This window comes from Rhinolophus hipposideros (genome assembly GCF_964194185.1).
Source record: "Rhinolophus hipposideros genome assembly, chromosome: X".
NCBI classification, from domain to species: domain Eukaryota; kingdom Metazoa; phylum Chordata; class Mammalia; order Chiroptera; family Rhinolophidae; genus Rhinolophus; species Rhinolophus hipposideros.
The window spans coordinates 110,202,984-110,312,370 of record NC_138046.1 but is presented as its reverse complement, the minus strand read 5'-3'; the positions used below and the strand labels follow the sequence as shown (position 1 = coordinate 110,312,370).

The 109,387-nt window shown below is 38.0% G+C and overlaps 2 protein-coding genes across 13 annotated transcripts; both read left to right on the top strand.

The window, feature by feature from the left end:
* The first annotated feature begins 7,157 nt into the window (after nt 1–7,157).
* On the top strand, nt 7,158–50,975 carry EIF2S3 (eukaryotic translation initiation factor 2 subunit gamma). 8 transcript variants are annotated; one of them, XM_081043796.1, is made up of 14 exons: nt 7,437–7,534; nt 8,072–8,135; nt 9,292–9,419; nt 9,507–9,628; nt 11,297–11,391; nt 12,735–12,893; nt 13,905–14,039; nt 15,260–15,354; nt 16,333–16,477; nt 17,771–17,940; nt 18,312–18,484; nt 25,152–25,267; nt 35,823–35,922; nt 39,152–39,266. In XM_081043796.1, the coding sequence occupies exons 1-13, from the start codon at nt 7,466–7,468 to the stop codon at nt 35,906–35,908; spliced, it is 1,557 nt and encodes a 518-aa protein (XP_080899922.1). In that variant the 5' UTR covers nt 7,437–7,465; the 3' UTR covers nt 35,909–35,922; nt 39,152–39,266. The 8 variants fall into 8 exon arrangements, with proteins under 8 accessions (XP_080899924.1, XP_080899922.1, XP_080899921.1 ...); XM_081043795.1 differs by lacking the exons at nt 35,823–35,922; nt 39,152–39,266 and adding an exon at nt 50,708–50,975; XM_081043797.1 differs by lacking the exon at nt 25,152–25,267 and having other exon boundaries at nt 39,152–39,983.
* A 6,585-nt stretch (nt 50,976–57,560) lies between these two features.
* On the top strand, nt 57,561–101,984 carry ZFX (zinc finger protein X-linked). Of its 5 annotated transcripts, none has more exons than XM_081043804.1 (8): nt 57,572–57,663; nt 74,943–75,031; nt 77,968–78,531; nt 94,013–94,162; nt 94,364–94,507; nt 94,877–95,029; nt 95,566–95,706; nt 96,488–101,984. In XM_081043804.1, exons 2-8 carry the CDS (start codon nt 74,971–74,973, stop codon nt 97,669–97,671), a joined length of 2,397 nt encoding a protein of 798 aa, XP_080899930.1. In that variant the 5' UTR covers nt 57,572–57,663; nt 74,943–74,970; the 3' UTR covers nt 97,672–101,984. The 5 variants fall into 5 exon arrangements, with proteins under 5 accessions (XP_080899933.1, XP_080899930.1, XP_080899929.1 ...); XM_081043803.1 differs by lacking the exon at nt 57,572–57,663 and adding an exon at nt 57,692–58,182; XM_081043805.1 differs by lacking the exon at nt 57,572–57,663 and adding an exon at nt 58,418–58,554.
* Nucleotides 101,985–109,387: the final 7,403 nt, after the last annotated feature.

Sequence of the window (109,387 nt, the reverse complement as noted above, 5' to 3'; positions counted from 1 at the left end):
GTAGGGGGATCGGGGACGACAAGGAGGGAGCTTTGCTATATCTACCTGTGTTATAAAAGTGACTACATCTGCGCCAAATGACATCATTTTTGTCAGGCAACTTGCAGGGTATTATTGCGTCATAGTTCCACTTGGCTTATTGCACAACTATTACACGTTTCAGAAATACGTTTCCCAGAGCCGGGAAATTTCATAAAAAACGGCACGTATGCACTGCATATAGAAATGCCGGATCTAGAAATGCCGGATCTAAAAACGCCGTTCTGTTTCTATTTGCGTCCAAATAAGATGGCAAGAACTAACATTCAGAGGGCAGGGATTTTGGGGGTTTGTTCGCTTCTAACAAACCTGCTGCAGAATTCTAGCTAACGCTTTTTAAATACCTTCTTGATTTAGAACATAAACCTACATTATAGAACTGTTTTGTAAATTGATTGTGAAATCTCTTTGTGGGAAAAGTGTAGGTGACAGAAATACACAGTTGGAGACCAGTGGTTCTACAACTGACCTTAAATTGAGTCCATTGCCCATTTCTGATCCTAAATTGAGGAATTTCTCCTACCCACCCCTACCCCCACCCTCACCCCCGCCGCCATTTTCTTGCTAGACGTATATCCCGATGTATTTGCCGTGAGATGTGTGGCTAAAAGCGATCATTATCTCTTTCTAGCAAACTTGAACATGTCATGTTTCCCAAGAGGCCAAAACAGCACACGGTGTACTGTTTTGCTGAAGTAGACTGCTTCGTGGGAAAAACATAGAGAAACACCTTAATCTTCTGGAAATAGAAAAATAAGCGTCCCTTTTCCCATTTAAACTATAAAACAAGCTTTAAAAAAACTATTAGCCATAAAATAAACTTTAAAATGGCATGCATTCAACTTTGAATATTTGAGTTTTCATGCATTATCCCTGGACATCTAAAAGCGCTGATTTTATATTTTTGTACATTGGCTAACACGTACATTTTTAGCTATACATTTATTACATAGTGTGGAACTAACCTGTCTAGAGAGAGACGTCAAGTCAGTTCTTGATTCAGCAGGAACTGAAATGTCTGTTCTGTGTATCATAAATATATCTACAGTGATGTCGTGATCAGTACCCCCTGGTGACCTTACATAGTCAATTGTGACATTTCATTATCATCCAAAATACACTCTTTTTGCATACTTGACTGTTTCTGAAACTGGGCTGTGTCTTTCCACCACTCTATATATTTACTACTATGTAGAGCCTACACTTGGGGGAAAAAGTAATCTTTAATCAGTGATGCCTCTTTCACATAAAAAAAAAAGTGTTTTATAGAAGGGTCTGGTACAGTAAGAAACATTCAGCTTCCTCAAGACCAGGCAAAGTAAAACCACATCATTTAAATAAACGAACTCCTCCAGATAATTCCTGTCCTCAATTATTTTTCCCACCAATTACTGGAATAATGGGAGTTCCTAAATACCTTGAGGACATGCTTTCACACTGGTAGAGCCCCATGGGGCAGGTGGAAGCTGTCTTTTCTTAGCCCACTAGCTTAAGTGTTTCAGAATACAGTCCTCAAATCCGATATCTGGCAGTCCCAGATGTCTGGAGGCAGGCTAGAGGCTTGGGACTGGGAGTGGTAGTGGAGTTGGAAGGAAATTCCTATCCAGCAGTCTTATGATTTAGGATACTGTATACCCTCCCTCCTCTTTTGAAAAGAAGGCTTTTCAGAAATCCAGAGTCTGTGGTAATTATCTTGGGTAATCGCTTTTCATGTAATTAGCCCCCACCCCAGTCTCTGGAATTGAAGAGTTATATCTTCAGCAAACTCTAATAAAGCTGCCTATGCATTCTCTTTTCTTTTGAAAACTATTTTGCTAAATGCTCTATAGCTCATTAGGGTTTTTAAGGCATCTTATGGGGTCCAATCCATCTCAGCCCCTCAGGGTCCACTGGTATCCCCCAAATCAATACTAACTTCTGCAGATTCACACCAAGACCTGTACACTGACACATTCCAGTAGGACGGTGGCTGTTGTCCTAAGCATTATTTCCTGGCCCCTATCCCAGATGGCACCTTTAAAATATAGTCTGAGGGTCCCCCAATTTTCCAGGCTTCCAAGTTTGTTTTAACAGTCAAATAGAATAACTTGAGCCTTTACATTGCATGACTAATAGGAAATTGGTGTCTTCATGAATGTTGGCGGATTCCTGCCTAATGGTCACACATCTTGGGCATCGCTGGTCACCTGTCACTTGGAATGGCTCCTCTTAGCTTCTCTCCTATGACTGCTGGCCTTATGGTCTGTCACCCCCTCTCCACATTTTTCCAGCTCTTTCTCTCTACACTTCCAACTCACAAACTTGAGCCTCCCTCCTAGAAAAGCAAAAACTTAAAGTTATCACAAGGAAACTTCAGTCTCTTTGAACAGGTCATGGCTTCTAGTGATCCCAACATAGGGGTATCCTCTCTGATCATCTCTGAGTCAGATCTGTAGTCATTTGGTGGGAACCCTTTCCTGGGCATATCACTTGTTTCTCCCATCTCCTGTCTTCCCCAATCTCATGAACCCCCAAACTTATCCTTTGGGCTCAACTAGAATACCAAATCCCAAAACATCTGAAAGTGATGTGGATACAAAAACAAACAAAAACCCCTCAAAGGGTATCCCCCCTGTGACACAGAGTGTGTCTAATGAATGTATTCACATTTGTGTTATTTCATTAACATGGGGCGCTATCTCAAGGAAAATGAATTGGTAATGTAACATGGTCAGGAGGACTCAACAATGTGATTTTTCCTGGAACCAAATGCTTCTTCCTATTCCACTTCTATCCTTAAAGCCCTGCTGGCAGTTCTTAGAATAACTGCTTTCTGCCTGGGGCCAGACAACAAGGGTTCAGAAACATTCAGGTTTGGTCTGAGTCCCCAACACATTGTGACAGGTTTAGACAACATGGGGTGCTATGTGAGCTAGCACAAAGTGGGGGGTGTAATCTGGGCTTGGGAGGGTCAAGCATGGCTTCTCAGAGGCAGCGATCTCTAAGTTCCGTCCAAACGGAATAAGGAAAGGAAAAAGTAAGAGTAAAGGATACCCATAGGGCAGTGCGTTCCAGGCCTGGGAGTGGCAGCAAGGCATCATAATTTAGAGAACTGATAATTTAGGAGAGATACAGTGTAGGACACAAAAAGAGGAGAGGAAAAAGAAGCAAAAATCAGGAAGGCTGCCGAGTATAGCCCGTGGCAGTCAGGGCTTCTCCTGTGTTGCCTCTCACACCACTCTCTTTCCACTGTCAAACATTCACTATCAATCAAAGATGAAATTAATATCACCATTTCAATGAAACATATTTACTTTGAAACACAATGTAGACAATGCCCCCTTGTAATTAAAAATGTTAAAAAGAACAGATTCACCCCAAAGTTAATCATTTTTATGTTCTTTATGAACCAATGAAAAGCAACACTATACTTTAGAAGCCTGAAGATACAAGCCACACATTCATAAGTACTGCATTTCAGTAGATGTGCACGCAAACACACACATCCTAAGTGTGAGAGCCAGAGTTGAGGTGAGTGGGAGCAATGAAGAGCTACTATATGGTATTCGCATGATGAAGGAAGTGAAGAAAAAGCCTCCAGTAATTCCCACTGCCAGAAGCACAGCTTTAGGGTTTGGGGACTGTGGTTAAGGATAGAGACGGGATTGAATCTAGACTCTAAAGATATTTATTAGTTCTAAAACTAAGTTCTTAAAAAAACAGTGATCGCATCGCTCTCAGGACAAAATGTCTTTGTCCTGATACAGGGCAGAGAGGGACTTTAGGTAAGTCAGTTCTGGCCGCCTCAGCTTGGGGCTGAGTAGCTGAAATGGAAGCAGGGGAAGCACACGTGAACAGCAAGGGCCCAGGCCTGGCTGCAAGGACAGCTTAGCTTCACACTTTCCAGAGACCTGAGAGAAGAGCAGCACTGCCTAGGGGCGGGGCATTGGAATGCTAAGCACAGGTGAGGCAGAATGGCCCTCTGGGATTGGAAATCTCAATATTGTCAAGACGTGATTCTCCTCAAATTGATCTACAGATTCAAAACAACCCCTAGCAAAAACCAAGCAGGCTTTTATGCAGAAATTGACAAACTGATCCTAAAATTTATATGGAAATGCAAAGGCTCTAGAAGAGCCAAAATAATTTTGAAAAAGAATATAAAGAACTTAACTTTCCCATTTCAAAATGTACTATAAAACTACAGAAATCAAGATAGTATGGTACTGGCATAAAGATAGAGATATAGATCAATGGAACAGAGTCCAGAAATAAACCCTTTTATAGTCAATTTATTAGAAAGATGCCAAGACAATTCAATAGAATAAGGATTCTTCTCAACAAATAGTACTGGGACAATTGGATATGCACATGCAAAAAAGATGGAGTTAAACCCTTACCTCACACTATACACAAAAAATTAACTCAAAATAGATCATAGACCTAAATGTTAAGAGCTAAAATTATAAACCTTTAATAAGAAAACATAGGAGTAAATCTTTGTGACCTTGGGTTAGGCAAGTGTTCTTAAATATACCAAAAGTATTATTCGTAAAAGAAAGAAATTAGACTTCATCAAAGTTAGAAACTTTTGCTTTTCAAAGACACCATTAAGAAAATGAAAAGTCAAACTACAGACTGGGAGAAAACATTTGCAAATCATGTTTCTGATAAAGACTGTCCAAAATATTTAAAAACTCTTGCAACTCAATAAGATAAACAACCCTATTTAAAATGGGTTTGAATATTTTACCAAAGAAGAGGTATGAATGGCTAATAAGTACATGAAAAGCTGCTTAACATCATTAGTCATTAGAGAAATACAAATTAAAACCACATCTACTAGAATGTCTATAATAGAAGAGAATATCAAGCTGTGATATTGTGATAGTGTGATATCATTATCACTAGTGTGATAGTGTGATATCAAGTTGGTGAGGACGTGGAGAAACTGCAGCCTTCAGACATTGCTGGTGGTAATGTAAAATGGTACAGCCACTTTGGAAAAGTTTCGCTGTTCCTCAAAATATTAAACAGATTTACCACAGGACTCAGCAATTGAACAACTAGATATTTACCAAGAGAAATGAAAACATGTTTCCATAAAAACTTGTACACAAATATTCATAGCAGCATTATTTACAAATAATAAAACGTGTACATAGATGTTTATAACACTATTAATTCACAATAGCCAAAAAGTGGAAACAATCCAAATATCTATCAACTGGTGAATGAATCAACAAAATGTGGTGTCCATAAAATGGAATTATATTCAGCAATAAAAAAGGAATTAACTACTACTGATAAATACTACAAAATGGATGAACCTCAAAACCAAAACCATTATGCTAAGTGAGGGAAGCCAGAAGCCAGAAGACCACATATGTATGATCCCATTTATATAAAATATCCAGAAAAAGACAAATCTATAGACACAGAAAGACCATTTAATGGTTGCCTGAGGCCAGAGATAGAAATGGGGATTGACTGCAAATGGACATGCAGGATCTCTTTGGGGGTGATAGAAATGTTCAAAATCTGGATTGTTATGAAGGTTGCACAATTCTGTAAATTTACTAAAAATCATTTAATTGTATATTTAAAATGGGTGAATTTTATGGTATGCAATTTTACCTCAATAAAGCCATTTTTTAAAAAAGCATACTTGTAATTGCGTATGAATTCCAGCTGTACTAATCACTAGCTGTGGAATCATGGGCATGTTATCTAACCTTTTTAGGACTCAGTTTTCTCACCTGTAAAATGGTAATAGTATATACCTCATCAGATTGTTGTACGGATTAAATAAAGTTAATACTTAAGTCGGTGCCAATGTTTAACTATTATTCTTAGTTAATATTATTTCCTGTGACATTTCTACTTCCAAAAGTTTCTGACAGTGATGCATTATTACATTCTATTTATTATCAATGAATTTTATATTTTTGAGGTAATTCACATAACAGAAGATCCACCCTTTTAAATGTACAATTCACTGTTTTTTATTATAGTCACAAAGTTATGCAACCATCACCACCAATTCCACAACACTTTTATCACCTCAATGGGTATTCTGAATTGGCTGGTACGACTATTTACAATGTAAGATAAATTCTAAATTTATATCAACTTGTAAGTTCCTAAATTTAGAACTAAATGCTTCCACCCAAATACGATATATTGTACAGTTTCTACCATCACTGAACCCGTGAATGCATTTATCGAAACATCCTACTTTAGGTAAACTGTTGTACTTAAAACGTGATAGAAAACATTCATTTTAATCTTAATTATTCAATGAACACAGGTAACCTAAATCCTTACATTTTTTTCTGACTAGAAATGAATACCTATTCATTACAGAAAATTTGTAAAGCATAGAAATGCATGGGGAGAAACAAAACTTACTCCGAGTTCTTTTTAACACGCCATGAAAAAAGTTAAGTTTCAACACCTTTTAAGTTTTAAAATATCGATTTATTGGTAACCTTTCCATTAAAGAAGTGGGTTTTCTTGGATCAGCTTTTTAAAAAAAATACAACCTGTTTTTTTAATAACTTTTTTTATGCACAAAACAATGTAATAGTGCGATGTCAGAGGGACAGTGGATGGGGGAAGGGGAGTTGTCACTGTGTTAGGGATATAAATGATAAATGTCTAAAAAAACCTCTTTGGCCGTTCTTACCGACACCTAGCTTTAATTCTGTTAACTCCACCCTGAGTACAGTCTAGCGCTACCAAGGACCACCTCCCGGGCTTTAGAAACCTGTCCTCGCCCAGAACAAATTAGACTTCGCTTTTGCCACGCTTGGGCCGCCGAGCCTCCGCGCGAGGGCGCCCTCCCCGCCGTCCGCCGCCAGGTGACGCGGGGCGCCGAGAACGTGGCCAGCTCAGCGCATGGCCCCCTCCCGGCCACGAGCCCCGTCACAGGTGGGCCGGACCCCGAGCCAACTCGCCTTATTAAGTTAGGGAACTCAGTGAAAAAGGACATTCCCACTGTCTGTCCCTCACACCCTAGGTAAAATTCCCAGGTTCTGGGAAACCCTTCCGGCCATCACCGCGGGAACCGGAAATGACTTCTCCCGCGCCAGCGCGCGCGATGTTAGTTTCACGCGCCTAGAAAGCGGGTGGGAGGCGGGGGGGGGGGTCTTTTTCTGGGGCTGCCCTCAGCGTTGCCTGCACAAGTAACCAACAGGTCTGCGACAAATGTATCCCGAAACTTTGCCTCGTGTTTTCTAGTCAGCCTGCTAGCAGGTACTGTATAAACCCAAGCGGAAATAAATGCAAACAGTGAGGCCCTGCTGCACCGGTCATCCTTCTTTCCCAGGCCTGGGCTCCAGTCGGCCTTCCCGCCTTCGCCCCTCCCCCCACCCCCCTCCCCCGCACCGGGAGCCTGCGTACTGTCAGGCAGTCGCTGGGGCGTCTTCCTTCCTCTCCAAGCAAGATGGCGGGGGGTGAGGCTGGTGTGACTCTGGGACAACCGCATCTTTCTCGCCAGGATCTCGCCACCTTGGTAAGGTTTCGCTCTGAGAAGGTGCGGAGCGAGCTCAGGAGTGGGGATGACAGGGCCTCCCGAGAGGAGTTGAGACGAGGCAATGCTGAGTTGTTGAGAGCATGGTTAGCTCCGGAGCCGAGCGCCCTAAGCCGCGCCGCCGCCGCTGTCTGCACCTCGGCAACTCCACGAGCTGGGCAGAGGGGTGTGAGATCGTGGGACCTCGAAATAATGTTGAATGTCATTAAGATTTTCACTTTTGAAGATCTGGGAAGGGAGTGCCTACACTCTCCTCAGTGCTAATGCTGTCAAGGTTGGGTGGCCTCGGGCCTCCACGTCTCCCATAGAGATCGGAAGTGTGGTCTTGTGTAATGATGAAGGACTCTAGGGCTTCCCAGTCATTAAAGTACAAGATTGCTTATACAGGAAAAGCGCTTTAGAAGTAGGAGAGAGCTGTTCACATGGTGGCGAGCTGTAGGTCAAATGTAAAGTCAAAGAAAAGTTGTGATTTGCCTTATGTACAGCGATTTAAAATAAAAATACAATGTTTAATTGCAGGATGTTACCAAATTGACGCCACTTTCACACGAAGTTATCAGCAGACAAGCCACAATTAATATAGGTAAGATAAGAATAACTTCTTGGAGACCTGACTTCCTTGAGCTCTGGCAAGTAGTTTTAATCACCTTTGTGTGATTATCTGAATTATATGAGGTTGCAAATATTCAAGAAGTACACGTTGAGTGGGCGGCGGGTTAGCTCAGTTGGTTAGAGCTGGTGCTCTTAGCAAGGTTGCCAGTTCCCGGCTGAATCCCCACCTGGGCCACTGTGAGCTGCACCCTCCACAACTAGATTGAAACAACTACTTGACTTGGAGCTGATGGGTCCTGGAAAAATACATTTAAATAAATAAAGGTTAAAAAAAAAAGGAAATAGACGTTGAGCCCTTGTAAGCAAAGCACCTGTTAGATTTTTTTGGGGAAGGGCATGTTGCCCATGCCTGGCTTACAGAATAGGTGAGAAGAAGAGATACAGACATATGAGAAGTTTAATAGCATAAGGTGATATGTAGTCATGTAGCACTTTAAGGAAGAGGTAAAAATGCGGCTGTATTTGCCAAACAGGGTTATTGCAAGGGCAGACTTTTTGAAAGTTTTATTTGATATATAAGCTATTATTAAGTAGAGTATTTTGTTCTTAATTGACACCTAGAACTTGAGAGGAGAAGTTATGTTGACTGAGTGTAAATTTTCGGTATTTGAGAATCTGTATAAACAGCACAGTGAAACCTAGTTAAAAGTAAGGCCCTACCATCAGACCTATTAAAAAGTTATAAAATATGTTACTCTTCACAGCATTACTGTAATTAAACCTGGATTTTCTTATTTTCATGTATTCCTTTTGGTTGGGTCAGGGCTCATCATATCTTTTATGCTGGAAAATTTCTTAATATACAAGATATTATTTATTTTTTTATTAGTGTTTATTTTAAATAAAGGCAGTCTTTTCTGTGATGAAAACCATAGGATGAATAGCTTTTAGTATACTAAGTATGGTTTTTGAACAAGGTTGTCAGTTACATGGAAAGTACTCTTCGGTTCCCTATCAGAATAAGTTTTTGGTAGAAAAGAATAGGAGCAAAAATTGAAGTCACTGTTGGTTTTACGTTGATATTTATAGCGAGTTATGGCTTTGGGTTTTCTACTCTAACATTATTTGAAAAAATATTTGGTGTAATTGGAGTGCACGTGAATTCAATTTTTGTTCTTTGTCTGTAGGTACAATTGGTCATGTAGCTCATGGGAAATCCACAGTTGTAAAAGCTATTTCTGGAGTTCACACGGTCAGGTTCAAAAACGAACTAGAAAGAAATATTACAATCAAGCTTGGATATGCTAATGCTAAGGTGAGCTGTGTACTGTGGACCTAGAAACTAACTTTAATTGGAATATGCAGATAACAAATCCAAATCGTTTTTTTTTGAAACCTTTAGATTTATAAACTTGATGACCCAAGTTGTCCTCGGCCAGAATGTTACAGATCCTGTGGAAGTAGTACACCTGATGAGTTTCCTACAGACATTCCAGGGACCAAAGGAAACTTCAAATTAGTCAGGTGATCTCTTTTGTGCTAAAAAACACTTTAATACTTCATATTTATTGTGTTGTGATTGGTGCTTTTTGAAATGCTTAACTGAAATATTAAACAATGAGTCTAATTGCTGAATGGTTTTGTTGTTTTTCCATTATTTTGTATTTATTGTCAATAGTGACAGTAATTTGAAGAGTCTAGTATTTAAACCTAAGTTAGGATACTTACATGCAAGTTCTCCAAAGAAAAAGTATCACATAAGCATAATGGAATGGAGGGAAACACAGCTCATTGGGTTTAAAGGATTCTTTTTGGCAGGCTTCCTAATTGCTTTTGAACAGTATTTTTTCTGTTTCTTAGATAGGGGAGGAACAAAGCCATTCTTAATTACTTCTCTTAAGTAAATGGGCTTGTTATCCATCTATTTTCCAAATATAATTGCATATCTTGGTTCTTTATCAGAGAGAATTGATATCCACCTAGTGATGTGTATAGGGGTTGGGAATACTTCTAGAAATTTTAAATCAGGAGCAGGGCTAGGACTAGGGAGAGATGAATGAGCCCCCTGCCTTCGGCCCAAAATTTAAGGGGTTGGGGATGGATGCTAAAAAAACCCTCAGTAGTTAAGGTAAGTAGTATTTTAGGCAACATTTTTGGAAATTAAGGCAAAGAAATTGTAATAAACAGAATATCATTTTTTAAATAAAGAGAGGCTCGAAATTACTGGTTTTTTTTTTTTCCTTTTGCTTCAATATCACTTTTTTTTCTGGCTTGTTTTTGGCTCAGCATGACAATGTTACTGATCCTTGTTTCATTTAAAATGTTGATGTTTATCCTGGAAATTTTTTTTTGCATTAATTTTGGCTTTTTAAAATATTAAATCTAAATATTACTTATCTTTATTACTGAGTGTTTTGGTGCCTCACATTTTGTACCCAAAGCAAGTGCTTCACTTGCCTCACCTTAATTTTGGCCCTGATCAGAGATCAGCAAACTTTCTATAAAGGGCCAGATAGTAAATATTTTTCGCTTTGCAGGCCACGGATTCTCTCTTCTAGCTACTCTGCTCTTGTATGCTGAAAGCAGACATAGACAGTATGTGCATGAGTGGGTATGGCAGTGGACCACATTTGGCCTAAGGGTTATAGTTTGCTGACCCGTTGTAGATCATGACAGTGTGAGCATACTTTTAAACATAATGATTATCAATGAGTAGCATAGTTTTGTTAAAATAGTGCTGCCTTCTACATTTCAGATAGCCAATTCCAGCTTTTCAAGGTGCTAGAGAAATTTTTGGCAAGTTATTTTTTCAGATGGCATTGCCCATTTTGTCAACACTTTGAGCTCTCAAATCGATGATGTTCCCAATATACACTCTGTACCATATTCACTTTCATTGAATCTGGGAGTGTCTGGCTCTTCATTTATTTCTATGCAAAGCTAGTTTCATTTGCTGTATAATACTATGCAGTGTTTGGACTCTCAGCCAGTAGGAAATCTTATTTCCAAGGTCTAGAAACACCAACTCCTGTAACAACTTGATTTTACAGCAATAAGAATTATTTTCATATTTTTATTCCATATTCATGTAACATATCCCACATCTAAAGTGATTTAATTTTAGGAAATCTGTAAGTTGTATCTTAAAGTATTGATTGATCTTAGGACCGATTTTTATTTCTCCATTGTTAGACATGTTTCCTTTGTTGACTGTCCTGGCCACGATATTTTGATGGCTACTATGCTGAATGGTGCAGCAGTGATGGATGCAGCTCTTCTGTTGATAGGTAAATACATTAGAATTGGTTTGGACAAATCAGTGTGCAACAAATCCAAGATGGAATATTTAAAGGGGAACTAAGGCCTTTAAGGGCCATATCCATTACCTAAGGGTGACATGAATGGAAACTAACATGTCATCCAGGATGACATCCCTGCCTACCAGCTATCAGAAAATACTAAACAAGATAGACCTTGAAGAGATGTCTTGTGAGAATTCTTATTGTAGTATATATTTTACAAAGTAAATATAGCCTTTTTCCTGCTTAGATGACATGAAGTGATTTTATTTAATTTTAAATTTATTTGTAAAAATACGGGGTTTTTTTGTTGTTGTTTTTGGTCTCCGACCTGTCCACTGCAATACATATATTAAGTTGGTGCAAAAGTAATTGCGGTTTAAAAGGTTAAAAATTGCAAAAACTGCAATTTTTGCACCAACCTAATACAATGTTTTTATTTAGATGCAAATCTCATTCATAATCAGTGCTGAAATCTACACCTGAATTGGGGTTTTCAAAGCTAGCGTTGTGCTACTTTCCTTATGTGAGCTGTCAAGAGATCTCATTGCTATGGGATATAATTTTTTAAGTATGCCAAGTATAGGATACCTGAACATCACTGCTTGGGGAGTACCCGACAAAATGTTCCTATTTCTTTATAATACACTGTTGGTTATCTTCACGTTTAGTGTTCTTCCTTCCCTTTGTTAGGGAGTAGGCTCAGATAGTAGTTGAAATTCATAGACTGTATTAAGTGTCTTCCCCTCTTGCTGAGCTGCCTCTCAGGAGCTTGATGGCCTTGCACATCTCTAATACTGGATAGAGCCTTATGCCTGAGCAAAAGCTGAGGGCAGACCCCAAGATGCCACACTTGTTGATTCCAAGCTTCTTGCTTAGGATCCGCAATGGGAGCCAAATGGTCTGGAGGCCTCAGGGAATGCACACACAGAGGGAAAGCAGGGGCAAAAGGTGGACACTTGGCAGTGCTATCCAGGACTTTTGCCTTGAATAGGGCTAGGGCATTCAAACATTTCTTTTATTAATTGCCAGCTAATTTTTTTTGGTAGTAAAATACACATAACAAATTTTGCCACTTGACCCATTTAAAGTGTACCATTCCGTGACATTAAGTACATTGACAGTGTTGGACAAGCATCACCACTCTCTAGTTCCAGACCATCTTTATTACCCCAAAAGGAAATCCTGTCACTCTATTAAAACAGTCACTTTACTCCCCCTTTCCAAGCGCTTGGCAACCTTAATCTGCTTTCTGTCTATGACGGATTTGCCTCCTTTGGCAGATATTTCTAGCTAATTCTCATGCATGTTTTTCCATCTTCATCATCTAGCTGGTAATGAGTCTTGCCCTCAGCCTCAGACTTCTGAACACCTGGCTGCTATAGAAATCATGAAACTGAAGCATATTTTGATTCTACAAAATAAAATTGATTTGGTAAAAGAAAGCCAAGCTAAAGAACAGTATGAACAGATCCTTGCATTTGTACAAGGTAAGAAGCCATAATATCTAATACAGATATGAATCACTTTGAGAGGCATTTAATCCAGATACCAGATGTTAGAATAACTGTATAGATTAAAACAGAGTAAATGTACAGATCTTAGGCCTTATTTTTGTCTACCTACGTACCTCTTGTTAGCTACCTGATAGAACTAGTGAAATCTGTGTTTCTGAATTGTGTAGACTAAAGTATATTTTTTGCTGACTGAAAGAAATGAAGTTATATTCTGGAAACTCAGATTTAAAAAAAAACACACCTCAGTAATAGTAAAATGAGCAAAAGAATTTAAAAAACTTAAGTCTTATACTATTCTCACTGAGTAGCTACTTTGAGAATTGGAACTGACAATCATTTATTTAACTTTTATAGTCCTTTCCTCTAACAGCATAGTGTTTTTCCTTTCAGGGAAAATGTGATGCATCTTATTGTTGACATTTAATTCTCTCTCAGCCTTGTTTTTCTCGTTAGGCTGACTTCTCATGAACCCAATTCTATCATAACGAAAAAGAATAAGTTATATTGATTAAAATCTGATTATTTGTTTTACTTCTTTGACCAGTCTGTTTGACATGTAATTAATACGAAGCAAAAATAATATGCACAGCAGTCTTTGATTAGCAGAGTCTGTAATTTTATCTTGACATTTATTGGCAGGTTAATTACATGTTGTTAGAAATCTTTCAACTAGTAAAGTGCGCTTTCCCAGGAGTATTAGTGTTTTATTCCTTTAAACAGTTTCATCATTTTAGTGTATTAAATATATCTATTAACATATTTTAACATTTTTTCCTTAAAGGGAATAGTATTCGTTTTCAGGAGTAAAAGCAAACATAGAATACTGCCACCTTTCTAAACAAAATTATCACTTTCTACCTGTTGCTGACATTTGTGTGGGGATGTTTAGGCATCTGTTTCAGTAATCTTAACTATTTCATGTAATGTGTAGAGCAAGTTTTGTAAAACGGAAGAATTTTGATTTTTCTGAATTTTGTCGTATAGGTACAGTAGCAGAAGGAGCTCCTATTATTCCAATTTCTGCTCAGCTGAAATATAATATTGAGGTTGTCTGTGAGTACATAGTAAAGAAAATTCCAGTACCCCCAAGAGACTTTACTTCAGAACCCCGACTTATTGGTAAGTGATAGGATTTTTCTTGAAGTCTTAATTAGATCTTTTCCACGTTGGTGATTCCCCCTTAGAGGGGTTTATTACTATTTCCTATTTCTGCAGAGGTGTGAATAAATTATAAGCTCCATAAAAATTTTTTTGAAATCAATGAATTCTGAGATTGTATTGGCAATGCTAAATTGCATTACTTGATAAGGGACAGAGTCCTGAATACAGAAGGAACTTTTAACCTTTTTGTGCTTAGTATATGGTACGTTATGTGATCAAGATGGAGTTAATACAGTATTCTCTATGGAATGATAATGGTTTAGTCAGGAACAGGATATTAGAACTTCCATACCAATGATTTCCTTGTACCATTAATGATGATTTTCATATCCCTTTCTCTTTAAGTTCAGAGTACCAATATTGGTATAATTTGATCATCTGAGATTGTGGTTCCTACACAGAGATGTAGGCGCCTTTTCAGAACAGAAATGTGAGCCCCTCTGGGCCCTCACCCGGGGTCCCCCTGTGTGTTGTGGGAAGTGTTCTCTTGGGTGATTGTGATGGGTACCCCTTGTTAAGGGTCACTGCTCTCAGAACCTAAGTGCAGGTCATATAGTCCTAGAGTTGTCCTGTAGTTTTAAAACTAAATTTTTATTTCAGAAGTCACATAATACAGAGGTATATAAAGAGGTACCTCCCACATTTAGCCCCTTAGCCCTGAAGTACCCAAAGTTCGCAATTGTTATGTATTATCCCCATGCCTCTCTTTTTTCATATCATGTGTAAACATATACATGTTTTTTGTTTTAGTTTTTCTTGTGGAAGTGGGATCATACTATGCATGTTATTTTGGTAACATTTTTTTCCTTAACAGTATATGAGGGTTATCCTTCCAGATCATTACATATGGCTCTAACATTTCTTTTTTAGTAGCTGCATAGTACTCCGTAGTATTGATGTACCATAATATGCCTCCTATCAATGAAGTTTTAAGTTATTTCCACTTTTCTATCATAAGTAAATTAGATTTTTGTCACAAAGTCACCCGTGTGGTATAAATCTTGTATCTACTATTTCATTTCCACTTTTCTATCGTAAGTAATTTAGATTTTTGGCACAAAAATCACCCCTATGGTGTAAATCTTGTGTCTACTGTTTTAGGAAAGTTAACTTAGAAAATAACTCTTCAAAAGTAAAAGTGAACAGAATGGCCTTTAATTGGTTTTGCTTTCTTTTAGTTATTAGGTCCTTTGATGTCAACAAACCTGGCTGTGAAGTTGATGACCTTAAGGGGGGTGTAGCTGGTGGTAGTATTCTGAAAGGAGTGTTAAAGGTAAACTGGGTTTTGGTTGTTGTGGTTTTCTTGTTTTAATTGGGATTAGAGTTTCCAAGGGGAAATTCCCGCCTGTTCTCGTGAATTTTTATCTCTTTCCCATTCCTGAATCCCGAGAAAAGTTGGTCGGAAATCAGGAAAATCGGCTCCTTGAACCCAGTAATACCCACAATGGGAAATAAATGCACTACTCACAATGTATCTTTTAGACATTTTTCCTGTTTGTCGCTAGAGTTTCCGGGCGGGAATTCCCGCCAATTCTTGGGAATTTTTTTGCTTTTTCCATTCTCGAATCCTAAGAAAAGTTGGTCAGGAAATCGGGAAAATCGGCTCCTTGAACCCAGGTGGTTGGTAGTATCGGCTGTCGCTTTGTGGAAACGATTCATCATAGAGAACAGAAAACAGTTTATATCTCAGGATTCGGGAACAGGAAAACGAAAAAAATTCCTGAGAACAGGCGAGAATTCCCACCCGAAAACCCTAAATGGGGTTAGCATTGGTTAATAACATGTAAGTTTCAGATGTACAACTTTATAATGCAAAGTCTGTATTCTCATTGTGTGCACACCACCCAAAATCTAGTGGTGGTTGTGTTTTTGTTTTGTTTTTCCATTGTCTTAATAAGGAAAATAGTATGGATACTCCAAATTGAAAAATAAATTTGTTTTCATAGTGTCTGGTACTTGGTATGGATGTCTTTGTATACTTTTATGTGTCTGACCTGACTTTATAGACTCCTCATGAGTCTGGAGCACATTTTATTTGGGGATAGACTTGTATGGTAGGTGGTTAGAAACAGTTGCATGGTTCTGGTGTTGAAGCTTTCTTTCACATCTCTCTTTTTATTTAAATAGTGATCTTTGAGCTAGAGAAAGGATTGCCTTTTCAGTTTTGTGGTCTTCCTGTTAGTATTTGTTATATGTAAATGGAATCGTGTTGTGCCATAGTAATTCTAATTACTAATTTATATTTTAACAGGTGGGCCAGGAGATAGAAGTCAGACCTGGTATTGTTTCCAAAGATAGTGAAGGAAAACTCATGTGTAAACCAATCTTTTCCAAAATTGTATCACTGTTTGCTGAACATAATGATCTTCAGTATGCTGCTCCAGGAGGTCTTATTGGTAAGGATTTCCCTTTTATCCCTGTCTTTTCATTTGTGTATATTACAGTACTTTTCATGGGAAATGGATTACCCAAAAAGATAGAGATTTTTAATTGGATATTTTAATAATTGAATGGGGTAGGGCAATATACGTGTGGTTAAGCTGTTGATTTTTGGTCATAAGATGGTTTCATGTGTTTGTAAAAATTATTTTTAAACATAAAGAAAAATACGCTTTAGTATATAAAGTAGCTCCTTTTTAGCAATAACAAAAAAATTTTATGACCTAGTGTTTAAAATACTTTGCTATACTTTATGTTGTTCTACACAGATTTGAGGGGTAGAGAGTTGATTTTTATGCATGTTTTACAAATGGAAAGTTGCCCACAAATGTCAGTTGAATCATGTCAGATCATATTTACTGAGGTGGAAATAAAAAAAGGTAACTGTGTAGTAATTACTGAGATAATTTATGGATTTTCTGGTCCCTTACAATTTAGTGTATTACCAGATATCCATAAGAAGTCAAGATTTAGAATTAGAGGTGTTGTGTTTTGTATTAAAGAAGAAAATGTTTGGTGAAGGATTTTGTCTTTCCATTCTCTGGTGTTTGGCTATGTAGTTCATTTTTCTAATTTTTCCTATAATTAGGAATTTACTGTGTGTGATTTTTTTTATATATATAAACAAGTTTTTTACAATTTAGCCTATGGAATTTTTCACACGTAGAAGTAGAGAGAATGGTGTAATAACTCTTGTGTAGCCACCACCCAGCTTCAACAATTATCGATACTTTCCCAGTCTTCATCTTTATATCTTCTTCCCTGTCCTACTCAAAAGACACACTGCTAAAATATTTTGAAGTGGATCCCAGGAATCATATATGGAATCTTTAAGCTATCTTTTTGACCAGTCTTCCATGGGAGAAATGGCAGGCAAATATTCTGCAAACTACTCATGAATTTTGTATCTCTTCAACCTTCATTAAGGATATTCAGACTTATTTTTGAATTAAGATATTATCTCTGTTTGCCCTTTGTTTAGAATTTAAATCAAGAGAGTCTTTCTGTTCGCAAATGCCCAACTAACCCATGAGTTTACGGTTCTTTTTCTTCAGATAAAACAGGTATCTTGTCACACCAATGTAGCTGTTACATGACTCTGAAAATACAAGTATGTATTAAAATGTATAGGTAAAAAAAAGTATAGGTATATGCTATCCTTGTTTGACTAAATTTTGGGGTAAACAGCTTTATGGGGGGAAAAAGTTGGACTCTCTCTCTCTCTATGTGTATGTCTTATTTTACATTAGGAGTTGGAACAAAAATTGACCCCACTTTGTGCCGAGCTGACAGAATGGTGGGGCAGGTACTCGGTGCAGTTGGAGCTTTACCTGAGATCTTCACAGAATTGGAAATCTCCTATTTCCTGCTTAGACGGCTGCTAGGTGTACGCACTGAAGGAGACAAGAAAGCAGCAAAGGTAAGTGCTTTCTGTAACTCCGGTTTCAGAAACAGTGACAGTGATGTTAAGACTAATTTTGAGGTTCATTCTTTTATAGTGAGCATGGGATTAAGAAAAAAGAAAAGGTGAATACATTTGACTTTCTGAAAATTGAGAACTTCTATGTGGCAATCAGTTTAAAGTGAAACGAAACGGAAAAATATCACGTGACAATGACATGATATTCCTATTATTTATATGATTTTTTAAAAATGTCTCAGTAAGATCAGGTTGGCAGAGATGGAAAATTGCTGACATCTGCTGGCGAGGATGTAGGAAGATAAGCAGCCATTTTGTGGAAAGTATTTTCTTAATTTGGAGGTTTCTTTATCCCCAATTTATTTCCCTAGGTGCAAAAGTTGTCTAAGAATGAAGTGCTCATGGTGAACATAGGATCCCTGTCAACAGGAGGAAGAGTTAGTGCAGTCAAGGCCGATTTGGGCAAAATCGTTTTGACTAATCCTGTGTGCACAGAAGTAGGAGAAAAAATTGCCCTTAGCCGAAGAGTTGAAAAACACTGGCGGTAAGTTTATTAGCCTTTGTCACTGTCTGATAAAGAAGACACAGTCAGTTTCCTTAAGTTCTTGGTGGTGTACACACACACACACACACACTTTTCCTTGGATGACTTTGAAATCTGTTTCTAGCCCTGATTTGTGATAGACACACCTCTGCAAAAACCAATGAATTTGGTTCAGTATTTCCCTTATTTTTGGCTTTATTAAACTTTTTATTTGGAAATAATTTCAAACTTAACAGGAAAATTACAAGAATTACACACAGACCTCCTGTATTCCCTTTTCCCAGATACACCACACAATTTATTTGTGTGTGTATATATACTTTTTTATATGTAATAAACTTTTTTTGAACCGTTTGAAGTGTAGGTTATATATATCATGCCCCTTGATCTTTTAATACCTCAGTGTATATTTCCTTAAAACAAGGATGTTCTCTTACATAACCACTTAAAGAAGTTTAACATGGTTAAAAATACTGAAATCTACAGTCTGTAGTCTAGTTTTATCCCTCATCCCATAATGTCCTCTATATCCCTCCAGTCTAGGGTCATGTTTTGAATTTAGTTTTCATGTCTCTTTGATCTCTAATCTGGAACTTTCTCAGCCTTTCTTTGTCTTGAGATTGACAGCTTTGAAGAATATAAGCTAGTTTCTTTATAGATTGTTCCTCAATTTGGGTTTACCTAATGTTTCCCAAGATTAGATTCAGGTTTTGTATTCTTGGCTGGAATATTTACATAGGTGGGGATGTCTCCTCAGGGAATCACAGCCAGAGGCACATGATGCCTGACTGCTCCTCCTCCTTGAGGTTAATTTTGATCATGCATTCAAGGTGTTGTCCAGTTTCCCCACTCTATAGTTACTCCTTTTAACCTTTGCAACTAATAAGCATTCTGTGGGGAGACTCTGAGACAGTGCAGATAGCTTGCTCCTCAATAAATCCCACCCCGCTGAATTTAGCATCCGTGGATGATTCTAGTCTAAATTGAGCTTGACTCTAGTGATTGTAAAATGGTGATCACCCTGCCCCCGACTCCACCACTCCTTATTTATCAGTGGACATTCTTTCTTCCCCATTATTTACTTATCTAGTTATTATATGGACTCATGGAGTCATATTTTATTCAATAGGTTATGATTCTTTACTGTTTTTATTATTTTGATGCCCAAATTGTCCAGGATTTGTCCAGTAGACACCCTTCAAGCTGGCTCCTGTGTGTCCTTCTGACATATCCCCATCAGTTCTTTTGAAGAGTTCCTTACTTTCTGGCACAAGATGTTCCAGAGTCATCTTGTACGTCCCTTGCTCCAGTTTAGAATTGGCCATTTCTCCGAGGAACCCTGGTTCCTTTTAGTGGGAAATGTTATTTAGAAATGAAGATCTGGGTGCTAGGTGTGCTCATCATTTAAGGTGTTGTTACCTCTGGGCCCTTTTAGTGGCTAGAGCTAGGAAACGAACAGTCTTTGGCTCCTGACTCTTTGCTCTTTCCCTGGTTAGTTACTGAATTTACCCTTTTCTATTTGGTGTGATGACTTCATAGCCCGTACTACCATCACTTCACACTTAAAAGGTATTGCAGAAGGTTCCTAGTTTGCCTCTTTGATACTTAAGAGCTGAGTCAACCATTTTGATCATGCCCTGCTCAATAATTTCTAGTAGTTTCTGACTACTTTCTGATATTTAGGACCTTTCTGGAAGCCTGCTTCAATGCATTTTACGTTTCCTCTTGCTTTGTCTCACATAAACCCTCTAATGATTCCGTGTCCTGATTGTCCCTATAATTATTCAAATCGCCCTTGGCTCTTTGGTTTTTTTCACTACCTAACCTCCCTTATTAAAACTTCTCTGATACTCTGCCCCATGATGGTCTGTTATCACTTAAATTGTTCAGAAGATCTGAATTATTATTCTCTACTTTAGACAGAGTTAAATTTTTTGTTGTCTTTTAAGTAAGTAATCCTGCTTCATGGTGATTTATGTCCACTTGATTTTACTCTTTTGTATAATTATGCTATTTGCCATTTATAGACATACTGATTTGCAGTGTATTTTAAAATAGGCTTAAGTAATACACTTTCAAAAACTCAACATGGAATATATTATTCTCACTTAGTTAGCATGGTACATTTCCTAGATTAGAACAGATTTTAAAACAGGGTTTGTTTATTTTGTCTTTCCACTAATAAGAGAGGACTTTGCTTAAAAATTAGCAAGTATGTTAAAATTGTTAAAAGAAATGAGAGCATCTGAAAGATCCTTACATTCTTTACAATTGTGGTTTTAATCCATGTTTAGGTAGGTTTTGTTGTAGAAGCTACAGTTGGGATAGCATTCCAGCCTGGTGTTCACTGATTAGAGCAGACATTGGAAGTATGAGCCGAGGTGCCTCTGCTGTTGAGAGTAAACTGCCTGTAGACTACTCCTTTCGTACTTAGTTTCCTTTACCAGCTGAGGTCATACTAAAGCCATTGTGATGTGTTTAGGTGCTAGAAATGGTTTAAAAAGAAGCACTTTGTCAAGGAGAAAAGGATAGAGAATGAGATTTTTTAAACAAATCAGACTGAGGTGGTTTTGTATCGCATGGTTCCTTAGGTGGATAGGAAGGCTATTTGGCAGTTCTGAAGGGGTAGGTATATTTTAACAGAGTGAAGATGAGCATATTTATAGTAGCAACATTGTTTTGCTTTCCTGTCATTCACTTTGGCTGGAGCCCATCTCTCTGGGCCTGAGAATCTAAGAAGATAGTGTGAGCTTGCTTTATGCAGGAGCAGGTTTTGGAAACAAATTCAGATACAGCAGATAGGTAAGTAAAACCAGTTATGTCAAATGATTGTGTGATAATAAAATAGACATAAAATTCATAGTTTCTTTTGTTTTCATTTTGCAGTTTAATTGGTTGGGGTCAAATAAGAAGAGGCGTGACAATCAAGCCAACAGTAGATGATGACTGAAGAATTCCAGTTAAATAATGCATTTGGATAAAGTCAGATTTTTCTCTTAACCACCTAGGGGTGTATTTTCAAAGCAATACTGGAGAATGAATTTCACAGCTCATTACCTTAGTAGTAGCTGTTATTCTCATTTTTTGGTGATGAAAATTTAACCTCTGGTACTAAAATAGAGTCTACAATAAAATTAAAAATTGGCATAATGTTGGATGGAGTCTACATTTTACCAGAAGTTAACCATTCCCAAGTAATGTCTAATTTATATATCAATGTAGGTTTGAAATGAAACTCTTCGCTACAGCCAGCCTTTGCTATAGCACACATACTACCAAACCTATTTGAAATAAAGTTTTTCTTATTTTCATGCTTCATCTTTCAGTAGCTCTAGGCTTGAAAGGATTGTTATACCAGTAAAAACTTGAAAACAAATTCTTTTTTTAAAACATTTTTTATTAGTTTCAGGTGCACAAACAATGTAAGTTAGACATTTACCATTTATGTCCCTCACATAGTGACAACCCTCCTCCCCCATCCACTACCCCTCTGACATCACATACAACCATGACATTTCCACTATCTCTATTCCTTTTTTTTTTAAATTTTGCAGGGCAGAGTAGTGATTTATTTCCTAGTTTTCTTTTTTTTAATTTATTGGGGTGACATTTGTTAGTAAAATTACATAGATTTCAGGTGTACAATTCTGTATTACATCATCTATAAATCCCATTGTGTGTTCACCACCCAGAATCAGTTCTCCTTCCATTACCATATATTTGATCCCCCTTACCCTCATATTCCACCCCCCACCCTCCTTTTACCCTTTGGTAACCACTGAACTATTGTCTGTGTCTATGAGTTTTTGTTTCTTACTGGATTTTGAGAGTATAATGCTAAGTGAAATAAGACAGAAAAAAGCAGAGAACCATATGATTTCACTGATATGTGGTATATAAACCAAAAACAAAAGAACAACACTGTCTCTATTCCTAATGCTGTACTCCGCTTCTTGTAAATATATATAATTATAGATGACATTTATTATTGTTCAGCTTCAGGTGTGCAGTGCAGTGATCGGGCAGAAAACAAATACTTGAAGACCAGCTTCCTTTTGCCTATCTTATGTTGCTTTATCTTTGCAATTTTGAGTGAAAAGAAATGAATAGGTTCAAATAAAATTACCCTTTAGAGCAGGAGTGTCCAAACTGCGGCCCGTGGGCCAACTGCGGCCCGCAATCCATTTTTAATTGGCCAGCAGCAAATTCCAAAAATATATTTAGTTTAAATAAACCAGGTGAGGCAATACGTACTTCACCTCGAGTGAGTGGCCCTGCTGTTTGTGTATTTTACCGCATATGGCCCTTGGTAAAAAACATTGAAAAAAGTTTGGACACCCCTGTTTTAGAGCATGAGTGCTTGTTCCCATTAACATACCTTTTTCTGCCCCTCTTTTCCTGTTCTGGAACACGGGAAACTAGAGCCAGAAGTTCTCACCCTCTCCCTGTGATGCCCTGCAGTTGTTTCTGCGTTGGTTTACACATGAAATCCAACAGCTTTCCCCTGTTGGAAAATATTGTTACACCAGATGATCCTAGATAAGTAACAGACCTGTCCAGGCTTTATGGTTTTTTTTCCTAAACTGCTTAATTGACAAGGATATGTAGATTCTAATATTAGTAATCTTTGAACCTTTAAAAAGGTAAAAGATATTAGAATGAGCCCTTTGATATTTTACTTATTCTCCATGTTCCTGCACTTTTCCTATGCTTTTTTATTTTTACTTATTTCATAAGATTCTGTGGGAGCAGTAGTTTTCAACTCACTGACATTAGAATTGCTGGAGAAGCTTTAAAAAAAGATAGTAGATGCCCCACAGAGATTATGATTTAATTGGCTTGGGGTGGAGCCCAGCCCTTGATATTTTTAAAAACTCCCCAGGGTTGAGAAACAAGTTTAGAGTTGAAAAGTAGGTATATCAGATAACAGAATCTTACTGAGCTTTGGTAGTCAGCTAACACTCTCTAGTTTGCTTTTCTTAAATTTGCATTTAATGTGGAACTTGATGCCATAGTCATAATAGTGTGCTCTTTTGGGGATTAAAGCTGCTGCCTTGTAGAAATTTAGAAGCTGTAGCTATGAGTTGTAAGTAAGTTTGTGAATTTTGAGGAAACATTAATGTTACATACTTGATTGACTTTGAAAGGTTGTGTTACAGCATGCGGAACACATTTAAATAAAGCTAGGTTCTAATCCAGACATTTTATATTTAACATGTCCCCATGTGTTTTATAAGCACCTTCTAGCAGAAATTCTGGAATAACGTAAGACCCAGAGTTTTGTAATAGTTGATTAATTTATTGCAATTAATCTCATGTCAAAACTGAAACCACAAGTCTCTTGTCTACTTCAAACATCCACATGAATTTCAACAAATTTGCAGAGCATTGCTTAGTGTAAATGGGAATACACAAATAAAACAATGGGCCTTATTTTTATAGAATTTAAAGTCAGTGCAGTGATTGTCAGAGATGTATCTGGTTCAGAATCTGCCTAGAATGTGATGTTGCTGATGAAAGTACAGTGCATGTGTAAATCCTATTGGCTCTCCTGTCAAGATATTTTTAGAATCGGGCCTATTTTAGAATAGTCCTTACAACCTCCACTCCTACCATCCTAGTCAAAGCCACCAGTGGCAATAACCCTGTAACTCCCTGCTTCCATACTTGAACCACTGCAGTCTGTTGTCATCATAGCCAGAGTTATCCTTTTTGTAAGGCAATGCTGTGTACAACTCTATGATAGCAAATTAAGTTAGTCTCACAGAAATGGGGAACATAAAGACAGTTTAGCTGTGACATCATCCAAATGATATCCAGGCTGACCTAGAAAGTTCACTCTCTCACTATGTAAACTCCAAAGATGATTTGTGTGTTTGGTTTTTGCAGAGGAAAAAACTTTTCTAATAAGTGCAAATAGCTGTACTCATAAAACTTCTGAAATCCCATTTCCAGAAAAAAACAATATGGTGAAGCTTCTAGTGAAATGGATGCTTTTCTGGAAATATATTAAATTAAAATTACCAAAAACTAAGCAGATACCCTTAAAATACTGATAGTTAAAAACTGAGGTTAAAAAATTACTCTGTTTTCACAAACTCACAATACACATTCTTCTAAATTTCAAGAAATAGGTGATTCCGTTACCTAAATTGTTCCAGAAAATTAGGAAATGTAAAGGGATGGAAAAAGAGACATACTAATTGTTCAAAAGCATATATTGCCCAAACCTGGAGAGAAGACTACCAAAAACAAAACCCACTAGAGACAATTCTCACAGTTATAAAATCCATACTAAAAGTAAATTAAGTCCAGTAATACATTAAAGGAATAATACATTCTTGTGTACACATGGATGTTTTATAGATTGAGAGAAAAAAGCATACCTTGAAGATGTATTTGATGCAATTCAAAATTTTAAAAACAGGTCATGTAGAGAAGGAAACTATTAGTAGTGTACTTAGAAAACTATCAGAATCGTTTTTAATGAAACATCAGAGCACAGTAATGTCCACAATGCCATAGGTGGGGTAAAAAGTTTCAGTTGGATAAAATGGGTGGTTGTGAGGTTAATGAAATAAAAAGGATGAAATTCAGAGGGTGCGAAACAGTTATCAATTGCATTACACCAGAATTCATATTGTTTGGTTTCTGTATTCTCATTAAGGTCTGCAATGAGTCAAGAATGTCAGCTTCCACTTCACTTCTACAACGTGGTTGTCTGGGGCTTAGCACGTGAGAGAGAAATACAGGGAATGGAAGCAACAGAACATTATTTACAAGGTATAAGATTGTCTACTGAAAAATAACCCAGAAACTAGAAAACTTGAACTGCTAGGAGAGTTCAGTGAAGTGACAAGAGTTCAAGATAAACATGCAAAATTACTAGTTAACTGATTTACTAATCAGTTTACAACACAAATACACAAATCATAAAATGAAATGTGTGTAAAGTATCCAGGTATAAATTGAACAAGACTATGCAAGGTAGATATAAATAAAACTAACATTTGCTGAAAGAAAAAAGGTGAATAATGAGAAACTAAGCAATATTCTTGGAATACTCAATATTACACATGTGACTGCCATTTTTTTCTATAGTCAGTGCAGTCTGAATAAAAATTTCAATAAGACTTTAAAGAACTTGTCCAGTTGATATTAAAGATTTGGAAAAGAAAATTCACAAGAGTAAACTTTTAAAAAAGAATTATGATGGGAGAGTTGACATGCTACGTTTTAGAACATATAAAGCTGCAATATAAGAAGTATGGTATTAATGCAGAAATAGATCAATAATTGGAAGAAACTATAACCAGATATAAAATTTTAATAATACATACTATCTGTAGTATTTCACATCAGTGAAGAAAATGACTATTTTTAGTCCAAATGGCTAGCCATTTGGGGATAAAAGATCTCTTATTTAAAATCTTAAGATTTCATTTCATTGAGACAAAATTATGAGCTAAAAATATATAGGGGATTATTTTAATAATTCAGATGAGGAAGGCAAAACAAACCCAAAAGCCATGAAGGAAAAGTTGGCACATCTAACACATAAAAGTTCAACACATCCAAAGATATTACAGATTTAAAAGATGATAGATTGTGAAAAAAATACATAAAACTTGCGTGACATGAAAAATTAATATAATATTCCTAGTACAAATCAGTACGAGAAAAGAAATAGAAGTGGGACAAAGTATATATTGCGTCACTTTAGGTGGCTAAAGACTGGCAGGAAGAGCACACCAAATGCCAGTGATTTGATTTGGGCAAAGACAGAAGTTAGTGGCCGTGAAGTCCTACAGCCAGGAGCAGGTGCGGCAGGCATCTCATCCCCGTGGAGTTTTCTTTGTCTCAGACTCTACAATAGGTAGAGTCTTACTGGATCAAGGAAATTGGTTTTGTGCTGGGCCATTGTACTTTTATACTTGGATTATATCACCATTCAGGAAGAATTTACACAAATACTCCTCTTAATGATTGAACTTAAGGGAATGTTTACAAACATTTGACATCAGAGTAATCATTCTGTATTCTGGAGGATAAGACACCATTATTGAACAATGTCTGACTTCAGCTTCTGGGCAACAGGGAAAATCTGTCTCACAAGTGTATATAGTGTATTTGTAGAAGAAATACAAACACCCAATACACATTTGTAAAGTGCTCAGCCTATCTAGTAATAAGGAAAGTGAAAACTAACAATGTGATTCATTTTCACTCATTAAAATTGGCAAAAATTAAAATGATTTATAGCAGTCAGTGTTGGTGAGGATATATTGGTGAGAAGTATAAACTGGTACATTCTTTTTTTTTTATTTTTCATTACAGTTGACATTCAATATTATATTAGTTTCAGGTGTACAGCATATTGGTTAAACATTTATATCTTAAGAAGTGATCCCCCAATAAGTCTAGTACCCCCCCCCCGACACCATGCATAGTTATTATCTCCTGTGCTGTACACCCCCATGACTACTTTGTAACTACCAATTTGTACTTCTTAATCCCTTCACCTTACTCACCCATCCATCAACCACCCTCCCATCTGGCAACCATTAGTTTGTTCTCTGTATCTCTGAGTCTGTCTGTTTTGTTTGTTCATTTATTTTGTTTTTCAGATTCCACATATAAGTGAGATCATATGGTATTTGTCTTTATCAGACTTACTTCACTTAACAATACTCTCTAGATCCATCCATGTTATTGCAAATAGTTAAACTGGTCATTCTTTTTTTTAAAGATTTTTTTGGGGAGGAGGAACAGGACTTTATTGGGGAACAGTGTGTACTTCCAGGACTTTTTTTTCCAAGTCAAGTTGTTGTCCCTTCAATCTTAGTCGTGGAGGGTACCATTCAGTTTCAAGTTTTTGTCCTTTCAGTGTTAGTTGTGGAGGGCGCAGCTCAGCTCCAGGTCCAGTTGCCGTTGCTAGTTGCAGGGGGCGCAGCCCACCATCCCTTGCGGGACTCGAGGAATTGAACTGGCAACCTTGTGGTTGAGAGTCCACTGGCCCATGTGGGAATCAAACCAGCAGCCTTCGGAGTTAGGAGCATGGAGCTCTACCTGCCTGAGCCACCGGGCCGGCCCGGTCACTGTTTCTTTATTTCAGCCATTGTGATAGGGGTCTAGTGATATCTCATTGTAGTTTTAATTTGCATCTCTAATAGCTAATGATATTCATGGGCTTTTTGCCATCTGTATATCCTCTTTGGTGAAATGTCTGTTCATGTCTTTTCCTCAATTTGTCATTGGATTATTTGCTTTTCTAGTTAAGTTTTGAGATACTAATCCTTTGTCAGATACATGGTTTGCAAATATTTTCTCCCAGTCTGTAGCTTGACTTTCCATCCTCTAAATAAGGTCTTTCACAGAGCAAAATTTTACATTTTGATGAAGTTCAACTTATCCATTTTTCCTTTTATGGTGCTTTTGGTGCTAAGTCCAAGAACACTTTGCCTGGCCCTAGGTTTTTGAAGGTTTTCTTTCTAAAAGTTTTATAGCTTCATGTTTTACATTTAAGTTCGTGATCCATTTTGGGTTAATTTTTGTATAAGATGATGAGGTTTAGGTTGAGGTTCATTTTTTTTGCCTTATGGATGTTCAATTGATACAGCACCATTTGATGAAAAGGCTTTCCTTCCTCCATTGAATTACTTTTTGCACCTTTGTTAAAAATCAGTTGGGCATATTTGTGTGGGTCTGTTTCTGAATTCTCTCTCTATTCTGTTCCTTGATCTGTCTGTACCTCTGCGAATATCACACAATCTGGATTACTGTAGCTGTACAATAAATCATGAAATTAAGTAGACTGACTTCTTCCACTTTCCTCTTTTTTTCAAAATTGATTTAGCTATTCTAGTTCCTTTTTCTTTCTATGTAAATTTTAGGACAAGCTGATCTGTCTCTATAAAAATACTGCTGATAATTTGATAGAATTTGCATTAAGCCAGTATAGAAATTTGACATCTTTTTTATGTTGTCTTCCAATTCATGAACACAGTGTCTCTCCATTTGTTTAGATCTTCTTGTATTTCTTTCATCAGTGTTTTATAGTTTTCAGCATTCAAATCCTATATGTTTCTTTTTAGATTTGTCCCTAAATATTTTATTTTTGACCAATTTTAAATGGTATTATATTTAAAATTTTTGTGCCCGTGTGTTCATTGTTAATATATAGAAATACAGTTGATTTTCTGTTTATCTTGTATCCTGTGACCTTCCTGAACTTACTTATTAGTTCTAGTTCTTTCATAGATTTTTTTACATAGACATTCATGTCATCTGCAAATAGGAACAGTCATTTCTTTTTCAATCAAGATAACCTTTATTATTATTATTATTATTATTATTATTATTATTTAGTAGTAGTAGTAGTATTTGCCTTGTTGCACTGGCTAGGACTTCCAGTTGACGAATAAGGTGATGAGAGCAGATATCCTTGCCTTGTTCCAGTTCTCAGAGGGAAAGCAGTCAGTCTTTCACAAATTAAGTATAACTAATGTTAGCTGTAATTTTTTCATAAATTTTTTTATCAAGTTGAAGTTACCTTCTATCACTAGTTTTCTGAGAATTTTTATCAGGAATGAGTGTTGAATTTTGTCATATGCCTTTTCTGAATCAATTAATATGATTGTGTGATTTTTCTTCTTTAGCCTGTTGATGGGATTTTTGAATATTAAACTAGATTTGCATCCAGGGAATAAACCTCACTTGGTCGTGGTATATGATTCTTTAAAAAAATATATTTTATTGTGATAAAATACACATAACTTAATTTTACCATTTTCACCCTTTGAAAGATGTACAATTAATTGTCACTATGTACATTCATGGTGTTGTGCAACCATCACCACTATCTACTTCCAGAACATTTTCATCACCCTAAAAGGAAACCTCATACTCATTAAGCAATCACTCCTCATTCCCATTCCCCCAAGTCCCTGGCAACCACTAATCTGCTTTTTGTTTCTATGGATTTGCCAACTCTGCATATTTCATATAAATGGAATTACGCAGTGTGTGGCCTTTTGTGTCTGGCTTCTTTCACTTAGCGTGATGTTCTCAAGGTTCATCCATGTCATAGCATGTGTCAGTACTTCATTCCTTTTATGACTGAATAATATGCCATATTTTGTTTATCCATTCATCTGTTGATGAACATTTGGGTTGTTTCCATCTTTTGGCTGTTGTGAATAGTGGTGCTATAAACATTCATGTACAAGTTTTTGTTTGAACACCTGTTTTCAATTCTTTTGGGTATATTACTGGGTCATATGGTAATTCAATGTTTTAGCTTTTTGAGGAACAGCCAAACTCTTTTCCAAAGTGGCTACACTATTTTACATTCCCACCAGGAATGTATGAGGGTTCCATTTTCTTAACATCCTCATCAATACTTTTTATTTGTTTATTTGTTTTTAATTTAATTAATTTATTTATTTTAAAAAAACTTTTTTTTATTGGGGAACAGTGTTTTTCTCCCGGGGCCATCAGCTCCAAGTTGCCATCCTTCAATCTCGTTGCGGAGGGCGCAGCTCACTGACCCATGTGGGAATCGAACCGGCAACCCTGTCGTTCAGAGCTCATGCTCCAACCAACTGAGCTATCCGGCCGCCCCCAATACTTTTTATTTTATGTTTTGTTGTTGTTAGGGCCATCATGGTCGGTGTGAGGTCGTATCTCATTGTGGTTTTGATTTGCATTTCCCTAGTGATTAATGATGTTGGCCATCTTTTTGTGTGCTTGTTAGTCATGTGTATATCTTCTTTGGAGAAATATCTATTCAAGTCCTTTGCTCATTTTTAAAGTAGGTTGTTTGTCTTTTTGTTGTTGAGTTTTAATGTATTCTGGATACTAGAGCCCACATAATGATTTTTATATGTTTCTGAATTTTATTTGCCAAATATTGTTAATGATTTTACATCTATACTCATGAGAAATATTGGCTGTAGTTTTCATTTTTTGTATTGTCTCTCTGGTTTTAGTCGGGGAAATACTAGCATCATAAAATGAATTGGGAAGTGTTCTCTCTTCTATTTCCCAGAAGAGATTGTATATAAGTGATGTTAATTCTTTAAAAGTTTGTTATAATTCTCCAGTGGAAGCCACTTGGACCTGGAGATCTCTCTTTTGAAGATCTTTAAGATTAAAAATTCAGTTCACTTAAGAGTTATAGGACTATCCAAATTATGTATTTAATATTGGGTGCATTGTGGTAGTTTGTGTTTTTCAAGGAATTGGTGTGTTTCATCTTAGTTGTCAAGTTTTCATGTTTAGATTTCTTTGTAGTAGTCTTTTATTATCCTTTCTATGTCTACAGGGTCTGTAGTGATATCCCCTGTTTCATTCCTGATATTGGTAGTTTCTGTTGTCTCTCTCCTTCCCTCTCCCCGCTTTGGTTGATTTCTACAACACTGAAATGGTTGTTTTTGTCAATTTTATCTAACTTTACAGTTACTTTTCTGGGAACTGATTTGCCTTCTACCTTTACTGAAAGTCTCACCTCTACTATAGTTTTTTTTTTAATAGTTTTTTTTCCAGGTTAAGGAAGTTTCCTTTTAATTCTAATTCTCTTAGGGGTTTTTATTTTGTTTTGTTTTAAATAATGAATAAATGTTCATTGTCTCTTCTGTATCCCGTGAGATGATTATATTTTTCCTTTAATCTATGAAATATTACATTACTAGATTTTTTGATGTTGAATTCTTCTTAGTGCATTCTTCAAAGAGTTCTACTTGTAGCACATTACTTTTTAAAAAATTTTATTAAATCTATTGGGGTGACATTGATTAGTAAAATTACATAGGTTTTGAGTGTACAATTCTATAATATACCATCTATAAATCACATTGTGTCTTCACCACCCAGAGTCAGTTCTCCTTCCATCACCATATATTTGATCCCTTTTCCCTCTTCTACCTCCTCACTCCCCCCTTACCCTCTGATAACCACTAAACTGTTGACTGTGTCTATGAGTTTTTGTTTGTTTATTTGTCTTCACATTACTCTTTTTAATGCACTGCTTAAATTTGGTTTGTTATTATTTTATTTAGAAGATTTGTGTGCATATTAATAAGTGAGATTGATCTAAAATGTCATTTTCTTTTATTGTTTTGTGTTTTATATCAAGTTTATATTAGCCCATAAAATGGGCTAAGTAACTTTTCCACTTCTATTTTCTGAACTATATTGTTTGATAAAGAGAGATTATCTTTTCTTTGAAGGTTTGGTGAAACTTTTTAGTAAAACTGTGTGGGCTTGGTATTTCATTATCATGAGAGACATTTGATTATCAGTTTCTAGTTTGGTAATTTATATTTTTCTGGAAACCTTTCCATGTCTTCTTAGTTTTCATATGTACTGAAATAAAGTTATTCATAGTATTCTCATACGTTATTAAAAATCTCTACTCTTATTGCTTGTTATATTTCCTTTTCTGTTCCTAAAGTTGTTTATTTTCTCGCGCTTCCTTTCTCTTTCTGATGATCTGACTTCCTGGAGTTTTTTCTTTTCCTTTTTTTCCCCCTTTCTTCGGCCTCCCTCCCCCACTCCGGTTCAAGCCGTTGTTTCTCAGTCTAGCTGTGTAGGACACAACTCTCTGGCCCATGCTGGTATCATGAGCCTTGCGCTCCCCACCGATTGTGGCAGTCGGTTGCTGGTCATCAGTCAGCCGCTCACAGCAGCTCACAGCAGCTCTCGCTGGCTGCCGGCCACTCACGCTGGCTACCCGCCACTCACGCCCACGCTGGCCGCCAGTCACTCATGGCAGTACACAGTAGCCCAGGGCAGCACTCAGCAGCCTGCCAACCTCCTGCTGCTCTAGGCAGCCCAGCTCGTGGGAGAGCTGTTGTTCACAATCTTACCTGTAGAGGGCGCAGCTCACTGGTCCATGTGGGAATCGAACCCACGACCTTGGTGTTAGGAGCATGGTGCTCCAACCACCTGAGCCGCGGGGTCAGCCCTAATCTTTTTATTCCCATAGATTTCTATATTCTGGACTTTCAAATGACTAGAATCATATAATATGTGGACTTTTGTGATTGACTTCTTTCACTTAGCTTAATGTTTTCAAGGTTCATCAATGTTGCATGTGTCAGTGCTTCATTCCTTTTTGTTGCTGAATAATATCCTATTGTATGAATAGACCACATTTTGTTTATCCATTTGTCCATTGACGGACATTTAGGTTCCCACCTTTGGGCTATTATGAATAATGCTGCTATAAACATTTGTACTCATATACAAGTTTTTCTGTGGACCTGTGTTTTCATTTGTCTTCAGTATATACCTAGGAGTGGAATCGCTGAGTCATATGGTAACTCTATATTTAGTCATTTGAAGAACTGCCAGACTGTGTTCCAAAGTGGCTGCACCATTTTGCATTCCCACTAGCAATATGTGAGGGTCCCTATTTCTCCCCATCTCACCAACACTTGTTATTATGGCTTTTTTTTCTCCTTTGGCCACGTTCTTTTTATTTTACATTGCTTACTCTAAAGCCAGTTTTCTTAAAACTAAAGTCCATGGTTTACATTGGGATTCACTCTTTATGTTACACATTCTATGGGTTTTGCTCATTGTATAATGACATATATCCATCATTACACTATCATACAGAATGGTTTTACTGCCCTAAAATTCCCTTGTGCTCCACCTCTCATACCTCCTTTCCTCCCTCCCCTTGAGTCCCTGGCAACCACTGATCTTTCTACTGTCTCCATAGTTTTGCCTTTTCCACAATGTCACATACTTGGAATAACACGGTACATAGCCTTTTCAGGTTGGCTTCTTTCACTCAGCAATATGCACTTGAGGTTCCTCCACGTCTTCCTGACTTGATAGCTCATTTCTTTTTTATCACTGAATAACATTCCATTGTATGAATATACCACTGTTTGTTTATCCATTCATCTGTTGAAGGATATCTTGATTGTTTCCACATTTTTGGCAATTATGAATAAGCTGCTATAAAGATTCATGTGCAGGGGCGGCAGGATGGCTCAGTTGGTTAGAGCACAAGTACTCAACAACAAGGTTGCTGGTTCAATTCCCGCGTGGGGTGGTGGGCTGTGTCCCCTGCAACTAAAGATTGAGGACGGCGACTGAACTTGGAGCTGAGCTGTGCCCTCCAACTTGGAGCTGATGGGCCCTGGACTAACACACTGTCCCACAATATTCCCCAATAAAATTTATTTATAAAAAAAGATTCATGTGCAGGTCCTTACGTGGACATAAATTTTCAATTGGGTAAATATGAAGGAGCGCTATTGCTGGATCATATGACAAGAGTATGTTTAGTTTTGTATGAAATTGCCAAACTGTCTTCCAAAGTGGCTGTACATTTTGCATTCTCACCTGCACTGAATGAGAACTCCTGTTGCTTATTATGACTTTTTTATTATAGCCATCCTGGTGGGTATGAAGTGGTATCTCATTATTGTTTTGATTCGCATTCCCTGATGGCTAATGATGTTGAACATCTTTTCATGTGCTTATTGGCCATTTGTATATCTTCCTTGGAGAAATGTCTATTCAGATCCTTTGCTCATTTTAAAAATTGGGTCGCCTTTTTATTATTGTGTTGTAAGAGTTTTTTATATATTCCAGATGCAAAGCTCTTATCAGATTTATGATTTGCAAATTTGTTCTCCCATTCTATGGATTTTCTGTGCATTGTCTTGATAGTGTCCTTTGAAGCATGAACGTTTTTTATTTTGACGAAGTCTAGTTTATCTATGTTTTCTTTTGTTGCTTGTGCTTCTGGTATCATATCTAAGAATCCTTTGCCAAATCATGATTTACTCTTAAACCCATGAGTTAGTAGCATTTTAGTGTTCTAAACATTTTTTCTGCTTTATTGAGGTATAACTGACTAAGCATTTTAAAAAATATATCTTGTTATTGTTCTTTTCTATCAGAGAGTGAGATCTGTTTAATATTGTTTTTTGTTGTTGAGACTTTGTCACTTATATCTGGTCATTATAAAGTAAATGATTCATATATAACTGAGAAGAATGAACAAATTTTCCTTGTTGGTGAGTGTATCTTGTGAGTTTGCTGATCTTGAATCTCTATGTCGTTCTCCAAATTTGGGAAATTTTCAGTTATTATTTCTTCAAATATTTTTTCTGTACTAATCTCTTTCTGCTCTCCTGAGATTCCAGTGGCATAAATGGTAGACCTTTTGATATTTTTTCCACAGGCCTGAAGTTCTGTTAAATTTCTTCAATCTTTCTTTCCATTTTTAGGATTGGATAATTTCTATTAATCTATCTTCAAGCTCACTGATTCTTTACTCTGTCATCTGTGATGGTTAATTTTATGCGTCAATTTGGCAAGGTTATGGTACCCAGTGTTTGGTCCAACACTAGTCTGGATATTGCTGTGAAGGTATTTTTTAGATATGATTAACATTTAAATCAATAGACTTTGAGTAAAGCAGAGTATCCTCTGTAATGGGGTGGGCCTTATCCAGTCAGTTGGAGGACTTAAGAGAAAAAACTGACCTACGCTGAGGAAGAAAGATTTTTGCCTCCATACTGCCTTTGGACTCAACACTGCAATTTTTCCCTGGCTCTCTAGCCTGCTGGCCTGCCCTGGAGAGTTTGGACTTGCCAGCCTCCACAACTGTGTGTGTATGTATGTGTATGTGTATATGTATGTGCGTATCCATATATATGTGGATACGCACATACACATACACAAACACACATATATATACATATACATATATGCATATATAATATATTATTTTATTTTATTTTTTTCTCTTTATCATTGATGTTTTGTAGTTTCACCCCAATGTGTCAAAAAAAAAAATGTACCCACAAACTTCCAAAATGCTCCCTAGAGGGCAGTATTGTCCCCATTGAGCCCATAGCACTTTTGAGACAATTGTCTCTTTTGAGTGAGGTTGTTTTTGGCCAGAGACGGAGTGGGTTGTGAGATCTGGGCTGCAGATCTCCAGTTTCTCATCGTCTCCAAGGTTAGACTACTCCCCTTTTTACGGACAAAATAACACGGATTCCAAAATTTTAAACCAAGGATTGTACCCATAGTCCAGACAATCCTCATTTTCTCTATATTAAATAAACATAGGGGTGACCGGTTAGTTCAGTTGGTTAGAGCATCAACGTTACCGGTTCGATCCCTGCATAGGCCACTGTGAGCTGTGCCCTCAAAATATATGTGTGTGTGTGTGTGTGTGTGTGTGTGTGTGTAATATCTTATATATGAGTGATATCATGTTATACATAAAATGAGGATTTTATATATATTATATATAACACATCTACTTCTATTGAGCTCATCTAGTGAATTTTTTTTTTTTAAGGAGGTCACAGCTCACAGTGGCCCATGAGGGAGATACAACCGGCAACTTTGGTGCTACCAGCACCATACTCTCACCAGCTGAGCTAACTGGCCACCCCCTAGTGAGTGTTTCATATATTGTATTTTTATCTTCTAACATTTCCATTAGCTTATTTTTTATAGTTTCTTTTTACTCTTCTGAGAACTATCTTTTCATTTATTTAAAGTGTGTATTTACCTCACAGAGCATAATTATAACAGCTTTAAAGTCTGTGTTAATTTCAGCATCTGAATCATCTTGGACTTGGCATCGCTTGAATGTCTTTTGCTTTGGGAATTAGTCACATTTTCTTGATTCTTTGTATGTCAAGTAATTTTGGATTGTATACTGGATATTTTGAATCTTATGTTGTAAGAATCTGGGTTCTGTTAGAGTCCCCTGGTGGATGGGATTTTTTTTTAAAGCAGACAATCAACCTGGTTATGTTCAGACTACAAGTTCTAGATCACCTTCTGTGTTCAGTGGTCCCAATGTCAGTTCAAAGCCTTTGCTCTGATACTTTGGGCTTATCCCACATATGCTCTACTCAGGGGCACGTTTGCGTGGTGTTATACATCACAATTCAGGTCTTAAAGTCTTTGCTATGTTGCTTTGGGTCTGTCCCATGTATGTTCAGCTCCTAGGTGAGCCTGGCGTTTTGCTGTTTCGTACACAGAATTGACCCCTTCTTCAACTTTCTCCTCTTTGTGATTGTTTCCACACTTCCATCTTTCAGGGGCACGTTTTCTCATTCCTCTGGTCAGAAGTATGGGGTTCCTTGGAGTTTTTCTTCTTGTACTGCTTATAGCAGCTCTGCTGGAGACTTCTCCTCTGATCAATGTTGGGAGAGAAAGTACCTTAAAAAAATATGGGTAACTCATCCCTGTGCGAGTCACTTCTTCTAGTTTTTACTTCCCTTCTCAATCTACCTGCTTCTACTTACTTTTCAAAGTTCTGAGGTAGTTGCTTTTGTGTTTTTCCCCCTAGAGATTTTAGTTGTTCTAAGTAGGAGAAATAGACTATAGTGGACTTACTCCATCTTGGCTGGCACCAGAAATCAGAGCACCCACAGTATTTTTAGTGAGAGTCTGTGAGTGGTAAACTTCTTTTTCGTATGTCTATAAATGTCTCTATTTTGCCTTTACTCTACAATGGTAATTTACTTAGGTATAAAATCCTACATTGCTAATAACTTCCCCTTTCACTATGATTCTATTGTCTTCTGGCATCAGTTGTTGGCTGATGCAAAGTCTGCTGATGATCTAATTTTCATTTCTTAGTGGTAATGCCTTTTTTCTCTTGTGGCTTTTAAGAGTCCCTGTATCATTAATGCTTTGCAGTTTCACTCCAATGTGCCAAAAATACATATAAACATATATATCCACAAACTTCCAAAACACTCCCTAGAGGGCAGTATTGTCCCTGTTGAGCCCATAGCACTCCTAAACAATTACTGTCTGTTTTGACTGAGGTTGCTGTTTGGCCCGAGATTGGGTGGGTTGTAAGATCTGGGCTGTAGATCTCCGGTTTCTCATGATCTCAAAGGTTAGATTAATCCCCTTTTATAAACAAAATGACATGGATTTCAAAATTTTAAAGTAGGGGTTGTACCCACAGTCGACATAATCCTCATTTCTGGGTTTATAACAATAATACCTATTTATTCCATTGATTCATGGAAATCTGCAGCTTTCACTAAGGTTTTGGCTAACTTCCTTCAGTTCTTCATTGTTTTGTATTTCTTTATTACTTTAAAAATATTTACATATATTTCAGAGTAACTTAAAGCCACCTAAGGCCATTCATTGGATCCTTTGCCCTTCCTTCTTTCCTTCCTTCCTTCCTTCCTTCTTTCTTTCCTTCCTTCCTTCCTTCCTTCCTTCCTTCCTTCCTTCCTTCCTTCCTTCCTTCCTTCCTCCCTCCAATTATCCATTCAGTTATTTAACATTAATTAATATGCCAGGTTCTATACTACACCTGGGGAGAGAGAGGTAAATAAAACCCAGACCCTTTTCTCAAGGTTCCCTCAACCTCTTCAGTGCATTATTAATCCAGAGAAAACAGTTTCATGACATAGAACAGAGTTTTAAGGTACATGAGAAGCTGTGCCAGAAAAGTCTTTGCCTTAATTTAATCTCTTTCTTAGTTGGTATGGGATTTTTGCTCAGGAGAACTTAACCATTGTTCTTCAGGCTTCTGTAAAGCCAATTCTGCTACTTTCTATAAAATACATTACAGTCATATTTATTGACCGATGTGTAGGGTTGTTGTGAGGTATTTTACAATATTTACTGTCAATTCTTATTCAACAGAGAAATTGTTACTGGAAATAGTACTTTCGGGAAATGTCATTTTGTCAGGTTGAATTATTTGTTCTATAACATCTTGTGTTAAACCTGAAAGTAATAGACAAGTATTCAAAATGAATCTGAGTGTTTTTTTCTTTTATCAGTATTAATAACATCATTTCAAGCTGACATTTGAAAACATTTAATTGTTGAGCAGAAATCATACAAGTATAAGTGTACTTGTATAATTTTCAAAATTAAATATTTGTTACTGAATTTTTTTAAGTGGTTGATTTAGATTAGGGACATCTTTGTTCATCATACGTGGTTGTCCAGAGCTTGGCCTTTGAATTTCTAGTTTGTATGTTTACTAAAAATACAAAGAATCAAACTTTGTATTTAACTGTTTTAAAAAACATTTAAAAAGCATAGGCGAGCCTTGTTTGGGGAAATACACATTGTTAGAAGCACTTAGGTTGTATGATAATTTTGTCTAAATCAAATTAAGTTAATTGAATGCTATTTCAAAACTTATTAGAGAAACTTATAATTGAAAAAATTCATTTGAAACCATGAAGAACTATATTAACAGAAAATATTACAATTTGCAATAATAATTTAAAGGAACCCTGGGGCTGAAATTATTATGAAGTGATTTCACAGACTTAGTTTACTTAAATGAGCAAGGCTGTAAGAGAAAAAATATGAATAAATAAATGTTCCCCTTCAAAGAGAGGAATATGGAAAAATAGAAAGGAGAGGAGATCCCTCATTTTCAGTTTTTTATTCACAATTTAGTGTGTAGTCCTCCCAGGGATAGGACCAGTAGTTCCATTATTTGCAAAAATATTCGGATAAAATCCAAGAAATTAAGGAAAACATTGTAATATTAAGATTGAATTGAAAATATTCATATAAACCCATGATTAAATAGTGCATTAGTTATCTATTGCTACGTAACAATAGTACCACAAACTTAGAGGCCTAGCACAAGACATATTTATTATCTCTCTTTTTCTGTAGGTCAAGAGTCTGGCCATGGCTTAGCTAGGTGCTCTGCTTCAGAGGAAAACAAGGCTTCTATCAGGGCATCCGCCGGGACTGTCGTCGCATCTGTTTTCCAGCTCACATGGTTGTTGGCAGCTTTTCGTTCCTTGCAGGCTGCTGGACGGAGGGCCTCAGTTTCTTGCTGGCTGTCAGCCAGAGGCTCCCCTCAGTTCCTTGCCAAGTGGCCTTCTCCATAGGCAGCTCACAGCATGGCAGCTGGCTTCCTTAAAGCCAGCAAGGGAGAGAGTCTCCTTGGAAGACTGGCATTAATGAGACATGTTATGATCATATACGCGTATATGTAATCATGTGCATCCTGTCACCTTTGCCATGTACTACTGACTAGAAGCAGGTCACGGTTCCTCCCATTCTCAGGAGGAGAGGAGCACACAGCGGCATGAACACCAGAAGGCAGGGATTTCGGGAGCCACCCTAGAGTCTCTCTGCCACAATGTGCATTTTTTTCTAGCTCTGTCCATTGAAATGGCTTAAAAGCAGTGTCACCATTCATTGTATTGTTCAAATAATGAGCACCCCCTAGTACTCAGGTTGTGGCTTCTGAAAACCATTCCCCATTAAAGGGAAGCTGAGCCTTTTGGAGAAACAGTTTATTCCTGGGCTGAGGCAGGGAAAGTACAAGGAGAGCCAGGGATATTTTCTTGTGCTAGAAATCAGTGAAGTTCTCAAAGATCAATGGGGTCATGTTCCACTGGCTGGAGTCATGACATTTAGAGCATTATAAAGACAAATGATGGCAATGAATTGAAACAGATGGAATATGAAAATCCATGATTTAATAAAGATATTCAAAATAGAGAAAGTCTGAAAATGTTTATTTGTCACCATTCAAGGCAGCTATTAAATCAACTACTTACTATGTAATTTGGTAATTAATAGTAAAGATTTAAGCATTGTTTTCCTTGCCTTTCCAGTAGAATCTGTATTTTAGGTAACCGAATACCCCCAGTAGATGAGGGAAGCTCTACCTCACAGATGAAACCCAACTAGTAAATGCAGAAGAGATGATAGATTTTGAAACACATCACAAACTTTAATGAAATTACCATGATCATTATCACCGTCATCGTGATTATCAACTAGTGTTAAAATGGGTGAATGGCATTGGATATTTTTTAAATGCGAAAGTAACAATGGTCACTTCCTAGTTTCAGGGCAAAAATATAACTGTACAATGGAGGGATTAGGCAGTCATCACCTTAATCCAGTAATCAATCTTAACATCAGTAATGGATTAACCATGTAGGTGTGTCTTCTAATGTGATTCAACATGAATACCCATCACCTAGGGAGTGTTGTAGCCAAAAACGTTTAATAAAAATGTTACAGGGTATAACAAATAGGAGAACAAAGTAAACAGCACCAAGAAGTAGCAACTAAACAAACCCAGAAGGTGGCACATTCCTCAAAACAACTGTAGGACTATCTCTTCAATAGTCAACATCATAATGGAAGGGACCTAATAGTCAAATGTTGGCCTTCAAGCAGAACTTGATTGGGACCAAACGACTGTTAAGTGCATTTTTGTGTCATTTGGGAAATTTTTCATGTAGTCTAGGTATTCGATGAAATGGACAGATGGAGTTTGTTGACTTTAAAAAGGAGGTTATTAAAATAACATGCACACTGTGATCCATTTTTGCAAAAGGTACACAGACACATATAATATCATAGGGAAAGATCGGGAAGTATGGGTACTAAGGTGTTAACAATGGTGGATCTCTGCGGCAGGAGAGGGGGCAGTGGTGGTGTGGGTGTTCATGAGTTTTTCCTATTGTTGCTGTAACAAATGACCACAAATGTAGTGAGTTAAAATAACACAAATTTATTCCCTTACAGTTTTGGAGGTCAGAAGTATAAAGTGAGTTTTATGGGACTAAAATCAAGGTGTCTGCAGGGCGGGTTCCCTTTGGAGGCTCTAGGGGAGAATCCATTCCTTGCCACTTCCAGCCTCTAGGGGCTGCTACCATTCCTTAGCTCTGGCCGCATCCTTCCAGAATCTGCTTCTAACACATCACCTCCTCTGCCTTCTGACCCTCCTGCTTTCCTTTTATGGAGACCCTTGCGATTATATTGGACCCACGGGGATAGTCCATGATCATCTCCCCATCTCAAGATCCTTAATTGAGTCACATCTGCAGAATCCCTTTTGACATGTGAAAGGTTCCAGGGATTAGGTCATGGACATCTTTGAGGGGGGCCATTCCCCTGTCTACCACAGTATATGATGTCTTTACTCTTTATTTTTGTGTCTATATTTTGTAACTTTATATAATGTGTACGCATTACTTAAAAATATATGTCAAAGGTAGAAAAATGTTATAGTTTAATATCAAGTGACACGAAATATGGTTATTTTAAAACTTTTATCTGGCTCCATGTGAAGCTTGAGCTTCATTTCACATCCAATTATTTTCTTAATTTTTATTCATACTAAATAAGAAAATTCAAATTCACAATTACACATTGCCAGAAATGGCAGCGTTTGGTAGCTGGGTCAGAGACTTTAGGATGTTGGATTGAACAAGGACCCATAAATTGAGAAGTCATTTCTTGCGTTCACTGTTGCCCCCAAATACTAAGTGGATGAAGTATCCAACTCAAATTCTGCAAGGGTGAATATTTCACCTAAGGAGAGGGGGTCTCACCGAGGGCGGCGTCACCCAAGAGTTTGCTTTGAAAACATGTGGGGCTCTTTCGGTTGTTGACAGGAATCCCCTGGCAGGAGTAGGAAACCCCTGGAGGCAGTTCATGGACAGGAGTCAAGAATGTCCTATGTTCTTCAATGTATGTGACATTCTTACAAGGATAAATTTTCCTATGTCTTACATAATTTTCAAATGTCCCCCTAGACATTCATGTATATGAAAAACCTATTTGTAATTGTCTGAGCCTAAACCTAACTTCATTTTGTACAGAAACTCAAAGTACTGTTTTCTTTTTCTAAAATTGATGTTTTAAAATATGGAATGCTTTCACAAATTTGCATGTCATTGTAGCACAGGGGCCATGTTTATGTTCTCTGTATAATTCCAATTTTAGTATATTGCTACCAAAGCAAGCATAACTCAAAGTATTTTTTTGCAGTTTCAATATCCTGGAATTTTCCAGGAACGGAACTACTGTGTAAATTGAAAGGAGTGTGAGTTGTTTTGTTTGGAACTTTACCAAGAATGGTTTAATGGTTTAGAAAATCACACCAATGACATCAATGCCATTTATGGGCTGTGCTGGATATCTTCCATTTGCCCTTCCAGATTCACTCCACCCTCTCTACCTGCTCTGTGCTCTGGGAAGGAACTTGCCCTCCAGCTTCTGGGTGGGTTCACTCAATGGAAAGCATGGGCAGGAGATGTAGAAGGTGAAAAGAGAGTGGTGTGTACCACATGAAATGACCATCAGGAACTAATAGGTGTTATCTAATCCATGGAAATAGAAAATTGGATGTGACAACAGTATTCCATTAGAAAATGATAATGTTATATACCTACATATACAATTGAGTCCAAACTGGTCAGAAGGCACAAGTAAACTATGTAAAGAGGTGTTTTAAACCCTCATGGGACTTGCTCCTCCGATGTGTTTCTCCCTTAACCCACATTCATGGTTTCCCAGAGAATTCTCTATGACTGGTTAACAGAGAAAAATGTAGACCTGGTTTATGCAGTTTGCTGGCACCAGCTAAAAGTGGATGGCTGTGTTCTAGCCCCTCAAAGACAGTGGTGAAGGAAAATACTCCTCAGGGCAAAGCTTTGAGCAGCACATCTTATTGTCTACTTCATGTGGAAGGAGAGATGGCCTGTTTTCTCTCTGGGCATAATATTGTTGGGAGATGCAATTTGTCACAGCTCAGAGTGTCCCTGTTGTTCTTGTTTTGTATGCTAAGAAGGCAGGGCCCTGTTCCTCTACCTGGGCCGTCTCTCAGGTTGTGTTTGCCGGGAGCTGCCTTGAGAGGTGAGCAGCTGTCTCCTTCTGGGACAGACAGCAGGCTTGCTATAAATGATGTGAATTCCCAAAGACCAGTATTCCTCGGCTGCGATGCAAACTTGCATTGAGTACATAGTGTGGCACCTGGGCTCTTCTGCATGTCCCCGGTGGGACTTGGGGACGTGGGGGACCCATGCAAATATGCTGATGATGCTTATACTGCCTATTGCGTTGCTAACATACAGGAAATGAAAACAGGTAATTTGTTAGCTTGTAAGAGAAAATCCCATACCCTGACAAATATTTGTTACACGTGTTGCAGTTGGTTTGACAAGCCTTTTGTATATGTGACTTGTACCTGATTTTGTATTGAGGGGTGCAACTCGGAATTATTCCTCTGTAGTTTTGATTCCTTAGGGAAAATTTTTGCCACTTTTATGTTTGAACGACTGTTCAGGCAAAACTCCGCTGGCAGAGGCGTCACTGCGCATCTGTTGGAAAAAACAGATAAGTTTTAATAACTTCATGAAACTGTTTAACAAGTTTCATAGCAAACAGTACTAAGGACTAGGGGTGAACGGATTGCCAATATAATCAAAAATTCAAGTAGTCATTGTCCGTTTTTTCTATTTACACTGTAGATGGATAACATTAAATGCTCATATTCCAATTGTTTATAATTCTATTTTGCCCCTTTCCTTTCCATAGTAGTTTTTAAATTAGTTTCAGGTGTACAAAACAATGTACTAGTTAGACATTTCACCCCTCACAAAGTGATAACCCCTTCCCCCAATCTATTGCCCCTCTGACATCGTATATATCTATTACAATTCCATTGACTCTATTCCCTATGCTGTACTCCATATCCTGTGATTATATATAGATTAAATTATAGTTGACATACAATATTATTCAGCTTCAGCTTCAGGTGTACAGCGCAGTGGTCGGGCATCTGCACTGTCCGTGACGTGGTCTCCCTAATAAGACATGTGCCCATCTGACACCCTACAAAATCTTTACAATATTATTGATTATATTCCCCAAACTGTCTTTCATATCTTTGTGGCAATATTGTAGTTACCAATTTATGCTGTCTCATCCCTTCCCCTTCTCCATCATCCCCACTCCCTCCCATCTAGCAACCATCAGTTTTTCCTCTGTATCTCTGAGACTATTTCTGTTTACTTTGATCATTTATTCTTTTGTTTAGATTCCATATATAAGTGAGATCATATGGTATTTGTCTTTCTCCGGCTGACTTATTTCACTTAGCATAATGTTCTCCAGGTCCATCCATATCGTTGCAAATAGTAAGATTTCACTCTTCTCTACGGCCTGGTAATACTCCATTGTATAAATGCACCACAGTTTCTTAGTCCAGTCGTCTATCGATGGGCATTTCGGTTGTTTCCCTGTCTTGGCTATTGTGAATAGCGCTGCAATAAACATAGGGGTGCATATATTTTTTTCAAATTAGCATCTTGGATTTCTCTGGATAGATACCTAAGAGTGGAATTGCTGGGTCATAAGGTAGTTCCATTTTCAGATTTTTGAGATCCCTCCATACTGTTTTCCATAGTGGCTGCACCAATCTGCAATCCCACCAACAGTGTACCAGGGTTCCCTTTTCTCCACATTCTCGCCAGCACTTGTTGTTTGCTGATTTATTGATGACAGCCATTCTAACTGGGGTGAGGTGATATCTCATTGTGGTTTTTGTTTGCATTTCTCTAATGATTTGTGAGGTTGAGCATTTTTTCATATGTCTGTTGGCCATCTGTATGTCCTCTTTAGAGAAATGTCTCTTCATGTCCTCTGCCCATTTTTTAATTGGGTTGCTTGTTTTTTTGGTGTTAGGCTGAATGAGTGTTTTATAAATGTTGGATATTAATCCCTTATCAGATGTATCATTGACAAATATCTTCTCCCATTCAGTAGGCTGCCTTTTTGTTTTATTGATGGTTTCCTTTGCTGTGAAAAATCTTTTATGTTTTTTTTTTTTTAATTGGGGAAGGGGAACAGGACTTTATTGGGGAACAGTGTGTACTTCCAGGACTTTTTTTTTTTTCCAAGTCAAGTTGTTGTCCTTTCAATCTTAGTTGTGGAGGGTGCCGTTCAGCTTCAAGTTGTTGTCCTTTCAGTCTTAGTTGTGGAGGGCGCAGCTCAGCTCCAGGTCCAGTTGCCGTTGCTAGTTGCAGGGGGCGCAGCCCACCATCCCTTGCGGGACTTGAGGAATTGAACTGGCAACCTTGTGGTTGAGAGCCCCCTGGCCCATGTAGGAATCCAACCGGCAGCCTTCGGAGTTAGGAGCCCGGAGCTCTAACCGCCTGAGCCACCGGGCGGGCCAAAAATCTTTTACGTTTGATGTTTTTTCTTTTACTTTCGTTGCCCGAGGGGATATATCACTAAAAATATCACTCAGGGTAATGTCTGCAAGTTTACTCCCTATATATTCTTCCAGGAGTTTTATGGTTTCGGGTCTCACATTTAAGTCTTTAATCCATTTTGAATTTGTTCTCGTATTCCATAGTAGTTTTAATCTTCTTAGATCTGTCTTTACTTCTCTCAGTTCAAAATAATGGAATTTCAGCATTTGGTCTGGAAAACCAGAGGCCCTCCTAACTGCTGGTGTAAGAAATCCTGGCAACAGAATAAGATGATTTTCTGGTTTCTTAAAATGTCCTTGAAAATGTTATTTCTAACAAAGAGGTCTTGTAATACATCCGGAACTCAGAACTTATGGCTTGTTCTGTGATTCTTAAAGAGCCCATGATTCTTTTGTTTGCATTACTTAATAATGTGTTTCCCTGGTAAAGATATTTAAATTGACATCTCCATATCTCAAAAGCTATGAATACCTATGAGTTTTAGTAGCCAAGTGAATTGAAAATTTATGTGCACACAAAAGCGTGTATGCAAATGTTTGTAGCAGATTCATTAATCAAAAACTGGAAACAATCAGATGTCCTTCAGCAAGTAAATGGATAAACAAACTGGTCCGTGCATACAATGAAATACTAGTCAGTGATAAGAAGGAAAGATCTATTGATTCACTCAACAACGTGAATGAATCTGTTTTTAGTGGTAAAATATACATAACATAAACGTGGATGAATCTTAAATGCGTTTTGCCAAATGAAAGAAGCCAGGCTCAAAAGAGCCAAAAGTATTGTAATGATTTCATTCAGGACATTTTGAAAAAGGCAAAACTAATGCTGTACATTACATCCCCTACTGCTGCTGTAAAAACTGACCACAAACTTGGTGACTTAAAACACAAATGTATTCTCTTATACATTTGGCCTCTTATTCATCTTATACATGGAGGCCAGATATCCGAAATCAGTTTCAGTAGGCTAAAGTCAAGGTGTTATAGGGCTGGTTCCTTCTAGAGGCTCAAGGGGAAAATGCATTCCCATGACTTCTCGAGCTTCTGGAGGCCACCTGTATTCCTTAGCTTGTGACTCCATCCCCACTTCACTCCAGCCTCTTGCTTCCCTCCTCATATCTCCTACCTCCCTTGACTTTCTTGCTGCTCTCTTTTAAGGACCCATGTGATTACATTTCAGGTCCATCTGGATAATCCAGGATAATCTCCCCATCGTGAGATCCTTAATCACATCTGCAAAGTCCCTTTAGCCATATGATGAAACATTCAGGTTGCAGGATTAGGACATAGATATCTTTTGGGGTCATTACTGAGTCTACCACAGGACAGAAAGCAGATAAGCGGTTGCCAGGGATTGGGGGAGAGAGAAAGCTTGAGTACATAATAGGCTGATCAAGGGTGGTGTGGATATATGACTCTACGATTGTCAAAACCGATAGAATGGTACACCACCGAGAATGAACGTCATGCAAATTTTAAAAAATCAACCTGGTTGCCAGCGATCCCAGGATGGAATGCAGAATATGATAAATGAATCTAATTGTGTTAAGAATGTATGTCGTAACTTCACTGAAGAGGGCAGGGAAACTTTGAAACACTGTTTTTAAGCTCATAGATACAGAGAACAGATTGGTGTTTGCCAGAGGCATGGGGCTGGGGATGATATGGGTGAAGGGAATCAAAGGTACAAGCTTTCAGTTATAAAATAAGTAAGTCATGGGGATATAATGTACAGCATGGCGACTATAGTTAATAATACTGTATTGCAAATTTGAAAATTGCTAAGAGAGTAGGTCTTAAAAGTTCTCATCACAAGAAAAAAAATCTGTAACTATTTATGGTAGTGGATGTTAACTAGACTTACTGTGGTGATCATTCCACAATATATACGATTATGTTGTATACCTGAAACTAATATAATGTATGCCAATTATACCTAAGTTAAGAAAAAGTGGTATTTTGACTAGATAATGTAAGGCTAATGACAAAAAGAACTGTACGTAAATACTGTACTCTAGTTGGTAGACAGATACAGAAATATATATATATATATGCATGTATCCATGGGATAGTATGCTTAGATATATTTCCTGGCTCTGACTGCTGGGATAGCTTAGAAGCAGTGACATCTCAGCAGCAATGATCTTTGTTTCTAAACACCTAGCATCCAGATCTTTGTTTCTAAATACAATTCTCCAATAAATGGAACCAGGGATGCTTGAAGAAATTATTCTAGGGCTGGTGCAGGGAAGAGACAAGGAGCTTATACCTGGCCTCTCCAGACTCCTGTGAGTCATATGATATGATGTTTATTCTGACTTGCACACTCCTGCTATATCCAGTGTGTCTTTTCCTGGTAATAAACTCTACATCTGTAAGCTTTGTCATTTTGGATCCTGTGAGTCTTCTTTAGCAGTTGAACCCTGTTTACGTGCCACTGTTAGAGCAGCTATATATTCAATTTTTGTTCAGTGTTCCATGGGCACTAGGAAAAAAATGTGTATTGCCTAGTATGCATGTTTCTTTCCAGAAAGCTATTAAGCAAAATTTATTTGTCATATTATGAAATGTTTCTCTATCCTTCATATTTTGGCTTTATAATTTTCAGTGCCTTTTTTTACGTCAAAGTCTACTAATGAAAGTATTTTCCTCTTTGAGTTCTCTTAATTTGAATTTGTTTTATACATGTCTCCTTCCTTTACCTTAATCTTTTTGTTTCATTTTGTGTTTCATTTAAATAATATAAAATTGAAATTTTTTAGATTTACTTTTTAAAATTTACTTTAAATTATAATTGACATACAATATTATATTAGTTTCAGGTTTACAACATAGTGATTCAACATTTATATACCTTACAAAGTGATCACCACAATAAGTCTAGTAATCATCTGTCCCTGGACAGAGTTATTATGATATTATTGACTCTATTTCCTATGTTGTACATTATATCCCCATGACTTATTTTTTAATTGAAAGTTTGTACTTCTTAATCCTCTTCTCCTTTTCTGCATAAAACCCTATTCCTCTCCCCTCTGGCAACCATCAGTTTGTTCTTTTCTGTTTATGAATTTGTTTCTGTTTTGTTTATTCATTTATTTTGTTCTTTAGAGTCCACATATAAGTGAAATCATATGGTATTTGTCTTTCTCTGTCCAACCTATTTCACTTAACATAATATTGTCTAGGTCCACCCTTGTTGTTCCAAATAGCAAGATTGAATTCTTAATCCAATTTGTGAATCTTAATTTTTAATAGGGCAGTAGATTCCATTTATATTTATCATGATCGTTAATATGTTTGTTTTATTATTCATGTTATATTTTTCTATGCTGTTTTTAATGTTTCCTTATCATTTTTTAATGATTTTTCAAATTGTTTGTCTTTCCCTTTTGACTGTTTGCTTTTATCTTCTTCATTTCTTTGGAAGGCGTGTATACTCTTTTTGATACTGGTAAGGTGACCTTTAAGTTTTTCAAAAACATTCTGTGGATCTGGGGGAGATAGTATGCACAGTATTTCAATGGCAAGAAAGCTGTCAACGACTGTTAGGGTCATGTCAAAAGGACTCAAGAGCTAACTTAAAGGAATTTCCATTAGCCACAGTTGAGATAATTTGAGCACCAATAAAAATAATTGCAGTGGGGCGGCCGGTTGGTTCAGTGGTTAGAGCACAGTGTTTATAACACCAAGGTCGCCGATTCGATTCCCACATGGGCCAGTGAGCTGCACCCTCTACAACTAGATTGAAAAAACAATGACTTGACTTGGAGCTGATGGGTCCTGGAAAAACACACTGTTCCCCAATATTCCCCCAATAAATTTTTTAAAAAAAGATATAAACTGTATCTGATTCATTTAAAAGCCTTTAAAAAATAATAATTGCAGTGGATTGAAACACATGGAATATGTTTGAATCGTGGATTGAAAATACTACTAAACAAACTTATTTTTCGCCTTTAAAAAAAACCTGACTGAGGTAGCCAACTTCCAAAATGGTGGAGTGAGGAGGCTGATAGATACTCTCCCCAGCAAAACAACCATTGAACTGCTGGTGAAAATTATTTTAAAAACCCAACCATTTAAAGTTTCTGGAATTTGTTCCAAGGACACACAGCAAAAGAGAAACATTGATTCAAGAAGATCTCCTGCTAAACCTTGGTAAGAACAACGAATCTGTGGCATTTGAGCCACGAACTGTTTCCCAACCCCCAGCTCAGTGTGGAGGAGCCTGTACTCTTGAAAGATGCAGCCCAGAAGACGGGGCTCCCTTTCCTCCCGCTCCCAGTGTTGGACCAGCAGCATCTCTCATCAGTGCCAGCGCGGTGTTGCTCAAGTTGCATCCAGACAGGTGCAGGGCAGAGGATTGGAGCTCCCTGCGCCTACCCAACCTCCGCAGTAGGACACAAATTCTATTACATGTGTGGCAGGCTGTAGTACTGCCCAGCTTGCTCACAGGCCAGAGTTTCCATACTGGGAGAAGCAAGACGAGAAGACCAGGGATGACTATCCCTGCCAGTTCCTCTCTTTTAGAGCAGATGTGTCACTCTGGGAGAAGTGGGCCACCATCCTCCCTTCCCCCCAGCTCAGGCATAGTCGTGCAGAAGTCCTCATAGAACTTAAGACAGTGGCCGTCACACAGTGTGTGTTTAATATTTGTTAGCTATTATTGTGAAAGACAATGAGCCAGAGCCTACAGATCACTGGTCACAGTCTTTTCCTCTAAAAAGTCTCGCTGTCACTCCCTTTTCTTCTGAAAGCTGGTTTGCAGAGAAGTCTGAAACCAAACTGACTCTGTTGCCCTACAGCAGAGCGGTTAAGAGTTCCGGTCAGACCGCCGTGGTTTGTATCCTGACTCCTCAACTTATACTGGGTGTGTGACCTTGGGCAAGTTACTTGACCTCTCTAATCCTTACTGTCCTCATCTGTAAAGTGGGGCAACTCATAGGCCTCCCTCTCGGGGACCCCCTGCATCTGTTGGCCAAACTGTCCTTGCTCTCTTTTATTTGTTTATTTTTTGTCACTCCAACCTTTTAATTCTGGTGGGACTTCTAACCACAGTACCCTCAGCCCCTGGCCAGTTATCTTGCTCCATTCTCTCGGCCCCTGTGATGGGTCCAAGGGCGAGCACATGGCGTAAAGACAACTGGAGACCTTCTATGGTGAAACCAGGAGAGAGACACCGTCTCTTTCTTTAGGGTCCCTGAGCTGGGAGAATGTGAGCCCGGAGCTGCCTGTGCCACGTCTGGAGGAAGCCTGTCTGCCACCACGAGGAATGAAAGAGCCGGGGCAGCTGGAGAGCAAAGGCATCCTGACAACGTGGTTTGAGTTCCTGAATCCAGTCAACTTAAAGGCCAGCACCACCCCTTTACTGGAATGCTGTGACCTCTAAATGAGAGAATTCATGTCAAGCACCAAGTGTGCAGAGCAGGGTAAGCCCTCAATAAATGATTTTTCTCCTGTCTTGATGATTGCAGCTTTTTTTCTTTTGTAGTTAAAAATTGTTGCCAAATGTGTCTGTGTGTCTGATAGTTCCTTTTCCCTGAAATGGGGTAAGCTCTTTCAGTCTGCAGATAGAGATCTTCCTTGAGTTTAGAAAAACCTTTTTCTAACAGATCTTTCATTATGAGTCTCTTGGCCAGGAACATCAAGCACCTGTAATTTGGTGTTCATTGTCTGTTCTCCATATCGATCTTGCTCTGCTCTCATTTCCTGTCTCTTCCTCTGAATGTGCCCTATAATGTGCCATATAATGCCCACGGGAGGACTCTAAGCTGCCTCCAGCCCCTTTCTATGGGAGGGTTTCTGAGGGAATGGGTTTCTGTCGTCCAGTCCCACGTCCCATTGTCTTTCTAGCAGCAGTGCCAGCAGGCGCAGGTATTTGCGCTACAGAACTTCTCAGTGACAGACTTCATGCAAAGCCAGAGGGAGGAGCAACAGCTGTGCAGGATCCCAGAAAGCCTTGCGGACCCTCAGGCCCCATCCTGGACCCACTGCATCAGAAGGAGCATTTGCACGACATGCCCAGGTGGCTGTGTGCATGTTCAAGTTTGAGAGGCTCTGCTCCAGAGCACAGGCTCAGTTTAACCCTCTTATTCATAATTCAGTTTTACTTTGGGGTGGCGGGGGAGGGGGGTCTACTCACGAAGTCATTCTTTATAGCAAAAAGCTTCACAAACTCCTCACCAGGCCAGATCATGTAATGTTCTGACCCTTAACTACTTACTCCATTTTCGTGTGAATTTTCCCTCAAGATGATGTTATTACCATAAGGTGGGGTCTCCATTGCCAGGGCACCTAGGAGTCATATGCACAATTCACACTTTATTGGAACCTTAATTTTATTCAGTCAGATTCCTGCTGTGTCCTTGGCTTGCCTCACCTTTTTGAGAATTACGAAACTTTCCACATTTCTGCCAGCTGCTTCTTCCTGTTTTGTTCTCATCTCGGGTTGTTTCTATTTGCTTGATGTGTGTATGCAAAAACAAGTAAAAAACATTTGTGGTTCATGTAAACACAGCAAAATTCAAATTTGTTCCATATGAGATTCTCTGACAATGAATTCTTATGTCCTGTAATTGGTGAGAACATTTGGCTTCAAACTGTAATGTTGAATTATCACTTCGTTGAGTATATTTATTTAACTATTTTGGGGTGAAAAGCCGTTATAATTATAATAATGAAAATAATCACAATAATGAAAAGTCATTAAAAAGGAGTCTTTGCTCAAAATGTGGTAGATTTTTCAAGAGCTGCCTTAACAAATGTTGCTAACTGAAAGGTCATTCTGCAAGGTAGTTATGTTCTTGGCAAAAATTAAAAAGTATGAGCACATCAGGAACTGGCCAAGGAATGGGGAGTTGGGAATTCTCTTCTGCTGGAGGGAATGTATATTAGTATAGTCATTTTGGAGAGGAATATTGAAAATGTGCCATATCCAGCAATTTTACTTCTTTATCCTCCTAGAGAAACTCTTATAAACATGGGCAAAGAGGCATTTACCAGGATGTACTAATATTTCTTATAGTATCAGTGGTGTTTGCCCACTTGTCTATGTATCACTCGAGCTTCTGCTTAAATTGCAGATTCCTTGGCACTGCCCCAGACCTAGTAAAAAATCAGAATTTCTAGGAATCGAGGCGCAGGAATCTGCATCTTTAGCAAGGTTTTGTTCCCTTGCAAGTTTGAAAACTATTACCGTTTTTTCACCATAAGTGGTCTAGTTTTATTGATTTCATTGCTTAATTATGCTAATTGTTTTGAAAATAAGTGGTGTTATACAGTCCACAGCTAAGTGAGAAAGGAAGTAACTCATATCTGTAATCCTGACCCACTCCAAAGATTCTTTGAAATTTGAAGGTATTTTTGTCTATGTATGCTTATTGTTGTTTGTTTTTTAAACTTGCTATGGAAAATTTCAAACATACACACAAAGAGAATAATACATGAACCCCTTGTGTGCCCATCATTTAGCTTTAACAATTGTCTGCTCGTGGCCAATCTTGTTTCGTTTGTATCTTCCCCTCAATGCACCCTCAACCCCTATTCTGCCCTCACCCGCCCATACTTTTTTTTTTAAGGCGGGTGCAGCTCACAGTGACCCATGTGGGGATCAAACCATCAACCTTGGTGTTTTTAGCACCACACTAACCAACTGAGCTAACCGGCCACCCCCCTCCCATGTTATTTTGAAGATCATCCCTGATAGTATATCATTTTATCTATAGTTTGATAATGTATGTCTAAAACATAAAAGATAAGGACTCTTTTAAAGATATAATCACACCATCATTACACCTAAACCAAATTAACAATTTGTTTACATCAGCATATATCTCGTCAGTGTTGATAACAATCCAGTGTTCACATTGTTTTGATTGTCTCATCATTTTTTTACACTTGTTTGAATAAAGATTGAAATAAAGTTCATATACTGCAATTGATTGATATGTCTTTTAAGTCTTTTCTCATTTATTGGTCTCCCCTTCAATTTTTTTCCTATAATTTATTTGTTGGAGAAAGCAGGTCCCATAGAGTTTCCCACCATCTGGATTTTGTTGATTGCATTCCTGTGGTTTCATTGATATGCTTCGTTGTTCCCTGTATTTCCTGTAAATTGACAGAGCAAGAGGGTTGATCATGTTCAGGTTTGATTTTTTTCTGCTAGTGGCATTGTGTACTTCTGCCTTGAGGCATATGTCTGTCCAGTTGTCACTCTGCTTAGCAGCCATTGATGATCATTGCCTAGATCCATTGATTAATTAGGGGTTGCAAAATGGTGATATTATAATTCTTTCAAGACTTCTTCATGTATTGCTTGAAAAACTATTAAAAGAAAACTCCCTCCATAAACTATTTGTTTAGCCTGAGAAAGAGTTCATACAGGATACGTGCATGATCTTTCCCTTAACTACTTTTCAAAATAATGAGTTGGTTCTCTAGCATTCTCCAAAGGTTATCCTTTTTAAAAATCAAGATATAATTCACATGCCATAAAATCCACAGTGTATAATTCACTAGTTTCTAGTATACTCACAAAGTTGTGCGGCCATCACCACTAGTTGATCATTTTTTAAAATCCCATTATAAACTCACCAACATTTCAATCCATAGCAATTACTCTTCTTTGTAAAAAAAAATTTGTTGGGGAATATTGGGGAACAGTGTGTTTCTCCAGGGCCCATCAGCTCCAAGTCGTTGGCCTTCAATCTAGTTGTGGAGGGCGCAGCCAACCTAATTGTGGAGGGTGCAGCTCAGCTCCAAGTCCAGTCGCCGTTTTCAATCTTTAGTTGCAGGGGGCGCAGCCCACCATCCCATGTAGGAATTGAACCGGCAACCTTATTGAGAGTTCGAGCTCTAACCAACTGAGCCATCGGGCGCCCCATAGCAATTATTCTTTTGATGTTCAACTTTAGCCAACTGGAACCTCTTTTAACGGGCCCCTAAGACCTTTTGACACACCCCTAGTAAGCTTTGATGCTTTCTGTTATGAGGAGATATTCCTGGTTCATCTTGTAGTTTTCTGCTCTAGCCCAGTAATTTCTCCCAGAACCCTGTTTCCTCTAGTGGAAAATTGTACACAGAGATCCCAATCTGGGCACCCAGGGTGCTCATTATTACTGGTCATTGTTTCTAGGTCTCACATAATGATTTTCACCTCTTTAGTGGAGCTGGTTTGTTTGCTATGTCCTGTGATTTATAATCTGTAAGGTAGAATTTAGCCAAATTGGTGATTTTCAGGAATTAAACAATGTCTTATTCAACTAATGACTGAGTGAAAAATACTATTTGAAAATCACCTAATTGTCAGTCATTGTTTATTTAAAAATATTTCCCTTGGGGGCGGGGTATGTGGCTTAAACACTTAGATTAAAAATTCTTACTTGGCATTAATTATAGCCAGCTGAATTCCAACATGATGCAACTTGCTCAAGTTAAGTACATATAACTTAAGTATCAGATAAATGGTTATTTTTTATAGGGTGTGCCTAGTTCAATAAAATCAGGCCCTTTCTAGGGGAAAGTAAATATTTTTTAAGCTTTGGGATATAAAATATCAATTATCACAACTTTATTCAAGAAGGTCTATATTTTCTGATAAGCCAATAATTTATTTTCTCTTATTTGGATTTCCATTAGTGATGTGGAGTGGAAATCAACAGCGTTTTCTTTTTTTAAAAATAGCTTTTCTGACTAATCTTTCTCTGGAAAAATGATTGAAAGGCCTTGTATTATTTCTGGCTCAAGGACCTATAAACATGTCAGGGATCTTTAGTTAAGTTATTAAAACACTGTCAAAACCTTGAGTAGATGCTTTTAACTATCTGATATACATTAACAGCTCTGAAGGAACAAATAAATTTTAGCACATAACCAAAATCCCTTTGACTGCTTTGAAAACCACCTATTTTGTATTCACAGCATATGCCTTGGAAATGTTCTCAGTCTCCCTAAATTAAATTTCCCTTTATTGTGTTTATTTGAGAAAATGAACCGCACTTAAGAATGTTTTTATTCTGCCGTAGGCAATCTCCTTATTTGGAGTTCCCCAAGGGCAAGCGCCACATATTTGTATTCCCTGTGCCCAGAATTCTATACGTCCCTAATACTAAAACAATGAACAAAAGTATCAGTGCAAGATGGGCTGTAGTAGGTCCTTTAATTGCAAGACGTCAGGTTAATTACCCACTACTTGATTACCAAATGCTTTCAGTGATCTTAGGTCCTTAAGATCCTACTGTGAATATTTTCATAAACTGTATTTTGCGTTTTATTCTAACATTGAATGATTTCTGATCTCTGCTGTTCACTTCCTTTGCGCCTTCACTTTTATCATGAGTATTTTATATTATGGGTACTTCTAGTTAAATGATTTTTATCATACACCGTTCTTTATAGCCTTCCATAAATTGAAGTTACTTTCCCTTATTTGAAAACTCGAAAAAAAAGTGTAGTTAATCACATCTGTACAATCATCTATAATCTTTGTTGGACTTCCATAAAGGTTTGTCTAACATAATTAGTAGAACTAGGGCATCCTTTCCTTGTTTCTCATCAAAGTTAACAGTGTCTATGTATGAAAAGTAATGGCAAGGGACTCTTTTCAGTCCTCCACTCTACCAAGTGAGCTATTGAAGGAAGCACAGGCAAAGGACTCTTTAAAAGTATCAAAACCTAAACTATTATACTTCAGGTCTTTTAAATTGAGGAACCCTCTTTTTCATTTATGCTCCTTGACACTATTCTTGCTTTATACTGGTGGACTTTGAAGTATTTTATCATAATTATGGAAGAGCTAACAAGAATGTGGACATTAGGTTTTTGTTCATGCTGTTTATAGTTGCATGGATGATGAAACCCCATTCTTTACATACCATAGAATTAAACGGAGGCCCTTGGAAAGTAAAACTACTTAAACGCTGCTTATCAATTTTTTGAAATTATGTTAGTGTGAGTATACAAGCTATTATATTTGTCATTTTTTTCCTTCTTGAGAAAAATGTTTTATTTACCTTTCTGTGAATATGGTCTCTATCACAGCCTGATGGGGTTTTCTGTCATCATAAATGATGAAGACATTTTGTCATTTATCATTTTTTGAAAGGAAATTTAATTGCTTGAAAAAAATCAAAGCTGAAGCCTTGAGAGGAAAATTATTATCCAGTACATTCTGTAAGATTTCTTCTTACTGTGCCTTTGGTTTGTAAGATGTCTGAAGAAAGAACAACTTGCATTCTGGGAGTTTTAAAAAGTTATGGCAGGAAAGTAAAATATATGGCTTCTGTATTTAAAGAGATTTCACACCAGTATGCTATTTGCTTTATAACTTTTGTGTTCTGTACTGTTAAAATGTCTTTATCTAACATTTAGTGAACTAAAAAAGTAAAGCATATCAGATTTCCTGATTAAAGACCACACTATTTTTAACATTTAACTAGTAACTTTTAAACAGTTTGGGTCCCAAGTTCAGTATGGAAAGAACATAAAAATTTAAACTAATAAAAACGCAAAATACACATTTTTGGAGTTGATAAGTGCTTTGTTTAATCAAATACATATTGTCCCTTCTCTCCTAAGTCTTAAACTTTAAGAGGCTTGTTTAAGTAGTTTGTAAAACTACCCAATTCTGCTACCTCTCTCCATATTTATTCGAGAATGTGAAAAATTGATTATCTATGAAACAATTCCACAAGGCTTCCTTTTCATAGGTTCCCAAACTCTTTTATGTAGAAAATACACATTAAAAATTCCTGTTCATTGCAATGTGCGAAACCAGTTTCAAAATGTAACCCTTTTCCTCACTCCCCTCTGCCCCCCCCAACCCCCCCCCCCCCCCCCCCCGCAACATAAAATCAGTTAGGCTCTCTAGCTGAATGCTTATTAAAAAAAAAAAAAATGTTTCTGTAGTTGCTTTAGGATCACCCTTCTCCCCCTCCTCTTGCCCACATACCCATTTAGACTGGCAAGCCTATTTTCATTTTATTTCAAAGATTTTTTTTTTTTTTTAAGCGAAAGCAGGGGACGGCGGGGGTTGCTAAATTTATCTTCTTCTCCAGCCACCGGGATGAAGAAAACACATTTACTGCGGGCGGGGGTCTGAGGGCCTGCAAACAACTCGAGCAGGCGCCTCGGCCAGGACGGGCGCGGAGAGTCGGTAGGTCTCCGGGGAGGGCCTTGGGGGCGGCCGCGGCCCACAGGACATGGTGGGGGGCGGCCGGGCCAGGCCGGGCCCCGCGCGGGCTTTATGGCCGAGGCGGCGGCAGCGGCGCGTGTGTAGCGGCGGCGACGGCGGGCGGGAGCGCGGAGGAGGTGGAAAGAAGGGGGGGGCGCTGTCACGGAGACTCCGGCCGCCGGAGACCCCGCCGCAGAGGCCACTGGGCTCCCCGGTCGCGAGGCGTAAGCGGCGTCAACCCGGGACTCCAGTGGGACCCACCGGGCGGAGGAGGGGGCCTCTCTACCCTTCCGCATTTTCCTGGGTCTCTCTCCCGGGCGGTGACGTGACGTGCTGACGGCGGGCCCGTGCCGGGGAGCTGGGCCGCTTTTTGTCAGCTCCGAGCTCGGCCCCTCCTCCCTCCCTCCGCCCGCCCCACCAGCCGGAGCCCGGCCCAGTGCTCCAGAGAAAGGCCGGCCTGCAGCACCCGCCACCGTCGCCGCCCGCCCGCACGCCCGTCCGGTGAGTTCCGGGCGCCGCCGTGCCCGTGGGGCCTAGCGTGCCCGCAGCGGCCTGGTCCCGGCCTGGTCGGCGGCCCGCAAGGCGCCCTTCCGCGCTAGGCCGGGCGGCGTGGCGCGCGGCGCCGAGCAGGCCCCGAGGAGGCCGCAGTTAGGCCCGGGGAGGAGCCCGGCTGCCCCGAGCGGCGGCGGAGGCGCGCTCCGTAAACGGGCGGGGGTTGGGGGAGGGTCGCCCGGTGGCCCGGGAGGCGGCTTAGGGGCCCGGGTTCGGCGCCGCGACCCGCTTGGGCACCGCGTGGGGGCGAGGCCTGGCAAGGAGGCGAAGGCTGCAGGCGTGAGGTGAAGGCCGCAGGCCGGCCGGGCCGATTTTCGCTATGTAAATATCGGCGAGGGGGGAGGGATGGGGGACAAGATGGCGGCGGCTCGGCGCCTGCTGCAGGGGACGATTGAGGGGGTTGTCGGGAGGGGCAGACGCCATCTTGAAGGCGGTGTCGGAAGAGAAAATTCCGCTACAGCCCGTGAGGGGGGGTGGGAGAGCGGGCGGCGGCGGCGGCTCCGGTGACGGGTCCCGGAGGCCCGGCACGGCAGCGTGTGCGCGCGGAGGGGGCGTGCTCGCTCCCCATGGCGGCCATTGCCCTCGCCGCCATGATGGGCTCCAGGCGCTCGGCGGCAGCGCCACCTTCCTGCCCTGCCTCCCCCAGCCCCGTGACTGGCTGCTGCTTCCGCTGCATTTTAACTGAGCTGCGGCAGGCGGCCATCACCGCCGCCCCGCCGCGGGGGCCCTCTCGTCCCTTAGCGCCTCCGGCCCCGCGCCTTTCCCCTGCGCTTGTTAACCACCCGAGAGCTCTTGGGGCGGATGCAGCCCAGACATCTGGGGTCACCACGGCAAATGGGAACCCCAAGACAATTTATTATTACTCAAGCAAAGGCATACGTGGCCATTAGGGTGCCCTCGATGTTTTCCAATAATCATTGCCTTCTCGAGTATCTGAATAAAAAAATAAAATTTGATAGGAAATAAGTTCTCACCACTTTCATTCAGTAGAAGAAAAACTGCAAATTGCACTGTATGAAAACGGAGGAATAACATTTAGTGGAGTCTTTGGAACTCATTTATTTGGAAACAACTTTCTTGAAAAGGTGCATTTACGCTATTAGTGATTTGTTGAAAGTACTTAACTGTTTTTAAGGAGTAAGAAAAGGCCAGAAAGTTAATTTTCTTACTGAAGAACAACATAATGTGATGCAGTGGTTGTTTTGTTCCTGTACCTATCATAGTATTTACAATTCTCTATTTGATTTGAGAAAGTCCTGTAAATTTGGAGCTCTGTGTTAGCAATGTATTGTGCTGTTTGCTAAGAAAGGTTAAAACGGTTCTTGTAATGCAGAGAGCGGCTGCAAGAAGTTCGTTGTTCCGAGGTAGCTGAGACGAGGTGAAAGTGCTGCGGGAAAGGCACAGGCAATTACTGAGGTTTCGTAGGAAGGCAGGGTTTCCTTTTGGAGCACCAGGAAAGGTGTTTGTGAAGCAGGTGACATTTTGAGGTGACTGAAGGATGGGTAGGACTTCTTTAGGCAGAGCTGGGGTGGGGAAAGGGCATTTCAAGGATGAAGTTTCTTCAGAAAACAAGTATTTACACTTTGGCTGGGGTAGATGGTGTAGGTAGGGGAATGGTGGGAATTCTGGCCAGTAAAGGTAGGGTGGAAGAGTTTGCTTGTCAGGTGGAAAGGCTTTATACCCGAAGAGGAGGCCAGGGTAGCCATCAAGTAGCAGGGCGATGACACACCTGAGTGGGCTTTATATTCATGTAGCAGTTCCATTAGACTAGCAGAAGTTCCAAAGCTGAGAAATAAGGAGAGTAGCAAGTTGATCAATGTTTTCACTACCGGAATGATTACCAAAAATGTTCAGAAGTTAAGCCAATTTTGCTACTTTCTGAATAATCCATCTACTATACAGCCTGCTCCTTTTTTTCTATCCTAACTTCTCCAAATAACCTTTCGCTCAGGGTTACTATAATTTCTCTAGTAAACAAATAGGGAGGGATTTCTAACTTTTCACTTACTGTGGTGAAAAACACAGGACTGGTGCTGTGGATTACTTGACTAAAATGAGGAATGAACCTGTAAGTGTTCCCATGGTAATTTTTTAAGAAGTCAGTTTTCAAAAGTAGGTTAGAGAGCTCATTACTAAAATGGCAGCGGTCTTCAGATGGCCTTTTGCAATCCCTGTTCTTCCTCCTGATGAGAGTAACCAACTTTTTGTTTGAGAGGGTAACTCATGCTGTTTGCTGAGCCAAGCCTTCTCGTGTTTTGATTCATGTTTGATTATCCACGTGTGGGGAATGTGTGTCCTAGAATTTTATGATATAAAGCTATAGGTAGCATAAGTATTCATTAGAAACTTGTTTCAGTTTTGCCGTTCTAGACTGCCACAGTCAGAGCAGTGACACTGAGAGGATGGGAAGGAACTGGAGATTCTCATGGTTAGCATAAAGGGCTGTGGTTTAGAGAAGTTTGAGAAACAGTGCATTGTAGGAGGCCCACTGGAAGCAAGTTGCCAAGGCAGGCTGGGTTGTGGAGGTGGTAAGAGTAAACATACACTTAGAAGAACCAGTTGCTTTCTATCTTGACAGCTGGGAGAGACATAGAAGGGCTCTAAGAGAGAGAATTGTGTTGCTGCACGCACAGTACAGCAGCAGTACATGTTCTAGTATGGCGAGAGTGGATATTCAAGGTAAAAACAGTTAGACTCAAGTTATATAACTAAGACGGGAAAGTGCATAGTTTGGAAGGATTTCTATCCCAAACAGTTTCCTATAAAATGCTTTTTGCCTGGAAGGGTAGGCCTTGATGATCTGGAAAACTAGTAGAACACCTTATTACCCTACCATGTTGGGTAAATGAGGTGTTAGTTTTTAAGTTATGTGGCTGTTTCAGAGATTCTAGTTTCCTTTTTAAAAAACATGTTTACAATGCATTAAAGAATTTTTTTCCACATTGTTTTTCGTACATGCTTCCTCTCTAATCCCATCTGGACTTGTATTGTCACCGATGACCTTATTTGCATTATCTTTGTGCACACTGGTGATTCCAGGTTTTTTTACTCTTAAATTCCTCAGCCCACCCTTGAAACCCCTCAGCCTCAGCAGAGATTACCTAATCTTTGGCTTAAGTCAGAAGGATACATGATCATCTGATCTCAGCTTTTGAGTTTTCTGCCTTCTCCTTCGCGCTCTTCCTCTGCCTCTACCTAGGCTTTTCCTCCCTCCTGTTTTTTTATGCTGCAGGAAGAATCGGCCCCCTTCAGGCCCAGCTGCTCTGCTTGTGCAAAAGGACGGAGCTCTGTCGGTGATTCTGTCGCTTGCATCATTGCTCGCCAACTGCCGGTGCCTTTCCCTCCTCTTACAAACATTCTTAGGTTTGCTCATCTTATGAAAACCTCACCTGTCTTCTCTTTCCTTTCACCAGTACTTTTATTTCTTTTCATCCCATTTACTCCTAAAGAGGGTAACTGTTCCACAGCATGTCACCCGGTGTGTCATAAAACACGCTGTGTTTCAGAAACTCTGTCTTCTCTGTCTTCTATCATAGGATTTCCCTCAAGGTCAATCCTCTGTCCTTTTTTCTCAAATCTTCTCCCTGGTTTCAGTGTTTCATACCATGCCTACCCTCTCTTTTAGTTTTGCACCTAGCCTTTTCAGTTGCCCACTTGCCCACTGACCATCTCCACCCAGGTGTCTCAACATGGTTGAAACCAAATTTATCTGGTACACAGTAGATACTGTTTATTGAAAAAAAACCTTTTTTTTAACCCAGAGCCCCTAAAACAACTGCTTCTGGCTTTCTGTTAATGGCACCTTCATTTTCCCAGACTCATTCTTTTCTGTCTCATATACTAGCAATGTGGACATCTTTAATTTAGCATTTAACCTATTATATTTTAACTGTGTGTTTATATTTTGTCATCTTTTCTAAAATTTGAATGTAGAGTCAGTTTTCTCATTTATCCTTGTCCCTAAGCAGTACCTGGCACATGGTCATTATCTCAAGACAATGATCTCAATTACTGAGTGCAGATAATTTTATGTAGTTTGTTTTCAAGCATCTAGTCCGTGTGTCCTTTGACCAAGGACTATACACATATTAAGGCACACCAGCCCCACTGCTTAACTTTGGGGTTAATAGGCCAGTGTATTTTTATTCCTGTCAAATTATTTCTCCAAACAACGTTTTATAAAATCCAGGTATCTTAAACTATAGTTTACTCAAAGGGAGGTCCACTTTATGGCAACGATGTGGCCTGGAAGTATAGCTATTAGGATTAAAAAAAAAATACGTGTACAATTTCACATTATGAAATATTTCAGAATTACAAGTATCAAATTACAAACATGTCAGAAAAGTATCACTCAGATTTAACAGATCTTAGTATTGTATTCTATATTTGCTTCATGATATTTTTCGTTTATTTAAAGAAAGAAAATCTCACAGATCCAGTTAAAGAGTGCCCCTCATCCCATTCCTGTCCTTTCTTTACCAGAAGTAACCACTGCCCCAATATGTATGTACGGAAAACAAGTATGTATTCCTTTATGTGTATTAACTTTACATAAATGGTATCCTGTGTTTGTCATTGTATATATTTTCTCACTCAGTATGTTTTTGAGATTTATCTATGTCATATGTAAATCTAGTTCAACGGCTCTCAAAATGTTGCTCTAGGAATTCCCAGGGATCTCTCCAATTCTTCCAGCTGCATTCTTCTGGCCAGTGCACGGGTTCGGTACAGAGGCTATATGACACATGATGTCATAACAGATTGAACACAGAAGCAGTTGTGGGAATCCAGCTGGCCTCTAGTAAGCTTGTTTTTAAAGAGGTTTGCAAAAATGTAAAACAGTGCGACTCTTTTTCACTGTTTTTTTTTAAATAGTTAAAATAAGTGTTATTTTTACATGCAGTGATTTTTATGAATTTATAAATATTTTTTAAGTGTCTCAGATTTAATTTCTAATGTAAATATCTATAGATTGAACCCACATAAAAAAAACTCTTTGGGGGTCCTCAAGTTTTAAGACTGTAAAGGAGTCCTGAGACCAAGAAGTTTGGAAACCATTGATCTAGTTCATTCATTTTACTTGTATTTCAGTGTATAAATAAATATATTGTGTATTTATTATGAAGGGGCCATTATGTTGTTTGCAGTTTTATGTTCCATTTGACACTCCCACTCGCTGTGTATGAGCCTGTTTCTCCAGACCACTGCCAAAAGATTAGACTTTGCAATTTTTTCCAGTCTATTGCGTATAAATGATATCTAATTGTTGATTTCATTTTGCATTTCTTAGATTACTAGTGAGGTTGAGCTTTTTTTCCCACGTATTTATTAACTATTTGAGTTTTCTGTGACTTCCTTGTGCCTGTCCTTGGCCCATTTTTCTATCGGGTTGTTGCCTTTTTTTCATTGGCTTATGGATATTCTTTTTATATTTTGAATACTAATGATTTGTAATTATACACACTGAAAATACCATTTCCTAGTCTGTGGCTTATCTTTCAACTTTGGTTATGGATTTTTGTGTGTGTGTGGGACTTGATGTGAAGGTAGTCAGTTTTCTCAGTTTTTTGTTTTTTTCGTTTTTTTTCATTTATGGCTTATGTTTTCTTATGTCTGCAAGAAATTCTTTACTTACCCCAAGGTCATAACAATACTGTGCTTTTTCATATTTAGGTCATTAATTCATCTGGAACTATTTTTCTCTATTGTGTGATGTGGGGATCTAATTTTATCTTTTTAATATGAATTTGCTGAGTAGTTCAGCCTTTCTCCCCACTGATTTATAATGCAACTCCTGAGGTTTGTCATCTTCTCACAGACACATATCTGTTTCTAGTCTCTCTCTTCTGGTTTCGTTGGTCTGACTGTACCTAGACCACTGTGATTTAATAGTGATAGCTTTGTAATTAAATCTTAATGTTATTTTTCTTCAGGATTTTTAAAACTGTTTTCCTCCCTTTGTTTATTTTTGGGTCAGTTTGTCAAGTTCTATGAACTACTTGGATTTTTATTGTATTTGCATCAAATTTATAGGATAAATAGATACATATAGATATATGCTAAGTAGTGGAACTGGGATTTGAATCTGGGCATGCTCTACTGCTTTTCATAAAGCTCTTGCACAACTTGTGTTAGATTTTTTTGCTAGGTAACTAATTGTTGTGAATAGGATTTTCCTTTAGTTATTATTTCTCTTTCGTTATCACTGATGTATAGGGAACACTGTGGACTTAAGGTACACGGATTTTATTAGGTTGGTGCAAAAGTAATCACGGTTTAAAGGGTTAAAAATAATTGCAAAAACCGCGGATTACTTTTGCACCAACCTAATAACATGTCACCTTCCTGAACTCTTACCATAGTCCGTAGATCCTGAGATGCATTCCCCCCTTACATCTTAACATCTCTGAAATCAAAATAGATCTTGACTTGATGGTGTCCTGTAATCAGCGTTGTCTAGGCAGCAGGCATGATGTAGTTATCATTGCCAGCATATGCACAAACTTACTCAAGACTCTTCATTTTGTCATCACTTAAATGAGTATGTGCATTGTTGTGTTGTTATTTCATGCCAAACAGTACAGCTGAAGGCAGAAGAAATGGGAAAGTGGGTGTTTGACTGGAAAGAAAATCCCATAGATAATAATCGAGCATTAAAAAAAAAAAAAAGGCTGCATCACCAACGCACTTGTTGGCAGAGAACAATATTGTTAGGAAAGATTGAATAGCTTTGAGTAGAAAAGCAATCCTTAGTAGGCCCCTGAATATGATGAAGTTTTAGGAGAACCCTACCAATTTCTTTTGCTTCTATTTTTCTTTCTCTATATGGACAAGATGTGATATAAAAAAAAAATGTCTGAATAAGTCTAAAATAGTTGATAAGTCTACAATGAAAATTCTGGATAATAAAGTATAGCATCAGTTTAATTGGTAGTGTTTTTTCCTTAGTTGTATATAAAATAAGGACGCATCTTGCAGTTGGTGGTATCTTTAGATACAGTGAAATGTAGGAGAAATAATAGTTTATAATTCAGTATTTTCTAAGTAGTTGTGTGAATAATGAAGTTTTATTCTTTTCCATTCCTTTTTTTTGCCTCCTGTTTTCTTTTCCTTTTTTCTTTTCTTTTCTTTCTTTTTCACTGCATTGACTAGTGTCTCTAGCACAGTGTTGAATAAAAGCATTGATAACATCCTTGTCTACGAACGTTGTAGGAGAGCTTACATTTTACTGTTACGTATAACATTGGAGTGGGTTTTTTTGTGGGGCGGTAGATATTATTTATTAGTTTATGTTCCCTTTTGCTTATCATTTTAGAGTTTTCATCATGAACAGCAGTTGATTTTTCTAATGCTTTTGCTGCATCTATTGGTGTAATGAATGGCATTCATAGATTTTGTTTTAAGTTGTCTTTGGATTCCCTGGATATTTGTATCCCTTTGTTATTGCCATGTAATTTTCCTTTTTCATGTAGGCTTTGTATTGTTTTGATAACAAACAAGGCTTTATAAGATGAATTGGGGAGTATTCCTTCTTTTTGAAACAAGTTGTATTTGGTAGAGATAATCTGTTTCTTAAAAGTTAGATAGAATTCATCTGTGAAGCTGCCTGTTGTCTCTGTCAGTTGGTTTTCCATTTAGTAAGGTTCTTCATGGTGGTAAGTCTTTTTGGCTTTTCTTGAATTTTTTTCTTGTTACTTATACAAAATGAATAATCTAGAAAACTATAAATTTTCAAATATACTGGTATAAGGCATATGTTTCATTAATGACTTTAAAATAATCTAATTTCATTAATTTGTTCCTTTTGTTTTCTGATCAGTACTGCCCGTAATATAATTATATTAATTATTAAGACTTTTCAAATAGTTCTTATTGACCCTTTCTGGTAATATTTCTTTCCTTCTACTTTATTTGCATTCTAACATTTAAAAAATTTAGGGTTAGAGATGTAGCTTATTAGTATTTAATCTCTGCTCTTACCATATGTGCCTTTAAAACTATAAATATTCCTCTGAGCTATAATTAGATGCTGTGATTTTTTAACATGAATTGATTTTTATTTAGTTATAAATATGTTGTGATTTTCATAATTTTCCTATTGCCTATTGAATTATTTGGAACTTTGTTTTCAAGTTTATGGGAGTTTTTTTCTGTTATCGCTGTGACATGTATTTCTAATTTATTGTATTATAGTTGGGGAACATTGATATGCAAAAATCAAGTGTTTCTTTATACTAACAAAAAACAATTTAAAAATCAAATTTAAAAGCCAGTGTAATTTATGAGGTCAAAGAACACCTAGTACCTTGGAATAAATTCAACAAAGCATACTAAGACCTTTAGTTAAAAGCATTACTAAGAGAAATGAAAGAACTAGATTAATGGGGAGAGACATAATGTTCATGGATTGGAAGTATCAATATTAAACAAAGATGTCAGTTTTGTTATACTGAGATTCAGTGCAATCTCAGTCAAAACCCCAACAGGACTTTTTTTTCTCCCCTCCCCTCCCCTCCACTCCCCTCTCCTCCCCTTTTCTTTTTTTTTTTTTTGGATAGACCAGTTCTCAAATTTATGTGGAAATGCAGAGGCCAGGAATAGCAAACACAATCTTGGGAAAAAAGTTGTAAGACTTATACTACCATATATCAAAGCTTATTATAAAGTTATAGTGATTAAAACAATGAATGCAAAGCCAGATTGATCAATGGAACACAATAGAGTCTGAAAGCAGACCTACATATATAAGGTCAATTGATTTACAACAAAAGTGTATTGGGATTTTGATTGAATGTGGAGATTAATTAAGAAAGAATTGATACTACAGATCTAACATATTCAAAAGCAAGATTGATTTCTCTATATATGTGTCTTTTTATCTCACTTAGAGTTTTCAATTATTCTTATCAATGGCGTTTTCCATTCTTTGTTCTATAAGAAATCATTTGTCTTCAAGTATATTAATTTTGTACCAGCGCACGTTATGAATTCATACTGATAGTAATTTTTCAGTTGATTCTCTTGGATTTCTTAGATCATATATAACTATTAACTTTTTCAAATAATTTATCTTGCATTTCATTATCTTACCTAATTGTGTTGATTGTCAGTTTCCATACAGTCTTAAATAACAATAGTGTTGTTAATGGGCATGCTTGCCTTAATTTTGACTTTAGGAGGCATACTTTTAGTGTTTTACCTTAATTTTAATACATGTCTTTTTGTAGACATGTATCATATCATTCTCCTATCCAAGAACACATGTAACATAAAGTAGCTTAAGATTTGCATATACTTGTGTATTTTTTAACAGCTTTATTGTTACAAAATTCACCCTTTAAAAATGTACAATTCAGTGGTTTTTAGTAGATTCAGCATTGTGCAACTATCACCACTAATTTTAGAACGTTTTATCACTCCCAAAAGAAATCCTGTACCCAGTAGCAATCATCCTTATCATCATATTCCTGCCCTTGCTCACCGGCCCCCTCCTCCCCCACCACTAATCTACTTTCTGCCTGTATGGACTTGCCTGTTCTTGACATTTCGTGTAAATGGAATCTTATAATTTGTGGTCTTTTTGGTCTGGCTTCTTTGACTTTGTTTTCAAGGGTCATCCATTTTGTAGCATGTATTAGTGTTTCTTATTGTATGGTTTTAACTATTGAGAAATATGTTTCTATTCCAATTTGACCTATTAGTTTAAATTAAAAATAGATGTTGAATTTTCAATTTTTCGGCAGCTATTGAGAAAAATCAGGATTTTACTTTTTTGACCTGTTAATTTGGCTATTATTTGGCTCCATTCTTGAATTCTAGAATAACCTACTTTGTCAAGGTCTCTGTGTGTATACATGTGTGTATATATATTTTTTTACATGATGGATCACATTTGCAAATACTTGATTTGGGATTCATAATTAACCAAATTTACAGTTTGGTTACATTATTTTTGTTAGGTTTTTTAAAAATGGTAAATTAGCCTTGTAAACGGAATTGAGAAAGCTTTCCTCCTCTGTGCTCTGGCATAGTTCAGATAGCTTTGGGAAAAACCTGCAGTTTTTTGAATGGGTAACAGATAACTTTCTCTTTCAATTTTATGATGATGATTGGGTTTTCTATCTCTTATTGAGTTAACACTGGTAACTTACATTTCCCCTCAATGTGCTAGAATAGAATTATGGACTATGCGTATTCTTACAAGTTTTTATTTTTTGTATCTATGTTTTTTTCTTTCTCATTTCAAATTATGTATGTTTGTGTCTTCCCACCCCCTTTAGATTATTGTCTAGTAGTATTTTACTATCATCCCCAACACCTGAAAAAAAGTCACATTTGGAATTTTTTGTTTTGGGTACAAATGAGCTGGCTCCCTCTCTAAAGGATGATCATGGAATTAATGTCTCTGATAACCAGTGGAGCTGATGTTCACTGGAACATACCCGCCGTTGGTCATGTAAGAAGCTGGTGTATTGCAAACCAGCCCCTGCCTTGTCAAACCTATTCTTTCTTTTTTTCATGATTAAAGTATTTATTAAGTTATAGGTAGATCAGTGTAAAAACACTCCGTAACTCTGCAATTGTGAATTTAAAACTTTTGTTATAGTTGTTGAAAAGCTTGATATTATATTGTTGTCAGGATTTAAGATGTGTAGAGAATGTTGTTAGTCAGCACAGACCCTTACAGGCCCAAAGTGACGTATTTAGGAAAAGCAGTAATAGGAAGCATGTGTTCATGTCGTGAAGAGTAGGGGCAGTATTAGTCAAGTTACTGTGTTGGTGATAATGCAAGACAGCAATTTAAAGAAGTTTCATAGTTTAAGAATATTTAAAATAGTTCAAAAACTAAATGCTGCAGTATATGACTTTTATAAGTAGTTACTAAAAACTAAGGAAAGCACTTACTAGCTTGGAAAAATAACATGAAAGCGAGAATACTTTAACCCTCACCTCCCCCCATAATTGTCATGCATTATAAGAAAGATTTTCTAATACAAGGAGACATATTTTTCTTTAAGGAGTTCAGTAAGATAATACCGACTGTTATTCATCATGTACTACATTTGCCAGAAATTACTCTTTTGAAAAGTTTTCCCCTGACAGTTTTATTTCGTTTATTCTGTGTACAATATAGTCTAAATTAATCTCCACCTCATATTACGTCAAAACACTGTCTTCCTCCTTGGATCACATCAGGTATTTCAAACACTGCGCTCCAGTACACCTTCAGCTAAAGGCAGAAGACCTCATTTGAGGAAATAGGTATGTGAATAGGATTTCTGTTCGAAATCGCAACAAAAGCTACTATTTTTTAAAATTTCACTACAAAATCAGCAAAGAGTGATCCAAGGAGATGAGCTGTTATACATTGTGATATATGCTGGAGTGTTAATGTGATGAACATGGAGTGATAAATTCTTGAGGGCATTAAATAGCAGTGTGTCACTAACGTTGTACTGCTTTACTTGTTGGAAACTAGTTAGGAAGTGTATGCATTTCCTAATATCAAGCTACAGTCTTAAATACAAAGACATCTAAAAAGTGTAGTGGGGAAAAAGGAAAAAAAAAGAAACAAAAAAAAGAAAAAAATACAAAGAAGTAAAACGTGTAGTGGGGAGAAAGGTAGTGGCAGTACTTGGGGTAGCTTGTCACTAGCTATCCTGAAGGATATTGGACCTCTGGTACCTGGAGGATGGGATACTCATTCACAATTAAAGGGAATCCTGGCTGGTTGCATGGTTCCTTTCTCTCCCATAGACTCATTCTAGACAGGACTCTTGTGGTCAGAACTTAGGTGCATTGCTAGGCAAACAGGGATTCTCATGTGGGCTGAGGAAATACATCCCAGCTATCAGAATGTAACTCTAGTTTAGACCCTCATCTACAAATATGAAGGAACAACCTAAAAGAACCATGCTTTGGAGGAAAACTAGCACTCTGAAAGAGAGGCACCAAATTCAGTCAACTGAATAATGAAACAGCCGGGGAGATAGTTTAATACAGGGTACAGAATAAACTTGAAGTCCTCAGATATTTGGGAAGATGTATCCACAAAGAAAAGAAACGATTGCTGTAAAAAAGAAACTAAGTTTACTTTGGAATTAAAATATGATCTTTTAAATAAAAATTCAGTAATGGAGTGAAGACCAAATTAGCTAGCTTAGATGAAAGTTTAGGGATTCAGAGAATGTAGTAGAAAGACAAAGTCAGAAAATGTGGCAGTAAAGTTAAAGCAGTATGAGGGTAGATTTAGGAGTTCTCACAATCCTCTAATAGAAATTTTAGGAAGAACGAACAGAAAAAATGGAAGAAAGTTCCTGGAGTTCAACAAGGGCTTGAGTCTTTTGATTGGAAGGGCCCACTGGGTTCTGGGTGTAAGATGACCAGAGCTTGTTAGAGTGGTTGTCATGACAATAAAGGGGACGTGACAAATTGAAGAGTGGCTGGCTTTGAGGGAAATTTAATGGCTGAATTGGTAATGGAAGCACAATATAATTGTAGATTTAAAAATTAGATAATCTGAAGAAATGATGATTTACATTGAGCAGTGTGGGAAAAAAATGGGGAAAGAAACGTAGCTTTTGTTTGCCTTTCCTGCAGCTTGAGCAATTCATCTACCGTGTATAATATAATTTGGTTCTCTGAGCGTGACTTAAGGAGGACTAGAGTTGAGTCATAAAATTGAAAGACATTGAATTTTTGGGAAACCAAAAGCAGAAAAGTGATTCTTGTACTGTGTTTCCCCCAAAATAAGACTGGGTCTTATATTAATTTTTGCTCTAAAAGACGCATCGGGGAGTCTTTTCAGAGGTTGTCTTATTTTTTCCTGTACAACAATCTTCATTTATTCAAATACAGTCATGCCATCTTCTTCTGGAACATTGTCATAATGTACTAAATGCTTCTGTCTCGCTGCTGATCTTAACTGGGGCTTATTTTCAGGGTAGGTCTTATTTTCGGGGAAACACGGTATGCATATTAGCTGCAAAAAGCAAAATGAACATGTAAGCACCCTGTTAACTTGCCCAAGAGGGAGATCATGAAAGTATCTAGGCATCAAGAGATATAAAACAAATAAATTATATTTATTATCCCTACTTTAAAAGATAGCTAAAATGCCATTTCTATACCTGTTAACTTGGTGTGCTATTTTTATTGCTGCTTTTAATGAATGGAAGAAAGTTTTTGTGAATTTCCTGAGATTCTCTCCCTCCATTTCCCTTAAAACTACATTTTTAAAAATTGAATTCTTCCACAGCATTTTCCGAATCATGATTCCTGTAACTGGGAAGGGAATATTTTATTGAGCTTGGGGTGAAAGAGGGGTCCTAGAAGTATTTTGAAGGCAGACGAAATATTTAGTATGTGTGCACTCCAATTGTTAGATTATTTCTGCTTGTTTTTCTTCTGATTCAGCTGGTCTCTGAGCTTGGTTCCTGCAGCAAAGGCAGGGGCACCCTTACTTTGTCACAATCCTGAGAACTCTGCTGAGCAGGTTCCATTCTAAGAACATTGGTTTCATTCTGAGTGTCGGAGGAGTTACTTCTAACCCCAGGGTTACAAAGTTGAAGTATAGTCATCTCTCCTTGGAAGTACAAGACATGTTTTTTTCTGATTTGAGTTTGTATAATGACAAAATAGAAGGAAAAATGACGAGTCAGAACTGTTTGTTGAAGAATTACTGATCACTTGAGTCAAAATAAGGTGAGGGGACATTCTCCATTTGGGCTATGTTTGTTAGGAAATAGATCTGATGTAAAATGATGGGAGTAATGGCAAATACATCTGTTATGGTAGCTTGGGTACAGTTTTTAAAGCACACTGAATATTGGGGAACTCCTGACGCTTTCTGAGCAGGCGAGTGCCGTGATCACAGCAGTGCTTTAGAGGGCTAGTCTGCCTCCATACTTGGCACGAGCCCTTACTTGTAATAAGGTTCCTAGTCATTTGTGTGAGGGTGGCAGAAAGGAGCAAAAGGCCAGTTGAGAGGCTATTTTTGTCCTCTAGGGATCAAGAAATATGAAGCTGAGAGTGAATGGTGACAGTGAGGATAGAAAGAAAGGGACAGGTTCCTGAGAACTTGTGGACAAGGAGTGGACACGGCCTGCCAACCTGATTGAATATGCAGGGAAAAAGTAAAAGGCCATAGTGGTCATGCAGGAGAAGCAGGGTTTTCTCTTGATGAAAATGTCCTGCACTCTGGTGGGAGTGCTAGGTGCTAGCCTGATAACGGGGGTTTGGGGCATCAGCTTAGTGTAACTGGTAGTTGAAACCATGGAATAAAGAGAGAGCAAGCAGAAGAGAAGAGGGCCGAGTGAACCCCCCCGGGGCCAGGTTGCAATGAGGGGTCAAGGGAGGCAGAGGCAGAGTAAACAGCAGTCGCGAAGGTGGGAAGAGAACTAGAACTCAGTTTAAAGAAACTGAGGAAGGAGAGAATTTCAAAATTGAGGGTATCGATTATCTGTCAAACCCCAATAGAAAAAGCCGAGGAGGAAGAACGCCAAGGAGTTTATCGTGCAGGTGGAGAATTCTTAGAGCCGAAGGGGATTGGCTTTATGTGGGGAAATTGGGGAGACGGATCTTCAGATACCTTAATCACATTTCATGCCTTCTTAGTTGGCTTAATTTCACATCGTAGTATGTCATTATGCTTAGAAGCTTAATTCACCTTTATCACTTTGTAATTAGATTTTTAAAAGGGGAGAAAGTATTAACAGCCAGAGATGATTTTGGTGGGAAGAAAGCAGTGACAACTTACTCAGGACATGTACTCTTTCCATTTTTCATAGGTGAAAATTTTTTGGTTTGTTGGCTTGAAGCTGTTTGAATAAATAACATAAAACATGCTCTTTCTTGAAAATGAATGTCTCAGAGTTGACTTGTTGAAAAATCCATTTATTAATGTTGTTTCTCGTGAATATATCTTTAAGGAATACACACATACATCTATATGTTTAGCATCTGAAAATAAGACACGTAAATAACCATAATTTATAGCAAACAAGTACAATCAGAGAAAAAGGAAAAAGGATAAATTGCTGTGGAAATTCAGAGGAGAAAGAGATATTTTCAACTTTTTCTTTTTTATGTGGGGAAGGGGATTTTGGGTAAAGGTCCAAGCAGAGATGATAGAGGAAAGGTGTTCCAGGTAGAAGAAACCCTGAGCCAGATACAGAGTCGAGGTCTTATGGGGACATTGGGCATTTTTGTTTGGCTGAAATGTGTGCCCGTGGTGGTGGGGAGAGACACTTGAAGGAACATTAGGGGAAATGATGGAAAGGTAGTTTGGGGCCAGGACTTAGAAGATGGCAGGAGTATGAACTGTATTTGGAAGCAGCAGGGAGTCATTAAACATTTTTTAATAGAGGAATGACATCACCTAGCCGATGCTTTAGAAAAATGACTCTTCTATTATTTGAAATGTTAATAAGCATGCAGCGCTTATGTCATCAGCAAAGAATGCTAAAGGTAAAAGGAAGATGTGTCTACTAATACCATTAAGGTTGGATTAGAAAGTGAAAAAGTAGACATAAGGAAACCAGTGAGGGAGGAGGTTTATGCAATTACGACATGAGTAAACCACAATCCCTGATGTCTGCTCTTTTGAAACAGTCGTTAGTATTAAGTAGTATATTATTTTATGGGTTAAGTTCTTTTTGTCGTAAGTTTTTGGCTTGAGTAGAAAAGGGAGCATTAAGGTCATGGGGATGTCTTGCAAAAACTCAAGGCACATAAGGTTCTGTAGCTGGACCTGAGAAAGGTCTAGAACCAGGAACTGAAAAGCTATCGGTAAGCCTCTCTTCCCCACTCCCTCTTCTCTGTTTCTCAGGGCAATCACTGGATTCTGTTTATTTTTTACTTGTAAACTTGATTTCACTAGTCTAAGCGGAAGTTGGAAAATGGCCTTCCTAAGCTCCTATATTCCAGCCACTAGGGGAAAGGGAGAGACTGAGACAGACTGACCCTTGGTCACAGGACTTTGATTTTATTGTGCTCAAAGATGAACTTATTTTTTCCATTTTATAGCTAGTGCCAATCACCTGTTTGGCCAGGAGAGTATAAATACACTGTGGGAATTTACTTCTCCAGATCGGAGAGCTGGTTAAGAGAGTTCACTGTAAATTAGGCAGAAATCCCAAAGGGTGTTTACTATAATTATGTACTTTGGGTTTTTACCGATGTTTAGTGTATTGGTTAAAAGATAGCAGACTACATTAAATTGAGAGACGTAATATAAATATCATGCAGGAATTTCCCCTCAGTAAGGTACAGAGTGTGTTTAAGTTAAGCCTTAATAAAACTGGTTATCCCTGGGGATCGTGGGGTATATGGACCGAGAGGAGACAAGTGCTGGGGTGCTGGAAATGGTCTGTATTTTGACCTGGGTATTATAGTGATTACACAGGTTTCTGCGTGTGTCAAAATTCATCAAAATGTGTGCACTTGATGTATGTAACTAGTATCTCAATTAAAAAGTCTAGGCGGAGTTGACTTTTTTATCTACCTTGCCTTGTCGTATAGATGCCCATGTATCATTGGAAATCAATTAAGTTCTCTTTTATTTTATTTAGATAATGTTTTTGATAGATGGTCGTCTGTCACATCATTCTGAGTGTTTCAGAAATGTAAATATCATGGTGACATTTTAGTCATGGTGACATGATATAAAAAAAGTAATACGTGGTTTACTTCTTTCCCTAATTTAGGAGCTGTGACTGATGAGAATTAAAGGCCATGGATGAAGATGGACTTGAATTACAACCACAAGAGCCAAACTCATTTTTTGATGCAACAGGTATAACTACTTGGGCTGTTCACTTTCTTTCCAACTACCAAATTTGGAATTGGTTATCGAATAGATGAATTGCTAGACTCTCACATTGATATTCACACTTAGGTATCTTGTTATCTTGTCAAGCCTGTAAATGTTAAAGTGAGCACATTATTCCCCTCCTTAAAAATTTGGCTCCCTCACAACCAACTCTCATATTCTTGTCAGGAATAGTAGCAGTATCAAAATCGTAGTGTTATCTTTAGTTATTCTCATTTTGCCCGGTTATAGCACTAAGTCCTGTTCTCCCTTTGTAATGTTCCTTGCTTACATCTCTTCATTCTACTTCCTACCACATAGACAGGCTCTATCACCTCATTCTTAGTCTGCAATAACTTTTAACTGATTTTCCTTACCCTTAGTCTCCTTTATATAGCCCACCAGTCAGAATACTCATCATGAAATAACATGTGGCCCATGTCATTTCTGTTTTCCTTTCCCCAGAACATAAAGTAGAAACCCGAGGCCCTCCACAGTCTCACTCCATCCTACTTTTACAACCCCCTCTCATAGATTGACAGAAGAAGCCTTTTGCTTCAGGAAGAGGGAGTCTTACTTACCTCACTCCCCAAACTGGACAAGGAAAATTCAATTCATGAAGTTCTAAAAATAGAAAAAAATTATTCCCGATTTTAGGTTATCCATGGTTCCAATTATATAACATTGCAAAGTGATTGTGCTTGATTTTATGAGGTAAGATGGTTTTATGTCACATTAGCTAGCTACCCTTATAAATAAAATATTAATGAGTTTTCCATTGGAGTTGAAATGATCATATTGTGGTATATTGAAGAAATTGCAATTAACTATATTAGGAAATTAAATATTAGTGATTTTTAATTTTAACTTTTCTTTAATCTCTAAATCCACTGGGGGGGAGAGGGGCTGTATGTGTATTTTTCTTAACAGTTTAGGATAGTCTTTTGACTCAGGTTTGGTAATTTCAGTTTGGTAATGATAAATGCAGTTATAATTCTTTCTTCATTAAAACATGAAGAATAACTAATGTGCTTGAAAGAGAGACTAAGCTCTTTGAGGAAAAACACACAGTATTTGCTAGTTTAATCTCACCACAAGCAAGCCTGGATCGTGGGCTAAGTGGTAGATTGAAAGGCTATTGCATTTTAGCCCTGATCATTAACACTTAAGGTGTTTGTTTATCTTTGAGCAAGTCACTTAATCTGCCAGGGCCTCCATTTTCATATGACCTAATAATAATGAAACCTCTCCTTACAGTTTTTCAGAACACTTCCCATACATTCCCATTTGGTCATCACAACAGTCCTGTGAGGTATGCATGGCAGATACTACTGTCCTCATTTTACTGAGGAGGAAACCATAGCTCAGAGGTCAAATGACTTGCCCAAGGTCACAAAACTAATAAGTGTCCAAACCCGGCTCTCTGCTTTAGATTTTTTAACCATTGCTCTTGCCACTAAATGCTTTCATCTTTATGTCTGCAAAATGGAGATCACAGTGATCTATTGCTTGATATTAATATTGACAATATTGAAAACAAATGAATATAAAGCATTTTGTAGAAGTTCTATAGAAATAAAAGCATACATACTCTGTATTATTTATAGATGCAATTAAAATGGATATTAACTGGCTGTAAGATTTCCTACGTTTTTTAAGGTTCTTTGGCTGTTGTGGATCATTTGTGTTTGTTAAATAAAGCCATGTGTTTCTTCTGAGGGCCTGGCCAGTGACACACAGTCATTGAGTTAGGCAGCTGCTTGGACTCAGCCTGGTCTGAGTCTCATCCAGAAACACTAATCGAATTAATAGCTTTTTAGGTAAGACTTTTATAAAACTTCATTTGCTTTTTCTCTGGACCAGGAGCCAAGATACCAGATTTATTTTATTTTATCTTACATTACGTTTTTGGCAAGGATACCTGACGGTGAGTCCCATTTGTGGCATTCATTCAGAGTAATATTTACTGAGCATAATTTGTGCAAACTGTGTGATCTTGGTGAAGTCATTTAATCTCACTGGGCTTTCATGGATTCAACGCTGTACCTTCATTCTTGACTGCAGAGTGGACTAGAGTGGCGTTTCTTCTCTAGAAACGCTAGAAGAAACTGCCTGCGAGATTGGAGTATGGGGAGGGAAGAGTACCCTGGGGGAGTTGGGGCAGGCCCCGCTTCAACTATGCTCACCCTTCGCCGCTCCAGAGCAGCTGCACTTGCCTTCATTTTATCTATTCACAGAGGCTCCTTAACCAGTTGCCTTTCTTCTTTAACTGTAGCCTTCTAGCCCTCTTTTCATATCGGCCCCAGTCCTTTTCTACTCTAGATTCAGAGGATAATTTCTAAATTTCCATAGTCATAAATGGAGGATATTGGTGGAATATTGTACCAGAACAAAGGGGGAGAAAGGAGAATAAAAGAAGGGAAGTAAAAGAAATACATAGGAGGGATGGAACGAAGAAAAAGTATGAATTGAGAGAGAAATGGAGCAAGAAGGAAAAGAAATGAAAACACATACAATGAAGGAAAATGGTATATTTGCCACCGGAAGTTGCTTTACTTATTTTTTGTAATCATCGCTTAAATACCTATGCATATGGGTTTAATTTTAGTGAGCCTGGAGTTTTACTTTCATGCATATTTTTCTTTTGTGACTGCCTCAATTGCTTTGTTTTTCTCTTATTTCCTTATGGATTAATTGATTTGGGAAGAATATAAAAGTTCTTGTGTTAAAAAATGTTCATTTCTGATATGATTCAAAAATAGATTCCCTCTTTATTTCTTTATGTTACTGTTTGAGAAAATGGAGGAGCTAGTCTGTTTTCCTGGTAGAAATTAACATTGAGGTAGAAATTAACATTATTCATTGAGGTAATCATGAATTCCGACCTGACATTTGTGATTTTAATTTTTCTGTTTTTTAAGGTGCTACACACATGGATGGTGATCAGATTGTTGTGGAAGTACAAGAAACTGTTTTCGTTTCAGACGTTGTGGATTCAGACATAACTGTGCATAACTTCGTTCCCGATGACCCAGACTCAGTGGTGATCCAAGATGTTATTGAGGACGTTGTTATAGAAGATGTGCAGTGCCCAGATATCATGGAAGAAGCAGATGTGTCTGAAACGGTCATCATTCCTGAGCAAGTGCTGGACTCAGATGTAACCGAAGAAGTTTCTTTAGCACATTGCACAGTCCCAGATGATGTTTTAGCTTCCGACATTACTTCAGCGTCAATGTCTATCCCAGAACACGTCCTGACAAGCGAATCCATCCATGTGTCTGACATTGGACACGTTGAACACGTGGTTCACGATAGTGTCGTAGAGGCAGAAATCGTCACTGATCCTCTGACAACTGATGTGGTTTCAGAAGAAGTATTGGTAGCAGATTGTGCCTCTGAAGCAGTCATAGATGCCAACGGGGTCCCTGTGGACCAGCAAGATGATGACAAAGGCAACTGTGAGGACTACCTTATGATCTCCCGTAAGTCCTGGGGTACAGTGATTGTCAATGTGTTCTTTTATATTTTTTTTAGAAATTTTATTGGGGAATGTTGGGGAACAGTGTGTTTCTCCAGGGCCCGTCAGCTCCAAGTCGTTGTCCTTCAGTCTAGCTGTGGAGGGCGCAGCTCAGCTCCAGGTCCAGTCACCGTTTTTTCCAGGACCCATTAGATCCAAGTGAAGTCATTGTTTTCAATCTAGTTGTGGAGGGTGCAGCTCATTGGCCCATGTGGGAATAGAACCCACCAGTCACCGTTTTTAATCTTAGTTGCGGGGGGTGCCGCCCACCATCCCATGTAGGAATTGAACCAGCAACCTTGTTCTTAAGAGCTCACGCTCTAACCAGCTGAGCCATCCGGCCGCCCTGTCAATGAATTTTTGAAGGCTGTCTTTCCTAACTTACACCAGGGGTGAAACTTTCTTGACTTCCATAAAATGAAAGTAAATGTCATAGACTTTCCTGCATTGTTTCAGTTTGGAGCCTATGAGATAACTCAAAAGTAAAAAAAGTGAAATGGTACACAGTGAAGAGTCATTTCTCTTTAAGGATGCAATAGAAAGATGAGATTTGCTCAGTCTAGAACGACAAAGATGGAAAGGAATAGAACTGAACTTTGTGAAATCATGAAGGCTGTGATTAGGCTGTTACCAGCCTTTATTAGAATTGGGAACCCTCTTGAAAGTTAAAAGGATTTCAACTTGGGAAAAAATGTATAACCAAACTATTTATATTCTTGGATATGGATGTACAGTACTACTTATGTAATACTTATGTGCATATGTAAAACATTATTTATATAACATACAGTACAGGAAAGAGCTCTAGCATAGCTTTGAAACAAATGATTCTGAAACATGATTTCAAGTATGATGGACTCATATTAGGTTATTGAAGAAAAGGTGTTTTAGAACACACTTCTAAATGTTTCACTTAATATCTGGGAGGATAGCTGTGTCTTCGCACAACATATTTCTTGGTACCACTTTCAGAGATAAAGTCCTGAGTTGGTAGACCACAGTTCTGACCCAGTATGGAAATTCCTATGTCTTTAGGAACTAAACGTCAAACAAAGACCCACAGATTGTTCGCTTATATAAATTCACAAGACTATTTCTTTGCTTGAATACCTGTTATAATACAGGAATTTAATATAACAGAGATCAGCATTTTAGTAAACGCCTTTTAAAATTCTTGAGATTTTGGAAATCAGAGAATTCTTTGTGTAAAGGGGAAGAAAAACACCTTCATTCAACATGCTTATTAAGGCCCCTACTGTGAGTCAGACGTGGGTAGGACAGATAGGGATATGCGCTACGTAACAAGCATACATAAAACCATTGCCTTTGGAGAGCTTATCGTCTACTGGAGGAGGGAAAGGTGCTGTGATACGGAGATGTGACCATGTTGCTGTGGGGACAGGATGGAGTTGCTGACCTTTGAACTCAAGAATGAGTTCTAGTTTTACAAGATGAAGAGGGGCATGGGTGGGAGGGAGACATTCTTAGGGAAATGGTAAAAAAGGTCCTGGACTTTGCTGGGAATGATGGGAACTTTATAAGATGTATGTGTATATCCTTGTGCACTTTCTGTTTAATTCCTTAGGATAAATTTCTAGAAATAGAATTGCTGGATCAAAGGGTATACTACAAATCTGGTTATATTGCCTTGGTATTTTGCCTAGTATAACTTCCCCCACAACGTTTATAAGAGTGTCCATTTCCCCACGCTCTGCCCAACACAGGGTATTATTTTCCTTTTTAGTTTTTGCCAGTCTTACAGGGAAAAATACGGTATCCTGTTTTCAGGTTTGAATTTATTTTAGGAAGAGAATCCTGGTGGTAATATGGAATAAGAATAGATGAGGGAGAGATGAGTGGCAGAGAACAGTTGAAATGGTTCATGTATGAGATAAAGAAGATCCTACATACCTTCATAGTAACGGAGACAGAGAAGGGGAGCTGGATTCAAGAGAGGTTAGGAAGTAAAATGGATGAGATTCGGTGACAGAATAGGGGTGGGAATTTGAAAGAGAAAGAGAGTTCAAGGAGAACCCTAAGGTTTCTACCTTGGGAGATGGGTACCTGGTCATGCCGTTACCTGAGAGGAGGAAATAGGAGAGCCAGGATCAGAAAGTAAAAGGAGTGTTTGAATGTTGGGAGCTATTTTCTCTGTGCAGCAAATTCACCTGCTGATATAGAAAGACCTGCAGTGGTTGGGTGGAAAGCTGAAGGGTAGTGGCAAAGGGTTGTAAAGCCTTTGCCTTAATGGGGATGGGCCAGGGCAGGAAGCTAAGAGCTAGTGAGATGGATTGGTGCATTGCACCGAGGGGCCAGCTGGGATGGGAGTCTTTTAGGTTTGTATGAAAGACTCTCTGTTTGCTATGAAACATGCTATTTTTAAACACCACCGCCAGATTTTCTATCCCAAGACCAGGCAACCCAGGGGCAAGGCTGAAGAAAGTAGGGAGTCGGGTTTGTTGTGCTTTACACAGGGAACACAGGATCTGGTGACGTACTTAAGAAAAAGTGCTCTTGGTTCTCTTTCTCTTTCCATTTTCTGCCCTTTCTGTCTTCTTAAACTTGGTTGCTAAAGAGTAAAATACATTCTTTTGGTTTGACTTTTAGCTGCACGCTATCTCTTGCCTTTCTTACTCTTAGAAGTTCAACCCTCCAAGAAAGTCATCAAAAAAAAACCTTTAGTAACAGTTGCCATAGTGTCCTAGATTGTTGTATCGCGGAGCCCAGACTTGTAAATTTTTCATTAAAAATCTTATTTATAGTCATCTTTCTTTCAGGCCCTGGATTTCTGCTAATTTATCTAGATTTTAACGTTCCTAAAAAATAAAAAAGAGGACACAAACTGCTATTGTAGTGTATTTTAGTATATTTTATATGTATATAATATACCTTTTTTAAATAATACAGTTATAATTTATCCCCTTTCTTTTAAAGTAGACTGTTACATCTAAGCCCAAAGAATACGAAGAATACACACACAGGTTATGTTATTCCCATACTTTACTGTAATGAAATGGTGGTTGGATTGGTTTTAAATTGGGTTTAGAAATGGTGACTTTTGGTAGTATCTTTGGTCTTCTCTATTATACAGGTACTTTCTTCCCTCCTTTTTCCTCCTCTGCACCATCATCCCTTTTCCCTTCAAAGTAATGATCATGTTAAAAATTTTAATTTACTATTGGCTTTGGAATCAAACCAGTTGAATGCTTTGGGATCTTGGGATTAATTAGCATTTCTCTTGTTTCTGCCTCTTGGTAAAGGTACTTCATTTATGCTGCATTTTGACCTAAAACATTGATTTCAGAAGTTTGGGATTGACAGGTTTGTGGTAAGCACATAGCGGAGCTGTGTCCTGATTTCATCCGCTATAGAGAATGTGGAGATCCCATTGGTAACAGGCAATGGCATGCTTTCCATAATGTGATGGGAGATGGTAGTAGCTCTGAATTCCTATGATATTTATTTATTTATCATTTCATCGACCACAGAAGAACATGAACAGATGTCCAAATACTTCTCTCTTTAAAAATGTCAGTAAGTCATTGAATCTAAGAGCCTAATAAACTGCTTTTATAAAGTTTTTAGTGTCCATGTTGTCAGATTTCTTCCCTCTGAAGGTCTCATTTAAAATGATGGTGAAGTAGCAGTCTTCATTCTTTATGTGGCAGTAGTGTATACTGACACAAATGGTCGTTGTTAAAGTATAGCTGCCTTTGAGGTCAGGGTGACCTCTTTATCTAGTCTGCAGTTTAGATGTTATGATTCCTTCTAAATTGATTGTACGTTTCTTGAGGACAGGAACTGTCCACTGCATCTTAGCCACTCATGTATCACATGTCAAACCCTATGCATATTAGTTGTGATATATGTATTGAATAAATGCGTATATAAACGCCACAGCTGCAAGTCTGCGGGCAACATGCCTCACCCGAGGTATTAACGTTCTTCCCCGTAGCTGTTGGCTCTTATTTGGTTCTGGTCGAGCTAGATACGGTAGTACTGCTTTATAGTGCTTAGGAGTTTTCTGGTTCTCTGAGAGGTGAAGTGTTTGAGTCGAGCCCTTGTTTAGTTATTCAAGTTGTTTCTTAGTCCTTCTTCATCTGAGACAGCTACCAGACATCCCTAAGTTTTTTGCAGTGGTCTTCAACCTTCTGGAGTTTCTCTTTGCAGCTGCATAGTCAAGATACTATTTTGTGAAACATCAGTTTGTACAGTAGGGAAAGTTGGAAAAGATCGGGTGATGATGAGTCAGGCACTGCCTTACAATAGCTGCAGGAAACAAAATTGTCTTTGAGTGCTTCGGATATTAACATGATCAATGAGATGTCACTCTAGATCTCACTGACATCTCCCACGTCTTTTAATTAGCACTGGTAGAAGGTGAGCAGGACTTAGGTGTTCCTTTCTAATTCTAGATTCAGCGTAAGTGTTGCAGTAACTTTTTTGGTAATAGCTCTATACACACACAGCGTACAGTTCACCCATTTAAAGTGTGCAGTTGAATGGTTTTATATATTCACAAACTTGTGCAACCATCATCAAAACCAATTTTAGAAAATTTTCATTACCCCAAAGAGAAACCCCATACCCTTTAGCTATTACTCCCAACAACCTTCTCCATCCCCTCCAACTCCAAGCAACCGCCAGTCCGCTTTCTGTCTCTATGGATTTGCCTGTACTGGACATTTTGTGTAAATGGACTCCTATAATATGTGGTCTTTTGTGACTGGCTCCTTTCACTTAGCATGATGTTTTCAGCAATCATTCATGTTGTAGCGTGTGTCAGCGCTTCATTCCCTTTTTTCCCCCTCTGTTACTGGCACCATGTTTCCTTTCTTGATGAATCCAAGTTTTATTTGAATTGTCCCCGTTTATCATTCCCCATATTCAATCAGTAACCATGACCTGTTAGTTTCGTCTTTGCAGTATTTCTTGGGTCCACATCTTTTCTTCCTTTAAAAAAAATTTATTATTGATTCTTTTTATTACTGAATAATCTGTTGCATGGGTGTGTATTTTAGTGCATTCGTCGGTTGATGGACATTTGGGTTGTTTCCACTTTTCGGCTGTTATGACTAGAATATCAGCATTTGTGTACAGTGTTTGTGGGCATATGTTTTCATTTCTCTTATATATAATACACAGAAGAGTGGAGTCGCCAGGTCATGTGGTAATACTATGTTTAACCTTTTGAGGAACTGCCAGGCTTTTCTAAAGCGCTGCCTAGTTTGCAGTCCCACCGGCAATGCGCGAACGCCCAGTGTCTCCACATCCTCCGCGGTGCTTTTTAATATTGTCTTTTAGGTTGTGGCCGTCCTAGTGGGTGTGAAGTGGTGTCCTGTTGTGGTTTTGATTTGCATTTCCCTAATGGCTAATGATATTGAGCATCTTTTCATTTACTCATTGGCCATTTGTTTTTTTTATTATATATAAAAGAATTATATATATAATTCTTTATGTAAAGAATTCTGTATTATATGTAAAGAATTCTTTATATATTGTAGATACAGGTCCTTTATAAGATACATGATTTGCAAATATTTTCTCCTATTGTCAGTTGTCTCTACTTTTTATTTTTTTTTAAGGAGGGCGCAACTCACAGTGGCCCAAGTGGGGATCAAACCGGCAATCTTGGTGTTATTAGCACCATGCTCTAACCAACGGAGCTAACCGACCACCTCTCTACTTTTTGGATAGTGTCCTTTGATGCGCAAAAGTTTTAAATTTTGATGAAGTCCAGTTTATCTCTATTTTTTTTTGTTGCTTGTGCTTTTGGTGTCATATTTAAGAAATTGTTACCTAATCCAAGGCCATATGGATTTATACCTGTTTTCTTCTAGGATTTTTATGGTTTTAGCTCTTATATTTAGGCTTTGATCCATTTTGAGTTTATTTTTTTTTTATATGGTGTGCAGTGCGGAATTAACTTCACTTTCTGGCATATGGATATTCAGTTACCCTGGCACCATTTGTTGAAAAGACTATTCTTTCCCCATTGAATGTTCTTGGCACCCTTGTGGAAAATAATTGACTGTACACATGAGGGGTTAATTTCTGGACTCTTAATTCCATGCCATTTATATGCCTATACTAATTTCATGCTGTCAGGAGTGAGGAGTGGATTGCAAAATTTACTACCCTAAATATTAAAGTCTAAAATTTAAAGTCCAGGCTAAATGCATAATTCAGTTTTAAAAGAATTAGCAAAATGAATGTGGTAGCGACATAATGCATTCTTATGGAAGACAACGGTAACATCAGAGAAAACAGCTCAGAGGCCCCTGGAGCGTGGGGTCCCATCTGCCAAAAACCAAACACTTGGCCAGGAGCCTCTATTCTAATGTAAACCTATATGATGCTTCATTTCTAATATACATTTTAATAAAATACTGCTTCCAGTTATTTTAAGCAGTTTTAAAAGAGACAAATTAACAAAAATTATAGCAAGTAATTTAAGCTTAGAAACCTTTAAACTAGTTCGGTTAAGTGAAGGAATGTTACCATTTTTAACATGTTGATTATAAAATTAGAAATTTTGCTTTGTACAGACCATAACTGGAATAAAACTTTTTGATGACCGTGATAACTGTGTTCTCCCCATTTAGCTGTTTTTATATTCTAAGGCCAATGACTTTTTCATTAAGATAAAGTTGTATTTAAAACACTATTTTCTACAATATGCAACTACTTTTATAAAAGCTGAATGTTAGTAAATCATCAGATTGCTTAGTTCTTAACTAATTCTTCTTATTAAACTCTTTTGGGCTGGTGGCATGTATATAATTTAAGTCCATTTGAATTAATATTTCAAAGGAAGAGCTCAGGTGCTAATGTGTGCAGAATGCTTTTAGACTCATCGGATCCATCTTCTAATGACCCATGAGGCAATTGGCATTTCTATCAGAAGACGTAATTTAGTTTGGTGAGATTTGTTGTTAATGAAGCTCTCTTTTTCAGGGGAAAAATGTTTAGGATTGTATTTGTGGTTTGATTGCTATCAAGTCAATATGGATAATTAAAAAATTTTTTTAAAGACAAGTCTTATCCCAAGAAAGATTATTTAATTGGATATTTGTGACAAGTTGGTAATAATAAAAATAGGTAATAGTAAACCTTTAATAAATAGTATCTCTGTGCCAGAACTTAATATATATTATTTTCTTTACAACAACCCTATAATGTTCGTATGATCACTATTTTACAGATTGGGTAACTCAGGCTCAGTTTAGGTAAGTTGTCCAAGGTTACACAGTCAGCTAGCCTTAGGATAAAGATTCGAAATCAAGTGTGTTTTATTCCAAAGTGTCTACTCTCCACTCTCCTACTGCCTTTCTTCGTGTGTGTGTTTCTATGTTTGTGCGTTTAAAGTGAATATTACAAAATAGTAGAGTTTGGGATAAATAGTGATTATTGGCGGATGGAGGAGCACAATAGAAGTCCAGTGATTACGAAAATGCACAATATTATTGAATACCCAATTTCAACAAAGGAAATAATTTGGAGGAGAGTTAAATATTTTCTTAGTTAACTCTTTATAGCAGAAGCCACCCATACAGCCTCCATATACCCTATTCCATTGTTTTTCTACCTCAAAAATGTTTTTCTATCAATTTATGTTTATATGAAAAAGAGGAATCATATATAAACTATTTTTACTATTGTCCATGTTGACTTTTCTTATGTCTTCATTCATTCAAAAACATTTATTAATCAGCCACGATAAGCTGGGAACCTTGCTAGCTATTAGAGATAAACAATGAAAATCTCTGGCTTGTTAAGAGTACACAGTCTTGGAGAAAAGGCAAACAGAAACAGGTAATTACAGTTGAGTGTGAAAAGATCAATAACTGGATGTACAAAGTATTTTGGAAGCACTAAGGGAAGAAATGGTGGGAAATTTTTGGTACACTTGAGTGAGCTAAATGCTATGACAGTGTTATAAACCAAAGTTCCGTGGAACCTTGGTTGAAGACATAAATGAATTTATTTCATCTTTCCCCCTGTTTATTTTTCCTCCCTCCTGTATTTTGAAGCAAATTCGACATACTGTTTCATTCATAAGCATTTCAATATATATTTCTCAAAGACAGGGATTTGAAACAAACCAATAATACCGTTATTACATCTTTAAAATAATATGGGGTGAACTCAATTTGAAAGATGAATACAGTGTTCGGTGGGTGGCTGAGGAGGGAGGAATGGCAGAAAGGAGGGCATATTTAAAGGCACGAGGTATGAAAGATCTTTGTTCAGAGACTTTTTATTTGGGGTGCAAATGCCTTTGGTGAGGAGAATGGAGGAAACAGTAAGAAGTAAGAGTGGCAAAATAGGGCACAAATCATAAAGGCCCTTGAATACACTAAGAAGCCTGGTCTACCTTTCTGATGTAGGGAGCTGTTAAAGTGTTGAAAGCAGATTAATAATATACTTAGATTTATGGTTTAGAAAGGTCATCTTAGTGGCAGTATTGAGAGTGGACATTGGAGTAAAATCAGAAACAAAAAGTACACTGAGAGTTGTTTAGGTAAGCAACAGATGATGATAATTTGAAAGTAGCTTCTATCAGTAGAGTTTGGCAGAAACTGCTTCATGACACATTTTGGAAGTAGAATTTGGATTAAATTTAGAGTTGAGGAAGAGGGAGGGTGTGAAGCTCCCTGTCTGGTTTCTGGCTTGTGCAGCTGGGCAGATGGCAAACCCATTAACTAGAGGCGGAGCACATTTGGGCATGCTGGAGATCTGTCTACAGGGTTGCTGCACGCAGCTGTCAGCTGGCCAGCTGCAGTGTGAATGGCACCCCTGCGGATGTGGAGTGTGGTGGGCTCGGCTTTCAGTTTAGGTGTTTTGACCAGTTGGTCTGATGTTAGCTTCTAATTAAGCACAACCCTGGTCATAGTAGACATCCAATAAAAAGTGGTCTGGGAATGACTGAATGAATAAGTCCAATCCCTTGTGTTTACTGCATAAACTTTGGAGATCAATACAGTCCAATGGCTTAGAATCTAACGGTTCTAGGGGCTATTACCATGTTTCCTCGAAAATAAGACCGGGTCTCATATGAAGGTTTGCTCCAAAAGACGCATTGGAGTTGATGATCCGGCTAGGTCTTATTTTCGGAGAAACTCAGTATAACCAGGGGCAGAAGGACCGGGCTTTATGAAATCACAAAAATGAAGTGGTTAAAAAATAATAGATATAAAAATGATTATGGAGAAGATGGATATGTAGAGCAGACAGATAAAGGAGACAAAGACATATAAGAAAAATCCAAAAGAAGGGGTCACAACCAATGAACTAGAAAAATATTTGTAGTGGAAGAAATTTTCCTGAAATAGAGATCAAATCTTTTTTGTTTCAAGAAATTGACAGAATGATGAAACCACCAAGCCATAATCATAGTAGTATTTAGTGAACTTTAAAACATTATAGGGACATCCACACAAATACTGTGTTAGAATACAGTGGAACATCGTCTACAAAGTTCTGAGAAAATGTAACTCAGTAATTTTATACTAGGCCAAAATGTCATAGATTGACATTTTTAAATATTTAGGAACTCAGAGACTAGTATCCATTAGCCCTTCTTGACAGCCTTATTTGATAATGAACCTAGCGAACCAAAGGATCAACGAATAAAAAGAACTCTAGAATGGAGAAATTGTGATAAAAGGATTTGTAGTGAGTATTGAATTCACTTAATATAAAACTATAAAATATTGGGAAGTGGAGGGGTATAAATGTGTTTATTTCCACATCTTTCAGAGTGACAGTAGATACTGGCTTTAAAATTAAGTCATGTAGTATAAGCAAAATGTGACTTTGTTTTTATAGTTTTCTTTACAAGGTTAAGAACTAATTATGACTAAACATTTACTTCAAGATCAGTATTCATATATTTAACAAGTGAACATTGTGTGCTTTCTATATGTCAGGCAGTATTGTAGGCACTTGAAATACATCAGTGAACAAAATAGATGACAGTCCTTTTCCTTGTTGAGAATTATATTCTAGCAGAGGTACACGGGCATAAATGATAACTGCTTGGGGAGAAAAAGAGAATAAGATAGATTTGGGGCTCCAGAAGTAGTCAGGGTTTGCTGAGATGACATTTGAGCAGAGACTTAATTGTGAGGTAGATGTCTCAGAGACATCAAAGACATGTTCAAATCTGAATTTGGGAAACGACTGCAGTGGAAATGCAAAATTGGGCGTTGTTGGCATATAGATGAAATGTAAACTCTGAGACAGAATGAGATCACCAAAGGAGGGATTGGAGATAACCCAAGACCGAGAACTAAGGCCCTGGGGTTTGCAACAGGAAGAGGCTCCTGCAAAGGACGGAGGAGGATGAAACCCAGAGCTTGGGTCCTGGAAGCCGAGTGGGGAAAGGGAAGCACAGAGGAGAGTGCTGCTGGGACAGGTCAAATGAGGGTGAGCCTGGGTGACCTTGATGAACAGTTTTGGGGACGTCAGGGGCCTGATTCAAGTGGGTTTAGAGGATATGGAATAAGAATTGGAGAAAAGGAGGCGGCAAAGAAATGGGGTGAGACTTTTTAAGTGTGTGTGGGGGGAATAGCTTTGGCTGTATGCTAATGAAAATGATCCATTGGAGGGTGTAGGGGTAGAGAGGGGAGAGGTGCTGGAGCAGTAAGGAGGGGGCTTTAGTTAGGAACACAGATGATTTAGCTACAGTTAAGAGTCCATGGCTTTAGTTGCTGGTAGGTGGGTAGATGCTGTAGGCAATGGGTCTTCTGATTGTTTCTGTTTCCGGTGAAGTGAGATCACCTGAGAGCGAGGATGGGGAGGTGGTAATAGAGATTTGAGGAGAAAGGAGAATGTGGAAAACGGGGGTAAGTAGAAAAGGTCAACTGCAGGTTCAGGGTCTTGAATTCAAAGTAAAACCGTCTGGGGAGTGGGGAGGAGGGAGAGAGAGAGTGAAAGAGAGAGTGCTGCTCTCTCTTCCAACCAGATTGAGCTGCACAGGTGCTTGTGCAGAGACAAAGAGGAAAATTGCATTTAGCCAAGTTTGTGGTTAGGCCAAGCCAGTGTGATGAAATGAAGAGGGGTGGGGCAAGGGATTAGAGAGCCAGGGAATGGGAATGTAATTTTTGTTTAAGACTAGCATGTTACAGTATCCACTTTTCATTAAAACTGTTCATACTTCCATCTTTTTATTTATAAATATGCATAGAAATGTCTGAATAATATGTAAATTCTATTGATAGTTCCAGGTAGTGGGATTTTGAGCATATTTTAATTCCTTTTTATACTTAGAATACTTTTCTTAAATAATAAGCTGTATAATTTCGGCAATAAACTATATATGTATGTATCTTAAAGCAAAGTTGCAGAAACATAAAGGAATGGAAATAAAAAATTGTTTAAGTTCAGAGTGCATGGAGTAGTCAGGGGACTGCTGGGGGAGACAGAACTGAAGGCAGTTTGGTCAGAGGTCAGTTGCTAGACGGGAATTTGTATTTTACTGGCTAGGAAATGGAGGCACCGTTCTGTGCTAGAGTAAGGTGCCTGGACCTTTGTTTTGGGAAAGCTGACAGAGGGCAGCGTCTAACGGTGTTTAGTGGGATCTCTTTATGATGTTAATATACACTGCAATCCAGTAACGTATTTTTCTATCTTGGCAAAAATTGTAATGAAATTTTTCTGGAAGCTTAGAGAGGTGAGAATAACAAAACAATATCACCTATTTCATAAGGTTGTTGTGAGGAGTAAATGGTATATTTTAAGGGCTTAGCATCATGCTTGGCATGTGGTTGTGGTGGGTGAATGGTGTTATCTGTCACAACCACTGTTGTTCCTTATTGTATAGATTCCCCATGAAATGTTCTCCACATAAGCTTAGTTTTTGCTGATTTTTAAATTTTAGATCAATGTTCCTTTAACAAGCAATTTACTTGAAGTGGTGTATTTTCCCTCCTCCCCTCCAAGTAATGTTTCTTTTCCAGGAACTACTGGGTTTTCTGAAATCTTAATGGACTATATTTTTAGATACTGTAGTATCTATTAGCATTGCAAATAACCATCCCCTAATTTTCGGTCTTCAGGGGATTTTACTGAAGCTCCCTTGAAGTATTATAAAGTATGCCTATATTTTGCTATGGGTTTGCTATTGCTAATGAGATTGTTGCTAAGTCAAATTTTTCTTCAGTTTTGAAACTTAAAATGCTAGATGAGATGTAAAGATAATTATAAGGCTTGAGGAAAGTGTGATGCCATGTGTTTTTTTTTAAATAGGAAAAAAACTGGGAAGGAAATTTATTAACATAATGATGGAATCTGGTTGGTGGGACTATTTGTAATTTTTTAAAATACTAAATTTTACATAGTGAACATACATTTTTTAAAAAGTCAGAAGATAAAAGTAAAGGTCTGGATTCTAAAGACAGGCACCTCCTCACTCTGTCTCCCACCCCTCACTAGTTCACTGAGTTTGGACAGGTCACATACCATCTCAGAGCCTTTATCTGGAAAAGGTGAGAATCAAATGAAATAAAAGTACATAGAAATGCTAAGGAAATTGTGAAATGCCATGTAAATGGTAGTTGTTATTAGAAGTAGTCTTAATTTCAGGAAATTATGCTCTTCTATTTTGGAGACGCCTTATTCGAAAGCTCTAGTTCTCCATTACTACGTTAGAAGACGACACTTATACAAAAAATCATACGTACGATGACTCAGTTTTATCGAAGCCTTCTTTGTTTTTAGAAATTCATTTTTAATGGTAGCTTTAAAATCACAGTGAAATTTTGAGTACTTAACAGGACCATCAAAATATTTTTTAAACAAATCACTTATTTATATTTCATAGTTGGAATAATTTCATAGGTTGAGTTGGGGCAAATTCTAAAGGTGAATTCTCCATTGCCAAGTGACAGAATAGCTATGCTCAGCTCAGATAAGCCTGTATATTTGAAATGTGTTTCCCACACATTTATGAAAGCAAACAGAAAGTTCTTTTACTCCAAGTTACAGTTAAATACATGACATTTTGCAAGCTCCAAAGTGATTAGATTTTCCAGTCATCAAAGGTTTTATCTTACTAGTACTGACAAACTAATGTACACAAAAACAGCTAGTCTGACCTTGTTCTTTGTAAACACAAGGACATTTGATCTTCTAATACTTGTTAGAAGCAGTTTTGACAAGTCTTGCCAAAAGAGGCCAAGCTTCATCAACAATATCAACTGTCAGAGATGAGTTCTCTGAAGATACAACAAATTTACTGAGGATTCTCCTGCTAGTTTGGTGAGATCTTCATCCTTCTAATGCTCTCTCGGTTTAACATTCCAAAGCCACTTGTAAGAAAACAACATTGGTTCTGTCAGCTGAGTATGCCATAAAAATATTTAGCTTTGAGAAAGGGTAAGTATACATCGGGCCAGAAATAAGGACATAATGCTGATTCTTTCTCCCTACAAACCATTTTTATAAAGCATAGTCAAGAAACTTGAATTTAGGTAGTTAAGTGCAGAGTTCAGAGAACCTTTTTTTTTTTTTTTTTACCGCAAAGGGTTTAACCAACTGATCTCTTTGACTCTTCATGTCATTAAGCTTGTCCTGGATCAGCTCATTTTCTCTAGCTTCCCAACCTTTTAACTCACTGGTAACTACCAAAGTCCTTGCGTCCTAGTTCATATCCGCTGTTGAAGCCACCAGCCATGAACTTCTCCGACTTTCTGCATTTCCGCTTTCTCTAAACACAAAGTAGCTATGTTCTCATCTACGTTTACCTCCTTAGGTCTCAGAAAGATAGCATATTTCTCCTCCTAGTTGAGGAAAATTTCTTTATCTTTGCACCTAGCTTCATCTCCCTTTTCTTCTGACATCTTGATCCAGAAATTTCACTGTGTCTGGCTTCAGCCTTTCACTTTCTAGTATATTTTCTCCCACACATCATGCATGCATGACTATTTTTATCAGGTAAACAGAAAATGCCTTGACCTTGCAACCCATTCTAGTTACTGCCCCTTTGTTCTCCATTCTAAGTTAGACTTCTTAAAGAAATCCACACCTTCCACCGATTGCTCCCCTCACTTTAATCTGACCCCGTCGAGCCTTCACTGCACTGCTTTTCACCAGGAACACCGGGGGCTTCTGGATTACTCCAGGCAGTGCAGATGTCTCTCCCTGACTTGCGTGCATGCTGCATTAGCCGTGCACATTACTAGGGTTTCTTGGAATTTTTAAGGCCCTAGCTTCCTTCATGACTTTCCACCAACCTCTCTAGCTGTCCTTTCTCAGGTTCCTTTGTGAACTCCTTTTGTCCCTTAAACTGTGACAACTCCCAGGACTTCCTCAGTCTACTCCCGCCTCACACTACAGGGTCTCACTGTGTGATTGCAAGGCTTAGTTACCTCGGAGCTGATGACTCCCAGATCTGTCGGCCTTTAGCTTTCAGCCTGGAATATCCAGCAGCTGACTTCACATCTCAGTCATTCATTGAGTCATCGATTCATCAATATTCTGAGCATCTACCACCAGACTCTGTCTTAAAAGATTGAATAATGAAAATACAGGTTCTGCTCTATCAGTGTGGAAAGATAGTGGGGGATGAATTGTACACTAGGAGAGAAACAATCAAAGGATGCTGGGAGCACAGAGGGAGAGGGGCAGGCACCAGTTCTGAGAGCTTTTAGGGCCCTTAAAGTAATTAAACATGCAGGAAGAAAGATCCTTTTCCTCATTTCTCTTAACGTCTCTTCCCACAGTCACTCAGTTACCTAAATCAGAAATCGCATAGTTATCCTTGGCTCCTCGGTCACGTTCCGTTTTCAGTTGGGCACCAAGTCCTACCATTTCAGTCCTAGGATAGGCCTCAAGTCCAGCCCTCTTCCCTGTCTGTACTACCTCTGTCCTGATTCGAGGCCTTGCCATGTGGTGCCTGCATTATTTCCGTAGACTCACAAGTGGTATCCTTGTTTTACGTCTTGATCCCTTTGGATCTACCTTTCTTAAGGCCAGTATAGTGTAGGAAAAATGGCAGTGTTACCCTGTCACTGATCGGCTTAAAAGTGTCCCGTCACCTATAGCAGAGGTTCTCAAACCTCTGATCAGAATCCCTGGTGCAGGGAACCTTAAAATCTGTCTATATATCAGGCCCCATGCCTATAGATTTTGATTCTGTAGAACTGCTGGCACTGGGGCCAGTGTTTTTAAGTTCCCTAAGAGATTTTGACACCTGACCAGATTGAGAAGCCTCCAGCTTACCAGGATCAAGTCTGAGCTTCTCTGCCTGGTTGCACAAGGCCCTCCGTGACCAGGCTTTGCCTTAGCCGTTGGCCACATTTCCCACCATGCCCTGCGTGTTGAGTTAAAAATCATTCAGTTTTATGTGAGTCAGGCTAAAGATTATATTTATGAAAAAGACTTGAAAACAGTAACCTTTTAAGTATCCACTATTATTTGTAACGTGTTTCCTGCCTTTTTAGTGGATGATGCTGGCAAAATAGAACACGACGGTTCCTCTGGAATGACCTTGGACGCAGAGTCGGAAATCGATCCTTGTAAAGTGGATGGCACTTGCCCAGAAGTCATCAAGGTGTACATTTTTAAAGCTGACCCTGGAGAGGATGACTTAGGTAAGAGGAAACCTTCAGCATAGTATACATCCTGATAACTTTTGGGTGGTTTTGATTGAGAACATTTGAAATCTTTTGTGAAGAGGCCTTGTAAGCAAGGATTCCAATGTAGCAATAGCAAAGTATGTCAAGTGTAATAAGTAAAACAGGTAGAAATGAAGTTTTCACGTGAATTCTTGGAGCTGTCATCTTCCCTGATAGGTGGCACCGTAGACATTGTGGAGAGCGAGCCTGAGAATGATCATGGAGTTGAACTACTTGATCAGACTAGCAGTATTCGTGTGCCAAGGGAAAAGATGGTTTATATGACTGTCAATGACTCTCAGCAAGAAGATGAAGACTTAAGTAAGTAGGTGGCCTTTCTGTGGGAGACAATTTTATGTTCCTGTAGCTCTTTTTTTAAAAAAATACAGCCAGTAATTGAAGGAAACAAGTAGCGTTATTGTAGAGATGATTACGCTGCCATATTCCAGAGTAAACATCAGTGACTCGTTACGTATGCTCAGAATGCTGCTTTACAAACAAATTAGGGCGAAAACCAAGAATTGAATGATTCACTAAAATACATGGGTGCTTCCTATGTGAAAGCGCTGTTGTAGGTACAGAGCATCTGAACCTTCTTTGTACTTATCTATTTACTGCATTCAAATGAAATTGTCTTTCCCGGGATCTCGGTAAACCTGGCCACAAACGTTTATATGATTTTCTACTCAGATGTTGCTGAAATTGCTGATGAAGTTTATATGGAAGTGATTGTAGGAGAGGAAGATGCCGCCGCGGCCGCGGCCGCCGCCGCCGCACATGAACAGCAAATCGATGACAATGAAATCAAAACCTTTATGCCAATAGCATGGGCAGCAGCGTACGGTAAGTCGCATAGCAGCTCGTAGGGTTGACTTGGTTCTTGAACATGAATTCATGATTGAAAGACGGTTTTCTGTGGTCTTAGGTTTCAGAAATCTGAAATACCAGTACCTTGTAAGGGTTATTTGATTTGGACAAGAGTAGAGGAAGATTTTATAAAGTCTACTTTTTGTCTTTATTTTTAACAGGATTTTCCTTCATGTGTATATTACGTAGAAGGATGTACTGCAAGAAGTACACAGGCTTTCAAGCTGAAACTTTTCATCTTGATTATGTCTGGCCCAAGCTTTACAATTTTGGGAGACAACAAGGGAGTCCCTGGGGCAAAATGCTGACGTGTTTCTTAGATTTGGAAGCTAGGCCATTTCCTACGGTCTCACTAGAATAAATGTGGTCATGAAACCCATTACTTAGAATGGGGAATTTGTGTCATTCATGAGTATCATGTTTTACATTTTGTTGTTGTAGTTAATAAAGAATCCCTAATTCTTTATAATTTATAATACAGTATAATTTTGTTTTTTAATGCGCATTGTTAGGTAATAATTCTGATGGAATTGAAAACCGGAATGGCACTGCAAGTGCCCTCTTGCACATAGATGAGTCTGCTGGGCTCGGCAGACTGGCTAAACAAAAACCAAAGAAAAGGAGAAGACCTGATTCCAGGCAGTACCAAACAGGTGAGGGCACATGAGTCCCACAACGCAGCGTGCTTTGCGAGCTCTCAGATGAAGCTCTAGTATGTATCCACAGAGGTGTTGTGATGGCATTTCAGCTGCTAGACCACATGTAGCTTTTGTGTATTGAATTGGAAAATATAATTTTAAGAATTCAGTGATATTCATGAATGATTTCCTTGGATAAAATGGAATGGATCAAACATGGATGAAAAAATTGAAAATGATTTTTTTCCCCAAGTAAATAGATTTGAAGAATCTGATTATGTCAGCATAAAGCAGGCATAATTTACAGAGCAGCAGGACAGGGACTTCAGTTCATGTGACATATTCCTATCTATTCTCATATGCCGAGTTACATATTAAAAATTTTATAGGTATATTCAAGCTTTACTGTAAATGGACATAAATTGTTTTCTGGAATAACCAAAGCAGAAATTGTGACTATGAAACTTGATTCTCATGCATAATTTCCCACCAATTTCCAAATTGATACAGCTTCAGTCACTAGTGACAGACGTTACATATTTATTCATTTCTTTTTTTAAACCGGAGGGAGTGAGATTGATACAGTCCTACTGAATGAAGCTTCCAGACCAGGTTCCTCTTTATGATGAGGTTGCTATATCTCTTATGTTGAAAAATGGTAATAGGAATGTTAAGTAGCAAATAACCTAACTTAGCAGTGCTTGTCCAATAGTGTTCAGAACACACTTTAAATTCTTGAAGGTACCAGAACAGAACGTGGTTTGATCACTCATGCACCTTTCTTTTCCTTTCTTAGCAATAATTATTGGCCCTGATGGACATCCCTTGACTGTCTATCCTTGCATGATTTGTGGGAAAAAGTTTAAGTCAAGAGGTTTTTTGAAAAGGCACATGAAAAACCATCCTGAACACCTTACCAAGAAGAAGTACCGCTGTACTGACTGTGATTACACTACCAACAAGAAGATAAGTTTACACAACCACCTGGAGAGCCACAAGCTGACCAGCAAGGCAGACAAGGCCATCGAATGCGATGAGTGTGGGAAGCATTTCTCTCATGCTGGGGCTTTGTTTACTCACAAAATGGTGCATAAGGAAAAAGGAGCCAACAAAATGCACAAGTGTAAGTTTTGTGAATACGAGACAGCTGAACAAGGGTTATTGAATCGCCACCTTTTGGCGGTCCACAGCAAGAACTTTCCTCATATTTGCGTGGAGTGTGGTAAAGGTTTTCGTCACCCATCAGAGCTCAAAAAGCACATGCGAATCCACACTGGGGAGAAGCCGTACGAATGCCAGTACTGCGAATATAGGTCTGCAGACTCTTCTAACTTGAAAACGCATGTAAAAACTAAGCACAGTAAAGAGATGCCATTCAAGTGTGACATTTGTCTCCTGACTTTCTCAGATACCAAAGAGGTGCAGCAACATGCTCTTATCCACCAAGAAAGCAAAACACACCAGTGCTTGCATTGCGACCACAAGAGTTCGAACTCAAGTGATTTGAAACGACACATAATTTCAGTTCACACGAAGGACTACCCCCATAAGTGTGACATGTGTGATAAAGGCTTTCACAGGCCTTCAGAACTCAAGAAGCATGTGGCTGCCCACAAGGGTAAAAAAATGCACCAGTGTAGACATTGTGACTTTAAGATTGCGGATCCATTTGTTCTAAGTCGCCATATTCTCTCAGTTCATACAAAAGATCTTCCGTTTAGGTGTAAGAGATGTAGAAAGGGATTTAGGCAACAGAACGAGCTTAAAAAGCATATGAAGACACACAGTGGCAGGAAAGTGTATCAGTGTGAGTACTGTGAGTATAGCACTACCGATGCCTCAGGCTTTAAACGGCATGTGATTTCCATTCATACAAAAGACTATCCTCACCGTTGTGAGTACTGCAAGAAAGGGTTCCGAAGACCTTCAGAAAAGAACCAGCACATCATGCGACATCATAAAGAAGTTGGCCTGCCCTAACAATACTCCAGACATTTGCAGAGATGTTGGCCTTGAAGCAGAAAATTAATTTTAAAGCCAGTCTCTTTCACATAAAATACTGTATATTGATTTATGCCGTGTACAAATAGAATTATTGCCTCTAGTTGAGTTTTTTTTTTTTTTTTTACATTTTGTTCCACAGTGTGTTCTGATTTCTATTCAGTTTGTTTAATCAGTGGGGAAAAGCAGCAACAAGCAAAGTTGCTTTTAATAAAGTAATCCCTGATTCTATACTGAAGTTTTCTATCTTAGAAGTTTTATATTTATTTAAATATTTACCTTGCTTACCTTGATGGTACTCTTCTAAGATCATTTAACTTAAAGTTAACTTTAGATTGGTTACTCCGAAAGTAATCACGTTGACTCATTTTTTCCCCCCTATATTTTTCTCACAATAAAATTGTCAGAGACATCTACTAACATAAAATGGGAGATTTTATCGCCAGGTCTAATTATACTAACACGGCTGTCATTTACTTGTCTTGCTTAATCTTTTCAGACTACGTGACAATGAAAGTTTCCACTTGCGCTTTTGCATCCCTGGCATTGCTGAGTAAAGAACAGTGGCTGGGTTTGTGTTTACTTTTCATTTTGTTTAGCAGATGAAATATACTTTGGGGGGGGGGCTTTCTTTGGAGTATTTACATCTTTTGTCAGCGTAGCAAACTTTTAGTAAACTTTATTGAAAAATTTTGCTTGATCCTGTTGGATTTTGATCATTCTGTCTGTGCTGCTTTGTCTTGGAATGGTTGTGTGCTACCAATGAGACTTATTGAGGACTGCATTTTGGAATCTCCTAGAGGTAACTTGTGGCTCATAGAATCTTTTGCAACTTTATATATGTAAATGTACCCTGAATTATATATATGCACATATATATATATATAAAACATGTATCTGTGTGTATTGCTTATTTTACATATTTATACACACAACCCCAAGTTGTAGTTTAAAATCTATAATGAAAAGTATTAAATTTACAATAACATGAAAGATGCAGGGATGTATGAGAGAGCATTTTGTAAATCGTGCTCTTCAGAGAGACTACTCAGGTGAAGAATTAGAAGGAAAATAAGGACACTAGTATTTTTAAAGAGTAAAGATATTTTCTTTTAAATATCTTTGGTAATTGAAAAAATAGAAGTTAAGATGTTTCTAGATAGAATGTTTTCATACAACTTCAGCTCTACACCTTTATATTTTTCTGAAAAGTTATTGAGTATCCAAATGTACCTCCCTCAGTTCTCTCTGAGAAGCCCATGAGGGAACTAACTCGGTGTCACCAAACGAGGGGGACTACGGAAGCTACCGCTCCATGTACCAGAGATTGGGTGCTAATTATGATTTACACTTGGCAAGTTCAGCCTGCTTTGTTATTTGTTAGTTACAGTTAGCAAACTTGAAAAAACTTAACACTCAAGTTGGCATTGATGATTAGAAGATAAAGGTATGTTTTCAGTGCATGAGGAAAATCTTAGGCCTTATCTGGAACATCACCAAGTCTTTCACAGTTTTGTGTTTCTTTGAGAGTTGCCATTTTTAAACAAATAATTCTGAATCAGAGTTATAAAAAATGAACTCAGTTAATTCGAATTTGGTTACGTTAAGGTAAATGTTGGAGAACAAAACATTTTTGGGCATCCTTAAGTTGGCTATCAGCACATGAGTATCTGGCACATCATGGGAGATTTAGGGCTTTTCTTCCCACTGGATAGCTGCCTTGCCACTTCATTATGGTGCTCCGTCCGCTTCGTGCTTTTAGGTTTTTACGTTTCATCTTTCTCTTGCCTTTGATATTTGTATTCAAGAGTTTATAGGGTTAGAAATCTAAATATTTGGTGTTTGGCAAGCCTCTGAAGTGCTAGATTGATTTAGCCCATGTCTAAATCAAGTACTTTGGGCTGGTATGAACTCCAACCTGAATGCCAGTCAAAACCAAGGCATGGGCCTATCCCTGTGGGAGCTCCTATGCCCTCTTGGCCTCCATTATTACGTGCTTTTTAAAAAAAGGTAACTTAAAATTGTGTGATTCATTGCCCTGCAGTACTATTCTTGAAAGCTCTGTCTGTTTTTTTGTGAGAACCTTTAAAATCTCCCTTATTTTTTATTTTTCCCAGAGATAATTAAGAACACATAAATGAAAGTAAAAATTTATTAATTTTAAAACATTCTGTAAAATTTGAAAGTATAAATAATTGGTCATTTAACTATATTTTTTTAAATAAACTGAAAGATAAAGAACACAACATTTTACACACTTTATATTTCTCTTACATAGTCTGGAATCATACACAGTTCTTTTGTTTTTAAAGCACAATATTGAAACCTTTAAAAGGTATTTAAGGGTTCGGTCAAGTGAATATGATAAAATGTATTTGTCTGTATAAAGAGAAAATTAAATTGTAGTCACTATTATATACTGACATTAGTTACAACCTAGTTTTAATTCTTAAAACAATTTTGATTAGCAAAGCTAAAAAAATGGATGTTTCAGTTAAATGTTTTAAAGAGGTACAGATTTTTACAAGGACATAATATAAGTTATTGTTCTGTAGAAATATCCTATTAAATATTGTATGTCCCTCCCTCTGTACACTTTGTAAAAAAAGTAAAATACATAAAAAGAAAATCATATAGGGATGTGTGACATTATTGTAATTGTGTACTTGAGAATAACGTGCAAAAATAAAAATCAGAATATTTTCCTGTTAATGAATGTTTAGTCTATTTGATACCAGTACTAAGTTAATGCTTTTTCTTAAGAAAATATGTACAGTTTTTGTAAACCTAATAAACATCAAAAGCAGTGGATTATTTTCATTTCCCCATTTCTTAATTCCTTTTATGCAGCAGTGGAATGCAAAATGCTTGATTGCTTTGAATTTTGTTGACCCGGATGCAAATACTGATAATATTTCAGCCCTGCTAAGTTACAAGTAATATTTCAGAGAAGTTAAGAGGTGATTGGTGAGTCCTTTGATGAGCATGTCCTTGGAATTCATTTTTTCTTTTATCTTCATAAAGGATTTATTAGCATCTCTTAATTCCCCTGAGATAAATTTCCCTTGCATAAAGTAGTTTTTGAGAGCACTTAAAGTTCATTTCAGTATCAGTCCACAGCACATTTAATCAGTGGGGGTTGTCCCCACCTCCACAGGAGAAGCCCTGCCCTAGAGTTAGCCCTTTGTGCCCAGTTTGGAGGGCTCTAGTTGACATTAACATACTAGAGAATGGTCATTGTCATAATAAAAGTCAGAAGTTAGGTCAAAGTTACCAGCAGTCCTTAAAAAAGAACGAGATAGATTTGAGGCATCTTTGATTTTTAAAGATGAGATCCTGCAGATCTTCAGCTATGTAGGAACAAGTGTTCGCCTAGTCCTTCAAACAGTGAATAATCAAAACTTGAGGTAAATGATCAAGAGGACATGGTGAGCATCTGTCCAGGCCTGTAAAGCAGACAAAAATCAGCATATTGAGAAACTGGGTTGTGATAGAATGCCTGACAGACAACACGTTACCAGTCTGATCCCAGGCATGTATCGCTCTGTTCTCTGGGAATCTTACTTAGTATTAACAATTTCCTTTGTTTCCCAGAAATTCTAGGATTCATGTAAAAAGCAGGACCAGTTCAAATCTTAAAGGGGTGCTGTTTCAGAGCAGTGGATTTCTGTGTCTGGCAGCAGCCAGGGACTTTGTTAATCATGCAAATTCTCAGCCCCAACCCAGACCCACTGGACTGGGAAATGGCTTGGGACCCAGTCAGTGATCTGGTGTCTTACTTAGCATGTCCTCCAAGTGATTCTGATGCGTGCTCAAGTTTGGGAAACACTGTTTTAGAGCACTTGAACTTCAGAGATTACTGGTGCGACATCTTGTGTGGTGGACAAGAAACACAAATGCACACACACATGAACACACTCGCGCCAGAAATAAGTAGTTGAAGGTGAAATGGGGCTCAGATAAATTGTACCTTGGGTTTAACCCTTTTAAAGTGTGAGCCTGCCAGTCAATGAGTAAAGGTAAATAGAACTCAGAGGTAGGGCACGTAAAACAGAAGAGCTGAAAAGTGTATGTAATTAATTGGCCCAACGTTAAGTAATTCATATCTGAAAAACCATTTTGCCACATTCTACGGCTGTTTTAAGGTCAAAACTAAGTTTGCCCTTTTGGATTTTGTTTTACCTTTTGTGTATATATTGCCTGCCTTTTTCATAAAATAATTCTTGGATTTGTTATATGTTGTTCCTGTTATTTTTGACATCTTTGCTATTGTTGTAAATAAATTCCTATTTTAAGTTACCCTAGTGGAGTGTTGGCTGTAGACACACACACACACACACACACACACAAACACTCAGAGATGAGGAAACAAATGACACAGTTAAATTCCCAACACTGTATAAGACGGAACTTCTTAGTCTGTTAAGTTTGAGGTAAAATTCCAGAATGATTTTCCTTTACTTGGTTTTTCCTATTCGCTTGGTCTCTTGTGTTACTGGTATCGGTGAACACAGGATTTGGCATTGTAGTGACCTGCTGATGTTGTAAAGCCACTAGGGAACTTGGCTGCAGAAAGCCTACTTAGGAATTATAGATGGCATTTGTTTATTCATGATGTGATTTATCACAGAAATAGCTAAACTCATTGATGAAAATAGAATAGTTAACTAGACCATACTGTTTTGCTTTCCAACAGAGGCCAGTTTCTGCTTTTCCTTCATGCTTGTGTTTAGCTTGAAAAGCAGAACCCATTTTCTTTTGCCTGAGCTTTGAAATAAGGGGAAGCATTGCAGAGCCATCTGTTGTGGTTTTGGAGGTTCTAATTATACCTGTCCTCTCTGGGTTCTAACCACATTGAAAATAGACACAAGAAACCACAAACTGAGTGTGACTTCATCTAGTAAAGCTGGACTGGGAGACCCAGAGGCCGAATTTGTTTCCCCCCAGTCTAGGCCTTGACTGATGCAGCCAGTCCCTGGAAGGTGTGGGGCCCACCTTACCCCGCGTGAGCTGTAGAGAGACTGCTTGCTGTCCCACCAGGAGCGAGTGAGAGAATGGCTGCAGCAGCCTCCCCAGCCCTCCCAGGCTGGGACTCGGGAAGTTGAAGAGGAGTTTCCGTTATGCCATCCTCATAAAACAATAAGGGTTAGTCCAATTCTGAGTGGCCCTCTGGCGTTAGCCCACTAGTAAAGTGAGATTTTCACCTTTAGTCTTGTGTATACATGTTCATTTCCCCCTGTTGACTTTTACTGTCCCATCTTGTGGTTGTGACAGAATTTTGAAGGTTAATTTCCTGTTTCTCCCAGGGCAGTATGCTTTAATTTTTGTTCAAAAACAGTTTTTTTTAAAGGGCAAATTAACTTTGCAAAGATGGAAACCTTGTGGATTATTTTTATTGCATGTTTTCATACCAAAGTTTGGAAAAATGATCACCCACAATGTGACTTGCTTTATTAAAGGGGTTGTTCATCTTTGTTCTTTTCCAATCTTAGTCCATACACATAAATCTTTTAACTGTCTTGTAACCACAACATTGATTCTATGTTCAGCAATTTTCTTTCCAAACATCAAGTATTTCCATATCTGTTGGTTGCCTTAAAATTTTTCTGCACATTTTTTTTGGAGAGAATATGCACAATTCAGAATGGTACAAAGAAGAAAGTAAAATGCCTTCCCGCCTCAATCCCGCCAGCCGGAACATTATCCTTTTAAAAATGTCTTTACTGAGCTTTAACTTTGTTCAATTTTTCAATTACGAAATACATGTAACAAATGTTGGAACAACACAAATTAAGTATAAAGACAATGATTTTGCCTCCATACTTCCTCCAAGCTGATTATACTGAAGTAATCATAGTTAACAGACTACGCCTTCCCTCCATGCTCATACAAAACTACAAAGAAAGATATGGAAATAGCAAGAGGAAGCTTGGGGGCATTTGCAATTTTTTTACTAAAATGAGATTACGCATCTTTGGAAGTCACTTATTTCGTATCCAGCCCTCTGTGACAGTAGACCAAGTTCTATCTCATTCTCTTTAATAGCTGAATAACTTTCCAGAGATGGCCCACCGTTATTTAGTCAACTATTCCCCTTTTGATGGACATTTAGATTGTTTGCAGTTTTTTTGCCACTGCAAGAACGCTAGAATAACTATCCTTGTGCATATAATCCTTACACATTTGTGCTTCGATTTCTGTAGGATAGATTCCCCCAAGACGTGATTGCCAAGTGAAAGGATATGTGCTATTTCAAAAATTACTAGATATTAGCAAATTATTTTTTGTTAGAATGTAAATTCCCGGAGTGCAAAGATTTTTGTCTGTTTTGTTCATTGCTGTTCACCTAGAACAACACGGTATGTAGCAGTTGCTAAAGAAATATTTGTTGCATATGGAAGTTTTCAGGCTTGTAGCAATTTACACTCCCACAGAAATATATGGGAGGGACCATTATCCTCGGTCTTACAAACAGTGGATGTTAGAGCAGTACCACAGGTAAGAAAACCTCTCTCTCTCCATGCCATCATGGTTTTAATCTGTTTTGACCTGTCTCCTAGTGGAGTTAAGTAATACTTTCATATGTCTAATAGTCCTTTGAATTTTCTCTTTGGTAAATCACCCGTTCAAATCGCATGCTCCATTTTCTATTTAGAGTCTTTTGTATATTTGGCCAATTAGCTTTCTAATATGTTGCTGCACATTTTTCTAGTCCATGTTATCTTGTTTTTGTTTATGTTGCCTTTTGATATACACAAATCTTAAAAATTTGTGTAATCAAATATGTTTCCTTCTTTCCCTTTATGATTCCTGGGGTTTCTTGTCCTACTTAAAAAGGTCTTTTCTACCCCAAGCTTCTACAAAAATATGCCTCGATTTTCTTCTGATATTTGTATTGTTTTAATTTTGTTTGGATTTTTAAAAAATTTTATTGGGGAATATTGGGGAACAGTGTGTTTCTCAGGGGCCCATCAGCTCCAAGTCGTTGTCCTTCAATCTAGTTGTGGAGGGAGCAGCTCAGCTCCAAGTCCAGTCGCCATTCGGGGCAACCTTGTTGTTGAGAACTCGTCCTCTAACCATCTGAGCCATCCGGCCACCCCTCTGGCAGCTCAGCGGCAGCTCGTTGCCTTCAATCTAGTTGTGGAGGGCGCAGCTCACTGGCCCATGTGGGAATTGAACCGGCAACACTGTTGTTCAGAGCTTGCGCTCTAACCAACTGAGCCATCCGGCCACCCCTGGATTTTTATACAATTAAAATTATTTTGGTATATATTGTTTGGTAGGAGGTCTAGTTTCTCTTTTCTTTTGGAGAACCAATTATTACAGTACCGTTTATTGAACAAGTCATCCTGGACCCCCATGAACGGAAATGACTTTTTTTTATTGTTAAGTTCATATATAACTTTGGATTTATTTCTGAAGTCTATTCTGTTTTACTGATCTATTTGTTATTCTTGTGCAGATATATTGTTTTACTCACAGTGCTCTGTGGTGAACTCTTATATCTAAGAGGCAAGTCGTATCCTTTTCCGTAGTTTTCTTGACATCTATTCTTCCATAGGAACATTAAGATCATTTTACCCAGTTTCCCTTAGAAGACCATTGAGATTTTTTATTCATATTGCATGAATTTTTAATATTGTTGAGCCTGACATTTTTATCATATTGTCTTCATATCCATCCATGTTTCTCCATTTACTCATATTCTTGTTTTACATCTTTTAATAAAATGTCATAACTTTATATATAGATCTTATACTTTTCATAAGTCCATTATAATTTTTAGCCACCTAGATACTGCTAGGTTGTAGAGAAATCTATTGGATTTTTATGTTTACCACATAACCTAGCTACTTTTCCACGTTATCTTCGCAGTTCAAATTGTGCTTTAGTAGTCTTTTGAACTTCTATGTGTGCAGTCATATGGCAAAAAGATGTCAATGATTTCCTTTTTATGTTAGCCAGAACTTCTAAAACAATGCTGAATAATATACATTATAGCAGGCATTTCTATGTTATGCCTGCTTTTAATGGCAATACTTTACTAATTAACCACTTAGTATAATGTTGCTTTTATAAAATAGTATTTACCAATGTTAGTTTCCTTCCATTATTATTTTACTTAGCGATTTTATTAGAAATGACTAATTAATATTATCAAATGTCTTTTATCACCTATTGATATAAATACTTGATTTACTTTTTTATTTGTTGATAAATAATAAAGTATAACAAAATTTTTTTTTTTAAAAAAGTATGATAAATAATAAAGTATATTGAATTACAGTGATGGATTTTCTAAAGTTAAACCACATTCACATTTCCAGGATAGAAGTACCTTACTTAGGCAATTGATAGAAGTACCTTACTTAGGCTGTTGAATAATTACTTGATTTGATGATTTGCTTTTTTATTTGATAAATAATAAAGTATAATAATAAATAAATAAATAAATAAATAAAAATAATGTAAATTTTTTTAAAAATTAAAAATAATTAAAATAATAAATAAAATAATAATAAAATAATAAAAAATAAAGTATGATAAATAAATAATAAAGTATATTGAATTACAGTGATGGATTTTCTAAAGTTAAACAACATTCACATTTCCAGGATAGAAGTACCCTACTTAGGCAGTTTTTATTGTTCTTTCAATATACTGAGGCTTAAGTTGATTAGTATTTTATTGAGAATTTTTGTATCTATGTTTATAATTCTGGTGTTTTCTTGTTTTGTACTGCTATGATCAGGTTTGAATATTGATGTAATGCTGGCTCCATAAAATAAACTTGGAGAGTTTCCTCTAATTCGGAATGGTTTAAAAACCAGAGAGAGGCAATGTCTGATTTTTAAGGATTAGACAGAACCCAGTTGTGATAGCATTTGGGTCTGATGCCTCTTTAGAAATGGTAGGTCTTTACTTTTCTGATCTCTTCTACATTAATTGGTCCATCAACTTTTCTTCTTAAAGAAATTTTGGTGTCTATGTTTCCCTTGGAAATCATCCATTTTCTCTAGATCAGTCCACCTCATATATTAATGTGCATACAAATCACCTGCGGGATGCTGTAAAAGTGCTCATTCTGATTCAGTGGGTCTGGGATGGGGCCCGCGGTTCGGCATTTCCAGCAAACATTCGGGAGATGCTCATGCTACTAGTCTAGTCCATGGACCGCACAGCCCAAACCCTATAAGAATTCAGTGGTTCTCAATTGTGGTTGAACATTAGAATCACATGGGGCAGCTTTGAACATGCCAGTGCCCAGACCACACCCCAGACCAGTTAAATTTGAATTTCTGGGAGTAGGGCTCAGGCAACAGTCATCTTCCAAGCTCCTCAGGTGATTACAATGTGTAGCCAAGGTTGAGAACCACTCTTCTAGATTTTCAATTTATTACCATAAAGATGCACACAATATTCTCTTATAATTATTTTATTCTTTTGTATATCTGGTTATATCTCCTTTCTTATCCTGAAAGTTTTAATTTTATTTCTCATTTTTCTTTAAAAAGGCTTTCAGAGTTATAGCTATTTCACAGATATTATCAAAGAAACAGCTGTTAATATTTTTATTTGTTTTTTTTTTTTTTTTCTATTTAATTAATTCCTCATGCACTATTGTTAATTTTCTTTTCCTAGTTTCTTCTGGTTTGTTTTGTTATCTAGTTAAAATGTCTTCTGTTTTATACATTATTTTAATTTCTTTTAAAATGAACTCCTTGAAAGCTGTGAATTTCCTTTGGTATACAACTTTAGCTGTGTCCCATTGTATATTGTTCTTTTTCATAACTTTCTAGATAGTTCTACATATCAGTTAAAATTTTTTTTATTTTTCAGTTACAGTTGACATACAATATTATATTAGTTTCAGGTGTACAGCATAGTGATTAGACATTTATATACCTTACAAAGTGATCACCCCATCTACATATCAGTTTTTAAAAAAAAAAATAATTTCAGGTATACAAAGCAACATAATAATTAGACATTTAAACCCCTCATAAAGTGATAACCCACCCCTCAAGCTACTACCCCTCTGACATCTTTTATAGCTGTTACAATATCATTGACTATCTTCCCTATGTTGTACTCCATATCCCATGACTATATTTACCTATATATTTAGTTATATGCCTATATATTTAGACATTCAATATTATTCCACTTCAGCTTCAGGTGTATAGTGCATTGGACACAGTCTATGACGTGGTCCCCTGATAAGTCCAGTGCCCATCTGGCACCTTACATGATCTTGACAACATTGTTGGTTATGTCCCCCTTACTATAATAACTTCCAATTTGTATTTCTTAATACCTTCACCTTTTTCACCCTGAACCCAACCCCATTCCCATCTATCACCCTGATAGATCTAGTACCTATCTGGCACCATACCTAGTTATAATATTATTGACTACATTCTTTATGCTATACCCTATATCCCCATGAGTACTGTATAACAACCAATTTGTTCTTAATCCCTTCCCCTTACACCCATCCTTAATCTCCCTCCAATCTTAAAGAAGACCCTCTAAGAGTCCTTGGAATACTGGTTTGGTGGTGATGAACTCCTTCAGCTTTTTCTTGTCTGGGAAGCTCCTTATCTGTCCTTCAATTCTAAATGACAGCCTTGCTGGGTAGAGCAATCTTGGTTGTATGTCTTTTCATCACTTGGAATATTTCCTGACACTCCCTTCTTGCCTGCAGTTTCTGTTGAGAAATCAGCTGCCAGTCTTATGGGGGCTCCCTTGTAGGTAGGTAACTACTTTCCTCTTGCTGCTTTTAAAATTCTCTCTTTGTCTTTAATCTTTGGCATTTTAATTATGATGTGTCTTGGTGTGGGCCTCTTTTGGTTCATCTTGTTTGGGACTCTGTGCTTTCTGACTTGTATGTCTATTTCCTTCACCAGGTTAGGGAAGTTTTCTGTCATTATTTCTTCAAACAAGTTTTCAATTCGTTGCTTTCTCTCTTCTCCTTCTGGTACTCCTATAATGTGAATGTTGGTATGCTTGATATTGTCCCAGAGGCCCCTTAAACTCTCCTCAATTTTTTGGATTATTTTTTTCTTTTTACTGTTCTGGTTGGGTGTTTTCTGCTACCTTATCTTCTACATCGCTGGCGGGGTCCTCTGCTTCATCTAATCTACTGTTGATTCCCTGTAATATATTGTTCATTTCCATTATTGTATCCTTTATTTCTTACTGGTTCTTTTTCATGGTTTCCATCTCCATTTTTATGCTTCCTATCTCTCTGTTAAAGTTCTCTCTGAGATCACTGAGCATTCTTATAACCAGTGTTTGGAACTCTGTATCTAATAGATTGCTTATCTCCATTTTGCTTAGTTCTTTTTCTGGAGCTTTGTTCTGTTCTTTTATTTGGGACATGTTTCTTTGTCTCCCCATTTTGGCTGCCTCCCTGTGTTTGTTTCTATGTATTAGTAGGGCTGCTATGTCTTCTGGTCTTAGTAAAGTGGCCTTATGTAGTAGGTGTGCTGTGGGGCTCAGTGATGCAGTCTTTCTCAGCACCTAAGCCACGCACTCCAGGGGTGTCCCTTGTGTGGGTTGTGTGTGCCCTCTTCTTGTAGAGCCTTGGTTGATAATTGCACATCAATGGGAGGGCCTGACCCTTGGGCTCACTGGTTGTGAGGACTGGCCTTGCCTACAGTGGAAGAGTTATTGGGCAGGGGCTGATCCT

Excerpts from the sequence above, each read along its gene's own strand:
- EIF2S3 (XM_081043794.1), top strand. The coding sequence starts at position 7,466 with ATGGCGGGGGGTGAGGCTGGTGTGACTCTGGGACAACCGCATCTTTCT. Across the intron at positions 7,535-8,071 it reads GCCAGGATCTCGCCACCTTG|GATGTTACCAAATTGACGCC; the intron begins GTAAGGTTTCGC and ends GTTTAATTGCAG. Across the intron at positions 15,355-16,332 it reads TTCTGAAAGGAGTGTTAAAG|GTGGGCCAGGAGATAGAAGT; the intron begins GTAAACTGGGTT and ends ATATTTTAACAG.
- ZFX (XM_081043804.1), top strand. The coding sequence starts at position 74,971 with ATGGATGAAGATGGACTTGAATTACAACCACAAGAGCCAAACTCATTT. Across the intron at positions 94,508-94,876 it reads GCAAGAAGATGAAGACTTAA|ATGTTGCTGAAATTGCTGAT; the intron begins GTAAGTAGGTGG and ends TTTTCTACTCAG. Across the intron at positions 95,707-96,487 it reads TTCCAGGCAGTACCAAACAG|CAATAATTATTGGCCCTGAT; the intron begins GTGAGGGCACAT and ends TTCCTTTCTTAG.